The 140,874-nt window shown below is 35.1% G+C and overlaps 18 protein-coding genes and 2 non-coding genes across 24 annotated transcripts; 8 read left to right on the forward strand and 12 right to left on the reverse strand.

The window, feature by feature from the left end:
* Positions 1-1,919: 1,919 nt before the first annotated feature.
* Positions 1,920-2,867, reverse strand: LOC145616299 (histone H2A-like). The gene is made up of 2 exons (XM_081670999.1): positions 2,563-2,867; positions 1,920-2,368 (listed from the first exon to the last, which is right to left on the reverse strand). Exons 1-2 carry the CDS (start codon positions 2,776-2,778, stop codon positions 2,126-2,128), a joined length of 459 nt encoding a protein of 152 aa, XP_081527125.1. The 5' UTR covers positions 2,779-2,867; the 3' UTR covers positions 1,920-2,125.
* A 2,699-nt stretch (positions 2,868-5,566) lies between these two features.
* Positions 5,567-8,570, reverse strand: LOC145618478 (glycine-rich RNA-binding protein 2, mitochondrial-like). 2 transcript variants are annotated; one of them, XM_081673249.1, is made up of 5 exons: positions 8,377-8,570; positions 6,759-6,900; positions 6,396-6,464; positions 6,207-6,292; positions 5,567-6,128 (listed from the first exon to the last, which is right to left on the reverse strand). In XM_081673249.1, the coding sequence occupies exons 2-5, from the start codon at positions 6,850-6,852 to the stop codon at positions 6,081-6,083; spliced, it is 297 nt and encodes a 98-aa protein (XP_081529375.1). In that variant the 5' UTR covers positions 6,853-6,900; positions 8,377-8,570; the 3' UTR covers positions 5,567-6,080. The 2 variants fall into 2 exon arrangements, 1 of the variants encoding a protein (XP_081529375.1); XR_014107920.1 differs by lacking the exons at positions 5,567-6,128; positions 8,377-8,570 and having other exon boundaries at positions 6,212-6,292; positions 6,396-6,494; positions 6,759-6,883.
* Positions 8,571-11,459: 2,889 nt separating this feature from the next.
* Positions 11,460-14,282, forward strand: LOC145618440 (actin-depolymerizing factor 2). The gene is made up of 3 exons (XM_081673208.1): positions 11,460-11,681; positions 13,572-13,837; positions 13,922-14,282. Exons 1-3 carry the CDS (start codon positions 11,679-11,681, stop codon positions 14,070-14,072), a joined length of 420 nt encoding a protein of 139 aa, XP_081529334.1. The 5' UTR covers positions 11,460-11,678; the 3' UTR covers positions 14,073-14,282.
* Positions 14,283-18,132: 3,850 nt separating this feature from the next.
* On the forward strand, positions 18,133-18,860 carry LOC145617375 (histone H2B). Its single transcript, XM_081672067.1, has one exon. It carries the CDS (start codon positions 18,220-18,222, stop codon positions 18,664-18,666), a length of 447 nt encoding a protein of 148 aa, XP_081528193.1. The 5' UTR covers positions 18,133-18,219; the 3' UTR covers positions 18,667-18,860.
* Positions 18,861-21,946: 3,086 nt separating this feature from the next.
* Positions 21,947-24,502, forward strand: LOC145617838 (uncharacterized). Its single transcript, XM_081672591.1, has 4 exons — positions 21,947-22,337; positions 22,438-22,581; positions 22,949-23,154; positions 23,979-24,502. The coding sequence occupies exons 1-4, from the start codon at positions 22,096-22,098 to the stop codon at positions 24,140-24,142; spliced, it is 756 nt and encodes a 251-aa protein (XP_081528717.1). The 5' UTR covers positions 21,947-22,095; the 3' UTR covers positions 24,143-24,502.
* A 4,881-nt stretch (positions 24,503-29,383) lies between these two features.
* Positions 29,384-29,457, reverse strand: TRNAV-AAC (transfer RNA valine (anticodon AAC)). The gene has a single exon. It is a non-coding gene; the product is annotated as a tRNA-Val (tRNA).
* A 111-nt stretch (positions 29,458-29,568) lies between these two features.
* LOC145617603 (THO complex subunit 4B-like) lies at positions 29,569-33,517 on the forward strand. 2 transcript variants are annotated; one of them, XM_081672320.1, is made up of 5 exons: positions 29,569-29,903; positions 30,020-30,172; positions 30,953-31,021; positions 31,108-31,289; positions 32,985-33,517. In XM_081672320.1, exons 1-5 carry the CDS (start codon positions 29,703-29,705, stop codon positions 33,157-33,159), a joined length of 780 nt encoding a protein of 259 aa, XP_081528446.1. In that variant the 5' UTR covers positions 29,569-29,702; the 3' UTR covers positions 33,160-33,517. The 2 variants fall into 2 exon arrangements, with proteins under 2 accessions (XP_081528446.1, XP_081528447.1); XM_081672321.1 differs by having other exon boundaries at positions 30,041-30,172.
* Positions 33,518-35,456: 1,939 nt separating this feature from the next.
* On the reverse strand, positions 35,457-56,571 carry LOC145617939 (uncharacterized). The gene is made up of 11 exons (XM_081672712.1): positions 56,281-56,571; positions 55,885-55,969; positions 54,360-54,556; positions 38,136-38,218; positions 37,907-37,952; positions 37,749-37,805; positions 37,563-37,617; positions 37,383-37,483; positions 37,233-37,296; positions 36,986-37,119; positions 35,457-35,821 (listed from the first exon to the last, which is right to left on the reverse strand). The coding sequence occupies exons 1-11, from the start codon at positions 56,356-56,358 to the stop codon at positions 35,636-35,638; spliced, it is 1,086 nt and encodes a 361-aa protein (XP_081528838.1). The 5' UTR covers positions 56,359-56,571; the 3' UTR covers positions 35,457-35,635.
* Positions 56,572-58,241: 1,670 nt separating this feature from the next.
* LOC145616613 (ACT domain-containing protein ACR9-like) lies at positions 58,242-64,326 on the reverse strand. The gene is made up of 6 exons (XM_081671365.1): positions 64,012-64,326; positions 62,900-63,115; positions 62,702-62,807; positions 61,261-61,612; positions 58,957-59,241; positions 58,242-58,848 (listed from the first exon to the last, which is right to left on the reverse strand). Exons 1-6 carry the CDS (start codon positions 64,163-64,165, stop codon positions 58,702-58,704), a joined length of 1,260 nt encoding a protein of 419 aa, XP_081527491.1. The 5' UTR covers positions 64,166-64,326; the 3' UTR covers positions 58,242-58,701.
* Positions 64,327-75,562: 11,236 nt separating this feature from the next.
* LOC145617546 (histone H4) lies at positions 75,563-76,144 on the forward strand. Its single transcript, XM_081672256.1, has one exon. The coding sequence runs from the start codon at positions 75,642-75,644 to the stop codon at positions 75,951-75,953; it is 312 nt and encodes a 103-aa protein (XP_081528382.1). The 5' UTR covers positions 75,563-75,641; the 3' UTR covers positions 75,954-76,144.
* A 667-nt stretch (positions 76,145-76,811) lies between these two features.
* LOC145618051 (UDP-glucuronic acid decarboxylase 5-like) lies at positions 76,812-82,540 on the reverse strand. Of its 2 annotated transcripts, none has more exons than XM_081672829.1 (13): positions 82,384-82,540; positions 81,634-81,750; positions 80,999-81,085; positions 80,687-80,774; positions 80,055-80,146; positions 78,917-78,981; positions 78,739-78,827; positions 78,553-78,630; positions 78,378-78,471; positions 78,171-78,237; positions 78,010-78,073; positions 77,879-77,919; positions 76,812-77,206 (listed from the first exon to the last, which is right to left on the reverse strand). In XM_081672829.1, the coding sequence occupies exons 2-13, from the start codon at positions 81,712-81,714 to the stop codon at positions 77,024-77,026; spliced, it is 1,029 nt and encodes a 342-aa protein (XP_081528955.1). In that variant the 5' UTR covers positions 81,715-81,750; positions 82,384-82,540; the 3' UTR covers positions 76,812-77,023. The 2 variants fall into 2 exon arrangements, with proteins under 2 accessions (XP_081528955.1, XP_081528956.1); XM_081672830.1 differs by lacking the exon at positions 82,384-82,540 and adding an exon at positions 81,928-82,068.
* Positions 82,541-84,532: 1,992 nt separating this feature from the next.
* Positions 84,533-84,604, forward strand: TRNAH-GUG (transfer RNA histidin (anticodon GUG)). Its single transcript has one exon. It is a non-coding gene; the product is annotated as a tRNA-His (tRNA).
* Positions 84,605-84,692: 88 nt separating this feature from the next.
* LOC145618142 (uncharacterized) lies at positions 84,693-87,767 on the reverse strand. The gene is made up of 3 exons (XM_081672934.1): positions 87,091-87,767; positions 86,757-86,924; positions 84,693-86,645 (listed from the first exon to the last, which is right to left on the reverse strand). The coding sequence occupies exons 1-3, from the start codon at positions 87,634-87,636 to the stop codon at positions 84,936-84,938; spliced, it is 2,424 nt and encodes an 807-aa protein (XP_081529060.1). The 5' UTR covers positions 87,637-87,767; the 3' UTR covers positions 84,693-84,935.
* A 13,543-nt stretch (positions 87,768-101,310) lies between these two features.
* On the reverse strand, positions 101,311-105,320 carry LOC145618288 (phosphatidylinositol/phosphatidylcholine transfer protein SFH8-like). The gene is made up of 6 exons (XM_081673062.1): positions 104,724-105,320; positions 104,421-104,572; positions 104,097-104,192; positions 103,372-103,628; positions 102,367-102,587; positions 101,311-102,275 (listed from the first exon to the last, which is right to left on the reverse strand). Exons 1-6 carry the CDS (start codon positions 105,057-105,059, stop codon positions 101,910-101,912), a joined length of 1,428 nt encoding a protein of 475 aa, XP_081529188.1. The 5' UTR covers positions 105,060-105,320; the 3' UTR covers positions 101,311-101,909.
* A 2,876-nt stretch (positions 105,321-108,196) lies between these two features.
* On the forward strand, positions 108,197-109,253 carry LOC145618654 (uncharacterized). The gene is made up of 3 exons (XM_081673424.1): positions 108,197-108,321; positions 108,813-108,975; positions 109,093-109,253. Exons 1-3 carry the CDS (start codon positions 108,197-108,199, stop codon positions 109,225-109,227), a joined length of 423 nt encoding a protein of 140 aa, XP_081529550.1. The 3' UTR covers positions 109,228-109,253.
* A 1,306-nt stretch (positions 109,254-110,559) lies between these two features.
* On the forward strand, positions 110,560-111,731 carry LOC145618490 (jasmonate-induced protein homolog). 2 transcript variants are annotated; one of them, XM_081673260.1, is made up of 3 exons: positions 110,560-110,633; positions 110,803-111,165; positions 111,325-111,731. In XM_081673260.1, exons 2-3 carry the CDS (start codon positions 110,857-110,859, stop codon positions 111,508-111,510), a joined length of 495 nt encoding a protein of 164 aa, XP_081529386.1. In that variant the 5' UTR covers positions 110,560-110,633; positions 110,803-110,856; the 3' UTR covers positions 111,511-111,731. The 2 variants fall into 2 exon arrangements, with proteins under 2 accessions (XP_081529386.1, XP_081529385.1); XM_081673259.1 differs by having other exon boundaries at positions 110,563-110,633; positions 110,771-111,165.
* A 370-nt stretch (positions 111,732-112,101) lies between these two features.
* LOC145616403 (ubiquitin-conjugating enzyme E2 7-like) lies at positions 112,102-114,545 on the reverse strand. Its single transcript, XM_081671115.1, has 6 exons — positions 114,389-114,545; positions 114,177-114,279; positions 113,645-113,742; positions 113,256-113,356; positions 112,678-112,755; positions 112,102-112,400 (listed from the first exon to the last, which is right to left on the reverse strand). The coding sequence occupies exons 1-6, from the start codon at positions 114,435-114,437 to the stop codon at positions 112,323-112,325; spliced, it is 507 nt and encodes a 168-aa protein (XP_081527241.1). The 5' UTR covers positions 114,438-114,545; the 3' UTR covers positions 112,102-112,322.
* Positions 114,546-116,119: 1,574 nt separating this feature from the next.
* Positions 116,120-119,061, reverse strand: LOC145616281 (ubiquitin-conjugating enzyme E2 7). The gene is made up of 6 exons (XM_081670976.1): positions 118,842-119,061; positions 118,603-118,705; positions 118,001-118,098; positions 117,799-117,899; positions 117,082-117,159; positions 116,120-116,489 (listed from the first exon to the last, which is right to left on the reverse strand). Exons 1-6 carry the CDS (start codon positions 118,888-118,890, stop codon positions 116,412-116,414), a joined length of 507 nt encoding a protein of 168 aa, XP_081527102.1. The 5' UTR covers positions 118,891-119,061; the 3' UTR covers positions 116,120-116,411.
* Positions 119,062-123,710: 4,649 nt separating this feature from the next.
* LOC145618303 (osmotin-like protein) lies at positions 123,711-124,680 on the reverse strand. Its single transcript, XM_081673077.1, has one exon. It carries the CDS (start codon positions 124,644-124,646, stop codon positions 123,903-123,905), a length of 744 nt encoding a protein of 247 aa, XP_081529203.1. The 5' UTR covers positions 124,647-124,680; the 3' UTR covers positions 123,711-123,902.
* Positions 124,681-130,784: 6,104 nt separating this feature from the next.
* Positions 130,785-139,398, reverse strand: LOC145616271 (inner membrane protein PPF-1, chloroplastic-like). Its single transcript, XM_081670965.1, has 11 exons — positions 138,949-139,398; positions 136,870-136,980; positions 136,343-136,417; positions 135,823-135,883; positions 134,166-134,239; positions 133,958-134,062; positions 132,960-133,067; positions 132,770-132,870; positions 132,280-132,429; positions 132,073-132,187; positions 130,785-131,095 (listed from the first exon to the last, which is right to left on the reverse strand). The coding sequence occupies exons 1-11, from the start codon at positions 139,267-139,269 to the stop codon at positions 130,994-130,996; spliced, it is 1,323 nt and encodes a 440-aa protein (XP_081527091.1). The 5' UTR covers positions 139,270-139,398; the 3' UTR covers positions 130,785-130,993.
* Between the last annotated feature and the right edge of the window lie 1,476 nt (positions 139,399-140,874).

The raw sequence follows: 140,874 nt of genomic DNA on the forward strand, positions 1-140,874 counted from the left end.
GCTTTTTGGTAACAAGTCAGCCGGCTTGCATTCTGTTGAATCTGATTTTCTCTAGCTGATTTCTAATAAGCATTTGTATCCATAAACTGGGCAAGTTGTTGAATGAAGTTGTTGCTAAGGCTAGTCATAACTCATAAGTAGTACTGAAGTCTGCACAAGTTCTGACTTGTATGGTATTGCACAGCGCCACAGCTTGACATTTGCTATTCCAATGTTAATTTTTGCAGGGTGTTAAGCTTTCAGGTACTTTTATGCTCGAAACCGGTTATGATGGTAGTGCTGAATCTGCTGATTACCCATGAAATAGGTCATTTGCTGCTCCAAAAACAACCACGGTCGAGCTTTGTATTGTTTAACTGAAATTTTGTCAGGAAATGGTTTTGAGGAGAAAAAAAGACTCGTAAAATGAACAATGCATTATGAAATGTAATTACCTTTAGAATAGGATTAGTTAAATTAACCTACACCTTAGCCTACAACTGTCCTAGTGTCAAATCTAACTTATACCATATGTCTATGTTTCTTTATCTAAGAAATGTTTTAACCATTTGCTTTATGCAGGTGAACTAGAGTTTCCTGTGCCTGCTGTGCCAGCATGAAGCATTTTTTAACTGGTGATTTCCCCCTTTGTTATAACCTTCTGTTTGGCATTTGTAAGATTCATTTGATTCATGTCTGTCATTTATGTTTCCCAACTTGCACCTTTTGTGGACTCAGCGCACTCTGGTAGCTCAAGAGCAGTTGCGTATGATTGAGATTGAGTGCCAAGACTCGCAAAGGAGAGTGATTCTTCATATTGTAACTAATCCTTTTTCAAGTTTGTTGAATATACAGAATTTCAATGTTTCCAGAGCATTCATGTACTAGTGGAAGTTGTACAACTGTAATTGATTTAATAAAATGAAATCTGAGTTTAGTTTAACAATTTAGTTCCTTATTGACAATTTTTAGTGGTTTAAAATTTCCAATTTCTGTAAATCTGCAAATTTTTCCTGTATACCAGTACTGCCCAATTGCCAATTCCAAGCCTGAAATAGATCGAACCCACAATGGTCTTCTTATTACTTGATTTTCTAAATCAATAAGATTTCATGCTAACGATATACAGTCCTGTTATGTAGTACTCCATAGTATCATTGTTTGAACTTACCTCAAAACACTCCTCTTGTTAATATTCTTCAAGATGTCAATTATAGTTATAAGCTTTTCTTAAATGAACTTACCTCGAGGGAATTCTGAAAGCTTATCTTAAAATGTCCAGAATTTTCTTCAAATAGTTAAGCTTTTCTTAAATGAATTTGCTAGTAAACTAAGCTGATGAAATGAAATCAGATAACTGATTGGTTTCAAGTTTCTGATTTCATGTTTCAAATTCCCGGTAGCATACTTCTTGCTATCAGATACAACTAAATTAAAAACAATTCAAGAATTTTTACAAGACAATTATAATTCTTTATTTGTACTCACTACAAATTTGTTAATACTGTATTAACTAATGTGGTTCAAATCAACTCCTCCAACTTAACACCTTAACCAAATAAGTTTCAGCTTTCAATAAACTTACCTCAAAACATTCACTCCGATAACATCATCTTACCCATTCACAAACGCAAATCAAGTAAGAATCCACTCAAGGCCATTCTCATAAAACAACCAACGAACAAAATTGCAATTTTAAGGTTGCAAGATGACAACAAACACCACGATTACTGCCCGAAATTAAGCTTGGAACAGCAATCAACTGAATTCACAAACCTCAACTCATTAATTAGGTTAAGAATAACCCAGTTTTAACCTAATGTTCAATACAATTACAGTTTCAGAATATTTTATACCAAGAAATTTGATAAAATCACCAAAACAATACATGTATAAGAATTAAAAAAAAAAAAAAAAAAATACAAGTAAAACAATCAATATAAGGGAGAATAAATATTGTTTTCCATTAATAACCATAAGATTACAGAAACTGAATCAATCAGCTATTGACTCAATCCCCACAATACAGCCCCTCACTAACCCCTTTAAAAACCCTAATTAAACTTGTACTAACATAGTTACAAAATGCAATAACACAAAACCAACATCCAACATATCCTTCATCCTAACCCGAACCCGATATCATCTAAGCTTTCTTAGGAGATTTAACACCCTTGGGAGAAGGCTTCACATCCTTGGCAGCCTTATCTGCTGTCTTCTTTGGCAATAAAACTGGGTTAATGTTTGGTAGAACTCCTCCATGTGCAATTGTAACTCCTGACAACAATTTTCCGAGCTCGTCATCGTTCCTTACTGCAAGGAGTACATGCCTTGGGATGATTCTGTTCTTCTTGTTGTCTCTTGCAGCATTTCCAGCCAATTCCAGAACCTTCATTTCAATTCAAAACCATCATCAAAATCCAGATTCAAAACTCACTAATTGAATTAAAATGAATTCAACATCACACATTTTCCAGATTTTTATCAAATCAAACCAAAACTTTAGATCTATAAACACAAATTGAATTAAATAAAACTGGAAAACAAATTGAAATTAGAGAGTTGATTGATTGATTGATATACCTCAGCAGCAAGGTACTCAAGAACAGCGGCTAAGTAAACAGGGGCACCACTACCAACACGCTGAGCGTAACGACCTTTCTTCAAGTATCGGCCAATTCTACCAACTGGAAACTGCAACCCAGCTTTGACTGAGCGAGTCACCGACTTCTTCTTGGGGCCTCCGCCCTTCCTTCCAGCAGCTCCCTTCTTCGCCTTTCCTCCGGTGGTTGAATCCATTGTTACTCTTGCGAGAAATTTGCAGAGATTTTAATGGCGATTTTAGAGTGAGAAAGTTGAGAGAGAAAATGAGAGAGTTTGAAATGAGTTGGTGGTGAATTTGGGTGGAGGGAGTTGTGGGTTTATATGGTGGAGTTGTGGAAAATGGGATTTTGGGGGGAGATTGGATTGTGGGTTTTCAGCCGTTGGATTTTGGTGGATTTACGGATTAGGATCTGTTTTGATAGCGATCCGTGTGCTTTTGAATGGACCAATGGGAAGCGAGTATGAAATTTTTGAAATTTTGGTTTGAAAAAGGGAATCCCGCCACATCTCTTGTAAATTTTTCAACATTATTTTTGTTTCCCTCTTTGTTTCTCTGTACAAAAAATTGTAAAAATAAAAATATTATTATCATTATGAAAAATAACATAAACTTTATTTTTTTTACACAAAAAATAATAATAATAATAACATAAACTTATAAAATCAACCGAATTACAAGAAATTAATAGAGAGTCGAGATTTAATTTATTATTATTATTATTGTTACATATGGTTATATGAGTGATATATTACAAAATGATTATTACTCAATGTATAGTTAGTAATTATAATTTATATTGTTGCAGGGTAATATAATAATTTTGTATATACATATACATTATATGTTAATACTCTGTACTAAAGCCTTGTTCTTTTCACCTTTTTTTTGTTGAATTAAAGTTATTTTTACTGATTAAAACTTAATTAACTAATTTTGTATTATCAATATTTTTTTAGAGTTATAAGATTTTACATATAACTAAACCGGAATTAATTTTAATTGATTAAGCTCTTTATTTAAAAATAAAATGGAAGAACTTATTTTTACCAAAACTTTTTTAAAAAAAAAAATTGATCTCAAATTCAGTTGAATAAAACAGGGCCTTATACGACTATATGTGCTCGTTTGTATGTTTCAAATAATAGAAAAATCATAAATATATGATGCATTCAACTCACCTAATATTACTTAAATTATTTGAATTTATCTTCATCTTATTTGAACTCATCAACTTACCTAAACTTATTATGTAGTCGTACGTAGGCGACTCAATTGTGTTAATCTTTATCATAACTTATCTGAATTAATTACTCCTAAAGATATCTTATTTGAATCATCAATTATTAAGTAAACTGATCCGAACTCATCAACTAAACTAAACTTATAATGCCCTATTACTCAAGCAACTCAATTTGATTAACCATTGTCATACCTTGTTAAAATTTACTCCTAAAGTTATCTTATTTGAACTAACAACTCTTATGTGAACTTATCGAAACGTACTCTTTTTGAAATAAGCTAAGGGCCTATTCACTTAAGCTTAATTTCAGTTCAGTTCAGCTCCAATCAGTTTAGTTCAATTTAACTCTTAATTTCCTTCTCTCATAAACTGTTAATTTCAGCTCAGTTCAGTTCAATTCAATTCAGCTCCAATCGGTTAAATTTAGCTCAACTCAGTTTAGTAAATGAGAACAGACCCTAAGTGAAGGTATAGTAAACAAAACAGTGTTTTACTTTGTTAACTTTTAATTTATTTGTTTGTAACACAAGCTTTTTGCAGTTAATAAGTATAATGGCTAAGAATCAATCCCATTCCAAACAAATATTGTAGTATGTTTTCACCCAATTTATACATAGAATGCTTCAATCATGTTTTGTAAGGTTTAAGAGTGTGTTCTTTACATTTTACAAATATTTCATCCGTTCTATTAATATTGCAACAATGGATTTTTTGCACTATTCATCACTCTTGTTTGACCATATAATATACATTTATACGTTAAGCAAATATATAGTCATATGGGATCTTATTGGATTCGTCTCATAAAATACTTTCACAATATCAACTTTTTATAATTTTTACTCTTACACAATTATAGATATTTAGCATATTAAATGTGCTTTGGGATGCGTAATTTCCTCCTTGTTGCAATATTAATAGAATGGAGGAAGTATAAGTTTTAGGTTATAGATAAGTTTGTTATAATCAAATCCTAGGTTATATTGAGTTATAAGATGTTTTTTCTCTCAAGTTTACACTCTTGCAATTAGGTCCAATCGATTTTAGCTTTGTTTAAAAGTTCAAATAGATCTACCTAGGTTCAATATTTTAAAATAAAGACTATTTAGGTCTAATAAGTTAAGGTCATGTAAGTTAACATCAAATAAATAAAGTGAAGAGAACCCACCATATTAAGGTCTATTCTTATCCAAATGTATGTTCCAATCATATTTCTCCGTGGTTATGGATCAACCTATTGTCCATCAATCTTGTAGATGAAGCAAGAGGTTATTAGACATAATCCAACTCAAGACTAGTTGTTTCTAGCCATAAGTGTGATATTTCCATAATCTTATAAATTACTCATTATATATACTGTGTATTTTTGAATAAGTATGCATGTGGTACTCAATAAATATGAGTAATAATTATACATGTACCACATATGATGTTTTTTGTTCTTCGTTTTAATAATACCAACTAATTTAGTTGGTTAAAGTTTTGAAAGGTGATACCCAAAACATGAGATCAAATCTCGTTTACATCATTATATATTGTGTTTTATCAACACCAAAACTTTTATATTCATTTCACAATTTATTAATAGATTTCAAAGCCCAAAGTCTGGTTTAAATTGAAGAATGAAGGTTTAGCAAGGCCCAGATGAGCAAAAAGGCTCCCCGTGGCCCTAAGTAGCAGTACAATGTTAAGTTGTAAACTACGGAGTAGTCAATTGTAAACCAAGCATTTCAGCCATGAAAGGAGTAACTGGAGTAGAATAGGTGCATTTGCCTGCTCCATTGATCAACATACACGAAAGGATGTAGTCGGAGAATGTCAATGTATCAAGTACTAATAATTACAGCCTTTATCCATGAACAAGAAATTACAAAAATTACAACTTCGGAAAATCATTATTACAGACTTACAGTGATCAAATGGGAAGTTCTACATCTTTCACAATTTGATCTCTGGGAAAAGGAGATTGACCTGTAACAAGAGCACCAAGAAGCTTTTCCCCTTTCCCCATGATTCGACAACTTAACATCAAAACAGAGGAAAAAAAAAATTACTTGCTGCAGCTACATTACTAATCCAAAGGAGATGTAATTGCATTATCTTGCTTTTTCAAGGGTTTGAGATCAACAAATGGACTCACAAGGCTGCTAACAAAATTTCAGATATTTCCATGGAAGATTTCATCGATAGAGCTCAATATGAACTCATTTGCACATGCAACAATGATTCAGCTCCATATATCAAAGAAAATCACGATCATTGCTTGTGAGCCTGATGAACACGGATATTCCTCCCATCCAATACCTGTTTAGCAGCAGGAATGACAGGTTTACGATCTTCAGTTGCTAGATATGAAAATGACGTGAGCCATTGGATACTAACCTGACCATCCATTTCCTCTTCAGAAGTGAACTTCACAAATCCAAATCCTCTTGATTTTCCAGTGACATGGTGACAGATAACTCTAACTAATAAAACACAGAATCATTAATCAGCAATAACATAACAAGTAGAAAAAAGATAGTTCAATACTATAAACTTCAACAGTAGTATTTAGTACTATAATATTACCTTCAATAATTTCACCATGCTGCTTGAAAGCATCTCGTAATACAGTTTCATTCGTATCATAAGAAAGCCCTAATCACAGAGGAAGAACATGATTGAAACCTGATAAGTCAACAACAATTTTCCATGAGAATAAAAAAGTGTAATTGAACTAAAAGCAACCTAAGCATGATTTACGTGCTACTGGAGCCATACATGCAGGTAACAACTATTCACATAAAGGATTGGTTGTTGTTGAAGGCTTGAAGAAGATTTGAGTAATAAACAATGATTGGATTTTTAATAATTAGTTAGACTTGCATTCTAAAAAGAGAGGTGGTAATTGGGAAGGACCGATAGATGAAGAAGCATAAGGGGGAGAATCACCTCCAACAAACAAATTTGTACAGGCATTACGAACCAGATGAAGCATTGCAGAAGGGTAGGCTATACGCTCACAACACAGCTTTCTGGTCAACATTATTCTGCTTAGATAGTGGAGAGAATCAGAGTTGTGTGCTTCAATTCACTGCCAAATGAACGGGGAAAAAAAAAAAGGTCTTGCAAATTAAACTTTACGGTGGAGCATGAAATGCATATCTATTCTATAACTTTGACTTCAGAGCGAAAGTAGCTCTTTTTTATATTTTTAATGTCCATGCAAATGCAGATCAATCACCAAGTAGCTCTTTTTCCTTCTAATTTCACTACCACCTAGTTTTCAATCACTAGTTATCAATACTTACCATCTAGAGAGGGTAGGTAAATCTCATGTATAGCTACAGGAAACTCATTAGCCATCACAGATCATCTAATATATGATGAGCCAACTATTGGTCAAGGTATAAAGCATCAGCCCCAACCAACAATATACGATAATACAAAGTATATGATTGCCAAGGGCAGTATAAAGCTAAATGAAGTAAAGCCTAGAGCTTAGGGACAGCAAAGTATTTAAAATCCCAGTGTTCAATAGCTCCTACAGCAATTACAAGAATGATTACATAACTCAGAAGTTGAAATGTTGATTTGATCTTAGACGGCATTACTATGCCAAATTCTCAACTAGCCTGAACTTCAAAGTTCAAACCCAAGTGCCATCACCCACAAACTTAGACAAACAAGAATCCTAGAATGAATTTTTACCAATCCAAACTACTTGCTTACAGACCTCTCTTTCGCAGTCTCTAGGCCTACCAATGCATCCTATGACCTCTGTCTTGGGACATATCGATACTACTAGCAGAATCTGTTCTATATTACATCCAAGACCCTCAAAGGTTGAAAACTGGACTAGGAAAGGACCCTAAGGGAGGATATGGGAAACAGATTAGTTACGGAGTATTTGATATGAAGCATTCCGGTAAAGAGGTGATGGAACTCTCAAGTTTCGATTGGAAAGCATGAACCTCACTGAAAACTTTGTTTCCTCTTCGAATTCCATCCAAAAATATTTACATCTACATTCCAGCAACACTAACAAGATGACTGCTTGAATAAACAGGTTGAATTGAAGGACATGATCGTGCAGAATGGATATTCAAATTACTTGACAAAAACTAATAGATATCACCTAATTGATGATGCTTTCAAACACCCAATAAAAAGTAAACAATAAAATAATCATCAATAGATTCACTTTGTTCCAGCAATTTTAATAACATTAGAACATGATCAATGAGTAAGAGGAGGAATGGAATAAATGAATAATAATAACAATAACATAACCATTTCTGCTAGGCATTTCATCGAACATGTGGCAAGCAATATCCATCTTACAAAAATCAACGCATCAAACATATGTACCCAATACCCACAAATCAAATCAAATCAAATCACAATTTAGGGTTTACTACCAAATTTCTGCTTAAATACAGTGATTACAGAGTTCAATATACGTTACTTTATGGTCTTATGAAGTAATTAACAGATTTGTGTGCGTGCATATAATTACAGTAGGGCAGTGTTGAGCTCATACTATCCAACAAATTGAGCAAAAAGTTACCTGAATTGCCAGAGGAAGAGAAAAGGTGGAGAGCAACTTCAAGTCGATGGAGAGAGATGAATACAGGAGTTTTCGTTCTTCTTCCCCTTGTTCTTTTTCTTAACCATAACAGGGAAAAAGAAGGATTATTTTCAACGATCAAAAGGCCGGGCCGGGTCAGGCTACAAATTCTGCCTGTTAGGTTTTCCCGGCCCGGGTCAAGGGGCCTATCGGTTTTCTACCCTAGGCCAAAAAAAATATAGTTGATTGGTGAATTGGTTCTGAAAGGGTCGGCAAGTCCCCAGTTACACAACCATTATCGTCTTATCATTCCGAGCTGATCTTCCAACAACCACTGAACGACAGCCGAAGACGAGCTCGTATTTGGCATGAGCAAGGTCCCCCCCCCCCCCCGAGGGAGCTATTGCGAGTAAAAAACTTAGAAATACATGTCCAATGCTAGTGGATAAAATAAAATAAAAAAAATGTTGAATGGGCAGTTTTGCCCATAACTAGGCCAGCCCTAATGTGATCAACTTTATATTCAATCATCAATAAGTAAATCTGATTAAAGCGATTATTCATAAGGTTGTTCAGAAGTCTTAAAATTGGGCTGAACTAATCTGAATGAGTTTAAACCTTAATTATTATATTTACTACCTTCGGTCCAAGTTAGTTGCAACTTTTGGGTATTATTTGTTAGATATAAAATATTTCAAAGTTGCAACTAACTTGGACCGAAGGCAGTACATGAATTTAAAAGAAAAATACACTAAAGGAAGAAAAAAGCCATGTAGTATGAAGTATATTTTTTGATGTATTATTTAATTTAAAATTGATTTGTTCCAACATTGGTTTTAACAATATTTCGACCGAACCAAAGACCAACTAATTCTCCTTATTGAGTTCAATCCATTTCTCTAGTTAATCGGTTTTCAAATACCTCTAACAGGTCTAGGTGTAAGTCGTGAATAACCATGGTTACTTAACTTGGATCTTCATTGCCAAAGTCCGTCTCTAATGAACTGCTAAACGTCGCTCCCATTTTACATACTAACGCTCCCTTTTTGACATGGAAGGACGATATTGCCCTTTGTGTAAGTTGTAGTGTATAATGGTATAATATCATTCCCGACCCCTCTACTTACTATTACGTGGTAAAAAAAAATCCCGACACTACCACATCCGACCCCGGCCCACCACATCCGACCCCACCACATTCGATCTACCACTAAAAATCAGAGTTTTTTTTTTACAAAAAAAAAATTATTAAGCATTAGCGACGGGTATACGACGATGGATGACGACAACGTTCAGATACCGGAAGGTTTGTCGGAGGATTCTATAAGTCGTACTTTTTTTTCAAAAAAATTTGAAATAAAACATCCGCCTAAAAAATTAGGATCCACCAAGGATGATCCGGAAATTTTAGGCGGATGTGGGAGATCCGCCTAAAATTTCCGGATCTTCCTTGGTGGATCCGGAAATTTTAAGTGGATCCTCCTAGGTGGATCCGGAAATTTTAAGTGGATCCACTTAAAAAATTAGGATCCACCTAGGTGGATCCTAAAATTTTGGGCGGATGTCTTGGTTTTTTTTTTTTTAAATATTATTATTATTATTGTATTCTATGTTTATTAGTAATCTTTGTATATTATTAGAATCTTTGTATATTATTATTGTAATCTTTGTATATTATTAGAATCTCTATATATTATTATTGTAATATTTGTATATTAGTAATCTTTGCATATTATTATTGTAATCTTTGTATATTAGTATGAGAGTTGTGAATGTCGTGGAGTGAGTCGTGGGTATTTATTTGATAGGGGTAAAAATGAATAATCCTAAAAAAAATGCGAGCGATGCCTAGTAAAAGGAGAGCAACGTTTAACAACACCCTTTCTTTTTCGCCGAAAATAATTAAATTGTACTACGGCTTTCACTTATTTAAAAGTTGTACTTGTATATTTTCAATTACAATGCCAAAAATATTGAGTGCACTATTGATTATTTAGGTAGGGAGGTGTGAATTCCACATCTTTAGTCATCATGTTTACTACATAGCATTTAGCTTTGATTCATTAGAGTCAATTATAGCTTAATGGCATGAATCACATAGAATGACTTGAATAAACTTGATAGACCGGCAAGGCAACAACCACACATGTACCACAAAAGAATGATAATAATATCACTATATGTCATATTCATATAAGTGAAAATGCCTTTTTTTGTGTTGAAATATGATAATTCCTACGTATAAAGGACTAGAGGTTTTAGTAGCATAAATTGAGATATTTATTACATATGTCACCAGTGTTAAGTTTATCAATTTGATTGGGTGAGTTAGTGGAAGAAAAGTACAAAATTTTGATTTTGCACTTCAATATCCGAGTCAGAGTGATCACTCCCTTATACCAGTCATTAGTTTGGTGGGATGTGTTCATGTGTTAACTAATTAAGGGTATGTTCACATTTACTTAATTTCAGTTTAGCTCCAATCAGCTCAGTTAAGTTTCAATTAGTCCAGTTCAGTTCAACTCTTAATTTCCTTATCTCATAAGATATTCATTTCAGCTCAGTTTAGTTTAGCTCAGCTCCAATCAATTCAGTTCAGCTCCAATTAGTTCAGTTTAGCCCAGTTCAGTAAATGTGAACAGACCCTAATGAAACATGAATTTTTCAGATTAACTAAAATACGAGTAATGATTAAAACTACAATTTAATAGATTTATCAATCAAATTGTTGCAATCATTCTAAAACGAATGGGATATGAATACTTTTACTCAAGTACACCCTCACACCATCCATAAAATTCCATTCATTGATCCAACATCTAATTCAATTTAAAAATCTAAATCAAGGACATTCCAATTCCATTTCCAATTGAATTCAAAATCAAAGCAAAAGATGAACTTTAAAACCTCAAAAGCAAAGGGCAAAAACCACTTTAAACACACAAAAACCACATACGTGGCAAAACCTAATTGGCCGAACCGACTTTTCCCCAATCTCACCGTTGTCACGCATATGAAATCATCATTGATATTTCTGCCACCCCTCACAACTCCCACAAGCCCAAAGAGGGTCACCGATTCCTTCGCTTAACCTCCATAAAAACCTCCTTTATTTTCCGACCCCATCAAAATATATTCCAACCCAATTAAATCAAATCAAAAATAAAAAATCAAAAAAATTATAAAAAGAGAAAAGACTATCTTCCTTCTCTTCGTCTCCGACTTCACTTCTACGCTGTCTTCTTCTCCCTCATTTTTCTCTCTCCTCTTCATCTTCTTCAGTTCTTCATCCAATCATCATCATGGTAACTTCATCAATCATCTTCCTTTGTTAATTTCGTGTTTTTAGGTTTTGTTTTTGATCTGTAATTGAATTTTTTAGCTTAATTTTGCATCGATTTTTGAGTATTTTTTTTGCTTTTGGATCTGTGTTTGGTTTTGTTTTCTTCAATTAAGCTTATGATGTATTGGAATTCTTGCTGTTTGTATGATGGATTTGTTGATTTTGTGTTATTGAAGTATTTTTGAAGCTGGATTGATTTTTCATGCAATTTTCGTTTTTTTGTTCTTTTCGATTTGGTTTTGTTTGAGCTTGGTGGATCATGTAATAATTGCCTTGTTAATTGATTGAAAAATGATTTAAGATGTTGCCTAATTATAATGATTTAGCTTATAGTTTATGCATGTTGCTTTATTTTCTCGCTTGATTTTAATGATTTAGCATAAAGTTGTTGCATGCTGCTATAGTTGTTGCTTAAGATAAGACTAACTTTTGAAATCGATTGTTTTTAATTGATTTAAGATCAAAATTGTGTGTATGAGTTTGGAGTTTAGGAAAGATTGATTAGGGTTTGAGTTGAGTCTAAGGAGCTGGTTTGGTTCTGTTAGTGGTGTCCCGAAGAATCGGAATTAGGCATTGAATACTTCGATCGCACTTGCATATATTACTTTCTGAAGTTATTCTTTCTCCATTTAATTTTCACCTTCAACTTTACTCTTTCCATTTGGTGCTTCCCCTATTTCAGAGGCTGCGCCTACACAGGGGAATGAATATGATTCAAACATTTTATAAAGTAGAGATGCTTTAATTTAAAAAACAAAACATAAAAGGTACTTATGTGATCCCACCATCATCAAATCACAGTATATCACAGCACAACATAAGTGCACCTGCAGCTCACACTTCTTTTTCCCAACTCCGCAACCTTGGTCCTACGACAACCATAGCCAATTTGAAAACAAATAGGGCCATTCCAAGAGCAGGGTACATGTGGACAAATTTGATCCATGTCGGACTGTCTCTACTCTCTTGTCATGGAGTACCTAAACTAGGTACTACTGTGGCCAATTTGCGCTTAATTCTTATTGAGGGTATGGGTAGGAGTGTAGGACCAAGGGGGGTTATTGTTGGATTGGAAATTTTGTTAGGTTCTTGCATTATGCTAGGTTGTGAGATGGATGGTGTAATGAGAGGAGCAGGCAAGAGAAGAGACATTGGGATCTAAGCAGAGAGAATGAGGGCTTTGTGGGCCAATGTCTGATGAAGGTAGGGTTAAGACATTACTTGCCCAGTTTATGTGCTTAGCAATTAATATAGTTCCTAGGATTATCTAAAGAAAAAGTCGTACTATGTCTTGTTGAAATTTGGTATTGGTTCACTGCTAGATGTTTGTGCCCCACATTTAAAAATTTGCCTGAAAGACTGAAGCTGATGATCTATACCCTTAATCCTTGAATCACTCAAGATGACGTATCTAATTCGGTAACATCGTGGAACCAACATTATGAATTTATAATTTGTATACACAGGAGGTATGGGAACACTTAGATTGCAGGGAATAATGGCAGACAAGATAAAGAACATATGTCTGTCTATGATGTTTGTTGTAGTCTTAGTTGATATAACTGCTTCTACAGGATTTAGTTGTGTACATTTTAGGAGTTATCGAGACCTGAGAGTTTAAGGATCTAATTTAGGACAATGAATTAATATTTTACTATCTATGGTGTTGATGTATTACCCCATTGGATTATCTACATGACATTGTATGGCTCATGTTAGCAACTATCTGTGTATATATGGACATCTATACTTGTCCTAAAGGGCGATTATGCTGAAGTTTACTGTAGCCTGGTTAATTTTGGATTTACATCTGTAAAGTTGGCATAATTATTGAATTTTGCACAACTGACAGGCCAATGCAGCTTCTGGAATGGCTGTGCACGATGATTGCAAGCTGAGGTTTTTGGAGCTGAAAGCAAAGCGCAGTCACCGTTTCATTGTTTTTAAGATCGAGGAGAAGCAAAAGGAAGTAATTGTTGAGAAGGTGGGAGAGCCAACTGAAAGCTATGAAGAATTTAGTGCCGCTCTTCCTGCTGATGAATGCCGCTATGCTGTGTATGATTTTGATTTCGTGACAGAGGAGAATTGCCAGAAAAGCAAGATCTTTTTTATTGCATGGTAATGTAACTGCTAGAATCTGCTCTCTATTTCACCTTTGTCTTGGCAAACATATTTTGACACTTCTCTCTGTGTCCAATGCAGGTCTCCTGACACAGCAAGGGTGAGGAGCAAGATGATTTATGCAAGTTCAAAAGATAGATTCAAGAGAGAGTTGGATGGCATTCAGGTGGAGCTGCAGGCAACTGATCCCACTGAGATGGGCCTTGATGTTTTCAATAGCCGAGCTCGTTAAGTTCAACAGGCTAGTTATGCAGATGTTTTATTTTCCGTGCGCACTCTTTTTAACTTGAAAAGAAAGTGACGTTAATAGTTTGTTGATGGTGGATGCTGGATGTTATATATTAAGTTGTCCCAAGTTTGACCTTGAGATCTTGTGCCTATATAGGTGACATTCACATTTATATTGTTGGTGATAATTCAATTTGTCGAATGATTTCTGGTATAGTGTGGTTCAATATGCTTAGTATGTATAATTGGGGGGGGGGGGGGGGGGGTTGTATTAAATCAGTGATTTTAACAAATCAATTAAATCTGTCAGTGATTATAACAAATCAATTAAATCTGTCAATTAATCAAACTACTTGTACAGCACATTTTGCGCTGTCAGTTGAAATGAAGGTTACTGAATTTGGCTCTAGTTCTTTGCTTCATGGTTGTTCTTCAATTTATGATGAGCTTTGATCTCATGTCACTTTGGATATCATCTGTCTATCACGCCAAACTGCATTTTATGTTCATTTTTAACCTCCATAAATTCTTAGGAGAGGGGGCAGTGATGCCAACATTGCCAAGCATTGGTGTATATCTGGGTCAAAAATTATTATCAGGTTTGCGGATCAGTGTGGGCGTTTATCTTGATTATTAGTCCTTTTGGCTTTGTTAAAATGTGTTGTGCCAGAACTCTCAGACTTCTCCAAATGAAGAAGCTACTCCATAAACATTTGTATGTGGATTATTTTCCCTGTGGTTCGATCTAAACATTTATAACAGACTAACAACGATTAACGGATTAAGGACAGAGTTTTCCAGTGTTATGGATTAAGAAATTAGTCCTCACTAAGCTAGTCTGTGTAAATTATTGGTACTTACATGGGTCAAACTGGGTATGCTGTCAATGCATGCTAGCCTAGTCCATGTTTGAACCAAATTAATAGACTATTGATTCTCCACACATCTTACATGGGGGCCATGGGAGGTTGGAGTAACCAAGGTAATGGTGGTGTTTTGTAGGAATTTCAATTTCACAAAGAAATTTTCATTTCCCACATTTTTACTTTTATTTAAATGTTAACCAATCGACTACCAATAAATACATTTTCCATAAATTTGTAATTCACCCATTTTTGAAGTTCAACCAGACAAGGCCTTTGTCTTTCCTTTCCAAACTAAAATTCTAGCATCTGCTTGCTTTCTCATCAATGAGATGGAATTAACGCCAACAACATCTATTGTTGCGTAATTTACTTGGAGATGGAATCATCAATGAGATAAATAATGAAGAGTGGGAGATTGGGACCATAGAGGGGTTAAACGAGAGAGAGGGAGACCAAATATGACTTGGTTGGAATAAGGTAAAAAGATATAAAGTGTATGGATTTGCATGAGGATAGGGCATGGATTGTAAGGGATGAAGGAGAAAGTCTTTTGTCAATGACTGCACGGAATAATCACTTTTAGTTCACATGTAGCCGACCCCATTTATGGGATTAAGGATTTGTTGATTGAATGAATGAAGTTATTGTTCAATCTTTGCATGTTAAGTGAGTATCAATTGATTGTAATTATTCTTCAATCAATATGAAGAAAAGGAAGTACCGATATGGAATCGTCATGTGAGTGGAGATTCCTTTATATACTTCGTACCTAGCGTTGACCGTTGACCTTACTTGTGAGATATGTTGGTTTAGGTGAAGATCCATTATTTTACCCCGAAATAAAAACAACCACCTTTCCAATTTTTCTTGTTACCAAAAACTTATACTTTGTATAAGAATGTAATATTGTAATGAGTAATGACACAATGTTTATTTTAATGTTACCGCATCTTCATTGAAATAATTTGCAAATAAAAAACTACTTGTATGAAATAATATTTTAGGATAAATAATTTCTCAAATTGCAAAGTCGTAAATCAAATACTTCGTAATTTTTAAAAAAATTAAATCAATGATTTTAACAAATCAATTAAATCAAAATTTTCCTAGTTACAATAAATTTATGCTGCTCATATATCAATCTTCTCATCTATGCATCAATGATTACCTAGCTAATTCCAAATTTATCTTATAAATATAATTGCTACTCATTAGTTAAAAAAATACCCTCATCCCCATATCTTACTTAATACACTATTTTGTGTAATATTTTATTCTTCTCTTATGTATGTCCTTGTGCTTATAATACGGAGTAACAAATTGATCAAACATTATTGTTGGTTAAATAAATTTAGTGCAGCAAATGATTCGAGTCGAGCCAAGTTTTAGTATATTTGAGCTAAGCTTGATATGAAATATTTGTGTTCAAGCTATCTCGATCAAGCTTTTAAAATTCCTGTACGAGCTTGACTCGTCACTTCGTCAGGGATTTTCCTTTTGAAGCTTTGGTCACGAACGTACTATTTTGTATTTCGAGATTAAGCTCAGACTTGAACAAATTTCAATTGAGCTTAATTAAATAAACGAGCCCTAATTCATTGTAAAAATGATTCTTTTTTAAATTTGAATGCATCCACTTAGAGCCTGTTCACATTTACTGAAATTGAGTTGAACTGAATGGAGCTGAGCTGAACTTAATTGAACTGATTGGAGCTGAACTGAGCTGAAATGAATATTTTATGAGAGAGGGAAATTAAGAGCTAAACTAAACTTAACTGATTGGAGCTAAACTGACTGGAATTAAGCAAATGTGAACATAGCTTAATTTTATATGAGAATGTCTCATTCTTTTGATAGAAGTAGCTAATGCCAAAGTTTTCATGTGTATATATGAAATAATTTGTAATTTTTACAAATAAGAATGAGCAAAAGATAAAATATATACTAAAGTAATTTTAATGTTATAGAGATTTTCCAAGCTTAATTGAGTTATAATTGAGCGTAGGCAATCTTATAAATGAACTTACACGAGTTGTTTACGACATTATCGAGTCTAACATGACGTTGTTTGAGCTTTGTTTATTTATTTGACGGTTTTAAGGTTTTTGTTCAAGTTTGTTTATTACTGTATTTAACAAACGAATTTTGACCTATCTTTGATTGAGTTTGTTTCCAAGTAGTTCGTGAACGTATTGACTCTTTTATAGCTACCCCATTATGTAAATTGAATAACTACTAACTATATATATATATATATACACTTGGTGATAATTAAATCTTATTATATTTGATACTAATAGTCATACAATTGGTTACCTTTTATATTATTTTAGTTTAAACCTATCAACATATTGATCCATCTTTATTTTGAACTCATTAGATGTAAATTTAAAATTAATGATACTTATTTAAAGTTGATGATGTAATTTTTTATTTATTGTTATGCAATGCACATTGCGTTGCATATAAAATCAATTTGTTAAACGTTAATAACTAAGCTATTTTTCATAAGATTTAAATTGAGGACATTGTACACAATACACATGTACGAACCCAATAACTAGTAAGACACTCCCTCAATTTTATCTAAATGGCCCAATTTGATTTTAACACTATTCATATGTATCAATTTGACCGACGTTTATAATTTATACGTAAGATAAAATATAATCAGTGAGTTCATGTTAAAATCGTCTTAAACCACAGTCTTCAAATATTAACACATCATTATTACTGCAATATTTATTGTTAATTAAAGATTTTATTAGTTCAAGTTATACATTGGTAAATATGTCAATCAAAATAAAAATAGTGCAAATAAAATTTTGGGGTTAAAGTTCAAAAATTTTAAGCCAAAATCAATACAGTAAAAAAATGGGGCGCCACATCCTTCCCGCTTAACTTTCAAGCAAATAAAAATTAAGAGCCCAAATCTACCTTACAGCCATGTCATCGATCCTATGGAAACGTAAACAACCAATCAAACATCGCCACGTCCTTAAAGCTTCTGAACACGCACAGCATCTTCTTCCTCACTTCCTTTTAATTTGATCCGTTAGATCAACATTCACAACAAAACAAAATCAACGCATTCACCAAAAGCCACATCAGCAATCTGTGCCTTCCCTCATCCTCCAATAACATCAAACCTTTATTCCTTATAAATACAGATCTCAAAACCATTTCTTCATCACACCGCAACATCTCTCTTTCTCTCTCTAACTAACTCACAAATCAAACCTTCAAACCCCAAAAAACTCTCAAGTTTTCTCTCTCATCTCATCAATGGCGCCCAAAGCAGAGAAGAAGCCCGCCGAGAAGAAGCCCGCAGAGGAGAAGAAGGCCGCCGCCGCCGAGAAAGCTCCGGCGGAGAAGAAGCCAAAAGCCGGCAAGAAGCTTCCTAAGGAGGCCGGAGCAGCCGCCGGAGACAAGAAGAAGAAGCGTCACAAGAAGAGCGTCGAAACCTACAAGATCTACATCTTCAAGGTTCTCAAGCAGGTTCACCCTGACATCGGAATTTCCAGCAAGGCGATGAGTATCATGAACAGTTTCATCAATGATATCTTCGAGAAGCTTGCTCAGGAATCTGCTAGACTCGCTCGTTACAACAAGAAGCCGACGATTACTTCTCGGGAGATTCAGACTGCTGTGAGACTTGTTCTTCCTGGTGAATTGGCTAAGCACGCTGTTTCTGAGGGTACTAAGGCTGTTACCAAGTTTACTAGCTCTTAAATTAGGTTTTAATGGTGTTTTTGTTGATTTTGGGTTGATTTTGGGTACTAAGGCTGTTACCAAGGGTAGGAATTAGGGTTTGGTTGTTGAAATTTGGGTAAATGTGGAACTGGATTATGGTGGTATTTTGTCTTTTGAATAGACTTGGTTATGATGTATCTACTCTTACAAATTAATGGAAATGCTATTGTGAAGTCTCTGTGTCATTTGATTTTACTATTTTGTTGTTTCAATTTCAATTATAATCCCTAAAATGTTTTGAATTTTGATATTTATTTGAGATTAATCTGCAATGTGTTTGTGAAGTACTCTGTAAATTGGTGAATATTTCTGGGGATTAGTTTCATCTGAATTTTGTTTATTCTTGGTTGATAACTATGTGTTGGAACCTTAATTGTAATATGCATACAATTCAAATAAATTTTTGCAGTTCTTTGAATGTTTTTGGAACGGTTGATTAATCACTTGAAAACTTGTATAATGTGCCAAACTTTAACAATCTGTTGGAATTCTGAATGGCTTACAAGTTAATATAATTATTATATGTCAAGCTCTGATTGTTGATTTATGGTAGATGGTCTGCTAAATGATTTGCTCTGTTCATATTGACTAGTAGCTCATCCTTCTGACAATATTGTTTGTGTGATATCCCCTGTAATTTGATCTTAGTTCAGTTTTAGAATATTGGGAAATCTTCTCTGGGATGAGATGGTTGTTTGCGTATGTTTAATGCTCAGGACCTTGTTATTAGGCTAATCGCTTTATTTGCGCTTAGTTATACTCTGAAAGTTCATGCTGATGCTCAGTGGCTGATTCTAGCTCTCTGGCTTATCTTTTGTTTAGTTTCTCTTGCTATATGTTACTTTGGATAAGGGTATGTTATGTGAATGCATTCATGCTAGTAACACCAAGGCAGACTGTACTCGAGTGAGGTTTAGTGGGAATTAGTGTTGCTAGCTAGTTGCTGTCATTGTTTAAATGGAGGTTTAAACTTTGAATTCTTGCCATATTGAATTTGTTTCTGCCTGTTTAAATCCCCGTGATCTTCATTATATGTTAGTCTATCCATGGGTTTGAGTGAATCAGTGTAAGTGAGTCACTGATGCACTCAAACAATAACTTTAGAATTCTGACCTAGGCATTGATGTTGTCATGGGGAAAAGAAAGTTAGACTTCAGCTCTGTCACAGCCTTAGCTTAAGTGTTGGGTTATGATGAATTGGTATATCCAACCTTTACTAAGTGAGTACTGGCAAGGGAATAAGCCAAAAACAAGTGTTGGGACTTGGGAATAAGGTTGAGACCTTAGGGGAGATATCAGTGAGTGTGATGCAGGAAGAAACAATGGAGTGTAAAAGTAGAATCTTAATCGGAGTTCTGTGATTCTGGACAACCACTTTTAGATGAATAATGGGAATACAGGCTAGGGCTGAAGAGTAATTACTTGAGGGAGAAAAAAAATACTCGTCTGGGTATGAGAATTTTTCTTGGAGAAATGACGTAGATAGGATTGGAGGATTATTTTGGGAGTTGTAGAGGTTGTAACACTTGCAAGAAATTGTTTGCTAGAAGTTAGCTGAAATTTCTTAGTTATGATGCAAGTGGATAGAGGGAGGGCAGTAGATGGAGGCTGAGCTACTATCATTGTTCAGTAAGATGGTTGATAACTTGATATGGATTGTAGTGTTTTATGAAAAATTGTTTTCACATTTGTAAGTTCTTTATCTCGAAATCTTGGGGAGTTAGATGTATGACGGACATTTACAGTGTGAGAGAAAAGATCATTGCTCAGGACCAAGCAATACATTTTCCTTTATAGGGGCTTTCTGGTAGGATTTTGTGCTTATATGCAGAAGTCTGAAAGGTCAATGTGTTAGTATTGACCTTTTTGGGGTTCTTAAGTGCCTTCATGTTTCAAGAATTTGCAAAGCTTCTACACCATTCATTTTCAACCTTTTTGCTGTCATTGCGAAGGATATGGGTGATCCGGTGATGCTTGTTTAAACATGCACCTTTGGTATTGAAATTGGATATCAAAGATTGCATGGTAATGTACTTGTGTGTGGAATTCCACCAACTGGTTGCTTAGGACATTTGAATTCTAGACATCATGCTTTTGATGGTAGAGTGGCTTTTGTAGCTAACAACATCTAGGTGATTCCTGAGTTTTGAAAATGGGTTTTTTTTCCTAATCTGCAAAAGAGTTTATAATGGTAATGGTTTGCTTCTGATATGGTTTATTTATTGGTCAGAAGACAAAGGAGTTTGGAAAGCTTTTTTTTCTATATGTAGTGATGAGTAGTTGAGTTCGACATGATATAGTGGGGCATGGTGTATATAATCAACACTGCATCTCATGTTTGTGAAGTGTTGCTCAACATGATGCACATCTGTTGTCTGTTGAATTTCATGAGAATGTTGTGCTGTCTCAAAGTATTGGCATTTCTATCGTAGACCCCAAATTTCATGAGAATGGTGTTAAACAGTCATAATTGGTGGTAGGCTAATCATGGATGCAAATGAATGATAATCAATTGGAGTTGTGGATTTGAACTGGTAAGTGTATTCATGTATAGCTTACTTGGTTATGAGTCATGGTACAAAAAATTTCTGGCGGTGAGGTGGATGATAAATTAAATCTGATCTGACTCGTTGGCTTAATAACAGAAGTGGATGGTGCTTAGAAAAATAATACGTACTTAGTATTTGTTATCTTTTGGTGTATGTTTCGATAAATAATCAACAACCCTAGAAGATAAATTAGAATCGATAGCATTACTTTAAGAGCACGCTCAACCCCGGTGAGGCGGATGACTAGGCAGAAAAAATTATTTTTGAAAATTAAATTACATTCATTTTTCCGAGTCCAAACAAAATAAAAGTTACCTAAAGACCAACACACAAAATCTTTCTCAATGAAGATATTAAGGGCAACATTGAACAAGTTTGTGATTTTTCTCTTAAATCTTGTTAATTAGACACTCATTTAGATTTCAATTGAAAAAAGGTTTCTTATCTCATTTAATCTAATTCGGTTTGATTTTTTTTCAGTTTCCGTTTTAAAATTGAATTGGTTCGGTTTTATATCAAGTTCGGTTTGGATTCCGAATAATTGGGTTTGGATTTGGATTGACCCAAAAATCCAAACCAAACACCGAACTATAACCCCCAGCTCAAAAATCCAAACCAAACACCGAACTATAACCCCCAGCTCACAAACCCCCTCTAATCCTCAATCTAATTTTTTATTGACTATATTTTCACACACATCTCACAAAAAGAAATTTGGAACAAAACTGAGACACAGAGAGATAAAGAGAGAAGTGACTCTCCTTGTTGGCATAAACATCCCATTTGTTTTCTGAAGCAGACTCGACTCTCAAAGATAAGAGATCAAGGGATCTGAGTTAAGGTCGGTGCCAAAGTAACAATGGCGGATTACCATTTCGTGTACAAGGACGTTGAAGGAACTTCCACCCAGTGGGACGACATCCAACGCAAGCTCGGAAACCTCCCTGAAAAACCACCGGCGTTCAAACCGCCGCCATTTATTCCGGCTGAAGACGAGGATTCTAAACCTAAAGACAAATCATGGATCGATTCAAAAACTCATGATGAGCTCGAAGATCTCGAGGATGATCTTGACGATGATCGATTCCTTGAAGAATACAGGTATCTTACTTCAATTTCAAATTCGATTTCATTTTTTAGGGTTTTGCTTTGATTTAATACTGTTGATTGTTAATACGATGATGGGAAATTTCAATTGTAGGAAGAAAAGGTTATCTGAGATCAGGGAAGCTGCTAAAGTTGCGAAATTCGGATCCATCATTCGAATTTCTGGGTCGGATTTTATCCGTGAGGTCTCTCAAGCTTCCCCTGAAATTTGGGTTGTTGTTATTCTCTACAAAGAAGGGTGAGTTCTTAAACAAGGAATGCTTTTCTGCTGTTTGATATTGCTTCAAGATTAGATTGTGCAATTTGAAGTGATGTTCATATAATAGCCTTTGATAGCATTTGAATGATTAATTGATTGATTGAATGATAGCTTATGGCCTATTTGTATATCATTAAGTCACTGTTTTGCTCTGATTCATGAAATCATGATTGATGTATCCGAATTGACGGTGCCACTTGCAAAGAAAGGCTTGTATTTGGTGTTGTTCTGGACATAATTTACTAACAATTGTATGCATCGTGTTATTTGTTCAATTGTTGATTGCTAATATTATGAATTTGGTTTGTGTTGTATATCTAAGTTTCAAATTTCATCACACTGGCAGCTTTGCAGCATGTGAGATGTTAATGGGATGTTTGGAAGAGCTAGCAAAGAGATATCCAGCTACAAAGTTTGTCAAGATAATATCTACGGATTGTATTCCTAACTATCCTGATTGTAATTTACCCACACTGTTGGTATACAATAATGGTGCTGTCAAAGCAAACTATGTGGGATTGAGCAATTTTGGAAAGCGATGCACACCTGAAGGTATACTCTTCTTTCTGAATTCTTTTTGTTGATGTTTTTGCTCTAATGGCACTATGCTGTTAGTTTTTGAACGGTGCCAGTAGAAATAGTGAATTCTTGGTTATTTTCTTATGAGCAACAACAATTAAATGGCAACTGGCAAGTGGTATATGACCTATATGTTAATGAAAGACAGATTTCTGTTTTTATTGTTTACTAGGTTAAGTCCCGTGCCATGCACGGTAATTTTTAAAACTTAATACTTATCATTAGTTTAGCATTATTATTTAATTATAAAAATTAAACTTAATTGCAAAATAGGATAAAAGTTCTGTAATTACAAAAAAAATTAAAAAAAATTGATCACACTAAAGAAAACAGAGAGAATGCGAGTGAGGGATAGCTCAAATGGTTAGAACTCCCTCCCGGTTCCGGGAGATCTTGGATCGATTCTTACCCCCGCCCTTGTGGCTCTCTTAACACCAAAAAAAAAAACAGAAAGAATAATATATACATAACTAATAAAAATAACATCATAAATTTATAGCTAAAAAACAATTATTGCATAATATTGTATAAAAAAAATAATATCTTTGTTTTTTTTTTTTTTTTGAAAGCAAAATAATATCTTTGTTTAATTGTGTACAAATGGAATATACTTATAAAACAGGAAGCGAAATATTATTGAATAGTTTGTGTTAAAAACTTCTCTAAGAAGCTTTGGCAAAAAAAAAAAAAAAAAACTTTTGTAGGGAAAATTTTTAACCAGGAGATGACATGTGTCATTCCTGGTTTCGCCTTTAGTATAAAGTTATAGATGACTGATTTCAATTCTTGTACTTTAGGTGTCGCACTTGTTCTCTGTCATTCGGATCCTGTGCTTAATGATGGTCAGACTAGCAGTGATTCATCCAGGAGATCTGTTCTCGACGGGGAGAGTAAGAGGCTCATTGAAAAGTTTGTTGCAGAGCGTGAAAATGCAGAGGATGATGGTGCTTCAAGTGATTAACTGGTCTAGGTTCTAATTTAGCGAAGTTTTTGAATTTGGACTTTTCATTAAGTTTTGTTTTTGCTGATATTTTGGCTTTGGAAGCAAAAAATATATGGACCGAAAATATTTAAATTATAGTATAAAGTAGTTTGTTTGAATTACAACAGTTCAAGCAACTTCCCTATATTGAAAATTGTGTTAAAACATCCTTATTGTTAGATTTTAGAGGAGCTCAGCATCGCTTTGCTTAAATATTGTAATCCAGTTCACTTATGTAGATTGGTTGTGTTGTATTTTTTTTTTTTTTTTTTTCCGAAAATTGCACTTGGTTCTTCTCATCACTTATATTACTTGTACTAACTTTTCAGCTTTCTTTTATCTCGTTGAATTATGCTTCTCTCCCCTCTTATTGTATATGTTAACCTCCTTTAATTATGAGTTGTTACATAAACTATTTCTTGGGCTAAGTTTGATCACGATATACCCTCTATGTCCTCCCCTTCGTTAATTATATCTGTAATTTCCTTTTCTTCACTTTGCTTCTAGACAACGTCTCCTAGTCTTATCTATTAGTCTGTTACTGTGATTTGTGAGTTTGAGCCATATTTGATGAAGTTACTCAAAAGTTGTATTGAAAGAAGCTGCTATTTCTGTGGCTACATGCTGTAAAGTGTATACAGGCCAGTTGTTATGAACATGTCACTGCATGGATAGTGGCCAGCATTCAAGCTAAGCATAAAAGCATCCAAAGCGTGGGTCTACTTTTTAGGTAAGAGCTTCCATCGGCTGAAGACTAAAATTTATAGTATATTATATATATATTTTTTTAATCTTGAAGGGGTTGATAAAGTCATATAACTCCTAATTTGAGTAGTCACTCTGTACTCAGACATATAAACATAGGTTCATTGGTTGATATATGTGAGTCATAACTTGGTTTAACTATCTGAATTAATTGTAATTGTGTTATCTATTTATTTTTAAATAATTTTAAAAATCCATTTAGTGTAACATGATATTGCCATTTCTATAATATTCCTGAAGGTTGTAAATATAATCTTCTTGCAATCTTCCCTCCTTCCCTGGATTCTAAGGTTTTGGGTTAATGGATTAGTTATAAATCTTCAGTCTGACTGATTTCTCATTTCGGCTAGTTTACTGAATTGGATAATGACTGATGAAATGTTGAAGTCAAGAAGGGGCATTAATGTCATTTTGTTTAAAACATGCTGGAAATTAAGGTTCGATATATGAATGCCGCTGGTATGGAATAAGAGTTAATATTATGGAACAGTCATTTATTATTAGAACTGACAGATGGTATCAAGATATGATATGGGAGATTATCTAGCCTTGTGTTGAGTTGGAGAATGAATGGTACTATATAAGTTTCTGAATTCTGATGTGTTGAATCAACAGTCTGTTACATCAAGAATTTTAGTTTTTTCTTTTTTTTTTTTTTTTTGGAATTTGATTGGAACTTATAGATGCTAGTATCGTAGTATACTATCTTCGCAAGCATTGAACATTAATGTAAGATTCTTTGTTTACTAAGCATTGATTCACATTTATGTAAGATTCTTTGTTTACTCCTCACCTGTTTTCCGTGAACAGCTTTGGGATGTGGTTGAATTATATTAATTTTTCTGCCCCAGAAAATCTATATGCTGCTAGTTTAGTTATTGCTTCAGAGTCATTGGTAGTCAAAAATGGCTGAAGATACATTGTTACTCATGTAAATGGCTGACTGGTATTGATATTGATGCAGACAGCAGCTGAAAACCAGAAATGAAAGACATTTTGGTCTACTGCGTGCCTTTGTAGTGTTTCATCATTGTCACCTGGTATATTGTTGCGTTTTGGATTCTCAATGTTTTGCCGTAACTGCTAGCTTGCCTGCTACACTGAAGTTTTTTGCTTAACTTTTCTGGGATTACTTTTGCTGTATATGGCTGGGGGTTAAAGGTACTGCTACTTATTGGTCAAACATTTAAAGTAGCTGTACTTTTTTTTTAATTGCTATTGGTGACTTTTTCTGAAGGAGATTTATAATTAAAATAAAATAAAGATACGGCTAATTTTATTTTGTTTGATACTCTTTAAGTATTTGGATCTAATAATATTACTCTTCATATCTCCAAATTGCAATATTAGTTGTTGGCAAAATGGCAAGTTGCCTAGTCAACAGACGATTTACTCCACTTTCTCCCTCTAACCTCACATGTTTCATAAAAAGACAAGTCAATGTTATGTAATGCTTGAGGTGAGGTTATCCATTACCATACATCAGTAACTGCACAGAATTAGTCAATGTCAGAGGAGTTCTTAGGACCCCTTGGGTGCTCTCTCTCCACCCCCCTAGTGCTGATGCAAAATCCTTATATGCTCATTCTCCCTTTTAACACACTGATTAATAGAATTCCTGATTTCTCAATGTCATTTTCATTGTTCTTATGCTTGTTTTTTCATCAATTAGTAGTTTATGGTCGTTCACTCTGCCGTGTTGGACTATGGTCAGGATTGTTGGTTCTGCTGGCAGCTGTGGCTATATTCTCCCCTGAGTTTTCCTTTTTATGGGCGTCCCATAGATGTGGGGTCCATGGCTATGTGAGGCTCCCACTGGATTTTCCTGGAACTAGTTTGTGCTTGCCTACTCATGTGGTCAAAGGACCTTCTTATCATGTTTATATCCCAGTTATATTGGCTCCAGTCCTTGTGGCTTGTTCTGGTTTGGTGCTTTCATCATGTGGCTTGTCCTATTTCTAACTACAAGCCTTGTGTGGATTGTGAGTTAGAGCCAACAATGATCAAAAGGAATGCTTTTGTATCTATGTGAGTTAGCGCCAACAATGATCAAAAGGGATGCTTTTGTGTGTCTTTGGGGGGGGGGGGTAGGAAGGAGAACTTTCAGAAATCATTTTAAGTACTAATTTTAGGCACATCTATGATTGCCCTAAACATTGTTTTTCAATGTGTTGATGTATTCTGACTAAGAGATGGATTTTGTTTCTATCGTGTTTGTTGGATGTAAAAGTGACATTAATACTTCTTTCTACATAGTTCATTTGATTCACCAAAATTATCTTACCTTAAGGGCATGCTTGGATTGGGGGTAAAACATTAAGGGGGTAATAAAAGTCAAACTTGAAAAAACAAAAGTAATTAGAGATGGTGTTGTAGGAGACATGGTGCTTACAAATGAAATAAACTAGTTGTGCCATGAGGAAAAGAGAGAGATGGAGGAATTATTACTCTCATAATGAGGGTAATAGTTACCCACCATCCCCCTAGTGTAACTATTACCCCCAAAATGAGGGTATTGATTTCTCTTTCTTCACCTCACACCATACTATCACTACATAATCTTCTTACAATCACAGCATCACTATCCCCTTCTTCCCTATTTTCACATTCATTTTGCTTAGTTTGACTTTTATTACCCCCTTAATGTATTACCCCCAATCCAAGCATGCCCTAATAGAATAAAAAGTACTAGGGGAGAGAGGGGGAGAAAGTGATACTAATACCTTGCCTAGCTCAAATGAGGTTGATTACGTGTTATAGGCTCCATTCCTGGCTTTATCTTGTGGATTGTCTAATCGCTGATTTCTGAAGGATGGGTCCCCCTTTGATAAGAAAGCGTAGCTTTATGACCATGACACATGCATATTTCATATTAATATTTCGGAACAAGGTTTCTGTTTGCAGCGATTGATGAGAGTTAATGGTGAAACTTAATGTGTTAGTGTGAGTAGGTCTGTTGTGGGAGTTTAAGTTGTGCTTTGATGAATTGATACATGATTTATTGATGATGGATAATAGGGATTGGTTATTGAAGGTGAGACAATGTGGAAAAGGTGAGTGACTGTCGTTGCTCACTTGCTCTTTTGTGATCATGTAGACTGATGAAGAGCAGCGCGGAGATAGACTGCCATATGAAGTTGCCTATAAAAATACCCATTGTCTTTGATTATCTTTTGGCAGGTGTAACAACAGTTTGTGAACCCAATTGTTATGAGGCTGTAGAACATTTGTTTTGCAGAGATGCAATGATATAATGATTTGAAGCTCTAAAAGAATGGAGCGTTGGATGCAGTTGGCACCAATGGGGTATATCGAGGCCTCGAAGGTGGATCAATTCAGTCCTGGAAACTGGAGAAATTCTCCTGCATACATTTCTTCTAATTCCCAGGTAAGACTAATTCTTTTTATGATAAGCTGAATATTGTACAGGAGTAGATAATTGGATCATATTCTTATTCTGACATACTAGTTGGGTAACCACCAGACAGTTGAATCTTTCAATATCTGTATCTTAATCCTCTTCTACAAACTCTTTTTACCTACTATATTTAAATAATTAATGGCCTATAATGCTTGAGGTGAGGTTATCCATTACCATTTCTAAACAGAAATAGTCAATGTTAGAAATGTAATGGTGTGCCCTCCTCTTCTTTATTGATTAATAATTTTTATAATTTTCTTGTTCTTCCCCTTAACAAACTGATAAGTAGAATCCTCGAATTCATCTGACATTTGTTATAATCAATCAAGATGTCCCTCTCATTAGCCTTGAGCTCTTTTTATCATCGAGTAGCAACTTACAGTCGAACACTCTACCGTGCAGGGATGTGGACGGGTGTGTTGGTCATGGTGGCAGCAGTGGCTGCGTTCTTCCCTGAGCTTGCCTTCTTATGGCAATCCCGTGGATGTGAGGTTCATGGCTACGTGAAGATCCCTTTGGATTTGCCTGGAAAGAGTATGTGCTTGCCTTCCCATATGGTCAAGGGGTCTTCCTTGGATGCTTTCATCCCAATCATATTTGCTCCCATTGTTGTGGTTTGTTCCGGTTTTGTTCTAAAATCTTTCGGCTTGTCCTACAACCAACAATCAGATAGGATCATTTAGAGAGAAAGAGATTCATATACTACATGATGTATTATACTTTTAAGGCCTTAACCGTCTGTTTTAGATGTGTGATTATATGGTGTACTGTATTTTTTCGATTTGATAACTTGAATTCAGGTAATATTTGAGTTGACTTTGCTCTCAATACACACCTAAATTTAATTAATCATGCACCTTTTTGAATTCCTTGCTAGTTGCTATAGGCCTATGATCGCATAATTACCCAAACGGTCTCCTCTCGTCATGTGAAGTTCTTCCAACTTACTATTCATGTAAAGCTAAGTAATCACCAATTTTAAAAGCTACTCTAATCCATACATTTTAAAAAAAGAAAGAAAACAAGATATAAAATGGCGTCGCCCGGACTCGAACCGGAGACCTTCAGTGTGTTAGACTGACGTGATAACCAACTACACCACGACACCGTATTTGCCTAAATTTTCCACAAATTTAAAATTTGTTGATGATTTTATCAAATCAATCAAATAAAAAAAATATCTACTGTATATTCCGAGTCATACAAACACAGTGTTATTTTCCTTTTTTTTTCCGCTCTCATCGTCCTCCCACTTTCTCTCTCATCCTTCTTTTGAGCCAACCCTAGATCTCTGTATTTCCCCCAATTTTCTTCCTCCTTCAATTTTCTCTCTCTTCTTCTTCACATCTTTCAATGGCAATGGAAAATCGGTTAAACATGTCCCTCGACGATCTCATCAAGATCAACAAATCTTCTTCTGGTCGCGGCGGCGGCGGCGGTGGCGGTAGAGGCAGAGGTGGCGGCGGCAGAGGTCATTCCGGCACCGGACCTTCTAGAAGATTCAATAATCGCGTCGCCAATCGTGCCACCCCTTATTCTATGCCTATGTCAAAGGTCTTCATCTTTTCTCTCTCCTAGGGTTTTCGTGTTATTTGCCGTTTAAATCTCACAATTGTCAATTTTTCGAATTTTTGATTGAGTAGTTTGTGATTTGGTTTTATTTATCTCAGGCACCTGATTCTTTTTGGCAGCATGATATGTTTGGTAATCAAGGTGGTATTGGTGTTGGTGGTGGTGGTGGTGGTGGAGCGTCTTCAATTGAGACTGGAACTAAGCTTTACATCTCTAATTTGGATTACGGTGTTTCTAATGACGACATCAAGGTATTAAATTTTCGCTTTTTTTTTTTTTTTTTTTCAAACTTAGGGTTTTCAATTTTTTCCCTATATTTTTTCTATTGTGGAATTTTAGGCGGTATTGATGTTCGTTAAGTGTTAAATTTATGGTTAGCTTGGAACTTTGTTTGTATATCATATATTAGAGCTGATTAAGTATGTTTTGGCTAAAGAGGGTGTATAGCTGTATACATTATTTGAGAATTGTCAAGGTGGCTAATTAATCGATTGAATTCATGGTATTTTTTTATTTATTTCTTTTAACATATTTATCCAATTGCCAGTGCTGTGTGATGATTTGAATTGTCAAATAGTGGGGTTTAATAAACTAATTTTAAAACATCATATATTACTATTTAAGTGTGTTTTTGTAGTATATTTTGAACTGGTACGTACTATACCGACACTTTGTTATTCCTATATATTTGGAGAATTCATTATATTTGGTTAGGATATAAGTTTTGCACTTTGTTTGGATAAGAGGAAATAGAGGGAAGGGGAGGGAAGAGAAAAGAAGAGGATCAATCTCCCTTGTTTGGATAAAGGATTGGGGGAAGGAAGGGGAGGGGGAGGGAGAGCGAGGTATCTATTTCTCCCTCCATACCCCTCCCCCCCCTTCTTCTTCTTCTTCTTTGCTATCCAAACAAAGCATTGTTGCAACTGGGTTTTTCTTGGTTGTTTGTATTCTATTATACACAGATTTTTTGATCATAGATAGAAGAAATGGATGGTGTCAAATCTAATGTTTTCTGGAATAAATGATAACAGGAGCTCTTTTCTGAGGTTGGTGACCTGAAACGTTATGCTGTTCATTACGATAGGAGTGGGAGATCGAAGGTATTGGGGCTTTCTGTTTCTCCTCTTTTCCAGGAAGTTTGTGTGGATTTATACTGTGGATGTTTAGGCTGGGTTTTATTTATCAGGGAACTGCTGAAGTTGTATTTTCACGGAGAGGAGATGGTCTGGCTGCTGTCAAGAGGTATAATAACGTAGAACTTGATGGTAAACCAATGAAAATCGAGATCGTGGGGACAAATGTTGCGGCTATGGGAGCTTTACCTCCAGTTTTTAATGGTGTTAGTAGGAATCCACCAGGTCCTAGAAGGTACTTGTTCTTATACTTTGTTCCTTTTTTTGGTATTTGAACAATTAAAGATATTTTTCTTTGTCTTGTCAGATCATTTACTTAATTGTATGTGTTGGTGTAGCAATGCATTGTGTTATTTTGTTGGTCTATATACTTCGTACTTTGTAACTCCTTGCTCTTCCTTGCTACCAAAGTCTGACATAATGACTTCTTGGAATTTACTATACGAAGGTGGCTGGGACTTTTACAAACTGTATCTTGTTGCTGACCCTTTTCCTTTTGAACAGGGTTGGGGTTGGGGGATATTGGGATAATGTCCAATAATTGAGCTGTTTATCTTGTTTATTTCTGACATACCTATGTCATCTGCAACTATTAAATCGTGTAAAATAATTAGGCTGACAATGAGTCTGGATCTACAATTGATGGTTTTAGTTAATTGCCTGGTCCCTAGGGCTAAAATATCAAGTTGGTTTATTGACCGACAGACTGACTGGATGCTCTGTAAATGCTGTTATTTCCATTCTATTATTTGTGAATATTTGAGACTTGAGGCTTATTAAACTTGATGGTTTGCAAGAAGATTGAAGTGGAATAACTAAGACCATTAGAGATTGTATTTATAGAACTGTAATGGGTCATTGAATACCAAGCTGTTTGCAACTATGCATATATATGTATAGTAAGTGTTGGTAAATTTTTTTTTCATTTTTATCTGTGAGAAGAGTTACATATGGTATAAATGGATAATATGCATGTTGCTATTTATGATAATTGTACTATCCTGGATTTTCTTGCCCAAATGTTATTTAGATGGAAACCTCTGACAAATCTTATTTAAATATGTTTAGTTTAAAATTGGCAACAAACTAATGAGTTGGCTTTTATTGAAAAAGAGGCTCGGTATTGATATCACCTTTCCACTAAAAGTTAAACGAAAAAAAATCTAGGTATTGATAATTCGTCATGTTTCAATGAGTGGGTTATTTGATGTCATTTTGAAAATCATATTCATATTGTCATTTTTACATGCTTATTGTTATTATCATTATATTAATAAGAGATGGACAGCAGCAATTAAAAACTTGATTTGGAAGTTTATTTACAATAGTGTGCTTATATTGGTTAACAACAAAATGAAAATGGAGGTAGTAGATAATCATGGGAATTAGTGCTTCCCTTATTGCAACAAATTACCAGGTCCCCTGTTGGTTATGGGAACTTCAAGTTCCTTTGATTTAAACCAAACAAGAAAAAATTTCTAGGAATTGCAATTGAGAAGTGGTTCCCATAGGATTTTACTTCCCCTGTAAACCAAACAAGCCCTAGTTATGCTAGCACAATGAATTAATTACCTTGAATTACCCTGCAAAGTTACTCTTTCCGTCACTTCTTTAAATTTTACGCTATAACCATTTTTCTCCCACAAATAAGATTCCAACTGTAAAGATTTAAAAGTGACAGAGGGAGTAGATATCATCTCATCAACATACTACTCAACGATCATTGAGATGATATCACATCTTTCGATAAAGTCTATATATCTTTTATTGCCTGAATATATCGTGTGTTAATTTTCTTATCTAATTATTGGGAGTAATGATCTGCAGGGAATTTTCTGGTATATAAAATGTCAGTTACCTGTTCTTGGATAACGTTGTCATAATTCAGTTTTTTTAAAATATTTTTTTCCATTTTTTTAAACATTCACAGTGGACAAGGAAGAGGTGGTGCTATGGGACGCATTCGTGGAGGCCGTGGTTCTGGTTCTGGTTCTGGCAGAGGCCGTGGCAGGGGAAGAGGCCGTGAGGAAAAGGCATCAGTATCTGTAGATGACCTGGATGCTGACTTGGACAAGTATCACTCAGAAGCAATGCAGACCAACTAAAGCATAATATGGGTTTTCTTTTGCCTTCTCTTGGGTCTTAAACCTATACTCTTGCAACTGTGTCCTTGATGGTCGTTTCGACTGTTTTGTTTAAATCTACCGACATCTTATTATAGGCAAAGGCAGGTTGAGGCAGTAGTTGGATCATGGTATCAAAAGCTTGGGCTTTGTATCAGACTTCATATGGTTGGGGGTTTAATACCAATTAATGAACAGCTATTAGTATGTTATTGTTCAGTTATAGATTATTTGCACTTGTACTGTTTCATATATCTTGCAACGAAGTGGGATCTTTTTGGCTGTTCGAATACAATGTGGATAGACACCCTCAAGATCATGGAAGTTTGAAATTTTCACATTCAGAGTGTCAGTATGCGGTTGATGAAGTTCTGATTTTTTTTTATCTTGGCATTTGAGCTTGGGCATGAGGTAGGTCTCTGTTTGCTCATTTGGCTATTTTTAATTGTCTTTTGGTGCTTAAGCTAGTCTTTATGCATTTGACTTGTTAAAGACTTCAGTTTTGTTAGTTACCTTGTTGCGGAAATCAATTTCTTATTTGCCTGACCTGTTGTCATGGCAGTTAGAAGGATTCTTATTCAGATTAAATACCAGATCTTCTCTGGAGGATCTTGATATAGCCAGGTTTTTTAGATGCCTGAAATCTGCTCCTGGGCTTTGAGTCTTCAGGAAAGTGAAGTTTGAAGAATCGAATTATGAATCTTATCTCAGCTGATTCTTGTTGCTTATAAATAGAGATGGAGCTGTGGTTAATTTATAATTTCTAAGTGTGGTGTATATGTCAACCTGCTGAAACCAGTTGATAGTCTGCCTAAGTGACATAGGCTACCTGATTTACGTGGCTAGATGACTTGATTTGCTGTACATGGATTGTGTCTACTAGATCTTGTTTGCATATACTAGCTGCTTGATGATATTACTCTCAATTCTGGCTGTTGTGACTGGGTTGTTATTTGCAACAAGGTAGTTTGGATTTCTCATGATTTTTCATGTTTGAAATGCTCACTGGACGTGGTGTGGTGTTGTAGTCTCTTGCAGTTGAAGAAACCAGTGTTCTGTTTACGAGATTTGGTTCCTCGTATAGCAACTTAGCAATTGTTTCTTGGTAAACAAAGGGCAGTGAAAGTCTACTGTGCTTTATAAGAGTATTTGGGCCCCCCTTACAATGGATTACTGGGTTTTTACAGTTAGTTTGTTACTAATGAGATCGTCTTAATGGAAGTTCATCTCTAAGGTTGCTCTTTAATTTACAAATGAAAGTATTCTAGTGTATGCTTTCTGTTGATTAACATATAGAACAATCATGTAGAGTTTAGTCACTGCTATTAGCAAAAAGAAATGTGATTATGTTAATAATTAATAATCAGATTATGATGGATGCACTCTTAACCTTGATATACTTCGTATTTGTCTGAAAATGTTACTCGTAATATTTTTCTGAATTTCTTTTGTAGTATAAAAGTGTGTTTGGTTTTACATATTGGAAATTGTGGGGTGTAAACCGTACTAAGTATTAGAGTTTGCTCCCAATCAAGTAGTTTGGAATAGTATTTGCATGATTGCATCAGTATTATTGCTGCATTCCTGTCTCTACTTCACATTTGAGCAGTCATTTCTAAATTTTTTTTAAATTTTTTTTCTTATATTTTTTTTTAATATGAGGCGATTTCTTGATTTAGAATTGAGTGGTCAAGAACATGACCGAGCATTCAACAGTAAGATTCCAGTTAGGACTTAGGATCATGAGTGTTTGGTTTCTCTTTTTGGACCCTAACACTTGGTAGTTGGTACCCCCTTCAATTCCATTTTGTTCGGGGAAATATTTGATTGACTCTAGCTCCTGTGAATTTCGACTAGTGCAATCCTCCATAGTTATTTGCGGCGGCATCCTGTGAATTTCGACTAGTGCACTCCTTCATATGAATTACTTGCACGTTGCAAGTTGATACATTTTTTTTTTCCCCCTTTTTGACGAAGCTCGCCGATGCTTTATGATAATATTTTTTAATTTTTACAAATGCGTTATTAACGGTATAAACAATTGAAAGTATTCATTTGCAAACATGAAAGACATGTAACAACTGAATGAAAACAAATTTATGTAGAATCAATAAGATAGTTACGTGCTTGAAGTTTACATTAAAGCTTTTGTTGCCCACTTGAGCATGAAACTTGAAAATCTTTCTTGCCCAATTGTTATAGTGATGGTTTATCAATATTACCAATGCCATGCTTAAATAACATTATAACAAACGAATTTATTTCCATTGCACAAGTGATTAGATATGAACCTTAACTATCTATTTTTTATTAAATCAACCACAACAATGTATCTAACATCTGCATTACACACATGAGACTTTACAAAGATACATGTACCCTCGTACATGTGGAAAATCAATCAAGAGAGGGCGAAATAGTGCTCAATAAGTTTCATTCCAGTCTTTTAGAATCGGAACTACATGTCTCTCTTGGACATCTTACGTCCCCTAAACACATCCCAGCTTGAGACAATTAATCCTATCAAAGAATAAAACAGGGCTTTTACACAAGAGATTACAAAATGCCAACAGGAAGATGGCCAGTACCACGGATACAATAGTCGGAAGAACAGACTGATGAGATGCCGAGGATATTGCCCAACCTGTACATGCAGATGAATTTATCATTACAAAGCCAACCAATTCCACAGAGCAATACCAAGACAATGAGCGCAAAAAGGATAGTAGAAACATGCAAACATAGACAATCATAGAACAAGCAACATGCATGCGTTCTCACCAAAACAACCCTTTTCATCTCAAGGCACTAGATAGCCCTACCACATGCATACATACACTGATACATAACAGCACACCTAGTTGGCTAGTTACTTTAACTTCCCAGGTATGCCAGTGTCCAAGCATCCACCCAATCGTGCAACTGCTACATTACATTTAGGTGCAACTGCTACATCCACCCAAGCATGTAAGGAAATTTGGTGTTGCAGCCCAGAGATCTCTGAGTTCATCAGTTACAGCCAGAGATCTCTCGACATATCTTGGTCCTAGCATCATCCTATCCTGAGCCTAATGGGTACTACTATAGTACTATTACTTAACCTCAGGGCTCAGGCAATTAGATTCTAGACTTGACATGGGGAAAAAACCTTTTTAAGATTAAAGTCAACAAGTGTCAGCCCTCAAGTGTGTCCATATTTTCACTTCTCCACCATTTACATTTTATCAGGTAATGGACATTCCGGGTAGTGAGAGAATGGAAGAAGAATGCAAATTACAGGCAGCCATCACTTTGTTTAAAATAGAGTGCAGTTTCCCCATTATCACTTCACCTAGCCAATCTTAAAAGCGTGGGCTCCTAAAGCTATCAACTATCACAGTGATGTTGCAGTGCGGCACTCACAGGGCAACAATCATAGTACAATAACCCCTCTTCAGTGCAAACATTCACTCAACATTAAAGTTTACTGCCTCTGAACTAATTGAAGGCTTCAGTCAGACATTAACCGAAATAAAGTAAAGAACATTTAACCAAGTGAGAAAGGCAAGCTAGAGCCAAAAATAAGTTCCAGGTCTATACACAGGCTCTACAAATTTCAGCAATCTACCCAGCTATAAGCTGTACAATATCCAGCATCCGGAGAGGTACATAACACAGCCATATGCCAAAACAATTCAACACCTATCGAGAGGTAACGCTGAAAATCGCAGGATCTAATTCATTCGGATACTTCACAAATTCAAAAGACACAAGTTCAAACAATCTAATACAAGTATATGCTTATAAATTCCAAGACATTAGTACTCACAGGAAAAAGTGCATCCAAAGCATCCCAAGCTGAATGACGAACAGCTCTCGTTGGATACATTGGACCTCCAGGAGAAGTAAAGCTGTACAAGCAAGTCTTCAGCCGTGTACTAGTAGTCATCCTAAGCTCCAAACCTAGAGCATTTGTTAATTGTCAGACAAGCCAAAGATATAGAACAAAGATGCAGCACACCCAGAAATGTTAGAAACAAAGATAGAGCACTGATACCACATATAGGTAGTATCACCTTGAAGAACCTTAATTTGAGACAAGTAATGCAGCAAAACAGGCTCCACCTTCAACTTCAGAAGCTGTGCATTATATTAAGTGGCCATGTGACTAAAATTAGTACCAAGTTTCAAGGGATATAATATTTAGTCACACATTCATCATTTACCTGATCTGTGAGCTCAATGACAAACATGTCCGCTGGACCACCAATTAAGAATGAATTTGGAAAAGTAGGAAAGTTATTTAGAAAGTCACCAAGCTTATCAACTGCAGAAAGGAAATGCTAAACATTAATGGCAAAATAATGTGAGTCAATAAACACAACAGTATCAATTAAAAGACCCACCCGCATTGTAAAAGAAAATAAATCTTGACAATAGAAGAACCAGATCTCGCTGAGCCTGACAAATGGTAGAAAAAGCATGATCAAGAGATGCCAGACAATAGAGATCATCCACAGAGCCAGAACAAATTGGTCAACCCATGCTCAAAGGTGAGGATCAAAATGTGTAAATCAAGGCCATAGTCTGACCTGTAGTACAAGCTTGGTTAGCCGTGACTGATCCAATGTGACATCCTGAAGAAGATACTGAATGTGGCAGCAGAGTCAAAAACCTGATCAGGCACATTACAGGCTACCAAAATCTAACAATTATAAAAAATAATCAAATCATGTATATTGAAACTTACATGAAAGAGGGACTGAAAACGTCTAGTGTTGGTCTGGATGTCCATCCTAGAAAAATAATATGAATTCTCTAAGTAAGCAGAAGCCAACATAAAATCAGTTAAGCAACAAATAAGCACAAAATCTCATCACACAATGGATGGATCAGTCACTTAAAGATTAGGGATTAATCAATCCATTAAATCATCAAAACCGAAATAACAGCGTAATACATAATGGAAGATCACATACCAGAAAACATTTGCAGAACCCTGAACAAGAGCAGATGAATAACGAAGAAGCTTCTCTGAGTCCTTAATTTCAACTTCAAAAAACTGCAAAAAGACAAAAAAAAAATATGCTCAACAACAGATACTGAACACAGAAATAGGTTTCTATTGGCCAAATCAAACATTTGCTCTCCTGTTTTACACAAGGTTAAGGATAAAATTATGGTATTAGCTAATCAGGCTATCCACTCTCCTAGAATACGCCTACCTAGAGGTGGTTATTGGGACAGGTAACCAAATGGAACCCACTTTTAGCCCATCATAAGGCGACCCTTTTGTGACCTGGCCTGCAAGGCTGCAACTGACCTGCACCAACCCACCCAATAACCAGGCTTACTTCTACTAACCTACAAGGGCTACAACTATAATTACAATAAACAAACCTGATTTACTAGATACAATACACTATTATTGCGGCTCAGAAAAGTATTGAAGAACACAGCCACAGCCACATGTGTCATTCTCATTGGTTGGGTCAACAACATTAACTGATATGAATGCCTTTGAAGATATTGTACTTCCAGAAATCAGAACCAGAATAATGTGCAAATCAAGACGGACTGATTTCTAATTTCAATAAGATGATGTCCAACTATCTTCATCTTAACAAGTGGCTTATACAGTATTATAATCCTGCTTAAAAGTTAAAACTATTCATCCGACACCCCATCCACAAAAACTGAACCCAGGACTTTAGAGTTTGAAACCAAAATTGATATCTCTAAACAATTGTATAAAATTTCGAAGACATCAATGATTGAGATTCTTGAGAACCAACAACCTAATTGTTGGGTTAATAGGGTATAGTGAAGTGGTTATGCTAGGCCTTAAGCTCAGTTTCCAGCCCGGAGCTAGTTCTCGTGGAAAGCTTCCTCAGTGTACCTCCAACTCACAAGGATCTGTTTGATACAAAAACCACCACCTAGTATCCTAGTCTACACAGCTTTACTCCACAGGCCCAAAAGAAAATAAGAGAGGCAATAGACTTGTTACATAGAGTGCATAATCCACAATCCTAATTAAAGGGTCCACAGGGCACAGGGCACACTAGTAAATAGAGGAAAAAAAAAAAAAACTATCTGAACCACTGAAAAAAATTGAAACCCTAAACTATAACTTCAAGAAGTATACTTTACCCTTAAAATCTTGGCAGATAAAAAAAAGGAGTAGAAAATAAATGATATCCTAAACCATAATTTCAAGATATAGTCACTAACATAGTAAGATACCTAAAACCACAAGTATCCAACCAGTTGGTTTGTCAAGGCAATGCAAGGCTTAACAAGGCAAGGTAGTGCAAGGACAATCCATGGCATCAAAAGGCACTTGAATGTATCAAAAGACATGATAAAGTAAGGTGGGCCATGGCATGAATTAGATGATTCTGAGCACCAAATAGGCTTCTCGAGATCCTCTTGGGACTCCAGGAATGAAATTCATGCGCAACGAAATCAAGTACAAAATTGTTCACAAGTAGCCAAATTTGAAGGCTGTAAAACCTATAATACACGAAATTGGACCAATTTGGGAGGCTTGGGACACTGGCAATAACCTCAATGCATTAACAAAACCAAGTCCAAAATTGTTCTCTGGAAGCCAAATTTGAAGGTTATAATACATTAAATGGGACCACTATTGGAGGTTTTGGGACATTTTAGAAAAATCTCAAGATAGTAGAGGATGCATAATGGGGTCTTATAATGTTGTTTAGAATCATATATGGCCATTAGTCGGTCACATACAGACCCGTGAGAGCCTCGATTCAATGAAAGGAAGCATGCACATAATGGTTAAATTGATAGTTTAAAGGCAAAGTGGACGGTACCAACTACCCAAATGGCCTCGGGGTGTGGTATGGTCCATGGGAAGCACCCGACTTGTTTCCAAATGGGTTCAAAAAAATAAAAAATTATCCAAAACAGAAGGCTATAATCCACTTTTTTGGACTTATTTCAAATGGTTTGAGGATTGTGCAATAGATCAGGCCAGCCCACCCAAACCGATGCAAGTTTATGTGAGGAAAAGACACAAGACAACAAAAGGGAAGGAGCAGTAGAAGACAAAAGAGAATTTTCTCTGATTTGTGGGTGTACAGCCACTTGGCAGAGCATGACAGGAGGGCTCTGAATTCTAGGGTAACCTGAGAAAGGTGACTGAGTAATTAAAGGGAAAGCAGGGTTTTGTAAGGGTATGCCGATTTTGATGTATTTTTCTGTAGTCTGGTAGTAGTAGTAATCTTTCTTCCAAGATCCTATCTTTATTGTAATAGCTGAAGTAGTAACCTTCCACCATCAATTAAACATCCCAAGCTTTCCTCTTATCTCTCTGTTTTCTCTATTCTCTCTGTGTGTGTGCTGGTGTGTGCCGTGTCTTGACAGGGAAGGCTGAGTCCACAGGAATTTGTATCAGAGCATTCGATCATGGTGACGCCGACCTTAACCCAGCGCATTGATGCGACGGATGAAAAACTTGGAGAGGTCGAATCCCGATTGCAGACCATTAAAGGGAAGTTTGATTCACAGGAGGCGCACCTTAAAAGTATTGTGGAGAAGCTTGGTACTCAAGAGGCGACCGTCGAGAGAGCAGTTCAGGCGGCGGTGGCTGGCGTTTTGGAGGCGGAGAGGAAGCGCTCAGAGGAAACTTTAGCCAGAACCACTCTCCGAATAGAAGAATCGATCGATTCCGACAAGAGCAAGAGAGGTTGGCTTTAATCGAGAGGGAAACCAATCAGAAATTCCGTGAGGAGATGAAGAGAGGGAGACCACCGCCACAACCGCAACCCATTTTCCAACCCATTCTCAACTTGGACGGTGACAATAGTCAGGTACAAGGAGAGAACGAGGTGCGCAATACCCCAGTGAGGCACAACCGTGGGTGGCGGGGTGAAGGAATAGGAGAGGAGGAGCACGGCGACAACCGCAGCGGGCCAGGTAGCGGCGGCGGCGGCCATTGGAGACATAGGAAGCTGGAGATGCCGCTGTTTGAGGGTACCGACCCGGACAACTGGGTTGTGAGGGCGGAGATGTTTTTTGAGTTCTATCAATTGACCGAAAGAGAGAAACTTGAGGCCTCCGTGGTGGCCATGGACGGCGCGGCGCTCAAGTGGCTTCAATGGGAGAAGAAGAGACGACCGATCGGGGGCTGGGGTGACTTGAAGCAACGGTTGTTGTATGAATTCCGGCCGTCTCACACCGGATCCTTATATGAACAATGGTTGGCGGTGGAGCAGACCGGGACGGTGGAGGAATACAGGAGGAAATATATTGAGATGGCAGCTCCCTTGGAAGGTGTACCCGAATCACTGATGTTGGGTCAGTTTATAAACGGGCTTAAGAGTGAAGTGAAAACGGAGTTACGGTTGTTAAACCCGTTCAGTTTGGAAGGGGCCATGGAATTAGCTGGGCGTATTGAGGAGAAGAATCGGGTATATCAGTCCAAAAGGATGGGCCCAAACTTTCTAAAATCTGGAGCGACAAGTGGGCCGGCCCAACAATTGGGAACCTCTTTTACACCCAGTAAAATAGGTGGATCAAGTCTCGTGCAAACATATGGAGTACCTAACCATATCAACCCAGCTAGAAGTGCTTCTCACCCCATCGAGTCTCACGCCTCTGTTAATAAGGCCGGCGCCACCGGAGTATCACAGGGAAGGAGCTCGAATTTCACGAGGAGGTTGACGGAAGCGGAAGTGCAGGAAAAAAAGGGCGAAAAATTTGTGTTTCCGGTGTGATGAGGCTTGGCACGCGGGGCATCGGTGCAAAAGAAGAGAATTCAGCGTGCTCTTGGTGGCCGGGGAAGAAGAAGACGCACCATCCGAGGAGGTCGAGGAAGAGAGTGAAGAGGAGGTGCGAGTGTCATTATGCTCAGTCATCGGTATCTCTAACCCGAAGACTATGAAACTCCGGGGGAAGGTGGCTGGAAAAACCGTGGTGGTCATGGTGGATCCCGGGGCGACCCACAATTTTATTGCGGCTCAATTAGTGGCGGAAGTGGCTCTGCCCATTTCGAAAGGTGGCGAATTTAGTGTAGCTCTGGGTAATGGCGAGGTGATTAAGGGGTGTGGTGTATGCAAGGCGGTGAAGTTGCAACTAGATGGTGGCGTTACGGTGGTAGAGGAGTTTCTGCCCTTGGAGTTGGGGAGTGCTGATGTTATACTCGGTGTGCAGTGGTTGGAGAAATTGGGGTCGGTAACCACGAATTGGAAGACACACATAATGAAATTCCGTAGGGGTGGAATGCCCGTGACTCTAACAGGGGATCCTTCTCTCGAAAAGGCACAAATTACCTTGAAAGCTATGATCAGAGGGCTGGTGAAGGAAAAGCAGGGAGTGTTAGTGGAATTGAGTGAGTTAACACGAGAAAACGGAGGAGGAAAGGCTGAGCAATCTCCTCCCCTATTCCTGGCAGAATTGTTGCAAGAGATCCAGGCAGTGTTTGCCATGCCTGTGGGCCTTCCACCGCAAAGAGCCCATGAACACTCCATAGTGCTCAAAACAGGGAGTGATCCTATAAGTGTCAGACCATATAGATACCCCCAGATACAGAAGGATGAGATAGAGAAATTAATTCAAGAAATGCTCCAAGCCGGGATAATTAGACCTTCTACGAGCCCCTTCTCAAGCCCCGTGATACTTGTGAAGAAAAAGGATGGAAGTTGGCGATTTTGTGTAGACTACCGGGCCCTAAACAAGGAGACGGTGCCGGATAAATTTCCCATTCCGGTCATCGATGAACTACTTGATGAGCTACATGGGGCTAGATGGTTCTCGAAATTGGACTTGAAGTCCGGGTACCATCAAATTAGAGTGAAGTCGGAGGACATCCACAAGATGACCTTTCGTACACACGAAGGTCACTACGAGTTTCTAGTTATGCCGTTTGGCTTAACTAACGCACCGGCAACCTTCCAATCGCTTATGAACGAGGTCTTCAAGCCACAATTGTGGAAGTTTGTTTTGGTGTTTTTTGACGACATACTTGTGTATAGTAAGAGTGAGGAAGAACACAAGGAACATGTGAGGGTAGTATTGGAGTTGTTGGAGAAACACGAGTTGTATGCAAATTGGAAGAAGTGTGAGTTCGGGAAAGAGGAAGTGGCTTATTTGGGTCATGTGGTCTCAAAAGAGGGAGTGGCGATGGATATGGAGAAGGTGAAGGCGATCATGGAGTGGCAAGAGCCGAAAAACATTAGGGAGCTAAGGGGCTTCCTCGGTCTCACCGGGTATTACCGGAAGTTTGTGTTTCGCTATGCTCAAATCGCGGGGCCACTCACATCACAATTGAAGAAAGACAATTTCGGGTGGACATGTGAGGCGGCTCATGCATTCACCGCCCTTAAAAATGCTATGATGACAGCTCCGGTGTTGAGGATGCCTGATTTTCAGTTGGAGTTTGTTGTGGAGACGGATGCGTCGGGGTTTGGGCTTGGTGCCGTGTTGATGCAACTAGGGCAGCCTATAGCATACTTTAGTAAGACTCTCGGGGTAAGGAACCAAGCCAAATCTATTTACGAGAAGGAGTTGATGGCCATTAGTTTGTCGGTCATGAAGTGGCGGCATTATTTGCTAGGAAGACACTTTGTCATAAGGACCGATCAACAAAGTTTAAGATTTCTCACCCAACAACGTGAAGTAGGAGGGGAGTATCAAAAATGGATGAGGAAGTTGATGGGCATGGATTTTGAGATACAATACAAACCCGGACCATCCAATAAGGTGGCCGATGCTCTATCTTGGAAGGGCAGCAATGAGGTTCATTTGGGGGCTTTAATTTCAACACAAGTAGTGGAGTGGGATGAGCTAGAGAGAGAGATTGCTGAGGACCCTTGGCTCAAAGACCTTCGGGAAAATTTGGCAACAAACCCGGAGGGTCAAAGAGGGTTCTTTCTGGAGGGGAATAGGGTGCTGTACAAAGGGCGAGTAGTTTTACCGAAGAATTCTAAGTTTATTCCAGCTCTTTTGGGTGAATATCATGATACTCCAACAGGGGGTCATGCAGGGGAGGTGAAGACATACTTGAAGCTTGCTGCGGAATGGTTTTGGCCGGGAATGAGGAAGCGCATAGGAGAGTATGTGCAGCAATGTGTGGTTTGTCAAAAGAGTAAAACATCACAGCAAAGGGCAGCAGGTTTACTTCAGCCACTACCCGTGCCGGAGGCAATTTGAGAGGAGATATCGATGGATTTTATTGAAGGCCTTCCACTTTCAAAAGGGGTGGACTCAATTTTGGTAGTGGTGGACCGTTTGTCTAAATACAGCCATTTTATCGGCCTTAAGCACCCTTTTACAGCTTTGAAGGTGGCTGAAATGTTCATGAAACATGTGGTTAAGTTGCACGGATTTCCGCTCTCAATTGTCTCTGACCGAGACAAGGTCTTTATGAGCAATTTCTGGAGAGAGTTATTTAGGCTACAAGGGACACACCTCAAGCGTAGCACCTCATACCATCCACAAACCGACGGCCAAACCGAGGTTGTGAACAAAGGTTTGGAGACATACCTTCGTTGCTTCACCACTAATCAGCCAAAGTCTTGGTCACAATGGCTGCCATGGGCCGAGCTTGCATATAACACTTCACCTCATACAGCCACGAAGTTGACACCATTCAAAGTGGTATATGGGAGAGACCCCCCGAGGCTATGGAAGGTAAAAGGGCATACCACAGCCCTAGGTAACTTGGAAGAGGAGCTGAGGGAGCGTGATTTGATTTTAGATGAGCTGAAGATGAGCTTGAACCGTGCCCAGCAACTCATGAAAGAGTCAGCAGACTGTAAGAGAAGGGATGTGCAATTTGAAGTTGGGGATAGAGTATTCTTGAAGCTGCAGCCTTATAGGCAGAGGTCTCTAGCCAAGCGCCCCTTTGAAAAGCTTGCAGCTCGCTACTATGGACCATTTGAGATATTGAAGCGCATTGGTAAGATGGCTTATCAATTGAACTTGCCTAAGGAAAGCAAGGTGCATCCGGTCTTCCATGTGTCTCAACTGAAACAGGTTGTAGGAAGCATTCCAGTTATGCCCACTTTACCTAGCCAACTCACTGCTGACTTGGAGCTGGTGGTAGAACCCGAAGAGATTTTGGAAGTGCGACAAAAAGGAGATGGGGTGGATCCTAGGGTCGAGGTGCTGGTTAAATGGAAGGGGTTGCCACCCTTTGAGGCGACTTGGGAAGAATTTGAGGCCTTGGATCAGCGTTTCCCTCACTTCCACCTTGAGGACAAGGTGTCTGTTCCCGGGGGGAGTATTGCAATAGATCAGGCCAGCCCACCCAAACCGATGCAAGTTTATGTGAGGAAAAGACACAAGACAACAAAAGGGAAGGAGCAGTAGAAGACAAAAGAGAATTTTCTCTGATTTGTGGGTGTACAGCCACTTGGCAGAGCATGACAGGAGGGCTCTGAATTCTAGGGTAACCTGAGAAAGGTGACTGAGTAATTAAAGGGAAAGCAGGGTTTTGTAAGGGTATGCCGATTTTGATGTATTTTTCTGTAGTCTGGTAGTAGTAGTAATCTTTCTTCCAAGATCCTATCTTTATTGTAATAGCTGAAGTAGTAACCTTCCACCATCAATTAAACATCCCAAGCTTTCCTCTTATCTCTCTGTTTTCTCTATTCTCTCTGTGTGTGTGCTGGTGTGTGTTGTGTCTTGACAGGGAAGGCTGAGTCCACAGCAGATTGGTGTAAAAAACTCTCGAGATGGTGGAGAATGCATCTTGAGATCATCTAATATTGTTTGGAACCATATATGACCACTACTCCTTCACATAAAGTCTGTGGTGAACTTGAGTTATTTAGGGGAAGCATGTACGTAAACGGTTAAGTTGGCTATAATCCACGATTTTGAACCAATTTTAGAGGATTTAGGGCACGGTGTCAAAAACACTCGAGAAGGTATGGGATGCATTATGAGGTCATGTAATATTACTTGGAACCATACAAGACCACAAGTTTGTAACATAAAGGCCCACGATGACCTTAAATTAATTAGGGGAGGCTTGTACGTAAATGGTTAAATTGGCAATTTAAAGGCTAATCAAATGGTTCCAACCACCCAAATGTTCTTTTGAGGTGTCATAGGGTTCGTGGGATGAGCCCCAACCTCTTTCTTCACCAGTTACTAAAAAGTCAAAATTGTCTAAAAATGAAGGCTATAATACACGATTTTGAACCAATTTTAGAGGATTTTAGACATGGTGTCAAAAACACTCGACATGGTATGGGATGCATTCTTGGGTCATTTAACGTTGCTTGGAACCATGGGTGAACACAAGTCAGTCACCTAAAGGACCATGGTGACCTTAAATTAAATAGGGGAGGCTTGTACGTAAACAGTTAAATTGGAAATTTAAAGGCTAATTGAATGGTTCCAAGCACCCAAATGTTCTCTTGAGGTGTCATAAAGTTCATGGGATGAGCCCTGACCTCTTTTCTTTCTAGATTTGAAAAGGTCAAAAATTGCCCAAAAATGTAGGTTATAATCCACGCTTTTGGACCAATTTTAGAGAATTTTAGACACGGTGTCAAAAACACTCGAGATGGTATGGGATGCATCCTTAGGTCATATGATGTTGCAGGGAACCATGAATGAACACAAATAAGTCACATAAAGGACCATGGCGACCTTAAGTTAAATAGGGGAGGCTTCCACAAAAACAATTAAATTGGCAATTTAAAGACTAATTGAATAGTTCCAAACACCTAAATGTTCTCATGAAGTGTCATAGAGTCCATGGGATGAGCCCTGACCTCTTTTCTTTCGAGATTCGAAAAAAGTCAAAAATTGCCCAAAACTAAAGGTTATAATCCACGCTTTTGGACCAATTTTAGAGGATTTTAGACACGGCGTCAAAATCACTCGAGATGGTATGGGATGCATCCTTAGGTCGTATAATGTTGCTTGGAACCATGAATGAACACAAGTCAGTCACATAAAGGCCCATGTTGACCTAAAGTTAAATAAGGGGGGCTTGTATAAAAACAGTTAAATTGGCAATTTAAAGGCTAATTGAATGGTTCCAAGCACCCAAATGTTCTCTTGAGGTGTCATAAAGTTCATGGGATGAGCCCTGACCTCTTTACTTTCTAGATTCGAAAAAGTCAAAAATTGCCCAAAAATGTAGGTTATAATCCACGCTTTTGGACCAATTTTAGAGAATTTTAGACACGGTGTCAAAAACACTCGAGATGGTATGGGATGCATCCTTAAGGTCATATGATGTTGCTGGGAACCATGAATGAACACAAGTCAGTCACATAAAGGACCATGGTGACCTTAAGTTAAATAGGGGAGACTTCCACAAAAACAGTTAAATTGGTAATTTAAAGGCTAATTGAATGGTTCAAAACACCTAAGTGTTCTCTTAAGGTGTCATAGAGTTCATGGGATGATTCCTGACCATTTTTCTTTCTCGATCCAAAAAATTCAAAAATTGCCCTGAAGGTTATAATCCACGCTTTTGGACCAATTTTACACGATTTTAAACACAGTGTCAAAAACACTCGAGATGGTATGGGATGCATCCTTAGGTCATATAATGTTGCTTGGAACCATGAATGAACACAAGTCAGTCACATAAAGGCCCATGTTGACCTAAAGTTAAATGGGGGGGCTTGTATAAAAACAATTAAATTGGCAATTTAAAGGCTAATTGAATGGTTCTAAGCACCCAAATGTTCTCTTGAGGTGTCATAGAGTTCATAGGATGAGCCTTGACCACTTTTCTTTCTAGATCCGAAAAAGTCAAAAATTGCCCAAATCTGTAGGTTATAATCCACGCTTTTTGACCAATTTTAGAGGATTTTAGACACGGTATTAAAAACACTCGAGATGGTATGTGATGCATCCTTAGGTCATATATGTTGCTTGGAACCATGAATGAACACAAGTCAGTCACATAAAGGACCATGGTGACCAAAAGTTAAATGGGGAAGGTTTGTACAAAAACAGTTAAATTGGCAATTTAAAGGCTAATTGAATGATTCCAAGCACCCAAATGTTCTCTTGAGGCGTCATAGAGATCATGGGATGAGCCCTGACCTCTTTTCTTTCGGGATCCGAAAAAGTCAAAAATTGCCCAAAACTGAAAGTTATAATCCACGCTTTTGGACACATTTAAGAGGATTTTAGACACGGTGTCAAAAACACTTAAGATGGTATGGGATGCATCCTTAGATCATATAATGTTGTTTGGAATCATGAATAAACACAAGTCAGTCACATAAAGGCCCATGGTGACCTTAAGTTAAATAGGGGAGGCTTGTACAAAAACAGTTAAATTGGCAATTTAAAGGCTAATTGAATGGTTCCAAGCACCCAAATGTTCTCGTGAGGCGTCATAGAGATCATGGGATGAGCCCTGACCTCTTTTCTTTCGGGATCCGAAAAAGTAAAAAATTGCCAAAACTGAAGGTTATAATCCACGCTTTTGGACACATTTAAGAGGATTTTAGACACGGTGTCAAAAACACTTAAGATGGTATGGGATGCATCCTTAGGTCATATATGTTGCTCGGAACCATGAATGAACACAAGTCAGTCACATAAAGGACCATGGTGACCATAAGTTAAATGGGGGAGGTTTGTGCAAAAACAGTTAAATTGGCAATTTAAAGGCTAATTGAATGGTTCCAAGAACCCAAATGTTCTCTTGAGGCGTCATAGAGATCATGGGATGAGCCCTGACCAATTTTCATTCGGGATCCGAAAAAGTAAAAAATTGCCCAAAACCGAAGGTTTTAATCCACGCTTTTGGACACATTTAAGAGGATTTTAGACACGGTGTCAAAAACACTCGACATGGTATGGGATGCATCCTTAGATCATATAATGTTGCTTGGAACCATGAATAAACACAAGTCAATCACATAAAGGCCCATGGTGACCTCAAGTTAAATAGGGGAAGCTTGTACAAAAAAAGTTAAATTGGCAATTTAAAGGCTAATAGAATGGCTCCAAGCACCCAAATGTTCACTTAAGGTGTCATAGAGTTCAGGGGATGGTCCCCTGACCAATTTTCTTTTTGGATCCAAAAAAGTCAAAAATTACCCAAAACTGAAGGTATCCACGCTTTTGGACCAATTATAGAGGATTTTAGACACAGTGTAAAAAACACCCGACATGGTATGGGAAGCATCCTTAGGTCTTATGATGTTGCTTGGAACCATGAATGAACACAAGTCAGTCACATAAAGGCCCTTGGTGACCTTAAGTTAAATAGGGGAGGCTTGTACAAAAACAGTTAAATTGGCAATTTAAAGGCTAATTGAAAGGTTCCAAGCACCCTAATCTTCTCTTGAGGTGTCATAGAGTTTAGGGGATGAGCCCTGACCTCTTTTCTTTCTGGATCTAAAAAAGTCAAAAATTACCTAAAACTGAAGGTTATAATCCACACTTTCGGACCAATTTTAGAGGATTTTAGACACGGTGTAAAAAACACCTGACATGGTATGGGATGCATCCTTAGGTCATATGATGTTGCTTGGAACCATGAATGAACACTAAGTCAGTCACATAGAGGCCCATGGTGACCTTAAGTTAAATAGGGGAGGCATGTACAAAAATAGTTAAATTGGCAATTTAAAGGCTAGTTGAAAGGTTCCAAGCACCGAAATGTTCTCTTGAGATGTCATAGAGTTCATGGGATGAGCCTTGACCTCTTTTCTTTCGGGATCTGAAAAAGTAAAAAAAAATTGCCCAAAACTGAAGGTTATAATCCATGCTTTTGGACCAATTTTAGAGGATTTTAGAAACAATGTAAAAAACACTCGAGATAGTATGGGATGCAACCTTAGGTCATATAAGGTTGCTTGGAACCATGAATGGACACAACTCACTCACATAAATGCCCATGATGACCTAAAGTTAAATAGGGGAGGCTTGTATAAAAACAGTTAAATTGGCAATTTAAAGGCTAATTGAATGGTTCCAAGCACCCAAATGTTCTCTTGAGGTGTCATAGAGTTCATGGGATGAGCCTTGGCCACTTCTCTTTCTAGATCCGAAAAAGTCAAAAATTGCCCAAAACTGTAGGTTATAATCCACGTTTTTGGACCAATTTTAGAGGATTTTAGACACGGTGTCAAAAACAATCGAGATGGTATGGGATGCATCCTTAGGTCCATATGATGTAGCTGGGAACCATGAATGAACACAAATCAGTCACATAAAGGACCATGGTGACCTTAAGTTAAATAGGGGAGGCTTCCATAAAAACAGTTAAATTGGGAATTTAAAGGCTAATTGAATGGTTCCAAGCACCTAAATGTTCTCTTAAGGTGTCATAGAGTTCATGGGATGATCCCTGACCTCTTTTCTTTCTCGATCCAAAAGATTCAAAAATTGCCCAAAAACTGAAGGTATAATCCACGCTTTTGGATCAATTTTAGAGGATTTTAGACACGGTGTCAAAAACACTCGAGATGGTATGGGATGCATCCTTAGGTCATATAATGTTGCTTGGAACCATGAATGAACACAAGCCAGTCACATAAAGGCCATGTTGACCTAAAGTTGAATAAGGGAGGCTTGTATAAAAACAGTTAAATTGGCAATTTAAAGGCTAATTGAATGGTTCCAAGCACCCAAATGTTCTCTTGAGGTATCATAGAGTTCATGGGATGAGCCTTGACCACTTTTCTTTCTAGATCCGAAAAAGTCAAAACTTGCCCAAAACTGTAGGTTATAATCCACGTTTTTAGACCAATTTTAGAGGATTTTAGACACGGTGTTAAAAACAATCGAGATGGTATGGGATGCATCTTTAGGTCATATGATGTTGTTGGGAACCATGAATGATCACAAATCAGTCACATAAAGGACCATGGTGACCTTAAGTTAAATAGGGGAGGCTTCTACAAAAACAGTTACTTGGCAATTTAAAGGCTAATTGAATGGTTTCAAACACCTAAGTGTTCTCTTAAGGTGTCATAAAGTTCATGGGATGATCCCTGACCTCTTTTCTTTCTCGATCCGAAAAAGTCAAAAATTGACCAAAACCGAAGGTTATAATCCACGCATTTGGACCAATTTCAAAGGTTTTCAGACACGGTGTCAAAAACACTCGAGATGGTATGGGATGCATCCTTTGGTCATATGATGTTGCATGGAACCATGAATGAACACAAGTCAGTCACATAAAGGACCATGGTGACCATAAGTTAAATGGAGGAGGTTTGTACAAAAACAGCTAATTGAATGGTTCCAAGCACCCAAATGTTCTCTTGAGTCGTCATAAAGATCATGGGATGAGCCCTGACCTCTTTTCTTTCTGGATCCGAAAAAGTCAAAAATTGCCCAAAACTGAAGGTTATAATCCACGCTTTGGACACATTTAAGAGGATTTTAGACACGGTGTCAAAAACACTTAAGATGATATGGGATGCATCCTTAGGTCATAATGTTGCTTGGAACCATGAATGAACACAAGTCAGTCACATAAAGGCCCATGGTGACCTTAAGTTAAATAAGGGAGGCTTGTACAAAAACAGTTAAATTTGCAATTTAAAGGCCAATTGAATGATTCCAAGCACACAAATAATCTCTGGAGGTGTCATAGAGTTCATGGGATTAGCCTTGACCACTTTTCTTTCTAGAACCGGAAAAGACAAAAGTTGCCCAAAACTAAAGGTTATAAATTACGCTTTTGGACCAATTTTAGAGGATTTTAGACACAATGTCAAAAACACTCGAGATGGTATGGGATGCATCCTTAGATCATATGATATTGCTTGGAACCATGAATGAACACAAGTCAGTCACATAAAGGACCATGGTGACCTTCACTTAGATAGGGGAGGCTTACACAAAAACAGTTAAGTTGGCAATTTAAAGGCTAATTGAATGGTTCTAAACAACTAAATATTCTCTTGAGGTGTCATAGAGTTCATGGGATTAGCCCTAACCTCTTTTCTTTCTAGATTCGAAAAAGTCAAAAATTGCCCAAAACCGAAGGTTATTTTTTTGGTGTTTAGAGAGCCACAAAGGGCGGGTGATGAGAATCGATCCCAAGAACTCTTGGAACAGGGAGGGAAGCTCTAACCACTTGAGCTATCCCTCATTCTCCAAAACTGAAGGTTATAAATTTATAATCCACGATTTTGGACCAATTTTAGAAGATTTTAGACACGTTGTCAAAAACACTCGAGACGGTATAGGATATATCCTTAGATCATATGATGTTGCTTAAAACCATGAATGAACACAAGTCAGGCACATAAAAGACCACGGTTACCTTAAGTTAAATAGGAGAGGCTTGCACAAAAACAGTTAAATTGGCAATTTAAAGGCTAATTGAATGGTTCCAAACAACTAAATGTTCTTTTGAGGTGTCATAGAGTTCACTTGAGGTGTCATAGAGTTCATGGGATGAGCCCTGATCTCTTTTCTTTTTGGATCCGAAAAAGTTAAAAATTGCCCTGCCAAAAACTGATGGTTATAATCCACGCTTTTGGACCAATTTTGGAGGATTTTAGACACGGTGTCAAAAACACTCGAGATGGTATGGGATGCATCCTTAGGTCATATGATGTTGCTTAGAACCATGAATGAACACAAGACAGTCTCATAAAGGACCATGGCGACCTTAAGTTATATAGGGGAGGCTTGCATAAAAACAGTTAAATTGGCAAATTAAAGGTAAATGAATGGTTCCAAACACCTAGATGTTCACTTGAGGTGTCATAGAGTTCATGGGATGGGCCCTGACCTCATTTCTTTCTAGATCCGAAAAAGTCAAAAATTGCCCAAAACTTAAGGTTATAATCCACGCCTTTGGACAAATTTTAAAGATTTTACAGACGGTGTCAAAAACACTCAAGATGGTATGGGATCTATTTTTTGGTCATGTAATGTTGCTTGGAACCATATAGGAACACAAGTCAGTCACATAAATGCCCATGGTGACCTTAAGTTAAATAGGGGAGGCTTGTACAAATATAGTTAAATTTGCAATTTAAAGGCTGATTGAATAGTTCCAAGCACCCAAATGTTCTCTTGAGGTGTCATAGAGTTCATGGGATGAGCCCTGACCTCTTTGAATCCGAAAAAGTCAAAAATTGTCCAAAACTGAAGGTTATAATCCACGCATTTGGACCAATTTCAAAGGTTTTCAGACACGGTGTCAAAAACACTCGAGATGGTATGGGATGCATCCTTAGGTCATATAATGTTGCTTGGAACCATGAATGAACACAAGTCAGTCACATAAAGGCCCATGTTGACCTAAAGTTAAATAGGGGAGGCTTGTATAAAAACTGTTACATTGGCAATTTAAAGGCTAATTGAATGGTTCCAAGCACCCAAATGTTCTCTTGAGGTGTCATAGAGTTCATGGGATGAGCCCTGACCTCTTTTTTCTTTTTGGATCCGAAAAGGTCAAAAATTGCCCAAAACTGAAGGTTATAATCCATGCTTTTGGACCAATTTTAGAGGATTTTAGACATGGTGTCAAAAACACTCGAGATGGTATGGGATGCATCCTTAGGTCATATGATGTTGCTTGGAACCATGAATGAACACAAGTCAGTCACATAAAGGCCTATGGTGACCTTAAGTTAAATAGGGGAGGCTTGTACAAAAATAGTTAAATTGGCAAAGGCTAATTGAATGGTTAAAAGCACGCAAATGTTCTCTTGAAGTGTCATAGAGTTCATGGGATGAGCCCTGACCTCTTTTCTTTCGAGATCCGAAAAAAGTCAAAAATTGCCCAAAACTAAAGGTTATAATCCACCCTTTTGGACCAATTTCAAAGGTTTTTGAGCTTAGTGTTGAAAACTCTTGGGATGGTTGGGGATGCATCCCGAATTCATATAATGTTTTTTGGAACCAAATAGGATCACTAGTAGATCACATAAAGGCCCATGGTGGCCCAAACAATAAGTTTTTTTTTAAAAAAAAAAATGAATATAGATTACAAAAATTTACCACTTGTTCCATAAAGGGCATAATCTCCAAACTATAAAACAAAAGAGGGAGGATAAGGTAATAGAATAAATCTCAAGTAAATCAAACTCTCTTTTTGGCTGGTTTTTATCCCTTGGTCCCTCCACCCGGAAGATTAAATTTTCTTCCTTAAAAATGCCCTTGATAATCAGTTCGGCTAAACTAATAGCAAAAGCCTTATGGCTTACCCACAAATCCACATTAAAACATCAGCATATTAACAAACTTATTAAGTGCCACAAAAATTCACATACCCATTTGTGAAATAACAGAGCAAATATATGGGATGCAAATGACTGGCTCCATAGTTTCACAATCAAGTCAAGAATAGGCTGTCCATCCTCTGGCACCCGGATAAAATGGCCAGAAAGCACATCGTAAAAACACAAGTGATCTTCTATGCCCTCTTCTGCAGGAACTATTGTTTCTGCACCCCTGCTGAGAATTATATCTGTTTTCAGTCCCAATGCAGAAAATTAGATTATAAGACCAGGATAACAAGGTAGAGAACTCCTAGAGACAGTATATGAAAGAATTCAATAAGCTAATATAGGTTGGTATGTTCTCCAAATTCCAAAACAAACAGATCATAAAGCCAAGCAACACAGCATACACTAAATAATCACTTCATAGGTACTGACTACAGTATGCAAGAACTGATCACATTAAAAAATGGAACCAGCACAAACAAGTGGCCAAATACTTAGAAGAAAAAGTGTTAATAGCTAATTTAAAGTCACAGACTTAATTGACAACAAAACATGTGTACAAGAAGAAGCCACAAATCACAAGGAAATTGTACTTCCAGCAGCAATAGCATTCCATCATGTAAACACAGACAACAACCATTCATCATCAGTGCCAAAAGAAGCTGAAAATTATGACTGGAAGACCCCTACGGAGTACTGCCGGAGCTGTGGAAAAACTGCTTTAGTAACCAGAATTGCTTCCTACAAATTAACCTTTGGTTTCTACATATAACCTATAAGTTACTGACTTATGGCTGGCCAAGCCACATGTCTACAGCTAATTTCAATGTCTTCCTTCATAATATCACATCTCTTTGGGTTTGTATCATTGCAACGATTGGATGGAGTGCACATAAAAAGAGAGTGCTCACTTAAAAGCAAATCCATATTATACGAAGTACTTAATTTTAGCTCTTTTTTTCCCACAATTTACAAAGGGAAGCAAGTTGTACATGTCCTCAGATGTAATAAGTGATTTCATTAAAAAAAATAAAAAATAAAAAATTCAAAGTCGCAACTTTGCAGACAGTGCAAGGGGCAACTTGGTCTCACAATTTATGAACACTGCTTTTATAGCAGCACACTCAACTTGTGTCAAAACAACCATCAAGATCAAGTTGAACAACTCACGTCTATTGTATCTTTATCGGTTTCATCAACCATCACTAAAACACTGCAAAATTATAACCTTCCGCTGGACCTCACATAAACTAAGCTAAGAACTTTTGTTATCCAATTTCATCATCAAAGGCTCAAAGCCAGGTTTGATACACACACTAACACACAACATTAGCTTCTTTTGAATTGCACACAGTGGCATCACTAGTTTCAATAAACTAACACACAGCAAAACAGTTGCGAAATGAATACTTAATTCGATTCCTTTCACGCCATCACAAGCTATACATTTTCACCACAATGCCAACCAGATTCTATTTAACCAAAACATAATTTACCAATCAGTTTAGTTCTTGCAAACATCCAAAACAGATTGAAAACATAATTATTAGGTATGTAATAAGAGATAAACCTTTAGCACGGTCATCAACTTCCAACGCTATATCAGCAAATAACTCCTGCAGCACATTTCGCCGCTGCGAAGGACTCGCTTCTGCCTGTCAATCAATTCAATAAATCGATAAGTATCGCTGTATCGACAATTACATGAAACAAATGAACTAGTACAATCAAAGGAACTTCGAATCAATCGAAAATAGTACATGCAGCAAGTAATAGGTCAGATTAGACCCACATACTCACTAAATTACGTGATTTTCACAAAATATAATTTAAGCAAATATACAAATCATTAAATACTAAACTAAAAATCTATTTCGTAGTTTATCAAGTCAAAATCAACCAAAAACATTACTGAAAATTTCAAAAATAAATAAAAATATCAAAAATTAGCAGAAAGTAAGCTCACTCGTTGAAGTTTCTTCTGGATTTCTTGAGAAAGAGCGGTGAGATAAGCGCGGCTTCGAGTCTCCGAATTTTGCTGCATTTTCTGGTAATTAAAGCATCCGGATCCAATTCAAACCAAAAAAATAAATCAAATTCTTCAAATCTCTCACTTTTCGACGATAATGAGATTCGAACTTCCGCCGATAAAATGCGATTAGCTGAAATTGACGATCTAAAACGGAATCAAATATAGAGTGATAATGTATTTTTGACTTGCAATAAATTTGTGTAAGACAGAGAAAATGAAATGTTGAAAATCTAAAACTGAATATGCATTTAATTTGAAGGTTGAAGAAAGTATACGAATTCAAAAGCGTAACGAAGAATATAAACTGAAAGTTTGGTTTTCTGGAAAGTGGATGATGAATGATGATGCAGAACAGTGACAGGGAGAAGAGGAGAGAGAAAGAGATGACACGAAGACGCGGAAAAATGGAAAATATGAATACGTGGAAGTTTTTTTTTTCTTTTTAAGGATAAAATAACACGACAGAATGTGGTATGACCGTATGAGTAGGTGTCAATATCCGATCAATCATTCCGATTCGAAACCGAGTCCGATAAAATTAAATTGGTCACAGTAATTTAACATGACTTAAATTTAAAATAATCCGACCGATTTTACTGAATCTGATCCAAATATCCGAATTGACACTTTAGGATGATTAGCATAGTAAGTACTTTGTAGGATAGAAAATGGTGGTAGAAAAATTGGGCCAACTGAGTGTTAATTAAGTGGGCCAGTAGGATTTATTTGTGGGGTTAAGAAGGTGATACATGTGATCTTATTAAAGATACCACGACATAAGTAGAAATTAATTACACTACCTTAACATAATTATTGTAGTAGATGACTTGACTAAGTGCATACTGAATAGGAGGTGTCGCTATTGTAAATTGATTTGGTTTTGTTGATCAGGATTTGGAAAACATGTTTCATGTTGTTTGAATTTAAAAGTTAATACTCTTTATTCATCCAATTTTACTTGTAACAACTTAAACTTTAATTGCCGATGCATAACTTCAAAAAGGAAATGAAACAAGATATTTCTCATACATCTCACAAGGCTCTGGGAAGCCTTTAAAGTGATTGGAACTTTTCACTTTACTTTTTAACTATAAACTTAACTTTATTCCAAAGTTTCAAACACATCTCTCTTTATTGACCTTATATCACCTCGGGCCTTTATGTAAACGACTAGTGAGCATACATGATCCAAATAACATTTTATAACTATGGTATGCATGTAGTGCCATCACTTGACTTTTTAATACCAAAACCTAAAGTTTTCCAATATGGCCCAATTTTGTGGATTATAGTCTTCAGTTTTGGAATATTTTAGCTTTTCCAAACCTCAAAATGAAATGTGTTGAGATGCTTATCATGCACCCCACTAGACCTCAAAAATACCACCTGAGTGATTAAAACCATCTATTTTATCTCTTAACTAACAAAATAGCTAGTTACAAGCTCACCACCCATCATTGACTCGAGACCACTCGGCCTTTATGAGACCAACTAGTGGGTTTACATGGTTGCAAACAAGTTGTTATGATCCTACGATACATCCTCCATCACAATCTTAGTTTTCGATGATACGACGAAAATCTCATAAAAGAGCCTAAATTTGTAGATTATAGCCTTCACTTTTGGATAATTTTGACTCTTTGAAATGGAACAGTAGCCTTCATAGTTAAAGTCTTCATATTAGAATTGCGAACCCGAATAATTTATTCATGAAGGTTCTCAAAGGATCCCTGAGGGCCTATTGTTGCCCATAGCCCCATAATCATCTAATTTATGTCTTGGAAGTGTCGTTGGTTTGGCTTTCTTCATGCTTGTTTAAATATCCATCAAATTTTATTAGCTACCAAATTGTCAAGAAATCTAAGATTCGATGGCCAAGTAAAGAAACACAAGCATATCAAGAAAGCCATAGCACAAACTGCATATCACAATCAAGCGGTATTATAGCCTACAGTGCAAGTACATTCTAACTCTCTACTCCAAAACCGAAAATATATGGATCACTTACAATGACGACACTGGAGGAGAATAACTACAGAAAAAAGAGAAAGGAAGGAGGGAAAGGGAATGGAGGAATCCAATTTCCTCCCCCTTTCCATAAACCAAATCCTTCCAAAGTTTTTTTCTAAAAAAAAAGTAGGAAAAAACCCACTTCTTCCCTTCCCTCCCCTCCCTCTCCTTCCTTCCTTTCCCACCACTATTGCTATCCAAACATTCTTAAACTAATAAGATTATAAAACGCTGTACATCAGAATAAGCTCAAGAAGCTGATACAATAATACAATACAGCACACAGGTAAGAGGGTTGAAATCCAAAATGTGACAGCAGCAAGTGCATTGGCTCATCAACCCCATTCACCAGCCCATCAGCAATCTTCTGACTCTGTCTACAATCTGATTCCTAGCATTTGTTGTCAGCAGTTGATATTCACAATTCTCATCTAAAAGAAAACGGTACACTTCCCATTCCCGATCTGATGCAGAATACCTGCCTATTTCAGCCTGGAATTGAACAAATTATATAAGCTACTTAGCATCTAGAATAAACTTTGCTTATCACTGGTAGACATTCAGAGAGCTGTTATACAAAAATGATATGTATCTTCTTACCGAGAAAATGCAGATGCCAAGCTTTTTAAGAGCAAGAGTAGCATCATGGAAAACTCGAGGTCTTCCCCGTCCAGATGACTCAACTGGATTAGCAACCAACAGTTCAGTGTCAGGCCCACGATTCGCTATGAGTACTCGCAATGGGTGAAGCATTTCCATCTTAAGACAGGAACATAAAAAATATTCTCGCTCAGGATCCAAAATCTTTTTTCCATCCTTCTGCTGGAGGAATAGGTCTATGTCACGATGTCCTTTGGTAACTTCTGGGATTCTACCATATGAAATCTGGGGAGAATATAGCAATTGCATAAGATATGTAATCCTTCATAATCATGAATATAGCTGAATGTAAAATGCAAACAACAATGACCTCCTAGTGATGAGCAGGCCAATGACTCACAAGTCACAACACAGATTGTAAAGCTAAACTATTTAAGCACTGACACAAATTGTCCTCAAACTTCAGCATAGGCTGTCCAAATATATATCTGAATCCTCTTCCTTAGTTCCTAATTCCAACCCCTTTCTGATGGTAGGAGAATATCAGAATACAAGAGGCAACCGCAACCAATAGACTATGAGATACAACCCATGATATTAAACTACCCATGGCCCCAATAAATGGAAACCTCAACCTACAAACACAAGAACTATTCTGTTCCCTGTAAGTCTACATTCTACAACCGTTGGTGCCTTAGCATTCAATTCACTATAGCCAGGAGCTAGCCTGCACAAAATTGCAATGACTGATCACAATTCTCAGTGCTTCCGGGATCCTGTAAGGCTACAGGAGTACGAGTTAGGAATTGTTCACAATTCTTGGTGCTTCCAAAACCCTCTTAAACTAAGACCTACAGGTTATGATTTGCAACATGACAAGTTTTATCAGCCAAAATTGATCTCAGCTTGACAATGTTCAAACTCCCTGTGACATGGACCTTTGTCCGGAAGTGCGGTATTGAAACCATTCAAGACAAGACAAATGCATTTGTACTCATAAACGCAAACATAAGGAGAACCTCACAATGTGCCCAACTTGATGACAAGGTCACTTGATCACCCAATCAAAGAAACAAATTTCCAAAAAAAAAATTACTAAGTATATTGAGACCCATTAATAGAATGTTATTAAAGCCACAACTGTACAAAGTTAAAACAACCTCCAGAACACAATATCTTGAAGGCCATACTTCCATAGGAAAATAAGGAGGATAAAAAAAAAACCAAGGAAATCAAATGTAAAGATTATAACTTTGTTCAAAGATCCACCACGAGAGGACAGGAAATCAGGATACATATATCACAGAAGTCTTGAGGTGAATGCCAGGTACAACCAAAATCAATCACAATATAGGCCCAAAGAGGCATTTTGGTACTTTGGTTCAAAGGGATCAAAAAGAAAAGAGACAATAAAGAACAGAAAGGAAAGATATGAGTAACCTTACAACTACCTAATATGTCTTGTATTGAAGAATCGCACTTATTCCTTGGTAAAAATAAATAAATAAACCCTAAGACCCTAAGACCCTGATAAAAATAAATAAACAAATAAACCTGCTAAAATCCCCACAACACTCCACCACCAACAGTCCTCTTTCTCTATCACTCCCATCACGCCCCCACCAACCATTACCCATCATGACACCAGCACTGCCTTCTTGTCTCTTTTATTTATACCACCATTACCAGTTTGTCATCTCCCTTTTTAACCTGCCATCAGCACAGCCTCAAACACAGACCCTGAACTCACCTTTTGTGCTCTACTTGGGCCACCAAGGAAAAATCAATCAACAAAAACCAAGAGCAATGTCAACCACCAGTAGAGAAGTGAGAATTTCCAGGCAAATTCATATTTTCCCAATCTGAAATTATTATAAGGCTTGTTTAGAAGTGGCCATGGTGATGTTATCAAGGTGGAAAGGGTAGGGTGGTGATGAGTTGGTGAAAGGCTAGGAGAAGGGTGGTTCTTGCATGGAAGAGGCATTCTTTAGCAGTTTGAGGCTGAAAGTGGCTTTTTGGGAAGATAGATACATGGTATGTAGTTTCTCTAAGTAGTAAAGTGTAAACAACCAACAAATATAATGGAATCAAAGTAAATGGCCTAATATACCCATCCCCTTAAAACTGGTTCAAAATGGAATAGTAAATGGTCCCAAATTTAGGATCAACAGAACTTCTTGAATGCAAGGGATAGAAGTGTGAAAGACATTGTTGCACAATCAGTCTATATTAAAACATTTGATAAGTTGTATAGCTCCATTGAAAAGGTAGATTTATGCAACATAAAAGATAGGAAGCTCATACCTTTACATCATGATCTTTCAGAGTTCTCATGATATCATAAATAAGACCTTTGTGGTCAACACAATGTATCTGAAATAGGGTATGACTTGGACTCAAAGAGTTATCCACGTTTACAGCAGCCTTTTTCAATTGTGTCAAATCTGCGCTAAGAGCTTGCATATGGCACTCCTTCTTAGAATACTCAGATGCAAAGAGCTCTTCAGCAACAGCAGGAGAGATGGATGAGGTACGTTTACTGGCCTCATGATTTGAGTCTGCTAGCTGAAATTCACAGCTAATACAAGATTCACCTAAAACACAACGCAGTCGTTCGTATGCTTCTCCTTGTCTCTCCTTTGTGTGGAGAAGCTCCCTGAAATGACATATAAAACAGATCATACATAACTGTCAGACAGCGTTGTCATGTCTGAATGTAGGCTACGCAGCACTTAGCCCTCTACATGTCATTGTTGCTTATTTTGTTTCTTTTGATTAGGCACATGATGATATATTTAAATATCAAGAAAAGGAAAAATTCGAACATAGAACTATATACCCAGCTAGGAAATATACAGATATATACCCAACTATTATTAATGACATTGAAAGTAGAATATCTAGCAACGATACACATAAATCTGACCATCAAACGGTAACATCCGTAACATGTTTGCTTTACCTTGTAGAAATTAGACATCTGACCTAATTAGTCCAGGGAGATAACACCTCCAGTGAAATTTAATGCAATTTAGTTCACATTGTTGGATTTAGGTGGATTTGGTATATTTCCTCAGCAGGTGTATTTTGTTGGAACGTACATTAAAACGGCAATAATGCATTTAAACCTAGATCACTGAAATTCACATTATAAAGGTTATCATTGTGCTACTAGAATTTGAATTCTACTGATACGAGATATTGCTTCTGATACCACTTCCAAATTCCAATTAAGAAAATTTCCTTAAGAGTATTAATACTACAATGTAAAAGGAAACAGGATAACAGACAGGTTGTGTTTTCACTTCATAAAATTAGGGGAGAAAGAATATATACGGTTGGAAATTGCCTTTTACAGAGTTAAACTAACTACAAGTAAGATTGATATATCTGTAGCTTTCTATATACCCTGCGCACGGCAGAATCCCTACTAATTAATGGTAGTAGATTGCGTTGTTATTGTTATCTAAGTCTACTCTAATCTAGATCATGATTCTAGATATGGGTTACAGACTTACAGCCGACATAAAACCTAAACAGATAGTATGCTCATCAGAAACAGCCTCCTTTCTTCCCAAAAATTAAAAAATTATGTACGTGTCTAATTGTATATTCTAAAGATTTCTTTTTGTATGCAAATTCAGTCTCATGGTGTTGCAATCAAAAGCTTGACAACAAATAGAACAAAATGAGTGCACAAAACAATAAAGGATTTATGGTAATCTTAAAGAATGTAATAACTCACAGGTTATCAGTGATAAAGAAGAGGTCCAGGACTCTGTCATCTGGAGTCGTCATTACTTTCACCCTCTCAATATTGAGCTCAAGCTCACAGAGAACATGGGTAACATCTAAAAAGAGATGCAAAAACCACAAATGACAAATCAATAGAAGAAATACGCAAACCTCTCAGTAAAAACAAGGAAGTATCACAGAATATTACCATATAACAACCCTCTTCGATCAAGGCAACAAAACTTTAACAAGTAAAGAGGAGAGGACTTGGATGGTGGCGGTGGAGCATAATAAAATGACAAGGAGCATGATGGGCAAAATGAAACAAGCCGTTCTTTTAGATTTTCCCATCGAACTGCATAAGTGCTAGAATGAGGAACCACCCACAACACAATGTAACACCACTTTCCATCCGTTGAAACATCTAGCAAAAAACAAAGAGAAGGGAAGTGCCATATCAGACATAATAATACAGTTTGCTACATTATTTACAATCAGCTGATTATGTTTTTGCAGCATACAAAAGAGGAATATCCATTTTTATATTCATAAACTAGGTACATAACAAAAATGCTGCAATGGAATTGGACCACTTATGTATCAACATCACCTTATCCTAGTGCAAGCAACACCCTTAAAAAAGCTATATCCATGGCAAGATAAACAAGGTCAGACATCAATAATTAAATCATGGTCCCGAGCCAATATACAGTTCTCAATCCACTATACGCAACCTTACTCCTATAAATAATACTACCTCCATTATTATGTGCAAAAAAGGAATATTTTATGTCTCACAAATAATAACCTTTGTTGCACAGAATAAGAAACGAAGGTAGTATCATTTGTCTTGTAAACATATTTTACATATCGAAAAGCTAGACTATAACATCACTCCCGACCAGGTGACCACACATTAGCTCATAAGAGTATATTCTCCTTCTTCATAAGTTAGCCACCCACCATGTTAGGTGTTTATACTTATTCCTAATCATACGTATACAGTATATCCATATTTTCAGCGCAAAAACAACCAAAATGTCCATGAAAATTGACAAACAAAATCAACTGTCCAACACATTGAACCACAAATCATAATTATTACTTACCCCTAATCTGATTCAATTCCCATATAATTAATTTCATTCAGTGAATTTGCCAACTTTATTATCAAACCCATTATTTTTTACCCTTCAACATGCATTTACGCCAATATTTTATACCTTCCCCATATCCCAACATCTATTTAATTTAGTTCCAGATAAATTGCAGAAAATATGGAAAAAATAGATAAATAATTTAAATACTTGTAAAAAATACCTCCTTTGGAAATGAAAAGGCCGAAATCAAGAATGGTGCGACAAATATCCAAACCAAGGCCAGATTTATCAGGGCAATTAACGGTAATAACCCAAGGATCACCGGATTTTTTCCCTTTCTCAATCGAAACGGTGTCGTCGTTAGGAATCCCCATTGAAGCACGGAAACCTAACGTTGAGATTGACGGCGTTTCACTGTCCAGATCCTCCGCGCCGCCGCCACCTGCTCACAGAGTTTCGAGCTTACCGGATATTCAGGTATGTTCTATTTCTCTTTTTTTTATGTAAGGTTATAGAGAGAGAAATTTGAGGCGGCAGACAGTGAGAGAGTTTTTTTTAATTAAAAAAAAAAAAAAGGTATAAGGGAGCCACGTAAGCAATCCTTTATCCACGTGGCAGTAGGGTGCTGGTTGATCTGTTGGTTTAGTATATTCCGATTTTATTTATTTGATTATTTTAATTTTGTTTATTTTTTGTAGGTTGAATTGTTACTCGTAATAGAATGAAGTGCAAGTTGTATTGTTGTAACGGACTGACAATAAATTGCGTCACTACACACTGGAGAATTCGCGCGAATTGGAAAAGGAAGAAGAAGACAATACAGTACTACAAAAAGTAAAAAAATAAAATTGGGAAAATGATGAAAATACGTGTTTCTGATGAATCATGAAAGTGACTTTTGTTTCATTCTAAAGCCTTGAGTGCGAAATTATTGGATGAATGGATGCTAGGATATTTTTCTTCAAGATATTGGAGTACTAGTAATCGTACTACATTTCTCAAGAGGAAAAATATTTGAAACATTCTCTAAAAAATCTCAATGTATTAGACAATTTCAAATTGATACTACCATCTTACTCTATTAATAAACAATACTCGTGCTTAGTAACTCGAATCATACAAGTAACTACAAGAAATTTTCATGGAATATTTGTGCTTTTCATTAATGTAAATTATACGAAATAAGATTCAGTCCAATAATAATTATAATAAATATTCTATCACCTTTTCACGAAATTGACATTAATTAATTTTAGATTAATTGTGAGTTTTAAATTCAATTCCTCATGAAATTGGAATTAGTTCACTAAGAATAATTGTTGGTTTTAAATTCAATTCCTTTAATGCTCCATAGAATCTCTAACTAAAATTGACAATAAATCAATAATAACTACTTTTATACGGGTTACTTTTATATATTACGAAATAATAGATAATAATATATATTTTTAAGTAGTGCAATTGACGTGTAAACTAATCAAAGTGATGCACTTAATTAAAAACAGGAGTATAAAGATAAAGCAAAATTTCAATAAAAGACCACACCAACATTTATCATCAGTATGATGCAAATCCCTATCATAAACTCCATTTTCTTAAATTTAATAGTGCTTAAAAACAAAAATAGGTTAACATCTGGTGCAACCACCATTTTCTTAATTTATACACACATCAAAAGGTAGGTGACAGTTCCACAAAAGAAATAAGTATATTGTAAAGAAACATAAAACTAGGCATTGTCTATTATTTAAGTGAAATCAACACATTCAAAATAGTAGTCCAAGTGCAATTTAAAAAGCCAAAGCCTTTACTCCTTTAGTATTTTTCAAGTGGACAACCTGCAACAAAACCTGGTAAAAGAAATGACAAGCAGAACAAGGAAATGCAATCAAAGCATATATGGTGTAGAAATTCCTGGTTAAGAGTTCATTAAACCTCATTAACCAGATTTTTAATTGATTCCTTCAGATAATAGTGACGTGAAAAGGACGAGCACAAGCTGCTTGACAAGCCACGAAAATGGGCCACAAAAACAGAGATGATAATCCTCAGAAGCTGATATTTCAGGAACTTTTTTTGTTGGTCAACTAACCAAAGGTTTTGGAGTCCAAACGTAACTGGCATAAATGACAAACAATACAACTCTATCCCCACACGGCCACACCACTATACCAGCCACCAATCATCAGGACTACTAACTGCTGAAAGGCTTTGGAGTCCAGACATAAATGATAAATGACGAATAGTACAGCTAGCCAAAACCACTATACCAGCCACCAATCTTCCCAAACCACTATGCCAGCCACTAATCTTCCAGGGCAAGTGCTTGATGAAAGGTATCAATCAACACCAACTGGCTGCCCTACTGTTTCAGTTAGTTTATCACACGAAAAAAGAACACCCCCAAATAACATTTTGCCAAAAAAACCATACTGCGCCTTGAAAGAAAACAGTTTATCAATGGATCATACTTCATTACTCCACCTAAAAATAGTATAGAGACATCATTCTGTTCCAACTTCCAAGGAAAGCATGATCCTAACATGACCTAAAGACTTGAAATCTTGTCAGCTGGTTCACTAAGTAATGGCTGGCATTTATACCTAAAGCTCAATTAACCACAAACAGCATATCATCATGTCAATCTTTTCAGAGTTGAGGATTGAGGTTTACAAGTCTTGAAACCAGGAGTGCTGAAGTTATAGGTTTATTGGTTTTGGGTGGGGGTTATTTAATGATGCTTAGGCATAACAATCACAGGAGACAATGAGCCATGAAGGACAGTGTGAAGGCCTAAAGTAACAAAAAAGTGAGGCTCAAATGCCGCAAGCTGCTTGTTAATGTTAATCTAAGAGCTGGCGTAGTCTTGCAGGGTCAGTCTAAGTATTAATCAGGTCTGATATGGGCATTAACAAAGCTCTAAGTGTCAGGACCATCAGGAGGCCTGGAAAGCAAACTGCGCCCTAATACAAGTGTGGCTGAACCACTACATCAGCTTCATAATGCATTATTAACTGTCATAAGTGTAAAACATCGCATTTTTAAACAAAAGCATTACACAACCCCTACACATAGATAATCAGGTCAATGACCATATGCACCCATTTAAAGTGTCAATTAACTTGACTACAAAACCTGTATATATCATAATTAAAGGGCTTCTAAAATTCATGAAAAAAATTCCTCACGGTTTCATTATCAACAAAAAAAACATCCAGCAACATAATCTTCAATAAAAGTTCAGAAGAAAATCTTAAGCATCAGCGCTTTTGTTATTCACCAGCCAGAAAAAGGCTTCCAACGAGCACAAAAATACATCAGCCATCTCTAGTGCCTGAAAAATACAAGAAGCAATCAAACATAGTCCAGTTGACCATTTTGTTTCAGAAATAAAAAAGGAAAGGTAAAAACATCAAGTGATGGTGCCAATTACAAGCCAATAACAGATAAACTACCCCAACATAACAGAGAAAAACACGTCTACAACATAACTCAAATGCCTCTAAAGAGGCTCTTATCTTGATGGTGCCAAGTGAGATGGAGGTACACAATGTTATCGTCTTCTAATTGACCTCTCACTATGTAAACAACGACCATTTACTTCTTCTTGCAGTTTAATTAACCATTTCAATTTAAATCGTGATGCAAAAGGTGAGGAATAAGAGATGGCTAAAGTTTGGGGGGGGGGGGGGGGGGGGGGGGAGGGGGGATGATTTGGGGACCTGAAGTACAAAATTAGTTTTTCTCCCTAACGATGAGCATGCTCTCTTCTATAAAATTACTCTAATAATATTAAGTTGCCAACATTGGTGGTCAACTGGTCCGTGGTTTTAATAAATGATACAAAAGGTGAGGAATAAGAGAAAATGCTAAAAATCCAGAAAAACAAAAATTATCCAATGAACTTTGTTCAAAATTAGATTTTGCTCTCCTCAAATGCCAATATTGGTGGTCTTAATAAGCTGTGAGATAAAAAAAATTGCCAATAAAATCCTCTTTGTAAGTTGATTTATGTTCCACATAACCTGTCTATAGGTGATTAATTATTTAACTATTGAATATTGATACATAGCACAGAAGGCTTTCTTAATGGCTTACTGGACACTGCTATCATTAAACAACTCAAATCACAAACGACCAGCCTCGAAGTTACATGGACACCCAGGATTCACTCTTAGTTGACGTTTGACTCTTTATAATAAGAAGATAGCATTACACCCTGAAAATCAGAAATATACACCCCCACCCCACCCCCCACCCTTTCTTGGTATGCACTCTTGCTTGACGTTTGACTCTTTATAATAAGAACTTAAGGAGACAGCATTACACCTCTAAATTGTAATTCTTTGGAAATCAGAGATATAAATCACCCCCTCCCAGCTGACTGATTTGGCTGTAAACCCTTTGAACGGATAACTCGTCATCCCATCAACCAAACATTTATGAACTACACCAATAACTATTCAGACACACAAAAGGTCATGGAATTTTGCCCCCTCTTTCCTACCACCAAATTTCTTTCCTTTCTAGTATGAGACAAAACAAGATGACCCAAAAATTGACATGGAAGAGGTTTGACCTCAAACAACCATAAAAAGAGGCAGTCAATTAGTTTCTATGCAGCAATCTATTACCTCAATAAACAAGTAAAAAAGTCAAATGCAGTTAGAGGGAATGACCCATTCATAATGACATAAACCATGAAATAGAAATGACACGAAAGACAGCTGCCTGTGGTTCTCTCTGACTTTACCCTTGTCAGTAATTTCTCAGCCGCAATTAATTCCCTCAGTGAACAAGTAATACATCAAATGCAGGTTGAGAGAATGACAACTATCCATTACAATTAAAGTCGTGAAATTTACATTAACATGAAACACTGATTCCTTAGGCTCTCTCTGACTCCCTCACTTGAACTGTTGATATAGCAAAAAAAGGAACTCCAATGTTGAATCCCAAACCTAATTTGAGCTGTAAGCAATTAAACTCGTCTATAACCTAATTCCTATGAGTAATGAACAAATTATAGACAAATTAGATATCGAAAACAAAATAAAGTCACCTTAATTCAACTCAGCAATAACTAAAAATCAAAACCTTCTAGCGATAACATAAAGGCAAATCCAAAATGACAAGTAACATAATCAAAATGAACAACTTTCTATTAAAAAATAAATTCTGCTCAATCCGACATGAATTAATCACTATAATATCAGTAGAAATCAAATCCAGATTGATAAACCAGTAAAAATCTCAGCTAAAACACAATCAAACATTAAACCTAACCCTAATCAAACAAAATAACAGATTAAATTAAACTAAATCAATAATGCAGAAATTATAGATCTAGGGTTTGACGATTGCCTACTTTTTGTGCCTCTGAACAAATGGCGAGTTCTTCGCTTGCTCCTCTGCAAAAACAACAAATTAAAATCAATGAGATGATAATAAAATCAAAATCGATCATCAATACAACAATCAAATAGGCAAATAAGAGAAGAACAACGATACAATTATAGGAGAGAGAAAAATGGGAATACCAGTAAGACCAAGAGACAATTTGGTGATAATGGTGCCGGTGACGGCGAAACCGACTAGAAAAGGCCAGTTACGATTCCATTCTCTCTTGAAGAAAACTGGCCATGGATCGAACTTCCTCCATATTGCCATCTTTTTTCTGTTTTTCTCTCTCTTCGATTTACTCTTTCTATCTCAGGGTCTCAAAGTCGCCTTTGCTTACTCTGGTTTTGGTTAAGTGGTGGTAATATATGCTGTTGGTAGAATTGTTGAGGATATGGCTCAGCCCATTTTGTAAATTGGATTTGTTTATTGGGTTTTATGTTTGGGCTTTTTAATACACGTATGCCAATGTGTGTGCATGCTGAAAATTTTTACCTACAACCCTCTACCGCCAATGGTGCCTACTCCCCCCATTATACTACATCGTTTTACTCTTGTTTCTGGTTTTTTTTTTTTTTTCTTCTTCCTTTTTCCTTTTTCTTATTATTTTCTTTTCTTATCTCTCAAATCATTTATATATATGATTCAAAACCAATTTTTCTGTTTTTCGTTCTTTTTTTTTTTTTGGCATTTTCTCTCCTCTTCAACATTATTTCTCTTTCGATCATGTTTTTTTTCCCTCTTATTCATGGATAAATCATTGATTAGAGCTGTTGATTGTGATAATGAAGTGTTGCATTCTTCGATTACCGGAGTTGATCGTGATTGTGAAGTTATTTTTCCTACTTCTGGTTGATTGCTTGATTCATTCGTTGATCAGTGTGAGTTGTTTTATAATTTCGATTAATGTTTGATGTTACTATTCAATTTAATTTAAGATCAATTTTGTCTCTGATTTCGATTAATGCTTCCTGGTCAATTGTTTGATTCAATTTTGTTAGATGTTTTGTTTTAAATTTTTTGCTGATTTTATTCGATTTTTCAAGTTTTTTAATCAATTTAGCCTCTGTTTTAGTTCAATTTGGTTTGTTGTTATAATTCAAGTGAATTGAAGTTTTATTTTAATAAATTTGTCTCTTATTTCGATTAGTATAATTTATGATTCAAGTTTGTTTGCTGTTTTTAGTTTAATGATTGCTGATTTCGATTAAGTAGATGTTTTATGTGATTGATTGTATTTTTTATATACATTTTCGTGTTTTTTTAGTAGTTTTATAGTATTGATCAATTTCATAATTCTAAATGATCATTATGATTCAAACTAATGTTCAGTTGTAGATGTTTTAATTATATTTTAAATGTTTAGTAATTTATTTTATTTTATTATTTTGATCAAACTGATAATACTAAACGGTCATTTATACATGGACTATTGTATTTGTACAAATCTGTTATTGATTATGTTCATTTTTAAAAACTTATGCAGTGGGTGCTAGTGATGAAATTTTGTATGCAGAAGCAACTAAATTAGAGTTTCTTTTTGAAGATTTTAATTCTGAACAAGAAGCTTTTGGAAGGTACAATGAAAGAATTTAGTATTATCCAAGTGCGTGCTCCAAAAAAAGGCCAAGTTCCTTCAAGTGCTCCAAGTGATGCCCAATTGTCTTTAAGTGTGCCAAGAAAAAAGGTTCAATTTCGTCCAAGTGTTCCAAGAAATTTTCAAGTTCCTCCAAGTGTTCCAAGAGATGTTCAAAGTGTTCAAGGTAGTAGCTAATCAACATATTTCTTCTAAGTATGATAGGTTGTTAGCTTTTTTATTTATTTATTTATTTTACACTAATGTAGCGAATAAGTTGGCAAATAATAATAAGTAAGAATTTGGATTGAAACAACATATATTTATTCTAGCTTAATTTTTTTTTTCCTGATAAGTGATATGTAACTGAACATGTTTTGTTTTGACATTGAACAGTTGCCTTTTTGGTTACGAACATTTAGTATATATAACAAGCATTAATGAATTAAAAAAAAATATATATGAATATTAATGTACTTGATCATTTAGAAATCCATACATGATCAAATAACCGAAAGAATAATATTTGTAGTAATATGAGCTTCCATAAATCTTCTCGCTCCTTTCCAATTGCCTCTAGCTTCTATTTAATCCAAATAGCATCAATTGAGCAATGTATTGTATTATCGGCTTCTTGATTTGGTTTACCTATAATTCAAACAAATTACAATGTCAATGTGTGTATTCATTGTTATGAAAATGAACATTATGCTATATGTCAAATTAACTTACTTGTGGTTCAACATGTTTCTATCAAAATATGATTCCCCACCAATTACTATGTTGTTCATTTTTATCATTCAATATAATTGATGGCATTATCTCCTTATAAATATCGGCTCAGAGTTTCCATCTCTAAATTATTGCAACGCGTGTTTCACTTTATATAGAACATCACTACAATATATATTGTGTTTGTAAATCAATATATATGCATAAACATTGTATTGATATTACAATTTTAATAAATGTTCAATTGGCAAAACAAAAATGTACATTCTGTTTTACATAAATGAACAAATTATCACAAATAACATGAGCATATATACATCACAAATAATGTAAGTGACAATATGTGATTTATTTTTGAACATTTTTTGAAATAGAATCATATTTTAAAATAGAATCATCAAAGGTTTATGATGAATAAGCAATATGTGATTTATTTTTGAACATTTTTAGACATGTGAATGAGCATATACATTAACGTATGTGTGAATAATATACACATATCCAAATGAACATCTATGTATCAAATTCGAATAAGCATCTATCAATATTAGAGCGAAAATGTATGTAGTATGATATTCAAATGACGCTCATGGGCATATAATTTAATATGAAGTTAAACATGTATTATTATAATCTATGTGGATATTTTCAATATGAGAATGACACATGTACGTAATTACATTCTAATAAACATATGTTTAAATACGAGTAAACATTCATTAATATGTACAGATCATAAACAAAATTAGGGTGATATTCTCTTAAGAATGAACCCTAGTAGATGTAAGGTAAGAATGTAAATGATCATATACTAGTATCATAATGAACATCTATCAAATTGAAAATGAACATTTACTAAAAATGAACATTTGTTCAGCAATCGTCTTCTCCGACGGAAGCTTCTACTAATTAAAAATACCACCAAACATAGTAGATTTTAGTCTATTTTGCACAAACATAAGTGTAATTATATTAGAGTTTGTTTTAGAATATCAAAACGCAAAAAATATATAAAATCTATGGTTTACGTTCAAAATTCTACTTAAATGAACAAATTCTTACTCTTCTTCTATGGAATTTAGTTGCGATTGACGAACTTCATCTCAAATGTCAGACATTTTACATGTTTTGATGCAATTTGCAGCAATTTTAAAGATTCTTCTTGAATTGTAGCGATTTTGATGAGTATTTGAAGAGAGAGAATATGGTGTTGAAGAGAAATGGAGAATTAACTGCAAATTCTAACCAGTGCGGTTAGTGGGATGCGGGTGGGTTTACTGTGGTTAGTGGGTGGTAACTGCAGGTGGTTAGTGGGGTGTGGTTAGTGTGGGTAAGGGTTTTATTGTAACTTCAAGAGGGGGAGTAGGTAGTAATGGCTAAAGGGGGGTGTAGTGATTAGGAATTTTGTGCATGCTACACTCATAGTAGAGCTGATCATAATGAGCCCGGCCCGATTTTTGGCAGTTTTTCAGCCCAAAATCGGGTCAGGCCCGGCCCATTTTACAAAAGGTTGGCCGGGTTTGGGAAATGGATTTTATGTAATTTTAGATGCTTTTTTTTGGCCCGGCCCGAAAAGTCCGCATTGCCCGACTAGTTTGTGCAGGGTTGGGCACACGTTTTTCGGCCCGAAGCTTGGCCCGACGTGTGCAGATACGGGTATGACGTGATACTAACACGTGAAATGTGACATATTACAATATTAAGGGCATATTGTAAAAAGGTTCATACATCGCATAGGTGACAATATTGACAAACAACATCAATTTACAACTAACTATGTGTTGTTAATGATTCGGATATGTTACTCCAGTTAAGATAAAGTAAAGACTAAGGAGTAACAAAAGCTCATTGTAAATTGAAAGGGGATATAATTTTATAAACTATTTTCTTATGTATAGTTAGCTTGTGTGTTATGAGTGTTGGACCTAGATCAACATATGTGTGAAATTTCATAAATTCGACATGATTTAATGCATCACACATTCACAACACGGTTTTATGTTTGTCTTTACTGTTTTGTGTGCTATGTCATGGTTTATTTGTGAGATGTGTCTTAGACTCTTAGTATATTTGTGTTGTGGGTTATAACTTAGAAGTGTATTATTGGATGTGTGTTACCACCAATTTTTTCATGTATGATGTTAATTTAAGTTGGCAATCCTTGTAATAGTTGTCGACCAAATAAGAAGTTAGAAGTTTATGACCCAAAAGGCCAAGACACATTTTATAGCTCAAATTGTTACAACTAATAATGCACAGTGCATGGGGTGACCATTATCATTTTGACGTGCTTGTCTTCCTAACATGATGCGCTTGTTTAGTTAACCATTGTAAACGTCAAGATATAGGTCGATTGAACTATCTAAACATTCCTAAAGAATTTTATTAACGTTGATCTGAATCACTAGTCGTTTGAACTAGATTGTTAGGAATAGCAATTGAAAACTTTCGACACACATTGTAGATGAAGACAGTATGGACTAGGTTTTGCAAATATCCAATAAAGAATTAATATCATGGTGTATCCATGTAAAGAAGACTAGCTAGGAAATGAAGCAACATAAATTATGCAGTTAGTTGTAAATGCCTAATTCTTCGGGTGTAACATATGTGTGTGATGGTACTTTATTTATATATACATAGTCAAGTACTTCTGGTACGTAACTCTAATCATTAAGTACATCATCAATTAATTCTATTACGTCTCAATACATCTCTTTTATGTTTGATTACTGTCCTAATAGCGCTTGCTTTACATTCATAAAACATCTCTAATTACAGTGATCACTTAGTGTAACATCAGAGGATCTAATCAAGGCTAATCCCTGAACTGCTGGAAAATCATGTTTCTCAATTTGATTTTCCAAGGAGTAAATTGGTCATTTCCAGTATAAAAATGAAGATTATTTTTATATTCTTCCGCGGTTCTTTGATCCGATATCACCATTCATCTTCTTCTCATTCACCCCCTACCATAATCCTTTTTTCATCTCATCCACCACCCACCAATTCCAACATTGACACCTTCATCTTTGTTATCTCCACCGACACCACCAATTATATTATTTTGCACTGAAATAACAAAAATCCGAAGGAAAAATTGGTGAATAATGGACATGATTAATCCCAAATGATAGGTGACCTTTCCCTCCTCCACTAAAGTTGAGCTTTCCTTTTGCTATTGAAGCTGAGTTGTTTTTTTATTTTAATAGTGCTTGTTTATCTATGCATAAAACACAAGGATTATTTTGTTTTAAAAAAAAAATTTATTGTGCATAAATTTATAGGCATTCTATTTACAAAATTGCCATTTGACAAGTCAAGGTCAAATTAGTTGATTGTCCTTTTACTTTTAAAAAAAAACTTGAATAAGCTCCTCCAAACAACTTATTTACTTCGTAAAATGAGCTTATTTAGTGGAATAAACTATATGAAGATTTGAGCTAGTTCATTACCAAACACCCCAATTAACTTATTGTAATTTGTAAAGGTTAATCAACTTATATTGGTCAAGTACTCAAATTGGTCCCAATAAGTTATACTCCACAAAGTATTTTTTTGTCACACAAACAAAAGCCCCAATAAGCATTATTATCAAATTATTTGATTAACCTTTACAAAATACGAAGTAAGTTAAGTTAATTGGGGTGGTGTAGATTTGTGAAAGAAAAAAAAAAGGCCAAAAAGGTATAGCATCACACCTTCAAATAGAAGTATAGAATCTTCAAAGCTAATTTCCAATTTATGTTTTCCGAAAAACTTGAAATATTTCAAAAACAATTCAAAAATTTCGCCCCCCTGTGTTTTCCCACAACCCCGCCACATCAAAACTTATAAAAACACACTTCAATCCTCTTAATCCGCACAACTCCATCCAACAAACTCCTGACCGTAGATTAAAAAAAATCGACGATCCAAAACAACCCTTAATCGCGCACACGGATAACCTCTCACAACCGTCCGATTAAAACCAATCCTCAACACCAAATCATCTCAGTATCTCACCACCCAAAAACCCGGCAGTTATAAATACCCCTTTTCACCCACATCAACATCCACACATCTTCATTTTCACTTTCTCTCTCTAAAAAAATCAAACAAACAAATTCCAGTTTTTCAAGCTTCTCTCTCTAAAACCAAAAATGTCAGGAAGAGGAAAGGGAGGCAAGGGTTTGGGAAAGGGAGGAGCAAAGCGTCACAGGAAAGTTCTTCGTGATAACATCCAAGGTATCACCAAGCCTGCTATTCGTCGTCTTGCTCGAAGAGGTGGTGTTAAGCGTATCAGCGGTCTGATCTACGAAGAGACACGTGGCGTCCTCAAGATCTTCTTGGAGAATGTGATTCGTGATGCTGTGACTTACACTGAGCATGCCAGGAGGAAGACGGTCACTGCCATGGATGTTGTGTATGCTCTCAAGAGGCAAGGAAGGACTCTCTATGGTTTCGGTGGTTAGGTTGGGATTAATTTGGGGTTCTAGGGTTTGGGGGGATAAATTGGGGGAAATGTGGGTAGTTTTCTGGGTTTGGTGAAATTAGGGTTTAGAATTTGTAGATCTTTTGATGGTTTGATGGTGAAATTAGTGGTGGTGTTTTGCTTGTAATTGTTGGTTATGATTTGATGAAATGAAATGAATATCTCGTTCAATCTATTCTTTCGTGTTTCAACCATTAAATTGGTGTTTACATTCTCAATTTAGTAATCAATTTTTTGTTGTATGAATTGTTTCGCATAGTTTAATCGTTGTTGGTATTGCGATGACGAAATGATTACTGGATTTTAATTTTTTTTTTCTTAGTTTCAATCGATTGAACTTCAATTCTCAGGTCTGACTGCTTGTTATTTAGGGTGTGTTTTTGGAATGTTAAAAACTTTGAGCTAATTTGAATCACATTTGTGAAATTTAGATTCGGGCTATATTTACGTAGTTCTTGATTATTTATGCGATGATTTGGGATTAATCAAGTGATTAGGGTTTATCATCTGTGATGTTTGTTTTGAGTTTCACAAAATTACAACCAAATTTAGTCTGTTACACTGGGTTCATATATGTAGGCAAGTAAATGTTAATGCAAAATGGTAAATTCTCATGTTCGTTTTGGAGGTGTTGCATAAGGTTTCTAGGTATTAAGTTAACAGATAAAAGCAGATTAATGCCATGACATTTGAAAGATGATAACAAATTAATGGAGTTACTGAAATGGTCTTGGATTATAAGTTTATAACCATTTTAGAGGATGCATGGTAGATTTTGATACCAGACAGTTGACCGACGACAACAATGAGCATAAGTAATCAATAGTGTCAATGAAAATTTGGTATGAAAAACTTCATATATTGATATCGAAAATGGAAAAAATAGGGGAAAAGTCCCCTTAAATTATTTGACACAAAAGTATAAAACAAAATGGTAAGAACAAAGCAATCCTCTACTTTTGAAAAACACCAACAAAAACGATCACTTCGCGAACTTTTCTTTTACAGATTCCACCCTTTTCACCCCTCCTATAAGACTCAAAGTTGTATTCATTTCTTGGGAACTCCGAGCCTCAGGCGGAAATCTTCTTCCATAAGCGGGAGTCCTTCCCTTAGTTTCACCTTTGGCTCCCAACCAAGCAATGCCTTGGCTGATGTGATATCTGGCTTCCTCTGTCTTGGGTCATCGGGGGTGTTCTCCACTGAGATTATCTTCACATCTGGATTGATCAGCTGCAAAGCATAGCCAGAAAACATGACATAAATATTCTATCCATCGACAAAAAACAAAGCCAAAGAGGAAAGGACCATGCATTAAATCGAAACTCAATTGTATATCCTACTACCCTTTACTGTCTACTCAGCATACATTATGAATGTGAAGTTGAACAATAAGGACATCAACAATCTTTCAAAAACTTGTACAATCAACACACCATATAAAGCTCAATCAATATTGCCAGCCAGACATAAAGCCCCTTCTTTAGAAACACTAACCATACCAGAGGCCCATGATCTAACCATACAATACACTAACAGCATGCAAAATTGCAAATAGGTAGCAATTTTTCCCCACTCATAACTAGAGTATGGAGTACAAAGTGAAATACAATATTTGCATCGAATGCTTCAACAAGTGAGTCAATGACAAGCTTAATCAATTTAAGTTGATCTGTATGCAGAAATGTTGAGAATAATCAAACAATGAAATTGCAATTATGGTCCCAGCCACCACAAATGACACTCAACTGACTCAAGGGCATAGGGCATAAGGTTGGTATATATGGAGTAACATAATTGTTCTTTTTTGCAAGATTTAATGCTTATATGAGGATTCACATGAAGTGCAACACACTCAACTGACTCAAGGGCATAGGTAAGCAACAATATAATTTCTAAACGTACCTCTTTCACAGTCTCAGCAAGTTCAAGCATGGTGAATTCACCTAAATACCAGCAAAGGAATAAGCAATGATATTTTTTTAATAGAGAACCAAATAAAAATGAAAATATAGGGAGCACTAATGCATCATTACCAGGGTTGCCAATGTTGATTGGCCCGGTGTGCTCTCCTTCCATCAGCCTGATAAGACCATCAACCTGAAGTACAATTGATTGTGTTCAAGAAACAATTACTTGTTGATCTGAAAGAAAATAGATACATATAATCCTCAAAAGACAAAAAACAATCACGCACCATGTCAGACACGAAACAGAAACTACGAGTCTGAGTTCCAGGAGCCTGAACTGTCAGTGGTTCATCCCTGCACAAGGAAATATAGTAGTACAAACAACGTCAAAAAAAATTGGCCAATGTGATATCTATGAGACTACAACACAAGAGTTGCATCAAAGTTGCCAAACTTCTAGAAAGATGTAAACCACAAACAGGAAATTGGCTTACCTAAGTGCTTGAGCAATGAAGTTGCTGACAACACGGCCATCGTCGATGTTCATCCGCGGCCCATAAGTATTGAAAATTCGGGCCACACGAATTTCTGTATCACAACGCAATGGAAATCAACTCAAAACCTAGATCTTCCAAAAAAGAACTAACTCAAGAAAGGTAACAAGCATACCAATCCCGTGTTGCCTGTGATAATCAAACATCAAGGTTTCAGCTACACGTTTTCCCTCATCATAACAACTCCTAACTCCTGTTAGCCAAAATAATAAACATTTAGTTCTCAAAACAGAATGTATTGTTAAAATGACCTGCATCCAAAGATCATATCAGAAAATATTTGAACAGTGCAAGTGCATACCAATTGGGTTAACATTTCCCCAATAAGTTTCAGGTTGAGGATGGACAAGGGGATCACCATAAACCTCTGATGTTGAAGTAAGCAAAATCCTGCAGAGTATAGAAGCAAAAGAGAGATGGTAAAACTAATTGCATTTTACATATACCCACACTGATATAGAAAAATCAACCCCACAAACCTGGCTCCAACACGCTTGGCAAGTCCTAGCATGTTCAAAGTACCCATCACATTTGTCTTGATTGTCTGTAAGGTATCAAATGTACAGATTTAATAACTGTCTAATGCCAAATAAAAGGGAGAAAAACCTCACTGATTCACATCATAAAATCTTGTTATGGCCATCAAAGCAGCATTACAATTTTTTTACATATCAACAATTTTAAGCAGTTTAGTATTGAGCATCACAAGCAATCTTCAGAATTCATGTAACACAGTTGAAATTAGAATGTACTCTATCATATTCCACAAGTCTTACTAAGCTACAACCCTTTACTTAATCATGAACTGTCAATTAACTGCCCTAATACAGGAACATTAAATCTTTAACATGTGTGAGACTGTGAGCTAGAGTAACCGTCTTGGTGTATGCATTCTGGCTAGTAAATTTCAATGAGCTTATTGACAATTGAGTACTGAAAGAAAAAGCTATAATTCTTTATAAAATGGTTCAATAGGCCATAACATGTGTAGCTGCCACCTACCAAATTCCATGAGGAGCACAGTGCTACAAGAAAAACCTCGATTCAGAGGAACCAGTATTGGGCTTGGCAGGGAATTGAAAATATAATTTGTCCATCTTCAAAACAACATAGTACAATAAGCTGTTATGTCCCATGTGAGCACAAAACACCACACAGAAACAAGCCTCAGAGTTCAGAAAAGGCTGCTATTAGAGGTTTGACGGAAGCTAAAGATATTGTGATCTTGAGAATGTTATATTGTAACAAGTACATCCTTACACTACCATGTCATAAGTATGGGTGAAAAAAATTGTATCAAGTCCGCCCTAAACTACCATTTCATTAGTGTGGGGTGATAAAATGAATTCAACAAGGCTGAGGCATTTCTCAATATCCCGAGGATAAATTAGCAGCCGCATTTAAAATCTGAAGCATTTCTGACGATAAATCAGCAGACACATACATTTTATTGACAGCATAGTGAACATCCAGAATATTAAGTCCAAATTGGATCCAAAATCAACATGATTCATATGCTTTCAAATAGGTGTCAAACAGTGGAAGCAGAAGTTCAAGCCAATAGCACATTTAAGAGGTCCAACACAAATGAGAAAATTAGATTAAACCTATACTTACTTTTACAGGGTTGTGCTTGTAAAATATCGGTGATGCAGGGCATGCAAGGTGATATATCTGATCAACCTCAATTAGTAATGGCTCTGTAACATCTGCACACCAAAAAAAATAAAAAATATAAATGAAACTTAAAGAAACATAACTAGCAAAAATATTACAACACTTTCAATAGAACATGCACAGGATGAAGTACAATAATGAACTCTCCGAGTGAAGTGAGGATGTAAAAATGTCGATATTTACACTATTGTCATTTGGCTTGCTGACTTATTATTGACTAAGATAACATTAACATGGGAGGGATATTTTAAAAGCTAAATAATTTTCAGAGGCATATTAAACACCGCAGAAAAATAAACAACAGACAAAGAAGGCAGCCAACACATTAGAGGGCTGCAGCATGTTTATGAAGATGAAAGAGTAAAAGAGCAACTTTGCTAAATTTCCAGTGTCCAACAATTGAAAAAAAAAAAAAAACCCTACTGCTCTATATTAATTTTCAACAATCAAACAGAGAATTACCCTATGAATTATTCATACAACATAAGGTTCTTAGATAGTTAAATTTAAACCAAATTAAAGTTATTTATACAAATAAGTGATGATCAAAGATAGATTAACAAGATCAATACCATGACGGATCAGCTCAAATCTCGGGTGTCCAATCCATTTCCTAAGGTTGTCCTTTGAACCAGTAAAGTAGTTATCAACAACAATCACCTGTTACAACAGCAAAGATCAAATAGTATTAAACGTGTGAGACAAGATGATCACTTTCCTATCTGCCCACCTCCATTTCCCCTCAAAGGAACAAGAACATGAGCAAGAAAAAGAGGAAACATGCATTATGCACTAAGATTGCCATATGCACTAAGATTGCCATATCTTTTCCGTTCATTGATCATTAGTCATAGAAAAGAAGCAAGTAGGGGAAACATGCTCACCTCATTCTTTTCATTTTCCATCAATCTATCCACCAAGTGGGAGCCAATAAATCCTGCTCCTCCAGTGATCAAAATTCTCATGTTTGACTGCCATCACAAGACACAAAAAGTAATGCATTTAGTAAAAATCTGAAAAAACAATGACAATACCCTCTCTTCTACCACAACATCTCGACAACCATTACAGTCCCTCATTCATGATCAAATTGAAACTCTACAAAGTATGGTACATTGCTTCATCATCAGCATTGCACAACAAATATCAAAAGCTCATCAGTCATCATCATACTGTACAACGACGAAGCGAGAGCACTACCGACTTACAATCACAACAATAATTGATTGATCATTCAGTAAAAACAAAAACACAACAATCCATTCACATTACCCTTCTCCTAATGGACACAATCAACATAGCACATCAAAGTACAACCAACATTTTCCCAAGTGGACAACCTTGTTGCATTACTACCCACATCCTCTATAACAAATTGGAGATAACCCACTACAAGATCCACTCTTTTTCATCCAAATCAAAGATACCAATCATAACATTTTACTCAAATTGCAAAAAATCAACAAAGTACAATAGTAATTAAAAAAAAAAAAATCCCTATAAAATTAATAAAAATTACCTGAAAAAATTTAGAATTTCTCAAAGGAGAAGGGGGTGGAGGTGGCTTGGTTCCTGATTGCTTCTCTCCGTTGGATGCCATTTCTCAGATCTCTCACTCAATCAATTTAATGACAACCTAAAGCACAAAATAACAGAAATTTATGACGACAATTAATTTAATGGGGTCCAGAAAATACCACATAAGCAAAATTTATATATTTACAAATAGGAAAATAGAAAATTATAAAAGGCGGAAATTGGGAATTTCTAATAAAAATCAAAAAACATAAAAGAGGGGGAGCAAGAAAAGTACTTTGGACTGAAAGCAAGAATGAAACCCTAACTTGAAATTTGCGATTGATGAAAAAAAGAAGATCAAAGAATGGAGTATTTATAGTGTGATAAATAAAAATAAATAGTATGATCCACAATTCAGAAACTTCCCTTACCAAACGTCGCCAAACTCACATGCCAGAGGAGAGAGAAAGCGCGATATTTACGCAATTTGATTAATTTAAATTAAAATCCCAAAATTTAACAAGAAAAAAGATTTAAAATTGAGGGCTTTTTTCATAGTTAGCTTCAAATTCAAGAAAAGGTCGGGAACACCAATCAAAATCATGATTATGATTGTTATGCTAACAATAAGAAGACATTGAAATTACGCCTAACTTAGAGTGACAACTACTTGTTCATCATAATAATAATAATCATTATAATTATTAAATAAAGATCCATTTTTTAAGATTAAAATTGAGGGACTTCTTACCAGATTTTGGCAGTGTGAAATTCAGGAAAAGGGGAGAAATTATAGAGAGAAAAGATGAGAAATTGACATAAATTACGAGGGATTGTGATGGAAGATGTGAAAACGTGAGGAGATGTGCTTAAGGATCCTAAAACAATGCGATACCAAACTGTTTAGTCTTGACTCTTGACTGACCCCTTTTGAGTCTGGCTTCTTTCAGTTTCCTATTGGAAAATTAGATTTTTATTTTATTTTTTAATTTTTTTTTTGGAAGGGATTGAAAATAAGTGAGTTGTCTATCCTATCCAAGAAAATTGTCAAACATTTTGGCAAAAATTAATTCGGAATAGATAAATCTATTTACAAATTGGTATTTTTTTTTTTTTTTTTATCTAAATTTCACTTATCTAATTATGGAGAAGAAACCCTAATTTTATTTAGTTTTATACAAAGTAGTTTTGATAAAAATAAAATATTATACGGAGTACAAGTATTTTTTTTATTTTTATTGAAAGCAGTTAATCATTATCTTTTCTCAACTTATTACCCTTATCTAATCTTAAGATAATTTTAATACTATTATACTTCATTGAAATTATCAGTCCATTTTTTTTTTGAATGGAATTATTAGTCCATATCTCATTTCATTTGAATTTATCTAATCTTATCATTAAAAAAAAAAAATAGTCAAATGAATCTCATGATAACAAAGCTTAATTTACCCCTATTATGTTGTCAAATCTAATCTATCTAATATATACGAAGTATATGTAGATAAAGGGGAGTTTTTTCCTGAATTAAGAAAGCCACGTAAGATTTAATTTTCTTAGCGCACCACGTAGGATTATAAATTTTAGTTGCACCCAATTAAATAAGAGATTATTAATTTCTTTTAAAATTAAATAATTCAAATGCCATGTAAGCAAAATCGGCGAATGAAATTTTTAAATTTAAATCAATTAAATATAAAATATTATCTTTTGATATTAGAATTTTAGCACATAAATACAAAAAAATTTATTTCAAAAAATTTAAACAAATCATGCATTGCACGGGCTTCATCTACTTCTATTCTATGTTTGTATGATTTTTATTTTTTCATGGGTAAAACTATCAAAGTAGAATAGGAAAAGCATGAGGTCCTCGTACATGATTTATTAGGCCGTCTTTGTCTAGCAAGCTCATAAAAGTTGTTGGATTAGATGTGAATTATTCCCATACAACCTAATTAATCTCATAACTAAAGCATTATTGGAAAATTACTTGTTAAGCACTTATGTTAGTTTGGTGACTATACCTTCCATTTCTTATAGATCTATTTCAAAATATCCAACACATATATATTAATCTGTATTATTAATAGTTTTTTCTTTTAACCTTCTATGACATAGAGAAGTACCTTTTATATTTTTCCACAATTAGGAATTGTATTTAAATAATACTCCCTCTATAGTTTGTCAACTAATGTTTCGCTATTAGATCGAAATTATGACTTTGACCGTCAAAATTTAATTTACCTCATATGTTTTTGAATTCCAACGTCTATGCCTTAGGTTGAGACAGATAGAATATATATCTAAAACGAATAGAAAAAGCATGAGGTCCTCGTGCATGATTTAATAGGCCGTCTTTGTCCAGCAAGCTCATAAAAGTTGTTGGATTAGATGTGAATTCTTCCCATACAACCTAATTAATCTCATAACTAAAGCATTATTGGAAAATTAGTTGTTAAGCCTTTATGTTAGTTTGGTGACTATATCTTCCATTTCTTATAGATCTATTTCAAAGTATCCAACACATACTTTAATCTGTATATTAATAGTTTTTTCTTTTAACCTTCTACATAGAGAAGTACCTTTTATATTTTTCCACAATTATGAATTGTATTTAAATTATACTCCCTCTATAGTTTGTCAACTAATGTTTCACTATTAGATCGAGATTATGACTTTGACCGTCAAAATTTAATTTACCTCATATGTTTTTGAATTCCAACGTCTATGTCTTAGGTTGAGACAGATAGAGTATATATCTAAAACAAATACTATCATCAAATTTGAGAAATCAAGACCCAAAACAGTAACCAAAGAAGTGAAATAACAAAACAATTACAATTCTACCACAAAAGTAAGAAGTGAAATAACAAAACAGTTACAATTCTACCACAAAAGTGGCTGTAGTTTAGTGGTTAGAATTCCACGTTGTGGCCGTGGAGACCTGGGCTCGAATCCCAGCAGCCACACTTACATTTTTTTCCCTTTTTTTTTTAAAAAAAAAAAAATTTAAATTGAATTGCAAATATAACTATATAAGACATGATAATCAAAACTGTATGGTATTATTTGAGCTAGCAAAACATTGTCAAGATTTTACACCCAAAATATACGGTAGTATGATCCAACAATGCAATGATTTTCTAGACACCACTTTCTATGAAATTAAAGGAAATTGATAGAGAATATACTCTATTGTTAGAAGATACAGTTTAATGTACTTTACATACATTTATAACAAAACTTCATTATTTTGCTTAGACAGGATAAAGTTTTTTAAATTTAGTAAATTCATATCGATCAATCGTATAATGCATGAATTTTACATGACATCTCATGTAGATTTATTTGACTAGTAGGATTTTCCCACTGAACAAGTTCCTTAATTCCTTTCTCAACCTCTTTTGTTTCCTTCATCAAACAGCTTAAGCAAAATCCAAGTGCACTTAAGCTCATGATAGTTTGACTCTTGATCTCTTCCTTTCCCTCAGGGAACTCGATTTCTTCGAATACTTCCTTAGAATGATCAAGGTACGAGCTTATAAATTTCTCCATATCTTTCTCACCCAAGTTCATCAATGGAAAGTTGGCCGATTTTCCCACCTCAAGATCACATGTTTTACCACTTTTGGCAAGGTCTTTTTCAAGTACTAGCAATGACTTGATAGAAGCAACCTCTTGGAAGGATTTCATCGAAGTAGCTACCATTTTTACTACATGCCTTAAATCATTGTTGATCCTCTCCATTTCAATGCTTTGAATATGCTCTTCTAGGAACCCAATAGCATGAGCTGTAAAAATCAAGAGATCACCCATTTTCGCGAAAGGACCCATCAACTTCCTATAACAAGAAGTATGGAATGGCAAATACCAAAAATTCGGCTCTGCCTCTGCCTCACCAACATATTTGTCTAGCTCATTCACTTGAGCTTTGATGCTTTTCGCCTTCTCAAGCAACTCGGCCTTGGAGGATGTAACAAGATCAATAGAGGAGATCGAATCCTCGAGTGTTCCAAGAGTCTTGGTGAGTTGAACTTTGGCTAGGGTGGCTCCTCTAGTGGGGTGTAACAACAAATCAACAACAATAGAACAGGACAAACCAATGAAGGTTTCCACTATTCTAGCTATAGCAAAATCCGATGGTGGGCCGAAATTTCTTCGGCCCAAAATCAAAATTGCACCAATAACCGCAGAAACAGCACCTGCTTGCCCATACATTTTGCTCTGTTGAAGAAAACTGGTGAAAATGAACCAAGGAAGAAGTGCAATGAACCTAATTTGTACAAATCTTTCGAAAATAACACAACCTAATACTCCATATACATTGCCAATGACTGTTCCTTGGAACTTAACATTGGCAACTTTAAATGTGGCTTCTCTAGCTGCTGCAAAACTCACAGCTACAGGAAGCCCAGACCAGTATCCATTGGGCTTACTGTAATAAAGCCCAAATAACACGGCAAAGCCCAACGATAGCGAGCAATTTATTGCTATGGTAAGCCTTTCTTTCGCATTGGGCCAGTTGTTGGCCCAAATACTTTTCAAAGAAAGCCCATTTTGGTGTTCATTGTTTTTGTTTAGTTGTTTTTTTTGAGGGGTGTTTTGGTCAGTTTTTTGTTGGTTTGGAGGAATGGTCATGGACCTTGACTGAGAGTGTAGGAGTTTCATACAGAAGAAGAAGAAATAAGAGGGTAAATCTTTCTCATTTAAAGGCGGTGTTTCGAGTTTTTGAAGGAAGCCCATGACCTGTCCTTCAGTAGATTCTGGGACAGTTATTGTTTCACTAGGTGTATGGCTCTTAAGTTGGTGTAAATTTTGGCTTATTTCACCTTCTATTAAGTCCATACCGTCTTTCAATGGTTCATCAACAATTGAAATAGGAACTTGTGTGTTGCTTAGCGCGATATCCATCCCTCTTAGTGGCGTCTCTAGTTCCTGGAATCGGTCCCCTGGGTTCTTACAATAAGGTCTTATGAACATCAAGGGAAATCTCTCCCACTGCATGCTTTCCTGCTCAAATAAAAATATGACCAAAAAAAAAAAAAATATTAGTCTTATTGATTATCTTATAACTTTATTTAACTCATTCACTTATTTCATATTATGAATAGGTTATCTTACCTGTTTGGATTTAATGCACTGGATAAATTTCTTGGCTTTACCAGCCAAACACCTTGTTTGTGAGATTAATGCTTGAGAAGATACATCATCTTCAGCACAAAATGCCTTGACAAACAGCTTTAGCCTATCTGTCGCGTTCTCTACAAATAATTTGCTATTTTTTGTCACCTGTATTACATAAAGACTTTTCTTAGGATAATTACCATACATACACAATTATATTACAAGGAAATAAAAAAGGATTAAATTGCTACTACTATTCTTAGTATAATTAATTATCATGAATTTCATCTGTAAAATAAGTAAGACTTTATCATGAATGAGTATTATTTACCTGGGTGGAAGCAAGGTGAGGGTATGGAAGCAATAGTGCTAAGAAACAAGCGACAGCACCAACGGCGGTGCTAGCAGCAACATGGACAGGGTGCATGACAGCATCAAATTGATGAGCATTGATATAACCAACAACATAGATGATGATAAGTTGGCCCAAAGCAATCCTCTTGGCCACACCATGGGTTGATTGAGGCAACGCGATAAAGAAAGCAGCAATAGCAACAACCAAAGAGGTAGAAGCCTCGGTAAGGCTAGAAGGTCCTCCTATGAGCCAGAGGCACAAAATAGCAGGGCAAACAGTTTGAAGAGTAGCATAAAATGCAAGCCAAAGACCTCGGATTGTGTCTCCTAGGGTAGCATTGGTAATAATAAGAATCATCGCGACATATGAGAATGCAGGGAATGTTACTTCCCTTTTGAAAGAGGCAGGGCCATAGAGGGTTAAGCACCCTACTATAATGCAAGCCAAGGCTGTTCTTGAGGCCGCGACTAGGCCTGATTTCCAAAACTCGCATGTTCTCTTAGATTGCACGGTGCTAAACATGTTTGTTCTTGTACAACTAGTTTAGCATCAATCGATGATGATTAATCAATCTACTCTTGATTAGCTAGATCACAAAATATAAACGATTTTGTTATTGGTTAAAATAGTGTGATCTAGAGATAAGAGGAGGCTTGGCCTTGGAATGAACTTAGTTTGATAGGAATGAATTACAGAGGGGGTATTTGTAGGAATATATAACATGTTAGTTGTTTTAGTGGTAAACAATCTATAGTGACATTTCTTTTGTGGGACCCACCTGGTTGCAACAGACCAGTTACAACTTTTTAAATTAATTTTTATTTTTTTTATATAAAATAAAAAGAAAATCCATTATAAATAAAATAAGTAAATAAATAATTAGTATTTTTTTTTATTTTTTTTATTTTTTTTAGTTAATTGTGTACTGTGTTTCCATTTGCTAACTGAAGGTTGTGTTTTATTTAGCATCAACTTGGATAGATAAGTCGAATCACGTATAAAATACTTGAACTACTATTTTTCTTTAATTTTTTTTAACTTTTTTTATCCAATCCTTTGAAATTGACGGTTGAAGAATTGGATCCTCTACTCTCCAATAATATTAATGCATCTTCTTAAAAGTTGATACATTTACATGAATAATTCACCATGTTGTATCAATGGAATTTTCTGGTACCATTTATGCTAGTCTTATATGTGATTATGTGCTTCAAATCAAAGAAGTTGTCTACTTATTCGACATTTGATTTTTAAAAATGCCTTAGAATCTAGCTTTTGGAACATCTTTTACTCAAACTTTTGCACGATATATACAGACAATACAATAGCTTGACTAAAGATACTACCTTAGGAAATACGAGTGCAATCGGTTAAATAATCCGATATGAACCTATAATAGATGATCCTGAAACATTTTTAATTAAAATTCATCCAAAAAATTGCGCATAGTATATAACTTTCTATAGTTAGAAAGACATACGGACTCCAACTGTTTTATAGGATTCTTATTTGATTCATGTATTTTATTTTATGTCTATATTTTACATAATTACATGAAAGTATCAATCTATGACAGTATGAGTTGTCAAAATTCTATAGAAATTACGTTAGTGATAAATAATTGATGATCTTAGCTCTATCATTGTATATAAGCATTCGACAAATCAAATTACCACAGTTGCTTCGTCAGACTTTGATCAATCACTATTCACAAAATGACAAAATACAAACAAAGTCTTAGTCGTAAGTCGTAACGTCAAAAAACTAGTCATATATTGCGCTGCAAAATCTAGTGAGTGAGGTTGAGAAGTTTGAATATACATAAGGGCCTGTTCCCTTTAAGTAGCTTAATTTCAGTTCAGTTCAGCTCCAATCAGTTCAGTTTTGTTCAGTTTTTAATTTCCTTCTCTCATAAAATATTCATTTCAAGTCTATTCAATTCAGTTCAGTTAGTTCAGCTCCAATTAGTTCAGTTCAGTTTAGCTAGAATTTGACTATTATTAATGTAATTGAAAAGTCTCACAAAAACTAAACGCTTAATCTTAATTACGGAGTACAACTAGTCCACAAATAATTAGTCGTCGTGTCATTTTTCTGAACCTAGTCGATCATATGATATTAACATTGCTAGCTAGCAGTCACTTATCCCAATCTATGACACAAAATTTTCCACAACTGCGACATGCATGGAAAACTATTTTCCATCAATTATAGAAAATTCTAGAACATCATACGGAACAACTCGTGAAAAAAGTAAAATTATATTATCAAAGTACAGAAAAACGTCAAAGAGACTAAACAAAGAAACGTTATAGAAAGAAATACAATGAGAATAATAGAGTATAACACAAAACAATTGTCTCAGTTCATTTCATTTACCATGCCAACCATCCTTTGCTATTCTGTTTTTCTTTGACATTTTCTCCTTCATGTTTACCCTGCAATGTCTACATGACTACATGCATGCTACTCGTATGTATCAGTATGAAGTACTCCGTATCAATACAAGTTTTCGGTATGAATTTGATCAACATAGTACAATTTTATTCACTACGAAGTATAGAGTAACAATTGACTAAATCTTCCCAAATGTACAAATTACGGAATACAGTACGTATAAAACCAATTCAAATAAAGCAACAAAAATAATCACAAATACCAAACTTCATCATCATAATTCTCTCAATGCATGCATGGGTTTACAAATTTATATGGAAGATACAGTAATACTTATTAACATCTTTTATTGGAAAAAATAAATTAAATGTATCAACACCTTTGTACCATTGTACACATTGTTTCTTCTACATTTATTTTCTACTAATCTTCTTACAATTCGAAAAAACAAATGCGATTGGCCTTTTTAAAAATCAACTATAATACAAAGTAATTAATATTCTACAACCCTAAATATTTTTTTCACCGAGCACATACATTATTCCACATGTATATTTTTTTTTTCCGAACTTATAATTGATCTTGAGAATTAATAAAATAAAATGTCCAATTTATTTTGTATGATGTTAAAAAAAAAAAATTTTTTGTAACAATTTAGATAAATATAATGATACAATTCTTGTGATATGTATAGAATAATAACGACTTTAGAGACTTGTGATGGTCATAATCATCAACAAGTTAAAGTTAGGTATGAACCTACCCGGGCCACCAGGCCCTCGGTGATTGAAAGGTCAATTAACTTACACAACCCAAAATTCTAACCATAACAAAGAGATTGATAACATGAGTGTTAAAGAAATCGATAGCAATAAGACGTAAAAGGTGTTCGTTAGTCGTTCAAATAAAAACGCACTTCCTGGAAGAGGGGGTGACTCAGACTAACAAGAAATGTTTAATTAGTGAAAGAGTGGGATCTTCTCATCATCCACTAACATCTAATTCCTCAAGTATGTCCTCGTTTCTGTACTTATAGATTTGATCCTTTGATAGACAGCAAGGGCCAAAAGTTTCCTTACAATTGAGAAGAGGCGAAAATAAAGCTCATTTTTGTACATTATATTACTCTCATTAGTCATTTTACTAAAGCAGAATTATAGCTAGTCACTTCTTTACCTTTTTATTCTTTTTTTAGTACGCTGGTGCTTGTTCGACCCTATCCCGTGCATTCGTTGTATAAAATCTAATAACTATCCATTAATGAATAATATATTATTCCTCCTAGTTAAAATTTCGAGAATCTCATCTTAGATATTTAGTTACGTGGTCAAGTGGTGCAACTGTTGTATCGGAAAATCTTTAAGGTATTTGATTACATCAATAAAATTAGTTAAAGCATCCTTTTTAATTCTCTCTCCTAACGACTGTGTATTAGCTGATGTAATAAATGTTTTGATGCACTAAAGCTTCGACACAAACACGCAGTTTCCCACTTTTTTGTGCGCTGACATCAAAAGAAATGACAAAAAAACAAACAGCAGGTTTCTTCCAAGATTGGTAGCAGCCCCAGTACTTAGTCACCAATTAAAAAATATAAAAAAAATTATAAAAAAAAGAGAAAGAATGAAGAAAATTTAGTACTATATGAGGTGGCATTCTTAGGTTAAATGGTGGGATCCTAGTGTAAAAGAATTGGTGGCTCAGCTTTGCTTGCCAGAAGATTTGAGATCTTCAAATAATAAAACTTGAAATTACCATAATACTGGATCATTGGAGTATCATATTCAAAGGAGTTTACTATAAATAGCATAGTGCCCAATCTAATCCATTTAATAAATATTTTCTTCATATAAAATCTTTAATGAAGTAAGGACATGTTCTGATTGACTGAACTGAACTTATTGGAGCTGAACTGAACTAAATTGAACTGAATATTTTATGAGAGAAGGAGATTAAGGTAAGAACTGAATTGAACTGAACTGAACTAAACTAAACTGAAAATAATTTAAAGAGAACAAACCCTAAGTTTTTTTTTCCAAACTATTCTTATATAAGATTTACCCCAAATTCCTAATCCCTTTATTGGCCTTATATTCATATTAATAATTAAGTAGTAATAAAAGTTTAGTGCTACAATTTTTTTCCCATCAAAAGTAATCGATCTTAGTTGTTGTTTGAGGCACTCATGAGTAAATAATACTATTGGCTGTTTATGTTGCAATCCATTTTTCAGCCAAAAGAAAAAAAAAATGTAGCAATGCATTTCCCCACTGCTCCTTTTTTTTTTTTTTTCAAATTATATTTTTTTTAAGCCTTTGTTGACCAATCAAATATGTTAATTAACTAAGAGGTTATAAAATAATATAGCACGTCAAGTATAACAAATAAAATACTTTGTATAAATATATATTTTTTATTTTGCTTAAGACCTATCGACTTTTTTGGATCATTTGAACTTATATATAATCACCCTCTAATTAATGTATGTATTGAATTGAAATGATTACTCTAAGAATAAATCACCATTTCTTCTCAAATTAAATTAAGTAGTACAACTATGTAATACGTTAATGATTATTTGGAGAAAGTGAGTGAGAGTGCAATTTAGGTAGTTTTGGTGCATTTTGTTGGTAAACTAATACAGCGAGCAGTGAGTAGAAGCTTACGCTATAAATGTATTGGAGAATGAATGAGCTAAGACCTAACTCCCATTTACCCAACACAAATATCCTTGTATTGGTGAGCCCCAGCCACTAACATATTACTCCCTCCTTTCCTTTTCTTTTTCTTTCTGTTTCACAAATTTTTTTTAGGTGCCATATTCTCATTAACTTATTATACTACTCGTAGTATATGACTATTGACTAATATGAGTAACGAGTTGCTCAACATGTAGAGGGTTGCATAAACAGATCGATCATCTATCATATTCCCAATCAATAATTTTAGTACTAATAATAAATAAATCAAAATCGAACGCTTCAAAATCTTTTTAAAAAAATTGTGCTCAAGATTATTGTTAAACTTGATCATGATGAGAACTTTTTTTTTTTTTTTTTTTTGTTAAATACAAAATTTATATAAAAAAATCATTTATATGTTTGACTATCACCTCTAAGATTTTTATGATACAAAAACAATTAGACGAGTGGTATCTTAAATATATTCATATATTAATCCACAGGAGGATCCAATTCAGAATATATTCTACTGGTATTTATTTACAATTTTATATCTTTTGCCTTATTTTGAAAGAGATTTGAGAGAACATAATCCAAGGAAGTTGGTGTGACAGTGATCTTAACATAACACCAAAAATTAGTCATTCTGGTCAACAAACTGTCAACTTTGTTAACATTAATTTTAACGTACGGAATTTTATTGGTTTCCAATGCTTTTCTTTTTATATGATAAAAAATAGGGGGAAAAAAAACAGTTAATATTATTGTTAATGTACGGAGTAATTGAAAAAAATGCGGTTTTGCTATAGGTATACTTATTTTGTTGGGTTTTTCTACATAGTACCCCTAAGGTATTCACTTCTCTAAGCCGTGCCCACCCATTTTCAAAATTCCACACTATAACCCCAAGTTACCTTTAGTATCTACAATATAACCCCCACTAATCCTAAAGTTAACTTTTGTTAAAAAAACCTCCCTCATGCAAAACCACCCACGCACCACCAACCCTACTCTCCTCCAAACCCACCCACCTAGCGAACCACCCTCCAGACTTCACCCAAGCCACCGCACCCAGCACAACGCACCGCCGAAACAACAACAACAATTCCCGATTCGACCACCAAAAATATGATGCGTGAACCCTAAAGGACGAAAAACTCCAATCCTTTACCCTTTCACCCTTAAAATAGCCAGAATCAACCATTGAAACCCCGAATGGTCGATTTGGCCGTTTAAAGGGTGAGGGAAAAGGGGGGTGCGTGGTTTTTTCGCGGTAGTGGTTAGGGCTGAGGTGTTTTAGGTTGGGCTAGGGTGGTGCGTCAGCCGCGGAGTTTGGGGTTGGGCTAAGGTGGTGCATCGGCTGGAGTAGGTGGGGATGGGAGTGCCGGTAACCACTACCGACAGTGGCTGTGGTGGGGCTGGTTAAGGTTAGGTCTGGGTTCAATTTTCTTCATGGCTGTTAGTGTGTGGCAATTGTGCTAGATGTGGTGGTTGTTGGTGTGTGGCGGTGGCTGGGTGCTTTAGTTAGGGTGGTTAGGGCTGGGTCGTGAGGGTGTGAGGGAGGCAACATATAATTAATGGTAATAGTTAACGGCAACTTAACGGCAGGGTTACATCGTAGACACTAAAGGTACCTTGGGGTTACAATGCGGAATTTTGAAAATGGGTGGGAACAATTTAGAAAAGTGAATACCTTAAGGATACTATGTAGAAATACCCTATTTTGTTTTTTTCTTTTAGAGAAAGACAAAGGGCAGGGGTGAGAATTGATCCCAATATCTCATGGAATCGAAAGGAGAGCTCTAACCACCTGAGCTATTCCCTACTCTCTCAATTCTGCATAATTTACATATATATATATTCATCATTTTTTCTAATTTTCCTTTAATTAATCTGTTAAGTTAATTTATTATCCCAATTCAAGCATCGTCTAAAGGTAAAAAAAACATGATTAGATCGAAGATTAGCAGATGAATTATGCGCACAAGTAGCAATCAACTATCAATTATGATAATTGGGGCCGATTGATGACGCATTGACGTGTTAGTAGTAAAAGAAAAGAAGCAACGAACATAAAGGGCCATACCATACAGTATATATAAGCTTTGTCGCAGTTTTTTTCGTCGCGTCCGCCTTTTCAAGCTAAACAAACTTCATAGGTTTAGTTTCTGTAGGAAAGTGATTGTTATACCAGGTAATATTATTGACTACTTATCAGATATGCTATTACTAACAATGATGTATTACTGGGAAAATAAAGGGTATCTTTGTTACCCCTTTATATAACTACTAGTCGAGATCTCGGGATTATTTTTTTCGAGTATGCCTAGGGTTTGCTCGTTCAAGCTCGACCGATCCTTCACGAGTAGTGCAATTTTTGATCGAGGGAGGCCAAGGATCGAAATTATGTACAGCACGACCCTTAGAAGCAATATCTAAGTTGATACTCTGTAATAGACTAATAGTAATACGTAACATTGTTGATATTGTGACAACTCATATTGGCGATCCACTTAATACTCGTAGATTTTTTTTTTATATTTAAAAGATCGATTTAATGGCTTCTGCCTGGGAATAGTATTGGCTCTAAAGTTGTTTATTCTTAGGATGACTAGAAAGAATGTACTAGAGTTCTTGTACAACAATTAAGTTGAAAATGGCAACTAATTAAAGCTTGTTGTACAATTTTGTACTGTGTTGCCATGAATCTAATTTGCGGTATACTGTACTCATCTAACTCTTTTTATTTCCAGAATTTTACCTGAATCAATTTCTGTGACTATTAACAAGCTATATATTACTGTTGAAGATATTTTCTTCCATTTGTTTGTATCTGATAAAGATGCTTTCTTTGTGGAGCATTATAATATTTGTTCCATCACTAATTATTATCAAGCTATTGATGATCAAATCAATGATAATTATTGCATGGTGGCATTGATAAGAAAATGACACATTAGTAATTTCGTATACAAGAAAAAAAGGTCCATGAGGAACTAAAATTGAAAATCATAAGCATAAATTATACGAGTATACTAATAACAACAATCCAAGTGTAATTTAGTTATGCATTTCTAATTAATCCCGTTGAAATGTACATGTTTGATATGGAGTATAATTTATTTGGTGTCTTAGGGATGAGTTATAGACAATACATTGCACTTTTCAAACAATATCTTGAAGAAGGAAATCAAGATTCAAGAGTGCTTTCACTGGCTTATTATACTACGGAGAACGGACAAAGTTGTATTCCAAGCCGAAAATAGCATTGTTGCCGTGCCTCTAGATGTTTCTATTGATGAGATTTTTTTATTCTTTGGTAAAATTTTGAATGAAAGTATAGGTGAAATGTGAAAAGGACAATAGATAAAAATTCCACAGTTTATGCACTAACTTTGGCATACATGAACGATTTTAATCATACAGTACTAGTTTGTCTTACATTATTCCAAATTACTAAAGGCCTGTTCACATTTACTGAGCTGAACTGAACTGATTGGAGCTGAACTTAACTAAAATGAATATTTTATGAGAGAGGGAAATCATGAGCTGAGCTGAACTGAACTGAACTGAACTGAATTGATTGGAGCTAAACTGAACTGAACTGAACTAAAATTAAGTAAATGTGAACAGGCCCTAAGGACTTGTTCACTTTAGCTTAAATTTAGTTCATCCAATCAATTCAGTTCAGCTCCTAATTTTCTTCTCTCATAAAATATTCATTTCAATTCAATTCAACTCCAATCAGTTCAGTCCACTTCAGTGTTCATTAATATGAACAGGCCCTACAAACAAAAAAAAAAAAGTAACAAAGAAAAAGAAAAAGAAACTCAACAAAAAAAAAAAAGAAAATGTTCTTTCTCAAATAAAAGTTTCATTTCGCTTACAAATAAAATTATCATTTCACCTTTATTATTGTTTTCATTTATTTTTCATAAACTAAATCACACTACCTAATTTTTACTCATAATTAACAAATGACCTTCAATTCCTACATAAGTGTGTAAACGACAGATGAATATTTTGAACTTTTCATTTAGGAATGGAATCTTAAACTATGCACTAGTCTACTATGGAGTACTAGTTCTCATTTCTCAATTCTCATATACAAACAAATTGAACATTGTCCCCTCAATTAGTAGAAAGCTACCCCTCTTACCAAAATTTGCAACAAAATAACGCAATGTGCCACCTTAAATCTACCTTTTGAGACCAGATACACCCATATTGTTTCTATAAACAACCAACTTTAAAGCTATCAAAGATGTATGCCCTAATTATATATGCATATAACATGTGGACTGTACCAACACCACATATGTTTTGAATCTACTGTATATATTCTGTAGGCTAAAACATGCTTGTGGTTGAGCATAATTACGTGTTTGTATATTCAAGATTCAATATCAACCCATCTAGCTCAACAAGATCATCAGTTGGTTTTGAAGCCCTTGACGGACGGTACCACGTACCCGACGAACTTGATGGTATATCCGTATATAAAACAAATGCATAACAAGTAACCTCTCTATAATAATAAAAATAATAAACGAATAATATATAATTCACCCTGGCCTCAACAATATATGTGAAGCATAAGCCACTCATTGATGTATATATCAAATTATTCATCAATAAAACAAAATATCATCCAAGACTAGCCGTATTAAAAATTTAGGTGTGAGTGTATGGTGCCTGCATAGTTTTTTTATTTTTTATTTATTTTTATTTATTTTTTATTTTTTTATTTTTATTTTTTTCGCGATATATTACATAATCAAAATAAGATATGACACTACCATACAAATATACAATTATTACCAAATTTGAAAATAACCAAGGCTGTCGGGCATGCAATATTTCACTAGTTGTATTAAGTAATAATGTGAAACATGCTAAAGTTGATCCTGATTATCGAGCTACTAAAACATGGTAATAGTATATAGTTAAATACTAACATCAAATTTCAACGGAGTATAATAATAATCAAAGATAGATATTGCAATGCTCAGATCAACATATCCTTGACCAAAGTATGCTTTAACAACAATTTAACAACCCAATAGACGGTCCATGTCTTCGCATGTATTTCCTCCTATCTAGAATAATGACGTAAGCAAGATAATACTCCGTACTTCATATTAATCATGTTAATTAATTAACATATACTACTAATTCTAGCTAGCCTACTAAGGAGTACTTGGTTATCAAATTATTAATTAACGAAAAGTAAGCAGGCAGCTTTCTAATTACCAACCAGCGATGGCCTGCACGTGAGCTCTTATCTTAGTCTTAATTAAGATTATGATTGATAATTGATAGGATTAGTTTAAGATTAAGCAAAATCTAGTCAGATAATATTCTTTAGTTTGTTCAAACTTATGGGCAGGTTGGCCTGCCTATAGAATGTCAGATAACTTGCTACGATTCTCTGCATACTCATCAGGAATATTTTCTTAATTCACAACTAGAATTCCACCCAAATCTTGTACAGCACTTTGTATCGTAATCATTTACGTGGATCAATCATCTGTTAACCTACTTATTGTCACCCAATTCGGGCTTAGATAAGGGTAATATCAAGTGCGTGTCAAGTTAAATTGTTTCCTACCAGCAATATATTGCTACCCTTTAAGTACATAAATTAATTTTCATTACTACCCGTACTTTTTATCACCTCCAGAATGACAATGGCCGGCCAGTCGGTGATGAAAAATCATCATAGCATAATAGCAAGTACATCTCCACGACGGTCATTCATCCAATTTTGAAACGGGTCGTCAGTGTTCACACAAATTTTGGAAAAGGTTATTGAGGAAGACTTAAGGCTTAAACATGTCTAGTTGTTATACACTTAGACCCAAAATCAACCCACCGTCTAATTTAAAAGAGACAAAAAAACACTATTACTAGTAACTTGTAAATCAAAATTAGTGCACGTAACACAGCTAAGCTAGTAACAAATTAAAGCTTGTTGTGCATAAAAGTGAAGAGTAAGTGGAGAAGTTTTGATCACATATTAGCCGAAAGTGGCCCACGTAAGCTTGCTCCTAAATCCTTACATTCATTAACAATAACATTCATATTATCTGTTCAGTATATGAAGAGTCACCATTGATTTACCATTTACCAACACCTTTTTTTTTTTTTTTTTTTTTTTTTGATAAGATTCAATTAGAGAAAGAATAATAAAAACTTTGATAATTTAATTAATTAGAATAAATAAAAAGTACATATCCATCCTTTCGTTTTAGCAGACAGCAACTAGAATCTTCTTACATATTAAATTAATAATATGAAATTACATAATTGTAGCTCAATGTACATAAATTTTTTAACTTTATGATAAAATTAATGATAAAATTGAACTTATTTTATTAATTTAAACAGATTAAGGAATGTGCATGCTTTGTCTACAAGCACGAAAAGCTGTATTTACGCATTATGCAGCTTGTCAAAGAAATCCACAAATACCTAATTTAATTACATAATAGACTTTTTTTTTTTTTTTTCTTTTCTGAATTCAAATGTGATGTGCGGATTAATTATTCAAGAACAGAACTTATATCGTCGAACCATGTCTTTGTTTTAAGTCTGGTCTCCAACTCAACAACCCACATTACACAATCGATCTTTTTAACTACCCAATAAAGCCATAGCCAAGAGTTGTTATACGAAATTAAAGATCATTAGGTTCTGGAATTCGTAATTTATGGGACAACATATGAATTTGGCATAAATATTTAGGTGTGATCCATCGTAATAAGCATAGTTGTGCATTAAATAAAAGCCTTATAAGTTAATAACCCGCCCATGCTAGTCTAGGGGTGATAGTGAGTCTAACTAGCTCGTGAACTACTCATCTTCAGCACGAGATCATCATTGAATTGATCAAGGGCCTATTCTGATTGACTGAACTGAGCTGAACTGAACTAAATTTATTGGAGAATATTTTATGAGAGAAGGAAATTAAAAACTGAACTGAACTGAAATGAAAATAAACTAAAGAGAACAGGCCCCAAGCATACCTAGCTGGACTCAAGAGGTTTGTAAACAAGTTTGAATTATTCCCAATTAAATTTGAATTGTTACTATTGATCGAGTTTATGCAATACTTATGATCGGGTTCTCAAATAGAATCAAAGGTTCATTAACATGTATTGCCTAAGACAAATCGACTCTTATGCAATACTTATGATCGGGTTCTCAAATAGAATCAAAGGTTCATTAACATGTATTGCCTAAGACAAATCGACTCTTAGGTAAGTCTAAGTAGAAATCATTTTCGAACTCAAAAGCTCATGTACTGCCTAAGACAAATCGACTCTTAGGTAAGTGTAAGTAGAAATCATTTTCGAACTCAAAAGCTCATGAGGCTCATCAAGCTAAGTAACATTTAAGCCAAATACTCAAATTTGGTCGACTCACTATCACCTCTACCCATACCCAACACAGCTAACGCGTTTAAAATACCACGCACAAAGTTGCACCAGCATTAAAAATTCTAATTCAAGTAATAGCCACACAAGAAAACAATTAGCGAAAAGCCAAAATCTTTCAACTATAAGTCAATTATTTCTATAATGAAGGGGCAAATAGACACAAACACAAACACACATTTCTATTAAAATATGTATAATTTATAGTACGAGTACAACCTAAGATCTACTTTTGAACCATTGAATATATTCAACTGCTTAAAATAAAACGAGCTGGGTTCATCTTCAATTCATAATATTTTTTAGTATTTTACCATTGGAAAACTTTACTTTTCTTTTTAAGATATGGAAAATCATGAAGATAATGACAAACTAACATGCATGCCAGAGAGATTAGTTTAATGAGGTATACATTAAAGAATAACTTGATATGTATAGCAAGTGGAATAACACATTTAACAGGAAGTACAATTGATTCGTCAATGACACAATTGAAATGCACCTTCATCAATCTAAAGAGATTAATCTATTCAACAAGAAATTCTCTTTTTATTTTCTTTTCTTTCTTTTTTGTGCCGCCTCGATCGGCAGAAAGAACTTGGAGATCAAAAGGTATGAAAAGGAATTATATGAAGATTCATAGAGCATATTCTTAAACAATTAGCAAGTAGATGAATAATATGGATTAGCAAGAAGGGTTTAGTCGTTAATTTTTGACTCCCATGTTTATTTTTCTTTTATTTGATGCAACAAATTATGTCAAATAAAGGAATCACATTCCATGACACATTGAACTCATGCAATTCTCGGTGGCATTTAATTATACTACTGTTAATTACATTATTACAAGGACACGAAATGACCTGATCTCTGGTGTAAGACTTGTAGCGGCAGTTGAAAATTTTCAAACAGCCTAGGTAACATTTGGCCCGCCATCTAATAGGCGTAACAAGTTTTCAATACATTTTGGACATGACGTGAAAACGATTAGGTGAGAAAACTCTTGACAAGTGCCAAGGAAAGAGGTGTGTAGATACTATAAGCTACATTCCTCATACTCCAAAATAAGATCTAATACGACAAAAAAAACAAAAAAAAACTAAAAAAGAGAATCAAAGTTGACCTTGTGGTTGAAGATCTTCTGCCTATCCTAGTGAGAGTGGTTTGATTCCCACCTCGACAAAAGGGGTCCGCAATTACAAAGTTGCAAGGGACGTCAAGAATCAAATAAATCAAGTTTGAAATTTATTGTAAGAGTGGTTTGATTCTCACCTCTTTTTCAAAACTTGTCCTCTTCACCTAAAATAAGAAGTCTTGAAGTGATCTAATATACTAATTTGACTAAATTTAACAGTATTATAGATTAATGTATTGGAAAACATATTATAAGATTTGTCTTCGTGTATATTTTTCAAATATGTGATTTTGAAAAGTTTTATTATTACACAATTAGTCAATTATGTTCAAGATATTTTTAGTCTAAGCTAAAAAGGATAAGGAATAGAGATAAAAATAAGTTGAATATAACAAATCGTGTGGCACAGGCAGTGAGAGTCAACAATATGCAAACCTTATAAACTTGAGTGATATATTTCCCTTCCACTGAGGAAGTTAAAAGAGAGAGACAGAGAGGGGCAAAGTGAAGTCAACCTCTACTCTCATTCCAAAAATAACTTTCATAAATATTCAGATACAGATAAGTTTAATATATGCTGCTATAGTGCTATATATATACTCCCAGTATCAAAGCAATTCATACGAAGTATAAGAAAATGGCACGTCACAGTCTCTAATTCTTCCAGGCAGAAATTATTCAAGTATGAAAACAGCACCTTCACATGATATACACCCCTCTGATCATAATGGTTCAGACTTCAGACAAACAAAACATCATCTGAGAGTCTTCAGATATACTTGTACTAATTTTGAACTTACTACAAACCCCCTTTTAACATATATATACGAGTAGTACACTCAAATAATGTTCCCTAGCAGCTATGCTGATATATTAACTAGAGGATCCCGCTTAAGTTTGGACTACAGGAAGGGGATCTCATATGCAATGACAGCCACGCTAATTAACTAGGGTCCTTGGCATTTGTCTCTCTTACTATCTCACAAGTATATAATATACAACCAGCTTTTTCTGACAAAATGTTCAACTAGCTAAAGCTCCAGTGCCTCATGGTTGAAATTTGAAAGCACTCATAGGCATATTAGATATCTTCTAGAAATAGAATCGGCTTGGCAGATCCAAAACATAAAGCTCACTCTTATCTCACAGAAGTATGTTTGGACGGCTATCAGAGTCAAATAATCCCGCTAGCAAAGCAACAAGCACACATAACATAAGGATTCCAATCATACCAGTTCTTAGCACCTGATCAAAGCTATGACGAACATCAATTTCAGATCTGAGGAAATCAAGATCAACATTTTCGCCGTTAAATCCATCTGCAAGCAGTTGACTTGCCACTTCTACAGAAGGAAAACGCTGATTGTCGTGGGAAATTGCACTTGAGCACACTGAACATTTGCATGCACCACCAAGACACGCTGGAATTTCCTGAAAAAACTCAGAAAGAATCTCGTGGTACTGTTCCCCAAAAAATTTCAACTTCTGTTGAGTGACTGGGTTTAGAACCTGAAAGATATCCATATTCAACTGCTTAGTTAAACTGCACAAGGAAAATGAGATGACACAATGGCCAACAGTATTAAAGCAAGGAGCTCACTTTCATAATTGTTTGTGCCATCACCCGAATTACAGGAGGGAGCCGTACGACATATAAACCACCAAGACAGTGTGGAAAGTGATCTTGAAAAAGCAGAGAGCAGGATCTTATCATCTGCACTGGAAGTCTAAAAGGAGATAAACCTTTGCAATCTACCACTACCATGATTCCAGGACTTTCACGATCAGCCAAATGCAGGATACCATGCTCCATCTGAGAAACTGCATCAGCAACCAATATCCACTCAGCATGCGCCTAACTCCTCACTAAAGACACTAAAGAGGATTTCCATATTTTAGTAAGCTAACTAAAGGTATCATCATCTTGTGAGTGGCTGAGTGCATGAATATCAGAAAATCGTTTCTTCACTTGACAGTAGGACATGTGTTCATGTAAACAAGGCATGCAGTGACACATTGCATAGTTCTTGGAACAAGAAAACATGTGGAAATTTTAGTGCTGATATGATCTATGCAGTTGAAGTAACCCATAGGGCTTGAATGGGGAAAACACATATCTAATTATTCTCTTGGTTGAAGAGAATTAGTGCCTCTTATAATATTCTAGTTTAAAAACTGAAAAGCAGGAGAAAAAAATATATGCATCCTAATTTTTGGCTTAATTCTTCTTCAAACCTATTGAGAGGCCTGATTTTAGAACTCCCAAAGCAAGTAGATAAGTTAATGAATTTTAGCTTTGTAACTGACTTGCTGTAAATGGCCTGTGAGGAACCATCATAGAGATAGTCAGATAGCTCACACTGTAACTGCTTATGGATAAATTGGTAAATGTTCCCCTTGTCAATGAAAGATACAGTTCAGTATTAATTTACCCCCCTTAACCCCCTACCCACTAACACCCCAACCAAAAAAATTAAAAAATACATATATAAATAAAAAGAAGAAGAAGACAATAGAACTCCAAGACAGTTCTCCAAAAAGATTGAGTGCCACATCCGCAAAGAAGGAAAGTTCAATAAAGCCTTCACAAGGTATAAAGACTTACCAATTGCCTGAGCAATTCGAGGTCTATCACAAGTTGGCAGATTGGTGCAAGCTACACCAAGTCGTACAATCAAGCAAGGTCTGTGTCTCACATCATAGCCATGCCAGAAGACAATATCAGACCACACCTTAAGTTCCGGTTCCGATAGAATGTGATATGTTTCTCTCCAGCGAATTGTCTTCTTAATTGACGAAAGCAGGCTTGAAAAGTCACCATTGGCAGAGCTGTAAAATCTTCGTAGCTCACTCTCATTGATCCTACAATGTTGCATCCAACAAAATTTTCAGCCATTATTTGCTTCTTCTTATCCCACCCTCTCAAAATTAAAATTAAAATTATAAAAGCAAAAAAAAAAAAAAAAAAAAAAAAAAAAAAAAAAAAATCATTGAGCAGCAAGATAGATACTTAGATAGTATACCATTAAACAGCACATACATTCCTCAAAAAAATAAATAAATAAAAAATAAAAACAACACATACACTAGTTTGTAATTTTGGTTTCATCTTTCAACTTTCCATTATTCATTCTAACAAAATTTCAATATAAGCTCAATTTTTAATTACTTTGATATGATTGGGAGGATACAAAAAACAACGGTATTAACAGCAAGCAACTATGGAGTATATAGGATATGTTCATAGAACAAATACTATTTAGGACATTGCACTGAATATTTCTAGTTTGCATACTATTTATTGTTTAATTTGCACATGCTTATGATTACCTTTCTGGTAAGCTGATCCCTTGCTTTTCCAGTTCTTCGTAGAGTTTTAACAACCAATCCTCTGATGATGGACTAATAGAAGTTTCATCATTGTTCCTGAAACAGCACACCAGCTTATAAATGGTGGGAGCATATCAGCTTAGCAGCAGTAACAAAAGGACACATTTACAATCACATAAAAAGTATCCTGCACTAAAAACTGCTACAGAGCTAATTTCAATAACACACTATCATCATATTGCAACAAAGTCATTTATCTGACCTTATTCAACCAATTGGTCAAATCAATATTGTTAAGTAAATGCTATATTGCTATTGGTTTACCTTACATCAACATGGGGCTGTACAGAAGGTAACTCTTCATCCAAATTCTCAAGTACATGAGAATCATGGTGATCATCCGTAGAGCTCACCTGATCTGATTTGTCAGAGAAAGCTGTTGCTATGGAGAGGACTAACAGTGGTCGTGACAACATCTGACAACAATTAAATCTCTTAGAAAGGGGGTTTTCAAAGAAAAAAAAAAAAGGAAATCCAAACTTCATAATGATGAAACGAGACTAAACTATGTACCATTAGCCTTCAACAAGGAACACAGCTTAAAAGAATGGCAGAGAAAAGTAGTACCTGCATACCATGTACCAATCCCTTAAAGGGAGCCCATTTGATCCATTTAAATGGTGGATAGCATAGCATTTGGAATGCCTGAAGACTACGCCAAGCAAATGGACACTTAGCGTTTGAAAACCTCCTTGTAGTTTCCAGAACAGCAACTTTTAGTAGAAAAAAGCCTACATCAGCAGCAACTCCTCTTACTACACGATCTTTGGAAGCAATATGATCAAGAGACTTCCATGACAAAGTCTTTGGCACGGAAGTAACTTTGGCTGCAATTTTCTGAGAGGTGACACTAGCCAATTTAGAATTACTTCTCAGACCAGGGCCACTCTGCCAATCCTCCATCTACTTAGCTTGAGAAACCTTTCAACTCAGAATTTACCGTCTTCCAAACTAATTTCTTCTAGTAAGAAGAAAAGTAAACAAAGAAGACCATGTATTCCTGCCTCAAGCAGTGATCCACGACATTATGATAAAAAATCTTGTCATTTTTCTGCTTACAAATAACCAAGTAGGACAGAAGAAGAAAGTGTGCAGGACACCTGCTACTGCAGCTCCCAATTTCTCTTGAGGCAGATTTCGTCGTTATCTGACACAAGTGTATAGTAAATGAAGCTGCATCAACATTTCTCCATCTCAGAAAAATATTCAAGAATCATATACACACAGAAAAGGAGTATTTAATCTAAAATTCCTAATAATTCCTTGTTTTAAATTTGTACTCTCATGGTCGGCTCATCTTAGAAAGCATACATATACACATTTCTTCTATTAATAAAGACATCAGAGAGTATTTTCCAAACCCTCCACTTCCCCCACCTCCCAAGAACCAACAATATATCTTAGTAGCTAAAGATTAAACTCAGCACATATGACTTAGTAATATGTACTCGGTATCAAATCTCTAACCCTCCATCTTAAACAAATTCACTCTTCAATTTTGAGCTCACCTGCAAGAAGCTATCACCAGATCTCAGTTCCTACATCACTTTTCTGATTCCTTGTATCCTATCATTTTATACAGGAAAATTCTTCACAGTCCATTCAGCATGGAATTAAGAGTGTTTTGGAATAGAAAGGACGATTTCAGATGTCATAGGATCAAGATATGTTTTGCAAAATAAGATATATAATGAAGTAAGAAAATAAACACTAAAAGCAGAAAATCTTGTGACATAAATTCTTGCATTGCTTGTTGCACATTAAACAAAAAGTTTCTACCTCATGTTACTCGGACTCTTCATCTCACCTCAAGTGCACGTGTGGGTCCTTGACACTCCGGAAATGGAATGGACTCTTAAACACAATTCATTTTCAGCTAAAATTGTGAAATCTCATCACAAGTATCTTGAGTTTGAGTAACATATATTCCACTTAACGAAATCCTATTACGCAAATCATAAACTTACAGCTCTAATTCCGCCATATATCTATTAAAATATGCTCCCATTCCCTAATTCACGCATATATCATAGTGTCCAGAAATCGAATTAGGCTAATTTCTGAATTCTAGCAGCACAAATGCACAATTCTGTCAAATTTAAAGCGTCCATTACATTCCTCTAAAATAAATTTCACAAAATTTCAACCTCAAATACAATTTCGAACTTGAAATCAATCATCATATTCATCTCTAAACCCTTAGAAATCAAGATTTAAACTACTTTTTCCAAATTTTACACCATTTCCACCAAAATTCTCACTAAGTTGATCCTTCGACAAAATTCGCAACAAATTAATCCTCACAATTAATTCTCAACAAAATGCGAATTCGTAAACGAATGCAAATTAAGACAACAATGCAAGATCATATTCAAAAACAAACAATTAATTTTGATTATTAAAACGAGATTAGGTAAGAAATTTCAATTTAAGAAAAGGAAACAATTGATTTTACCTGAAGAAGGCAGCTTCAAAGTTGAAGTCCAGAGAGATCGGAGATTCAGAAAATGATTGGAAAATACGGATTATTTGTAGGACCAAGTAGGATGTTTGGAAAACAACAGAGACAGGACAAGGGAATAAATATGCGAAAAAATATCTAAAAAGTCGCGGCTTTTTCATTTCACCGTTCGTCAAAACGTGTCGTTTTTTACCTAGTATTTGATTTTTTTTTTTTAGGTGTGATTGAACTCAATATTTCTAAATTCTCTATATTTGAATTATTTATGTGTCACTCCACTAGTTGTCTAGTTGATAGTGTGATACTATATTCAAATCACATTATTCCGTGTGTACTTTGAAGATTTTCATCAACATACCATTAAAATCTTGATCTAATGGTTAAGATGATAGTATTTTTAATTTTGTAAACCATATTTAATAAATCATAAATCATAGATTTAAATTTATGGTAGCAGTATACAAGTATTTCTTTCTAAGAAACAGAGTGAGATTGTAGTCATTATACTCCAATTTTCATACTCCTTTTATACGAGTTAGGTTAAAGTATATAGCATTGGTTCCTTTTTCTCTTATGCGAATTTTCATTTTTATTACTACATATGATGGAGTGCATCATAATTAGCCGAGAAATTAGGTGACGACAATCTAGCTGTCCTATTCAGAAGTAATTCGTGACCCCTTTTTCCTTTATTAATTACTTTGTCTCTATTTTTTGGCTCCATTGTGCATGATAATTAAGAACGTATTAAAAAATTTATATCTTTATTTCCATATATGTAAAAATATGATATTAATAAAATATAGAATGAGATGAATCTAACAAGACCACTAATCACTAAATTATCTATTCCGTTTTCTCAAAAAAAAAAAAAAAAAAAAAACTTTTATAAATTAATACTAACACATGATCAAAGTTCTTAAAGTTTAGCCCCAAAAATGACTACAATAGAGCAAAAATAAAGGGACAGAGGGAGTAATAACGAAATTACTCAATCAGTGGGAAAGTAGTGTTGACTACGAAGCATAAGTGTTTCTGTGAAAAATATGATGGATAAGCTTGGAAAGTTGGTATATAAAATGTAATTTTTAGTGTAAGGAGTATCACAAAAGATAATAATATATAGAATACGACTGACTATGAAATTTTTGGATATTTTTAGAGCTTAGACAAACCATTAAAATTCTGGAACCTTACAAATGTAGCTAGAAGGTGTTTATTAATTCAACCATACACAGAATGATTCGTTTACAAAAATCTTCCGAGCCAAACATCTGTTAATTAATAAAGAAATCGATGTTTTATAGTTTTAATATAGTATCTGAAATCAACAATTTTAGTCCTATCCAAAAAAAAACAAAAAACAAAATTAGATTAACGACAGTGCATGCAAATGGGTGGCATCTCCATAGCTCTCACACCTTGCTCATGCACCTAACACGTGTTGAAATTAAGGATAAATGCAAATATAATTGCATGGCAAGAACAAAGTTATAAACCGATGAAATTACAATAAAAAATATAAAAAAATTGGATCTTTCATAATATTTCCTAAACTCAATCAAATCAACTTGAAAAAATGGCTTCAAAGTTGAACCCAGCGTATGCCTATACAGTTTTGTATGTGAAAGACGTTGAAAAAGCCGTTGCATTTTATTCCAAAGCTTTTGGCATCAACGTTCGCCGTTTAGACAATTCTCGCAGGTAAGATCATCGCTAATAATCAAGTAAATAAGTGAGATTGATCGTTACAAATGATAAATATGTTGTTTATTATGTTATGGCTAAAGATTTTATCCTGGCAAATTATAATAGTAGTTTCACGAGATTTTGGGATCGATTCTCATCACCATTCACTAAATATTTTGAGGAGCAATATATATGTTCCCGATTATATCCTACCACGAACAATTGTTTGGTCTAGGAATAATGGTAATTTTGCAATTAAGCATTGGAAAAAATCTCTATCAATATTTCATGGAGTATCGAGCCATTTTTAAATTGTTCACGTAGAAAAAAATAGTACGGAGTAAAATTTATTTATTATATTGGTATGGAAAATCATGCGATATCTACGATAGAATTTAGAATCAAAAAATATTTGAAAAAACGTAATTCTTTAAATACTTTCCGTGTTTTCAATAGATTGCCATATTTTAACCTGTAATTTGATTGACTAATTGTGGTGTGTATAGATGGGGAGAGTTGGAGAGTGGACAGACCACAATAGCATTCACCCCAATCCATCAACATGAGACCGATGAGGTCACAGGTGAGGTCCATACATTTAAATCCAAACGCGAACGAGGTCCAATCGAGGTGTGCTTCGATTACGCCGATGTAGATGTTGCTTACAAGGTATCACTATATATACTCCTTATAATGATGCATCACAATTGAATGTTATGTATTCTCCCTAAGAACAAATAGAGTTTTTCGACACATGTTACATATGTTTGTTCATGTTTTGAACAGAGGGCATTGGAGAATGGCGCAGAAGCAGTGAGTCCACCTGAACAAAAGGAATGGAACCAGAAGGTTGGATATGTTCGTGATATCGATGGCATGGTTGTTAGGCTTGGCAGCAATGTCACTCCCCCGAAACATTAGATAGATGACCTATATAGTATTAGTTTATGTAGTGGTACAGTAAATCACAAAAATTTACTACGTTGAGAATAAATGTACATGTATCGATGATACCTTTCTCGGCCTTTTGGCTAAGATCCAATGTACATGTATCGATGTCACTCCCCCTAAACATTAGGTAGATGACATATATAGAGTTATTTTATGTAGCCGCAAAGATTTACTACCGTAAGAATAAATGTACGAGTGCGTGGATCGATGTATGTGATCCTTTGTTCAGAAATGTAATAGTTCAAAAATAAATGTATATGTATGCAATCCCTTTGTATGTATTGGTAATTAAATTGAAGGACTAATGGTACACATAATTTAAGACATAACACATATTCTCTTATGGAGTATTATAAGAGTCGTAGATACATATATTCCTTTCACTTAGTTGATAATACTCCATTTTAAAGGCCAGGGTTGATGATTTTTTGTTCCATGTCAAATTTAAACTTGATTTAATTGATGTTACCAAAATATACCTGTATCACGAATTCAATTTTCATCCTGATCACTTCATATGAAATAGGGACGTCTTTTTTACAAATGATATATACCTAATAATTAATATACATCACTGTTATTTTCTTTGGGGTGGGCTTTTATATGTACTGTCCATTCTTGAAGGATACTTTGGTTTCTTGGTTTTTTGTTTTGGTTTTGGACCTTTTGGTTTGTTGGTTAATCTAAGCTAAGCAAACTAGCAAATTAAACATTTTTGGAGAGTGAGGGATAGTTCAAGTGGTTAGAGCTCCCCTCCCGATTTTAAGAGATCTTGACTCGCCCTTGTGGCTTTCTAAACAACAAAAAAACAATTAAACATCTTTGGCTAGTGTACATAGAAGTAGGGTTTATATGTGCGTTATCTCATGAATATAGAATATTTTGTATGGAAAGGATGGCTATTCTTGAAAATTACAGATTCCATTTATCAAAAGAAAAAGGAAATTATAGATGTATTATTCTATATGTCGGTCATATAAAACGGACCTACAAATAGACAGGAGAATCAGTATAAGTGTATAACTAGTAACTCAATAACAGCCAAGAATAGTAGTTCACTGATGTATCTTTGAAACAGAATTACAGAAATGCATGTCACCACTTTATGCCCAATTTCTTGGTACCTTTTCTTTATTGCACTTGGTAGGTAGTGTCCCTTTAATCTATGGAAACATTCTTATGCTATGACAAGAACCTAAAACTTTTGGATCGGATTCGATTGCAATATTCTTGTGTCACTTTCCTTGTACAATGCGTTTACAATACGCATTGTTTTTCTGTATCGTTCCAATTTTATCTAATGATCTCGAAGATATAAGAAAAACACTTTATTGCTAAGAAGGTCTATGGCAGTCTATCACAACATCTAAACTCAAGTATTGTCCTCAATCTCTCTCAACAATATTATTATACTCAATTTACTCATAAACATGTAGATTTCAATCTAAACTTGGCTTTAATGCATGAAATTTCAAAAGGTACTAATTTTCATTTTTCATGATTGATCACACAGACTAATAGGGTAATATGGCTTCCTCTCAACAGCAACCAGCTTCAACATCAATATTACAAAATGAGGACAGAGCAGTTGTGGAGCAGATGATGAAAGAGGCAGAAAAAATTCTACTCTCAAACAATCCTAATGTTGAGAAAATGCAACTACAAATTGCTGGCTGCATACTAAACATAACCAAGGGAAGCCGATTACATATTCATAATAATCATGATTGGAGTGGCCAAGTAAGCTTTCGAGCCGAGTTTCCAGCAGAAATTCCAATAGGAGGGACGGCCAAATTTGTACACTATGGATCACCTTCAAAAGGCTCCAAGGCTGCCGTTGTATATGCTAGTGTCAATAATGCATGGCTCTTGGCTTGGTATGTACCCTTCGGCGATGAGCCTAACAAGGTATGTTTGTACTTTCCACATGAAAATTGCAGTTCACTTACGAAGTATATCACATTAAGATTGCAGTTCATGTATATAAAGCCAGTAAAGGCAATACATATTACGTATAATTGAACTGAATTTGATGCTTTCACGCGATTTTCTATGGAGTGTTTGTAGGTATACGTAGAAGATGGGCCAAAAGAAAACTATAACGTCATAGATTGGTATGAAATAGAAAGAAAACTGGAAGCATCAGGCAACACAAGTGTTTATGAAGACGCGTCCACAAGATGCAAGTCCATTGCAGAGCTTAGTGGTGATGGCAAAAAGGTTAAACTTGGTGCTATGTTCCTCAATGGATGACTGGCTAGAATGTTAAATCTTAGCTTGTTGGAGTATATGATTACAGGTGTATCTTTATGCTGCTATTAAGTCCAGAGCCATGTTCAAGAGTAGACCTTGACATATATAAATAAAAGCTCTGTTTATAGACATCGCATGTTGCTTGATATCATCAAATAAGATATAACGAAGATGATGCCTTCCGTTATTGCAAATTATTATAAACTACATATTTCATCGCATATTACTATGATGAACTGTAACTTCATATGATGGGGATTACAGATTTACAGGGACACATCAAGGAAAAATCCGGCCACAAACAAGCCAAACACATTGAGTTTTTGAATAGTCGATTGGCTATGGGTAGAGCCGTAGAGTAATTCATTAGTTTTGGTTTTGCTCAAAGAAATCCAGGAGAGAACTTCGTAATAATGTGTCGACCACATACAGACATACAGTAGCAAGACGGAAGACTATACTTGTTTGGAGATCTGGGCACAACCCTACCCTAATGGTTAGCTCGTCACGCAGAAACACCAAGCATGATAAGAATTGGAAAAAAGATCTTGTTTAAGTGGAAACAAAAGGCAAAATTTATGAAACTAACACTTAGAATGAGAACCTGATATCATTAATTTGATATGCAATGAATTCATAAATACAAGTAAAAGGGCTACAAATAAACTACAATGAGAAAGAATCATCCCTTGTTTGTACTGGGAAAGCAAACTCCTAAAGCTTCAGGACAAAGAATAGATATTAAAAGAGACAAGAACAGCAGGACAGAAAATAAATGTGATTTTTCAGTTGATCTTTGGAGGATCGGACGATCATAACATCTCCTGAGACAGCCTAATGCAACGGCTGACCCTTTTCCTGAAACCATTTCTATCATCCCTCCATTGCTTCTGCAAGTATAATATAACAAGATTACCTTTATTAGCTTCTTGAATTGAGCTGTGTTCTCATCAATGTCAAAAATGTAATGCAGCATCAAATTCCCAAAAATCAAATAGATCAAAGGTATATCATTCTTAGTTAAATTAAGAGCTTGATACATGGTCCGGAGAGATAGTTATCATAAATTATGATACAGGCGAAACTCAAACAGAAAGGCTTTGGCAGCAAGAAATTATCACTTAAACAAGCCATACTATGACTAACAGAAAAGGCAGCAGGGCTTACCGCAGCTTCAACATTGGCTGGTGATTCGTCGTTTGGACTAGCAAGCATCGATATGATACTTAAAAGTATACTTTCAACCTGTTAAAGAAGCATATGAAGTGTAAGCAACATGAAATCCAAAAAAAGTATGATATCAAAGAATTTGTTAGTGAAAACCCTAGGTGGAATTCCTCACACAAAGCCAAAGTAACTCAGTGGGCAAATCTTGTATAATTAATGTACAGATGCATATGTGCATATTTAGAAGATTGGATTTGTAACCAACTCGGTGATCCGAAATTTGTTTACAAATTACTTTCACCATAAATGAACAAACTTGCAAAGTGAAACATTATAAAGTTGAATCCTTGTAACTTGACACAGGACAAACCACATACACAACTTTTAAGAATAAGAATTACTTGCAGATTAAATTTCATAAAGTTGAATCCTTGTAACTTAATTCAGGACACTTATTAGAATAAGAATTACTTGCAGATTGAAACAATATAATATTGAGTCCTTCTACATGAGATTTTGATTTTAAATAACTTAATTAAAACTATTCAATAGCAAAGATAAAAAGGTAAGGATAATACTGTATGGACAGGAGTCCATCGTTCACTTGAAAGCTCGTATCCATTCGGGTCATCACCAGGAGGATGAAGTATTGATATGCAAACTTTTCCATCACTATAAACTGTTATATTCAAGCGAAACAACACCATTAGCAACAAGCTTTTCTAAAAGCCGTATGAATCAACTCATCAAGTAGAGTTCAAACTCGTTGCAAAATTCAGAACGTCTAATAAATTTTGCCATCTTTCTTAAGATCGAAGATTTTATAATTGGATTATACCATTAGCAACAAGCTTTTCTAAAGCTATGATTCAAGTGAAGTTTAAACTAATTGCAAAAATTCAATACATCCGATAAAAGTTGTCATCTTTCTTAAGATCATATACAGTAGATAATAATTGAATTTTACCATTGGGATGCCACATCTCGGATGTAAACGTTACTGATGGCGGGCTGTTGGGATAATTCTTCGGAAATTTCATTATCGCATTGAAAAATCCTCCTTCACTGTATACAATACAAGTTTTGACATTGTTATTAAATATTATTTCTCAGCATGAACATGCTAATACAAAGTATTTGATCATTCACTGCATACAATATCAGATATGCTACACAGTAAAGAATGAATTCATAAAAAAAAAAAACCTAAAATCACAACATCAGTGCATTTTAATTTTACACTATGAACAATACTAGCAGCCAATTTGGTATAACCTATTATTAACAATCATAAATCTCCCAATTAAACATTGAGTGAAATTGAAGGCAAAAATATATTCTGAAACAGATTTACTTAATTTTTTTTGGTAGGTGGGAAAAGGTAATCGCTTTAAAATCCCCAATACTCGTAATCAACAAAAAAATCATACATGAAACCAGAATTTGAAATTCATCAAAATCAATTCGAAAAACAAATTAAATTAGAGTAAAAATCTTACTACATAGTATCAGGAGGACCGATAATAGTGACACTCCATTCAAACAAATTGTTTTCCTCTGATAAACCTGCTGAAAACCCATCAACTGGATGTTTGCAAAGATCTGAAAAATCACCAAACAAAAAAAAATAATCGCATAAAAATTAAGAAAAATACAAATTCAACAGATTAATTGAAGAAATTAGATTTTATTTTATCGAATTAATTGATACCTTTAAGCTGCTTTTGGAGGAGGAGAGAAGCTTGAGAAGGTGAACCCATGGAGGAGAGAGAAAGAAGAGAAAAGTCTTTGAATTTGGACTTTTTTTCTTTCAATAGTGATGACGGCGATAGTACAGAATTATGAGGTTGTGTTCTTAGCTACTTGTATTTATACTTTTATAAGCCTATTTTTTTAAGCTTATTAATGATTCTTCTTGTCTAAAATTATAAAATATGTGTACTTTTCCTATAAAAATAATGAGTGATTTAAGGAAATTACCGAATACTCTCCGCTCCATATGGTAGATTACTTGTTAGAAATATGCATTAAATACAAGTGCGACTCAAGTTGAATTATGCAACCGATAAATAGAATTATATTTTACTCGTAGATCTCTACTCGCTAAATGTATCATCTTTCCATTGGATATATATAGTCCAATTTTTGCACCAAAAAAAAATATATAGTCCAATTTAATTTGGTAATTTAGGAGTAATTAGTAGGTTACCCTTTAGAAAAATCCATCCAACTTACATCCAAAATAGGAAAGAATAAAGCGCAAATTGTTCAATTAACTTAATTAGATGGCATCCTTTGAAAATTAGGGTCCAATTGCCCAAGTGTCGGCATGTGTGGGACCAAGTTGGTGATATCAATTACTTCATTGCCTTTTTTGAAGAAAAGCTCAATTCGATGAATAGTTAGTTGGTCACTTGGTTCATGACTCAAAATATCAAGTGCAACGAGTAAAAAAAAAAAAAAAGTGGTACTATTAGTAATTATTTAATTTTAAGATTTAACAAAGTATATATTCACGTTGAATTCTATTCTAAAGTCTTTTTACTTTTACAAGAAGAATAAGATACAAACCTAGGATGCTTGATTGTAAAGAGTAATCGTCTTTAGGGACTGATCTCATCTCTATGCAGTTCAGTTCAGATCCAATCAGTTAGTTCAATTCAACTTAGTAAATCAGAACAGACCCTTAGTGCTTAGATTTTTAGTCAAAAATATGGTAATTTCGTTTCATGGATGGAGTTCGAGTAATTGTGAAATTCGCTCCTCAAAATAATAATTTCTTAAAAAAAAAGAAAAAAAAAAGATTTACTCTGTAAAATATTATTTTTGGGACTGCACAATAGTTCTTAAGTCACACATTAGTTGGGGTTAATTAAGAGAGGAACTCCATCGCCTTATAGCCCTTTACTGTCTCGGTGATTGTCATACACCAATGGAGTTCAAGGGATAACCGGAGTCCTCAACTAGACGACCATAGGAGACTTGACACATTACAGATTGGTATGATTGTAATGATGCCTCACTAAAAAGTTCAGTTTCCAAATAGCTATTACCATTTTGGAGAACGATTTACCGACTATTTTGGAGTACATACTGTACTTCCTACACATCAGAGTCACAGTATTACTTTAATGTGCAACAGAAATAGACTATGTACGTGAATGAAATCTAATACTATATCAACCTTAATTAGGAAATAGAGACTCCAAACCAGACAGGCAGGCATGCAGCATTAATATGATGTACATCAACTAGAAACGACAGAGTAAACCTTAACCATGCACTCGTAAAATAAACTTAGGAGAGCTTATCTGCAAGATTTGATATAACAAGATAAATAAATTGCATTTGCCAATTTGGCTAAAAAAGTAGCATGAACTCTAACAGCTGATTGCGCATCCAGCAATTTTTTGCCCAGCTATAAACACGCAGAAATTCCACATATTGAAACACATACTGTCATTTTGACTCAAAAAAAAGCAGCAAGCACAATCAAAAGTTATGAATCCAACAACGGGCATGAGGAAATTTTGACAGAAATCTTATTTGATCCCAGTCAAAACCCCTGCAATAACTAATCTGATCCCACCTAATACCCCAAAATAATTCTATAAAAACAGTTCTCCCATTATATTGTTTTTTCAAATTTCTTATCGCACGGAAGCACAATGGCAACATCTTATGAAGGCCAAAGCAGGTGAGAACACTTTAGAGATATGCAGCCATGTAGGTAATCATAGCATTTCTTGCGATTTCCTTACACACCGGCTGACCTTTTTCCTGAATCCATCTCTATCTTCCCTCCATTCCTTCTGTAAAATATAAAAAAAGAACATTAGTTTTATTCTCTCAGATAAATAACACCTAAATTCCAGATTAGAAAAACAAATACAGCATTTCGGATTGTGTTTCAGTATGTCAGAGGATAAAGTGAGAATGCATACGTAGAAAAATAATCAAAATTATCATGCAAGAAAGTAGAAAAAGGGGGTGCATGTGCACACAGACATTCTATTATTTAACCTATCACTCATTCACTCAACATTCTAATATCTAAAGTAATAATGTACATTGTACAGAGCACCCTCAACCAGAATTGAACCTATGAGACCATAATTCCAACCCTGAGAACCCCAAAAACACTTGACAGTAGTAGCCAGTAGGTCCACAACTTTAAGGTGAAAGATTTAAATGCCACTAAAGTGTTTACGGGTATATACATGAACATCTCCAGTTGTAGTAAGAGAGTTTGTAACGAAGGGTTTAGCTATTAGAGATTGAATTCTTGATAACCAGACCTTAAAAAACTAACATAGTATGAACAAACTTGGAATCCAGAGGACAAAGCATATTAAATCTTTCAAAATGAGAATTTCCATAACAGCAAAAATACATGCAACGTACCGCAGCTTCAACATTTGCTGGAGATTCGTCATTAGGACTGGAAAGCATTGATATGATACTGAGAACTATGCTTTCAACCTGACAGAAACATAAACAAGCGTAAGCATTTGAGCAGTCAGCAAAAAATAATTGAGATTGGCAACAGATATAAGAGAGGCAATCTTATAGTAACTAGCCTAATGATCTAATCCATCATAGACAAATAATCCATAGGCAAACTTGAACTTTAGGTACAGAACTTCAAAATTGTTGTTCAGTTATTAATGCCACAACTCACCAAGCATATATTATGCCCTCAGTTCAGCAAAGTCTAGCAACACTACAAGCTCACAGGATCCATTGAATGACCACGAGAAGGGTAAAAAAAACTCGAAATTATATCAATCAATTCTATATGACTAAGGAATCAATCTCTAGGTATTATATACAATCATAGTTACTACCAATTGGCTAAACTCTTGAATCAATTTCATCACATTGCAGATAATATAGGTATAAATTGCCAGGGGCTACAAGTACAAATTTCCTTAAAATCCAGACTTTTTTTTTATTTTTTGGAAACATAGCTGCATAGGTATTAGATAGTCCAAATATATACATTTGCAGATAATTGTTTTAAACCAAACCAGGCAAACGTCATAAGATGAACCAAAACAACTTCACATTCCAAAGTCACCAAACAAAATCTGACTAATTCTCAGTGTAATCAACACTTACTGTATGAACTGGACTCCATCGCTCACTTGCAAGTTCATAGCCATTTGGGTCATCACCGGGAGGATGGAGAATTGATATGCAAACCCGGCCATCAGTATAAACTGAGAAAATTCACCAATGAACAACTTTAGTACCACACAAAATTTCCAGGGATAGAGAAATATCAATAATCAAGCCAATGACAGTCAAAGAATCAACCAACCATTTGGATGCCATATATCCGATGTAAACCTCACTTGTGGAGGGCTATTTGGATAATTCGGCGGAAATGACATAATGGCATTGAAAAATCCCCCTTCGCTGCACAGCAGTAGGTTCGAAACTTGTAAGTATAAAACAACTACGAATGACAACAAATGCATCAAGAAAGTTATTTGTTCTGAAGAATACTAATTCCAATTGCACCCAAGAATTATCACCCAATTTCACATCCAAAATACATAAATCTGACAGAAAAATCATCAAAAACCCCCAATTGAACCTTCAAATCCAAAATTAACCATACAATCCCCACTCCAAACAAAAACACATTGGATCATCAACAAGAATCAAACATCTTCACATCAGAGAATTATAAAAAAAGAAAGGATCGTCAGCACAAAATTCAACAGCAAAACAAGACAGCAAATCAATTTGCAAATACCAATTAACAATTGAGATGAACCACTCGTTTAAAACCAAAGATCATGCTACAAAATCATCAATTTCATCGCTAAATTTACAAAATCATTAAACCCTAGAATCCTAGTATACCAATTAAACACCAAAAAAAAGATACGAAATTACAGAAAAAAAGAAACATACTAGAGGGTATCAGGAGGCCCAATCACCGTAACACTCCATTCAAAAAGATTATTTTCATCAACCAATCCAGCTGAAAACCCATCAACAGGGTTTTTGCAAAGATCTGCAAAAACACAGAAAATCAATCAATAATTCCGCAAATAATTTGAAATCCCAAAATTCAAAATTCAATTAAACAAAAATCAAATCCACAAAAAACAAACAGAAAGATCAATTGAAAATTGAATTGGGATTAAAACCTTTAAGCTGCTTTTGGAGAAGAAGCGAAGCTTGAGATGGTGACGACATGGAAGAAGGAGGAGAGAGAAAGAAGAAAACCCGAGTAAGATTTGGCGATAAGAAGAAGAAGGGATTTGCTCAAATAGAAGATTCCAGAAGAGAGAGTTGCTTGAGAATCCGCAACTTTGCTCTTTCTTTCTCTCTCCTTCTCTTTCTCCTCTCTCTCCCACTAATTTTTTTCTTCCTCTGCAAAAATAAGCTTTAAATATTGCATGGGCCAAAGGAACCAGCTACTAGAGAATAATTTGGTATTTATATTTATCGTTTTTTTTTTCAAAACCCTATTTTTCATTCCAAAAAAACAATTTTAATTTGGTACATGGATTGATGGAAAATACAATTGTCCTTGTTCTTTTGATTTATTAGATGGATATATTGACAAATATCTTTTAAGATTTTTTTTTTTCCAATGATATCTTCTAAGAATTTTAACCAAATACATTTCTTAGGTGAGATCAAAATTTGAAAACAACCTCAAATATTGATAAGAATTTTTTTATTAAAAATACTTGGATAATCAAATCATAAAAAAATAGATAAATCTCTAATGATTTTTAGAGGGGAAAAAACAATATTATATTGTAATTCTAAGGGGTGTCATTAGACGTTACATGAATAATGCATTAGAGAATGGTTACATCGCCCAATAATTGCTCCAATAATAGCTAGTAAGTTCATTACTTGGGACAAACGTATAGTTGATTGTGTTTTTGGTATTTGTAGATTGTCGATGATTATAGCGTCTCTTGTTTTTTTTCCAAACACATAAGATAAAAACTTGTGTAGCTCATGTTCATCATAAAACATTGCCATCGATCTTGAGTGAACCTATACATTTGAGATTAATTGATTTAATAAATCTAGCAGAAATCATGTTGCATGTGTTTCTTGGCTACAAGTAGATGTAACATAAATTTTCTTATCATATTTAATAGGACATATTAAGTATTTCGTATAAGGTTGAAATATTGATGGTTGGGATTGATGTATTATCTAAGTCTTAAATGATGGTTTGCATAATTGTTATAGCCAAGAAAACCAAAGCGATCGGCTAAAGAAAACAAAATAGAAAATAAAACTAACATATAATTATTTTATAAGGAAATAGGATTTTGAATCACAATCTTTCCAAACAACACACGTGCCTAATTCAAGAAGATAAAAAAGGCGAGAAAATCAGACATTATATGGAATTTCATCCAATCATCATCACTGCCCATTTTAAACTAAAAAGTTCTTGATTTACTTACAAATATGTCATGTGATGAACAAAAATTGTTAATCTCTTAGATCTTCTTCTATTTACCTGAATTTTTCTAAAAACAAATAAAAAAATAAATTGGGTCTTGGGCCACAAAAATTTCTGGTTGGTTTTGGTGAAACATAGTTTGGGTCATTGGGATTTTCGGGTTGAGGCCTTTGAGTGGGCTTTGGACCACTCGATAGTCCGCCCTTAAATCCTGCTTACGATGTATTATTGCGCAAATTTTAACATGCACCATGGTGCATGTTAAAATGTGTGCACCACTAATAATAAGATGCCACATGTATTACAATTTGTCATCACATATACTACCAAAATTATTATCTCTTGGTATTTTCTCTCTCCTCTCTTCTCCTCCCTCACACTTTCTAAATTTCTGATTTCTCTTTCCTCTATCTTCTTTCTCCTCTAATTTTCTCTCTCTTAAATTCATTCATTATTTTGTTTTTGATTTAATTTCTTCATCACTATTTTTCATCACTATAGATCGAGATCCTTCATCTCTTCCTCTTACAATTCATAATTTCTAGCTAATTTCTCTCACCTCTTTTTTTCTATTTCTTAAATTCATTCATTGTTGTTGATTTAATTCCTTCATCGCCATTGTTGATCACCATATATTAATTTCAAAATTCGTTTTTTTCAACCTTCAATTTGAAGCTTTGTTAATGGAGTTTTGCAAAAAAAGTGAAGTTTAAAATGGCGGATTTGACGAGGGTAAGGTGTTTAAGACGACGGAGATGATTATTTTTCAATAAGATTCCATTGTCTAAATCACTATGCTAGGTTTGAATTTCGAAATTTGTAGATTTCATATTATTTTGATTTTTTTTTTGTTAGTGATATTTGTGTATTCAATTATTAACAGATCTGTTTTTTGTTATATTTTGGTCTTTTGAACGTTTTAAGTTTAAAATATGAACGTAAGATATGTTTCCTATAAACATATATTTTTACTGACATATATTTTGGGATTTATGAACATCTTAATTATAATTTTGAACATGTGATAAATTTCTTATGAACTTTTTTTAGATCTATGTATTTTGTAATCATTTTTTTTAAAAAAATTTGGTGTTCTATACTTTATAATCTATATATCTGAACATTTGATTCTTTGAATATGAAAATTAATTTTGTTTTCAATTTATGAATTTTAAAAACATTTTTATTTTTTAATTGCTAATTTTTTTGATGATTTTCAGTATCATTTATAATTTAATTGTTGAATTGATGCTTTAATTTGTATTTTATGAATATAATTTGTGTATATCATGTTTTGTTCATATAATTTGAGTAACGCACTTTCCATTGTATTTATTATCAAAATTGTTATTAGTAGTATCATATTATGAACATTGTTTCTATTTTTATGAACATTGTTCTATTTTTATGAACATTTAGGTTACTTTAATGAATCTTTCCGTTTTACATAATTATATGAGTATATGCTTTTTAGAAAATAATTGTAAACGTAATTATGAACATTTTTTTCCAATATTTGAACTTTGTTGTTTTATTTTTGAACTCCAGTAATGATTATTATGAACTGTGTTTGTTTATTGCAGTTAGAACATACGAAGTTGTTTATAAGGAAAGCCTGAAGGCTAAGCAACATTCATGAGCAGTGTTTTCAGGTCAAGAAGTTTTTGAAGGGTTTTAAGTGGTTTGTGGTTGGAGTTCAGAAGTTTATGTAGGGTGTTCAGTGGTTTGGGGTTGGGGTTCAAAAAAATTTGTAGGGTGTTTAGTGGATTGTAGTTGGGGTTCAAAAGTTTTTGTAGGGGGTTCAGAGGTTTTTGTAGGGTGTTCAGTGATTGTGATTTGTGGTTGGGGTTCAGAAGTTTTTATTGGGGGTTCAGAGGTTTTTTTAGGGTGTTTAGTGGTTCGTGGTTGGGTTCAGAAGTTTTTGTAGGGGGTTCAAAGGTTTTTGTAGGGTGTTCAGTGGTTTGTGGTTGGGTTTAGAAGTATTTTTATAGTGTTCAGTGGTTTGTTGTTGGGGTTCAAAAGTTTTTGTAGGGGGTTCAGGGTGTTTTGGTAGGGTGTTCAGTGGTTTGTAATTGAGGTTCAAAAGTTTTTTTAGGGGTTCAGAGGTTTTTGAGTTTAGTTCAGTGTTTTTTGTGGCTTATTAGAAAATTGTAGGGGCTTATATGAAGTTTATGGGGGCTTTTGTGTTGCTTCTAGTGTCTTATCATAAGTTTCTGGTTGATGTTCAGAAGTTTCTTGAAGGTGTTTAGTAGTTGGTCTATAATTATATACGAAGTATTAAACAACAAAAGAAGGAAATACACAACATCCAAGTAAATTATTATTTCATACCAAAGTACTTGATAAAGTTTATACACAAATTATTACTTTATACAACACATATATATGGACGTAAAAGACAACGTATATGAACAGACAGGAAAATATGAATGTAATGGATATGGAACGATTAACATCAGATTTGCTAATTTTATTGCACAATCCACCAAAATTGATCAAAAAGCTACACAAAAAAAAAAAAAAAAAAAAGAAAGAGGAGCAAATCTCCATTTTTTTTTTAAACAAAATACAAGAAACTTTATAGTGGATAGAGAAGGTAGAGTTTTCCCCATTGTTGAAAATTTTAGAGCTTCTAGTAATTTAGAGGTAAAAAAGGGAGAATCAAAATTATCAATGAGGGAAGCAAAAAAAAAAAAAGAGGAGACGGAAAAAATAAAAATGGCTGTTGAATCTCTTAAAAAAAAAAAAAAAAAAAGGCTGTTGAAAGTTTTAATTTAGGTTTTCAAAGAATTTAGAGGTAAAAAAAAAATATCAAAATTCATTGGTTAAAACAAAAAAATGGCTGGGCTTCTTCTATTGGGTGCAGGCCTCTTTCTATTGGACATGAAATCACTGGACTGGACAGCAGATTGGGCCTGATGTACCTAGAACTAGGTGCACCGCATGTAATACTAATTGGTATTATTGTCCTTGCATACTAATGTATTTACAGTCCTGCTACGCTTTTCCCAGAAACTGCAAAAAGATTCCTTTCATCCAATCCCAATTTCCATCTTATCAGTGATCACCTTCTTCCTCTCGTTTTCTAATTTTATAGTTTATACTAGGAGTATGTTCAATAATATACTCCTTTCCTTCACATCTCTATTCGTTTATTTGTCTCATATGGCTAATTATTTCACTCCTTTTCAGTTACGGAGTACCTTTTAGGCTTTAATCTTTTATTCATTCCTCTTTTTAATTATTACGGAGTAATTGCCAAAATAAAGAGTTGCCCATTTTTTTCAAATGGCCTGGGTTAAACAGAAGATAGAAATTGTACGGAGTATTTTATTGTTTCCGTCCAAATTTACTTTAAACATTAATGAAAGTACGTTGTTCGGATGATAATAATAATAATGTGAGTTACGTGAGAAAATTAAGAGACACGTACAAAAGTAGAAGTTTACAAGCCAAGGTAAGTGGGACTAAAATTACACATCGCTATCACCATGTAACAAAAGTGTGCATTCTTAGCTGGCAAACTCCACATCAACACACACACACAACTTATACAAGGCAAAAAAAATGAAGAAAAAAACAACACAAAATAAGAATATAATCTCAAAGCAAAAAACTTTCATTTGTCCATTGATTCTTCATTTAGAGAGCAAATTAAACATACAACACAAGAAACTGAGAAATAAAGCTAAGAAAGAGAAAAGTAGCAAGATTTAAATTACTACTACTAATTCCCAAATATTCTTAATTATTTCTTAATTCTAGCTCTCTCCTAATGACAGAAAATGACTTTGAGCTCACGTGGGGCAGCACAGTCATGCATGAGCGAAGTGTCATGAGCATAAGTAAAAGAAGCAGGACAACCATGCTTGAAGTACTCTGAGTAAGATGAGGCGTGACAAGTTTTAGCGCTGTTATACTGATTCCTACAACAAAGTTGGTCAGTGTTAAAGGCTGCACATCCACTCTTGCAGCCCACAACCGGCCCATTACCATTTGGGCCTCTAAACTGAAGCTGTTCAGGGCACCCTTCTAGCAAGTTCTTCTTGCACCCCACCACAGGGCAAACCCCCTTGCCTTCGTGGGGGGTTATGGTCATGGGGAGGTTGAACCCGTCAACAAGGCTCACTCCGTAGGCGGAGTGGTCCCTGTTGCCGTGGTGGATGCTGAACTGGGCTAATGTGGCAGGGATTTGCCCACCTAGCCCATTGCATTCTAGGCGGCTACCACAGTCTCCGGTTGCGCAACTGAAACGTCCGTTAGCGTAGGTGCATCCAGTTCTGCCCCAAATACGGCCGGCCCAGTGAGTGTTTGGGACTGGGAAGGAGCGGTGGGTTAGGGAGGAGAGGGGGAAACCACCTTTTTCAAGGACTGGGAAGCCATGGTTGGGTAGGATAGCAGGCCAGATTGTGAATGGGCAGTTGTTTACAACAGTGAGCATAAGCTCAGATTGGGCTTGGGCCATGCTGAGGATGGCTAGGAAAGAGAGGAGAGAGAAAGAAGAAATAAGTGCCATTTTTTGGTTTAGAAGATTAGATATTGATTTGGATGAAATGAAATGGTTTGAGGGTGGTATTTATAGGAGGGAGATATAAAGGTTGGAGCTTATGGTAATGGTAAAAAAAAATGTGAAAAAAAAAATAAAAGTTGGAAGGTGAAGGGATAACTTTGTAAGAATGAGTGAAAAAAGACTTAAATAACCTTGCTAGGGTAACCTAGAAAAGAAATCTGTATAATTGCATCCACATGTAAAATGACAGAGGTAAAGATGACAAAGACTGGTATTGAGTTAATCCAAAACAACACACTGCAAAAGTTCAGGGTGCATAGTTTCATCATCCAGGCAAATGATGAAGACTAAAGACAAACCAAGCTAATACGACATAACTTGCTCTATATAGAGTTGAATAATACGGATTATAGATCAGTGAGCAAGGTATTTTCCTTTCTTTTGTTTGAAAAAATTGAACCAATTAAGGATCCGTTCTTTTCGGCTTAATTTCTGTTCAGCTGAGTTTCAATTAGTTCAGTTTCTAATTTCCTTCTCTTATAAACAATTCATTTCAGCTCAATTCAGTTCACTTCAGCTTCAGTCAGTTCAGTTGTATTCAGTAAATCAGTTAAGACCCTAAACATTATCCAAAAGAAAATCAATATGTAATTTGTAGCATCATTGATCTACAATATAAACTTTGATGCACAGTACAAGTGAGTAGTAGATAGATAGAGGGAAAAAAATGTGAGTTATGAGTATGTTACAACATTAGTGACGTAGAGATAAACTCTTACACTTCCATAAAAAAAGAAATGTGGCAATTAATTGAGGACATTCAAAATTAAATGTGACTATTAATTTGGGGTTTAATTTATGCATAGGCCGGAAGTTGATAAGATATCTCCATATTCCCATTGGAAAAGAACATTGAGAACAAACCAATAGGCAAAACAACAAAAAAGTTTGGACTTTTTTTTGAAAAACCAATAAAGTCTGATAAGTAAGCAAATCAGCCAACATTGATAGTGTTCATCTTCAGAACACAAGTTGGATTACATACAGAACACACCATTAAAATGCTCAAAAAAAAAAAAAAAAAAAAATGCTTAGAAAAAAAAGTTGCTTGTTTGAGTACTTCCATAGGTTAAAATAGAAGAGTACAATGAGCATTGAATTTTGAAGCTTTCCGAGTTCCGACAAAGAAGCTTGGCGCTTAACTAGGGGAACCCCAAGTAATTTAATAAAGTGTAGTAATACTGGTAATTGGTATCGACCCACCCAATTACCCAAACCATTAATTAAGATTCGGTAAAATTCTGGAACATAGACTAGGAAGGAAAGAAACAGTGTCTTTGCAAATTGCAATAGTAAAATACAACAGCTCTTTTCACTCGTGCAATACCCTAGATAAAAGAGCATCCAATGTTCAAACATCGAACACCCAAAAAAACGATATTCCTTAGGTTATTGCAACCAAATAAAATGAGCAACATTGTACGAGTAAAAAAAAACAAATGGATGTAGGCCAATCAATGAATGAATGAAATGAGTTTTGAACTCAAATAAAGTATGATATCTAGCAACCCTACAAAGGTATGTTACACAACCGCATCCCCGCGTGGTTGAAAAAAATGGTTTTATTCTGAAAATAATGGTTATAGCTAATAAGAAGTGTATTAAACAAAACGTCTCATTTTATTTAGTTGATTATAATATAAGTCTTGATTAGAAGATTTTTAACTCTTAATAGAAAAGACAAAAGTGTAAAGTGACTTTAATCTTACTATTGTGCTTAATGCCTAAGGAAACCAATGCCATATTATAAGAGATCGAAAAGGCACGTTGTACTTGATTATCTTGTAGATTAACTAATTTGGAGGTAGAAGTTGGTAAAAATAGCTTAATGTGAACTTCATATTTAATTAGAGGAAGATCAATAGATTAACTTAAACTGGAGGGAAAACTATGAAATAATTTAGAGGTGGAAAGGAACAGAAAAGGGGACAAAAAGACGCGAATATCCATGCAAAAAGATGCTTAAAAAAATAAAATAAAAATGCATGGAAAAAAAGCAGAAACACTTGTTAGAGGACGTGAGGTCCGAGGAAAATGATAAAAAGAACAAAGACATTAGTAATCCACGAAATACACATTGCCGACGTTGTTATACGTGCTATTGCTCTTGTCTGTCTTTTCTTTTTTAAAAAAGCAAAAAACATAACGAGGGATGGGTGTTTGACGGTGGGACCAGAATTGGAAGCCCATTTATAAAGGAGCCCAAAACTGAAAACGACTCGATATTTGGACAAAAATCCTCTTATGGGCTGAGTAATGGAAAAGCCCAACTAATATAACTCATTCAGCCACTTCATTGGGCCAATGTCCAGTAAGATGCTTAATTCAGATGTGCTGTATTTAAAAGAAGAAAAAGGGCCTAAAGCTCCTGAGATCCTATGACTCCTATCTACTACGGCTTAAGTCATGAACCTTATCAAATGTTCCACAGCACATTTTAAGTACTACTACTCCATTAGTTGTAAACTTGTAACATACTGAAATGTAAATTAGATGTAAACTCGGGTTGACAATGGTTGAGTTCGCTATAGTATAACAATTTTGAAATGGAGGGATTAGTATTGCTCAGTACAGCACAAAAAAATAGTTGAATATTAGCTATAGCATGTTTAGTAACATTATAATATATTTGGGATTGCCATATCATCCTCAAACTTGTATTTTTCTTTCATAAAATTGGTAATTTAGATTTATGAAGAAAATGAATTACTTGAGGTTGATAAGCATTAGCATGGGTCTTTGTATATCACTTTTCATTAGTCATATAATGCTTACTAAGTTAGGCCGTGTTCTCTTGAGCTACTAAGCAGAGCAAGTGTCAGCAAAGCAGAGTAGAGCAAGTGTCTGGAAATTATTAATACTCAACTGAGCATAACATAACAGACCATAGCAGGTCAAAAGAACAGGGGCTCATACTAGTAGTAATGATGAAATCATGTGCTAGTTAGTGAAAATTGAACCTAAGAACTAAGGAGTAAGAACTAGTGGACTACATTATATTGGGTTTGGGTCGAAGAGGCACTGCATTCAGCATATTCTAACTACCGAGCATTAAACAGATCAACACTATTAGGAAAAAAAAAAAAAAAAAACCAATTAGACAGACGAATAAAGTATAGCCTGGGAAATCAACCAAAGGATTTATAAAATGATTAATCAATAAATAAAGTTGGATGCATATCTATGATTATTGATTACTACAAGGACAAAAGGTTAAACTCTTTTAACTTTATTCTAAAAGCATGCATATGATAATTACAAGCTACACAACTATGTGTGCATTACTTAATACCGACAGCAATCATTACACTTTTGACTCTACAGAGGTAACTGGGGAAATCATAAGTTGTTGTGTTGAAATCAATTGCCATCTTATAATTGGAGATTTATTACTTTAATCCAAATTCCACCCTTTTCAACCCTAAAAGCCTTAAACTCTGGCTTTCACAGCTTCAGATCTGCTATTTATGAGAAAATAAACAAGTTTCTTGTTTGTACAGCTAAGTATATCCCTCTAGCATGCTAGACAACAAGAACCAAATAATTTTACCAACACACCTTTATTAACCACCTTATAATTAGTTTTTAGTTGAGGGGGAATCGATAGAAAGAGCACTATATACTTCGGTATCTAACTATTAGGCAATTAACCCGACTCTTTGTATCACATTAATTGTAACTTAGTACAAAATGAATCAACATGACTAACTCGACTACAAAAAGAGATGGTTAACCACCAGGTCCACCAGCAGAAGCAATTTACTTGACTGCCAATTACTGGTGATGGTGTATTGAAACATGTAACAATTTATGGAACAGATTAAACGTGCAGAATATTAAGCATGAGAGGTTACCTGAAAGTGCAAACTACTTATTCTAGATGAGGTTGCTGAATCTGATAATGTACTCCAAGGAGATTTTAGATGGTGTCTGCTGCAAGATTTAGAACCAATGAAAATGAGATGATAATATGATGTCGAGTAAGAATGAAAAAAGGACAGCAATAACTGCAAGTTCCTGATAATACCAACTTAATAATTTTTTAGGACATGAAAATCCTGAGAACTGAGCATGTCTTTCGCAGACTAGTGTTAGTCATACTCATCCCACAAAATTCATAGTGATCATGAATTCATGAGCAAGCAAGAAAAAGAGTGGGTGCTCAATCAAAAAAGATTGCTACTTTATCAGATTCAACAGAACACATGATAACAGATAATGGGCAGCTAGCTCAGTGAGGGGAAAAAAGTAGGCAAATAGTTTAAAAAAAGAGGCAACTGGCAACATCTGCACACTTCACATTCTCACATTCTGTTGCACCATCATTTTGTCAGAAAATCACTAAAATCCTCACAACTTCATCAGAGTTGCTGCACCTGGTAGTGCCTCTGTAGACACTAGTGGGTCCCAGAATCCATGGCAACAACATTGTTTTGGGCGCCAAAAAAATCTTTTAAAGAAACGGAACTCAAATATTACTATCAAACAAATTACTATCATGGAAGCAATCATAACCAAGTAGAAGTCAACTCACAAAATGGTCATCCTGTCATGTCATATTTTCATGCCTTCAACATGTAAAGGCATAGGATTCCCAGACAGCAAGAGCAACAACCTACATAGTTTCAAGTTGTGCAATGATTACCAAATATGTATTAGTATTGTAAAAGCCACCCTGCATCTTCCAAATTCATTCACTTCAACTTCACAAGTCACAATAACTTAAACTAGAGATGGCAAGAAGGCATATACTCATCCTCCTCCTCTTAGCATGGTTTCTCTTTGCGGCTTTTCAATCCAATCGTACACTCATCAAGGATCAAGCTACTAAATCAGGCAAGCTACTGCTAATATCACTTTTTAATTAAACTTTAGATGATAATATTCACATTGGATAGTGCAAATTGCTAAAGCAAAACACATACTTCTATCCTGTTTAAAAGGAACACACTGATATACCAACCATGAAGGAATTACCTTTTTCTTTATATCTTGCAGTCAATTTCAAGCTACGATCTTTACAGTCCAGCTCATCCTGGCCAACCAACGATCACATTCCTGCTTGGGTAAGTGCTGAGATGTACCTTCATTATGATAAACAGATAATTCAAGGTAAACCATCATCATTTAAAGATTTATAAGCACTTGTCTAACCAATTGAAGTTTTCTGTGGCAGGATGACCTGAAAAAAGTCCATAAATCTCCATCTGGGCCAAATCCAGTAGGGAACCATCGCCCACCAACAAGACCATGAAAGAATGCTAGTGATTATGCAAGAACAGTGAAGCTGACAATGCAGGAGCCTCTATTTGTAAGATGAGAATTAGGATATTGTGGATGTACAAACATGCGAAAGTATTTAGAATCTCAATCCATTATCTTTCTTTGTTGTAGCCTTACTTCAACTCCCACTGGATAGTGCATGTATTTACTTTCAGAATAATGTTTCATAGCAAATGACTGGTTTGCTTGGGGAGTGGGGGAGGACAAGCCAAAATATAAATTTCACCCTGCATGAGAATCAGTATTTCATGGCTTTAAACAATATTAGAAGAAAATTTCCTACCACTAAAGTACACAGCTGGTGTTAGATTCACTAAATTCCAAGCACATATAAGTAAGATCTGTGCGATTACCTGCACAAGTTGATACTGCCCAATCCTGCTAGATGTTGGCATATGCTGTATAGTTTAAGGAAAAAAAAAAAGACCAAACAGATAAGAGCTGAAACACAATGATTTACATTTAAGTAAAAAGAATTTACGGAGTAGATAGGTAACCAAAGATCATACATAAAAGAGCACTTAGTATGTTATATAAAGATAGGGGTGAAAATACTTGTAGAGTTGTAGGAGGCTCCGAGCAGGCTACACTTCAACTCAACTACGATGTACAGACAAGTACAACTCAGTGGACTACCAACAATGCAGACATTGCTCTTCAAAATGGAGTCCAGCAAAGAATCAACAAAACCAGAATATCATCTGCTAGAATGAGCTCACGTAAAATCTGGGCACTACACACCCAACACACCTTCTATTACTATTACATAAAACTGCACAAGATAACAATGACAATAGGGCGTACTAGGAATGTGGTTGTTTTTAATTCTAATTCAATATTGTAACAATTTAGTTTTACAAAAATGTGGTCAGCCCAAATTACATGGAAAGGGCAATGGTAAATAAAAAGTGGAAACAAATAAGCCATTAAAACGGCAACTATGACACTGACTAGGGTATGATTTCATTAAATATACAAAACTAAATAGTAACTACATACAACTAATGCATTCAACCCACACGCTTCCGCTTTGATCGCTTACTCTTCTTTGGAGTGGAATACTTGGGAATCTGCTTGCTGCTACTTGATGCATAAGCCTCTTCTAATTCATCCTGCCAAAACACGCTCACAAGAATGAATCATCCGCATCAAATTACCAAGTTAGCACTTCATATCATTACCTGACTCTCGGTGGAAGCATCGAAAATTTTCAAACAAGGGAATTAATTTTATATACTGATAATCAGAGATCTTCAGGTCAAAGATATTATTCAAGCCATTATAGCATCAAGATGATGTTTCACTCCAAAATTTTATAAAGAAATCCACTACAAAACAAAAGAACGGTGGCTCACACATACATTCCCCTTGAACACAAGGTGCACAATGGTACTCAAGAAAATAAGAACTATCTCCATCCCTTGGAGACATAATTTTACACATTAAATTATGCACATTACAGTTCTTTGACATGCAACAAGCACTTTCTATACAAGGACGAGAACTAAGAAATTAGGTATTTCATATCAATCTCAATGCCCACAATTATAAACACTGCAACATATCAATGCAATTACACGTAAAACTGTAGGGCCAAGCCAACTGTAGGGCCTTTCATTTGTTACACTAAAAGTGATAGTTTCATAAAACTGACATACCAAAAGATAGGCATGGTTCCAGAATGGGCAGGATCCACTTCATAACCATCAGTCATAAAATGCTACTAAAGGAATGGTACAAAGTTAAAACAACACGTGCCTTATTAGCAATCAATTTGCTTCAAACTTTAAACATCTTATAATACAAATGAGAAAATCAATTCAAATTTGATGTAATATATTATTTATATACCATTCTATACCATGTCCACACAAGAACATACGCACCAAGTTAGATGAGCAGCCCAAGTCCCCACAAACATGAACACCATAGCATTTTACACGAAGAAATGTCATCTACTAATACTAGCATGCCAAGGGTCAGGACAGCCAACAATGTAAGCTTTCTGGAAATTTAGCAAACAGTTAAAAGACTCTTTAGTTTTAGTGACATCTGTTTCAATATAATATGTCCGTGGTCAGTTACTCACTGTTTCTTTAGATTCATCATCTGACCCTATTTCAGAATCAGTAACAGATGCTTGATCATCTGGCAGTGCTTTGCTTACTTCTTGCCTTCTCACTTCTCCTTTGAATTGCCTTGACCTATTTTAAATTTTTTTTAAGAGGAATATTAGGTTAACTGTCAAGAGAAACACAATAATATTAAAGTTATAACATCTGAGAATGATTCAAACCTGTCGTCAATTTGAGCAGGTTGGGATACAGACCGCTTTGCCTTTCCAGCACTAATAATTCCACTGGCATTCTCATTCACAACAGGCTTAGCACCACCTAATTTGCGTAGCCATACCTGCTGTGCAGTACTGAGGACATTATTTGTAAACCTGTCAACCAAAATTATTTACTTTAGAGGATGAGTCTTTTACGATAAAGTAAATTTGAACGTTCCTTTGTACTATTAACTATTGACTATAGTTCAAGTCATGGAACAAAAACAAGTCTGATAAACAATTTTATTCTAGTACTGACTTTAACTACAGAAATATAGAAGTAAGTTTCATCACAATTTAATAGGGCATCATTCCTCCAAAAGTATGACATATTATACATGATAGTATGATACCATTATGGTGCTGCCAGTGCAGATATATGCGAATACTAATAGTATGAGATGCTACAACAATTAAGATAAATGGGAAAGGAAAGTAGGATTCGGGAACAGACCAGTAGATGGATAATCCGGATGGGACAGATAAGGAAAAATAGCCAATCATAAGAGGAAGGAACTTGAGAACGAGAAGTGAATTCTTCTGAGACGGGTCAGTCTGTCCAAAAATATCTTTCAGCAATTAGTATAAAAAAAATAATTTGGTGAAGGATAAAGAACAGATAAAAACAGAAGAAATATCATTACTTGGGGTGGCTTCATCAACTCCATCGAAACATATTGCGAGACAACAAGCAGAACGGGCAAAACAAGATAGGCTGCAGTATCACTCCAGCCAATAGGGGGGTGACCATCCTGCAAGATGACATGAAAAGATTGTGACACAAGGCCATAGACAAACAATAAGTGCAGAACTCATAAAGAACATCCTTTAGAACATGACATGAAAATATAATTCAATGAGTAACAAACAAGAAAAAAAACTGATAAGCAAGCAGCAATGACTTTCTGAATGATTTGTGGCCAGCAGCTCAGATGTTAGACTGGCCAGCTAGTATATTAGTGAATGATGATTAACTTGATGCTAAAGAAATTACAATGAAGAAAAAGTTAGATCAAAAATGAAAAGAGCCATGCAAGTGATAACAGCCCAGTCAGCAACTCCTCACTGTAGGATTGGTATGGAGATAGATCAATTCAAGGATGCATAAAGAGTTGCAATCAGATTGAAGAAGTGCTGCGAGGTTCGCCTGCACAGCTTGGAGGTTCGACGTGCCGAACGTGCAACATTTACCAAAAATGGATGCTAAAGAGGGGTTTTTTTTTTTTTTTTAATCTCTTAAAAAATTTCAACTCCCAGATTTACTAGCTCCAAAAAAAATTCCTAAACAAATTATCAAGATATTCACCCATCTTAAAAGTTGTAGTCTCCTCAAAAGAGTACAAATCCTATTTAAAGTGGAATTGTAAAGGGGAGGCACTTCAATCTAAACCAATAATACAATAACCAAGTACAGAAGTACTTAAAAATCTAGGCTTTTAACCAAAATAGTCAAATCATGTCCTTGGCAATTTATAAGCAGATAAAACATAGTCTAGGTAAAATGAATAAAAATAAAATTACAATCTTAGTCTAATTCAAAAGTATCAAGCAAGTAAAACATTAGCACATGATGTCCATTGGAGAATTAAACAGAACACAGATTATTGCTAGAATACGTTCACTAATTTTAAGGCAAAAGTACCACAAAAGGAAAGAGCCAGGAGATGCCGGCACCACTTTGGCGTGCAGCAATTGTAGTTGGCCCACCCAAAGAAGGAATCCAAAAAAACCCTTCTGTCAGAAGTCCCTTCAAGTACAAAAGTTCAGATCACCAGTTATTACTTAAATGCAAAAGTGATATTTGAGTTTACTTTAAAAAGGAAATTATCAGCACATAGCTCCCTAAATACCTCATTAGCTACATTCGAAAGAGCTTGATACAATCCTATCCAGACTGGTATTGTTGCCAAAGTTGGTAAGCACCCTGTCAAATAATGAAAGAAAGACATCAGTATATCTTCCGTACCATCAAAACAGATTGTAACAAGAGAAAGTTAAGGTGGTAAAAAGAGTTTAAAGTTTAAGCAGCATTTGGCTAGCAGTCATTATAAAGAATATTGGAATTTTGCCCAAGTGCCTGACCATAATGTACCTCAGAGTCACAGCCAATATATCACTGCAGACCACAGTAACCACCAAGCTATAAGATGCAACAGATAAGATTGCGTGATCGCCACTTATTGCTTTAGTACAATGACTATATATGAAAAATTACTACGTATAATAGTAGAGTCGAATTGACCAGGGACAAACACAATCAGGGAACTTGGGAAGCATACAACCAGCCTAGTTGCTCAACATAGTAGACTAATGGAGACCAACTAAGAGATTGGCCCAGCTAAGAAACAAGACAGCCAGTAAGATGCCTGTAGGACAACCAACTCAAATTCAGACCATATATCCAAGCCCAAGTACAAGATTGAAGGAAGTCAGAAAGTGAGCTGTTCCAATTAATTCGGAATTCTGTCAGACTTCAGGTTCCCTACCCGTTCTAAAAGAGAGGAAAAAATAAAAAGAAGAAAGAAAAAGAAAAAGGCATGTCGAACTAGAAGTCTAGAACCAATGTCCAAGTCAGCATTCAACTAACCTCTTAGACTGTTAGTTGTTATTGTTCTTTCCTAAATATATTCCTTCTGTTATTGGCTACATTTACTGCAAATAAATTTGCACGGTAAGAGAATGGTCCCACTGGAGCTATAATTATCTATGAACAAGTTTTCCTTACCAAATGGAATAATAGATGTTAAATAACATTGGCTGAGGTAAAAAGAAAAGGCTTGTATTGTCGACTCTTTTCAACTATGTAACAAGTTGTGTAGTAGATCATATGCTAAGACTAATATGCTACCTTTTACAATTAGCAGCATCAAAGGTAGAAAATCTGTTCCTTTTTTTTCACTATTCTGGATGAATTTATTAAAAACAACTAGGATTCATTTGATGAATTTTGATTGCTGAGATACATTACATCAGGATTGATGATGCAAGAAATCCATGTGAAGAAGATAAACTAAAATTTTCTCTGAGCAAAGGTATTGAGCTTTGAAAAGCAGCGTAAATAAAATGTGCATTGGTGACCCTTACTTGGTGAACAGAACAACCTGAAATGCCTCAACCGTAAAACAATAATAAAATTTGGCCAAGATAGAAATTGCACATATGAGAGTGTTGCTGCCTTTGTGATGTTTCTACCACTAATAATAGCGTATAGATGATATACCAAGGTTTGAATCCAGAATTGAACTTTGTGTGTTTGTTTATCATCGTCATGCTAAAAAAGGGTTGTGAAAATCTAAAAGCTACAAACAAAATGATTGCTTCCAATAATATAGTATTACCATTTCATTTCTCATCCCATTCTTATTCTAATTCAATCAAATTACTTTATATCCTCATTCCACTTTAAAATAAATAAAAAAAGTGAAAATATAGTAACAACTGAAGGAGTGAAAATACTCCATACATAAAAATAAATAAAAAGACGTGAATTCATAAGAGAAGATTCACCTGCCAATGGATTAACCCCAGCCTGCTTGTAAAGACGTGATGTCTCGAGTTGAATTCTTTCCTGAAAAAAATAAATAAATAAATAAAAATGGCCTCATCAAAACATGTTTCTATGCGACAAATGCAATAACATCAACTATACCATTGTTGTTATAGGAGGAAAAAGAGTAGAAAGGAATAGACAGTGAGGCAATAAAAAGAAATTCCATTGCTTTGGCAATAATATGACAAGCACACTGCACACCAAATGAATTGCACTAGCTTCAATTTAATCTTGACATATGACAAGTTCACCCCTTTGTTTATTTAGTTTGCTAGATCCTTTTTTGATAGATCCTTAAGTTCTTATAAAAGTAAAACTTGCTAAATCGTGCAATAACATCAGAAATATATGTAATCACAGAGGAACTTTTAATGCTGCACTATGCTGGAAATGAGCGACATGTGAAAGTTCCAAAATCAGCTCAAGCAACAGCCAATGTAGAGTAATTAAAACAGTACATGGCGAAAGGCTAACCACCTGATTGCCTTTGTATCTTTCTTGTATGGCTTTTATCTTTGGTTGGAGATTTTGCATTGCCAGCGTTGATTCAACCTGCAAACAAGAGATATGTCAACAAGCCAACCACCATTATAAAAGCACCAAGCAATTCCAGGTTATTCAGATATCAGGTAAATCACACTGTCCTAGTTTCAGCTGGGAAGCTTCCTAAGTTTGTATTTGATTTTCTCCCTTTGAGAGAATGGTGAAGCTGAAGCAGACACCTGTGCATATTTATGCAGATGCAAATGCTGCATGGGCATACACTCGATTATAAAGGGGCTTTCAATCTTGACGGTATGCCAATATCTGAACCAGAGATGAATGAATGGGATTCTTGGAACGTGCAAAACTATGTCAAAATTATGTAATAGCTCAGAATATTTTAAGGACAAGATATGTGATGTACACTCATTTTGAATAACCTTTTTAAAAGCAAGTCATTGGTCTTGATTTTTTTCAAATTATAAGATGTGCAGAGGGAGAGTCTGGAGTGAAGCACAAACCTGTTGCTTTGTCAAAGGAAAAGTTGCAACTTTCACGAGGACGGTAAGTAATATGATTGCAAATCCATATGAATAAGGCACATGTAAAGTTGAGAGCCCGTCCTTCAGAACCTATCCAATAAAAAGAAAAAAGTATGGTTCACAGTATAGATACAAGTGCATATTTTAAATAACAAGTTATACAACAACAATCAACAAAGTTTACACAATACCGAGTTTGTAAAGGTCACTTAATACACAGCTTACCTTTAACACCAGACAAACTGAAAAAATTGTGTTACCAAGAGGAAAATTATATCATAAACTTTAACTCCCAGGGTATGCCATACTCATGATTTTCATGTGTAAACCCTATTCTTCTACTCACTTTAATTTAAGGCAATACATTCCAGGATACCGAATTCATTTATCTGATTTTGTAGCTCTTCTATCCAGGCCATCCTTGAAAATCCTCAACTCCTTTTAATATCTTTATTATCCCAACACGTCTCCTCACATTGAGGTTGTATATGTACACACCATCACTTTTGATGTCCTTCACCTTATGCTCAAATGCTCAATAGCATCTAACCCTATCGTGAATATGTTCGTCACAAATCCTATTTCTCCTCGCTTCACAAGTATCACAACACATCCACCTCCATCCACTCATCAGCCAAGTTTGTTAATGTCACATAGGACTATACATGTAAACTATACTCCGCAAAAACACAGTGTACATTTTGTGAACAATGAAGCAGTATCATATCTATGCAGCAAATCAACATACTTCTAAACAAACTAATTGGTCAAGCTTTCCAAACTTCAACCTTAATATGTCAAAATCACTGGCTAATTTTAGTTAACAACTAAACCTCTAAAAGCAAACCTTCTGAAACTTCATCATTTGACTGCAGAATAAACTTTTCATAATCACTGACTAATCCGCCAATCACTAAAATCAAGCAATACCTTACGACTACTAGCTAGTAAAACAATGAGACTATGGGGGTGTTTGGAAACCAGCTTTTTAGCTGGCTTTTGGCTTCTTCAAGTTGATCAAACAGCCAAAAAACATGTTTGGTTAGTGACTTTTTTAACTGGCTGAAAAGCTGGCTTTTAAGCCAAAAGCCAAAAGCTAGTTGGAGCAGCTTTTGGCTTATGGCTTTTGGCTTGTTGACATAATTAACTTTTGATTAATAATAATTAATAAGTAATAAGTAATATTGATAATTAATAATTAATATTTTTTTGAAACATAAATTATTAGTATTTAATAATTAGTTTTTAATAATTAGTATTTAATAATTAATTATTATCATTCAATAATTAGTTTTTAATAATTAGTATTAAAATGGAGTAATTTACAATTATTAGTAATTTATAACCAATAACTAATTAATTTAAATTATAACTAATTATTATTATATTATTGTAAACTATTGTAAATAATTAATAATTAATTTACAATTATAATTACCAATAATTTATTATTTTAATTAATATTAAAGTACTATATTAGTTCATTAGTGTTGATATAGTTTAACAACAGCTAGCACCCACAACCACTTTACCAAACACTACAACTCTAGTCAAACAGCCAACTCAAAAGCCAATCTAAATAGCCAGTCAAACCAGCCAACTAAAACAGCCAATAAACAACAGCCAATTGCCAAACAGGGCCTATATTGTAATCAAAATCAATTGTATGAACATCAAAATTTCTTATTATGCATCCTAATTCAATTACTTAATCAGCACCTTTGCTAGGCAACCAGCAATTTCACAAATCAAAAAACAAAATCATACATAATCAATTTCTACGTATAAATTTGCACAACAAAACATAACAATTACATAATTCATAGTACTAGTTAGTAAAACAACAAGACTATGTTGTAATCAATATCAATTGTATAAACATCGAAATTTTTTATTATATATCCGAATTCAATTAGACAATTACATAATCAGCACCTTTGCTAGGCAATTCAACAATTTCACAAATCAAAAACAAAATCATACATAATCAAATTATACGTATAATTCTCACAACAAAACATTACAATTACAAAAATTCATACAAATAATTGAATATACCTTCAAAACGACTTCCATGGCGTCGGAAATAAACCCAAACCATCCACCACTTTTCTGAACCGGAGCTCCAGAAGCGTCAGGAGAAGCAGTAACAGCGGCATCAGCAAGAGTATAAATAAGACTTTCAGCTCTACTAATAACCGCGCTCAAATCAATCGAACTATCAATCGAAGAAATTGGAGGAATTTCCTGGAAACTGAACTTCACAGTTGTACTGATAAGCTTGCTTCGATGAGGAAGAGAGTAGATGCCATGACGATAAGATTTCGAAGGTAATAAAGTTCCGAAAAATGGCGAGGATGAAATTAGGGTTCTCGCCATTGAAGGAGAGAGAATGAAGGATTCAATGGGTCATGAGATGATGAGAGAGAAGATGGGAATTTGGGTTGGATTGTTTTGCAGTGTATAATGGGAAGAGGTGGTGGTGGTGGAAGAAGGGCTGCTATTCGTTGTTTTTTATTTCTACGCATTATCCGTTTTAATGAAATTATGGAATTTGGAGGGGGATTTTTTTTAATTGTGACCTATGGTTGAGTGACACGTTTGTTATTAGTATATAATATGAGATAAATTATATTTTAATGTTGAGCACTTGCTAATGTCACTCGCTTTCTCTCCCAATAAATGGTAGGTATTCTATGATCCACGAACGCACTAAGGGCTAGTTAATAATGAATTGATTGATATCATAGGGATTGAATTTGCTAACCTTAGATTGAGTATATTTAAAATAATAATTCTCCATTACCTAAAAAAAATTGAATTGTGCCATTTAAGTGAGTATCTAATGATTTTTAGATAAATCGTGTTAATACTCTGTAATAAGTACATATGTTTTAAATCTTATAATCAATTGCCTTATTTGTAATATTGACCAAAGAAACTCCAGATCGCTAGAGTAATCCAACCCAATGTCCAAATACAACTGACAAATAAAAGGGAACGCTCGTGACAAAGGTTTATCTAGCGATTTTGAAGAAATCAAAACCAACACAATTCTTAAAGTTGTAAAAGATTACCTTGATGACAAAATAATTTAGAAGATCAGAGTACACAAAAGTGGATGTAATGGTCTTAAGGGTGATTGAAACTTTTTTTTTTATGCAATGTATGAAACTCATTTGTTATGTTACTATAAGTCTCATAATTCAATATACTGGTAGGTGTCTTTTACTTTATGAGCAATACTGGTGAGTGTTTGGTATAAATAATACTTGTACTACCTCTGGTTCAAATTACTCGCAATTTTGGAATATTTTATATCTCACAAATAATACCCCAAAGTTGTGAGTAATTTAGACCGGAGGTAATATATTAAAAGTGGTTTATTGTGTCTATTACTCTATTAAACCCAATTTTGTTTTATAACATTACGAGTATAATAATATCACCAATTGATAGGCACAACTAAATGATACGACTTTGGCATTGTACATTCCCAAAATGGACACTATCAGGTCAAATGAATTTAGAAATAGATAGATGTTGGCATTATAAGATTGAGAGAATATTTGTCTTTGTTTTCTCATTGTAAACATTATTATATATACAAGCGTATACCAGAATTAGGGTTATCGATACATTAGTAAATTATAAACTAATATTATACACTATATTATTTACGTAAAATATAACCGGCATTCCACCTTTAATAATCACATAGCTATGTGGACCTAGAAATAGTTAGAAGGACAATAATCAATAATAATACAGCAAAGGTTGATCTCATGTTTTAAATATTATTATTTATGCGTTAGTTTCACAAAGTATAGTAAAAAAAAAGGGGGAAAAAAAAAAAGAAAGATTACATTTAATCACAACATCAAATTTTAAAAAATTTTAATGAGGATTTTTTAACAATAACTACCAACAATTGTAAATTTGGATGGAGGGAGTATGAAGTATATTTATTTAGAGCAACATTAG

This window comes from Chenopodium album, chromosome 26, assembly GCF_948465745.1.
Source record: "Chenopodium album chromosome 26, dcCheAlbu1.1, whole genome shotgun sequence".
In the NCBI taxonomy this organism is placed as follows: Eukaryota; Viridiplantae; Streptophyta; class Magnoliopsida; order Caryophyllales; family Amaranthaceae; genus Chenopodium; species Chenopodium album.

Bases quoted from the DNA above. Each gene is read 5' to 3' on its own strand.
- LOC145616299 (XM_081670999.1), bottom strand. From the start codon at position 2,778: ATGGATTCAACCACCGGAGGAAAGGCGAAGAAGGGAGCTGCTGGAAGG. The intron at 2,369-2,562 runs GTATATCAATCA...ATTGAAATGAAG, and splicing joins TTGAGTACCTTGCTGCTGAG to GTTCTGGAATTGGCTGGAAA.
- LOC145618478 (XM_081673249.1), bottom strand. From the start codon at position 6,852: ATGTTGACCAGAAAGCTGTGTTGTGAGCGTATAGCCTACCCTTCTGCA. The intron at 6,465-6,758 runs GTGATTCTCCCC...CTCTGTGATTAG, and splicing joins TACAAATTTGTTTGTTGGAG to GGCTTTCTTATGATACGAAT. The intron at 6,293-6,395 runs GTAATATTATAG...GTGTTTTATTAG, and splicing joins GCATGGTGAAATTATTGAAG to TTAGAGTTATCTGTCACCAT.
- LOC145618440 (XM_081673208.1), top strand. The intron at 13,838-13,921 runs GTAATGTAACTG...TGTCCAATGCAG, and splicing joins AAGATCTTTTTTATTGCATG to GTCTCCTGACACAGCAAGGG.
- LOC145617375 (XM_081672067.1), top strand. From the start codon at position 18,220: ATGGCGCCCAAAGCAGAGAAGAAGCCCGCCGAGAAGAAGCCCGCAGAG.
- LOC145617838 (XM_081672591.1), top strand. From the start codon at position 22,096: ATGGCGGATTACCATTTCGTGTACAAGGACGTTGAAGGAACTTCCACC. The intron at 22,338-22,437 runs GTATCTTACTTC...TTTCAATTGTAG, and splicing joins CGATTCCTTGAAGAATACAG to GAAGAAAAGGTTATCTGAGA. The intron at 23,155-23,978 runs GTATACTCTTCT...CTTGTACTTTAG, and splicing joins AAAGCGATGCACACCTGAAG to GTGTCGCACTTGTTCTCTGT.
- LOC145617603 (XM_081672320.1), top strand. From the start codon at position 29,703: ATGGCAATGGAAAATCGGTTAAACATGTCCCTCGACGATCTCATCAAG. The intron at 30,173-30,952 runs GTATTAAATTTT...AAATGATAACAG, and splicing joins TTTCTAATGACGACATCAAG to GAGCTCTTTTCTGAGGTTGG. The intron at 31,290-32,984 runs GTACTTGTTCTT...AAACATTCACAG, and splicing joins AATCCACCAGGTCCTAGAAG to TGGACAAGGAAGAGGTGGTG.
- LOC145617939 (XM_081672712.1), bottom strand. From the start codon at position 56,358: ATGCAGCAAAATTCGGAGACTCGAAGCCGCGCTTATCTCACCGCTCTT. The intron at 37,297-37,382 runs GTAAATGATGAA...TATAATGCACAG, and splicing joins TCATTGAGCTCACAGATCAG to CTTCTGAAGTTGAAGGTGGA. The intron at 35,822-36,985 runs GTGAGTACTAAT...CTGCATGTACAG, and splicing joins CTTTGGATGCACTTTTTCCT to GTTGGGCAATATCCTCGGCA.
- LOC145616613 (XM_081671365.1), bottom strand. From the start codon at position 64,165: ATGGGGATTCCTAACGACGACACCGTTTCGATTGAGAAAGGGAAAAAA. The intron at 62,808-62,899 runs GTAATATTCTGT...ATCTCTTTTTAG, and splicing joins TCGAAGAGGGTTGTTATATG to ATGTTACCCATGTTCTCTGT. The intron at 59,242-61,260 runs GTATGAGCTTCC...TATTCTCCCCAG, and splicing joins TGAAAGATCATGATGTAAAG to ATTTCATATGGTAGAATCCC.
- LOC145617546 (XM_081672256.1), top strand. From the start codon at position 75,642: ATGTCAGGAAGAGGAAAGGGAGGCAAGGGTTTGGGAAAGGGAGGAGCA.
- LOC145618051 (XM_081672829.1), bottom strand. From the start codon at position 81,714: ATGGCATCCAACGGAGAGAAGCAATCAGGAACCAAGCCACCTCCACCC. The intron at 80,147-80,686 runs GTATTGATCTTG...TTTGGTGTGCAG, and splicing joins ATTTGAGCTGATCCGTCATG to ATGTTACAGAGCCATTACTA. The intron at 78,631-78,738 runs GTATGCACTTGC...TTTGGCTAACAG, and splicing joins GGGAAATGTTAACCCAATTG to GAGTTAGGAGTTGTTATGAT.
- LOC145618142 (XM_081672934.1), bottom strand. From the start codon at position 87,636: ATGTTTAGCACCGTGCAATCTAAGAGAACATGCGAGTTTTGGAAATCA. The intron at 86,925-87,090 runs GTAAATAATACT...TATGTAATACAG, and splicing joins CTCACCTTGCTTCCACCCAG to GTGACAAAAAATAGCAAATT. The intron at 86,646-86,756 runs GTAAGATAACCT...TTATTTGAGCAG, and splicing joins AGTGCATTAAATCCAAACAG to GAAAGCATGCAGTGGGAGAG.
- LOC145618288 (XM_081673062.1), bottom strand. From the start codon at position 105,059: ATGGAGGATTGGCAGAGTGGCCCTGGTCTGAGAAGTAATTCTAAATTG. The intron at 104,573-104,723 runs GTACTACTTTTC...AATTGTTGTCAG, and splicing joins GATTGGTACATGGTATGCAG to ATGTTGTCACGACCACTGTT. The intron at 102,588-103,371 runs GTAAGTCTTTAT...TTGCTGATGCAG, and splicing joins TCGAATTGCTCAGGCAATTG to TTTCTCAGATGGAGCATGGT.
- LOC145618654 (XM_081673424.1), top strand. From the start codon at position 108,197: ATGGCTTCAAAGTTGAACCCAGCGTATGCCTATACAGTTTTGTATGTG. The intron at 108,322-108,812 runs GTAAGATCATCG...TGGTGTGTATAG, and splicing joins CGTTTAGACAATTCTCGCAG to ATGGGGAGAGTTGGAGAGTG. The intron at 108,976-109,092 runs GTATCACTATAT...TGTTTTGAACAG, and splicing joins ATGTAGATGTTGCTTACAAG to AGGGCATTGGAGAATGGCGC.
- LOC145618490 (XM_081673259.1), top strand. From the start codon at position 110,785: ATGGCTTCCTCTCAACAGCAACCAGCTTCAACATCAATATTACAAAAT. The intron at 111,166-111,324 runs GTATGTTTGTAC...GAGTGTTTGTAG, and splicing joins TCGGCGATGAGCCTAACAAG to GTATACGTAGAAGATGGGCC.
- LOC145616403 (XM_081671115.1), bottom strand. From the start codon at position 114,437: ATGGGTTCACCTTCTCAAGCTTCTCTCCTCCTCCAAAAGCAGCTTAAA. The intron at 113,357-113,644 runs GTAAAATTCAAT...TGAATATAACAG, and splicing joins CGAGATGTGGCATCCCAATG to TTTATAGTGATGGAAAAGTT. The intron at 112,401-112,677 runs GTAAGCCCTGCT...TTATACTTGCAG, and splicing joins CAGCCAATGTTGAAGCTGCG to AAGCAATGGAGGGATGATAG.
- LOC145616281 (XM_081670976.1), bottom strand. From the start codon at position 118,890: ATGTCGTCACCATCTCAAGCTTCGCTTCTTCTCCAAAAGCAGCTTAAA. The intron at 118,099-118,602 runs GTATGTTTCTTT...ACTGCTGTGCAG, and splicing joins GGGCCTCCTGATACCCTCTA to CGAAGGGGGATTTTTCAATG. The intron at 116,490-117,081 runs GTACGTTGCATG...TATATTTTACAG, and splicing joins CAGCAAATGTTGAAGCTGCG to AAGGAATGGAGGGAAGATAG.
- LOC145618303 (XM_081673077.1), bottom strand. From the start codon at position 124,646: ATGGCACTTATTTCTTCTTTCTCTCTCCTCTCTTTCCTAGCCATCCTC.
- LOC145616271 (XM_081670965.1), bottom strand. From the start codon at position 139,269: ATGGCGAGAACCCTAATTTCATCCTCGCCATTTTTCGGAACTTTATTA. The intron at 132,871-132,959 runs GTAATGATATTT...ATTTTTGGACAG, and splicing joins AGTTGATGAAGCCACCCCAA to ACTGACCCGTCTCAGAAGAA. The intron at 132,430-132,769 runs GTCTGTTCCCGA...TTTGGTTGACAG, and splicing joins TCCGGATTATCCATCTACTG to GTTTACAAATAATGTCCTCA.